The sequence below is a fragment of the Poecilia reticulata genome, chromosome 20 (genome assembly GCF_904066995.2).
Source record: "Poecilia reticulata chromosome 20, P_reticulata-male-v2, whole genome shotgun sequence".
Lineage (NCBI taxonomy): Eukaryota > Metazoa > Chordata > Actinopteri > Cyprinodontiformes > Poeciliidae > Poecilia > Poecilia reticulata.
In genome coordinates this window covers 4,774,093-4,918,271 of record NC_088849.1, presented here as the reverse complement: position 1 = coordinate 4,918,271, position 144,179 = coordinate 4,774,093, and the positions used below count along the sequence as shown (strand labels likewise).

General features: G+C 37.9%; 1 protein-coding gene and 4 long non-coding RNA genes across 6 annotated transcripts in view; 3 read left to right on the top strand and 2 right to left on the bottom strand.

Moving 5' to 3' along the window:
* LOC145549455 (uncharacterized) overlaps positions 1–2,391 on the top strand; it is a 5,060-nt gene extending 2,669 nt beyond the window's left edge. The window contains exons 1-2 of the long non-coding RNA XR_014085442.1: positions 1–1,701; positions 1,858–2,391. The exon at positions 1–1,701 is cut by the window's left edge and continues 2,669 nt beyond it. This is a non-coding gene — a long non-coding RNA (uncharacterized LOC145549455). The remainder of the gene's footprint in view (positions 1,702–1,857) is intronic.
* A 17,982-nt stretch (positions 2,392–20,373) lies between these two features.
* On the top strand, positions 20,374–22,848 carry LOC145549467 (uncharacterized). 2 transcript variants are annotated; one of them, XR_014085458.1, is made up of 4 exons: positions 20,374–20,530; positions 21,306–21,363; positions 22,250–22,325; positions 22,486–22,848. It is a non-coding gene; the product is annotated as an uncharacterized LOC145549467 (long non-coding RNA). The 2 variants fall into 2 exon arrangements; XR_014085459.1 differs by having other exon boundaries at positions 20,374–20,697.
* A 5,313-nt stretch (positions 22,849–28,161) lies between these two features.
* On the bottom strand, positions 28,162–47,240 carry LOC103482378 (uncharacterized). The gene is made up of 12 exons (XM_008438499.2): positions 47,073–47,240; positions 45,104–45,358; positions 44,719–45,006; positions 44,318–44,602; positions 43,932–44,219; positions 31,673–31,819; positions 31,432–31,526; positions 29,458–29,505; positions 29,150–29,368; positions 28,659–28,836; positions 28,392–28,562; positions 28,162–28,290 (listed from the first exon to the last, which is right to left on the bottom strand). The coding sequence occupies exons 1-12, from the start codon at positions 47,125–47,127 to the stop codon at positions 28,199–28,201; spliced, it is 2,121 nt and encodes a 706-aa protein (XP_008436721.1). The 5' UTR covers positions 47,128–47,240; the 3' UTR covers positions 28,162–28,198.
* LOC145549446 (uncharacterized) lies at positions 31,766–83,274 on the top strand. The gene is made up of 4 exons (XR_014085432.1): positions 31,766–31,853; positions 31,967–32,018; positions 82,291–82,458; positions 82,761–83,274. It is a non-coding gene; the product is annotated as an uncharacterized LOC145549446 (long non-coding RNA).
* A 4,276-nt stretch (positions 83,275–87,550) lies between these two features.
* Positions 87,551–90,875, bottom strand: LOC145549304 (uncharacterized). The gene is made up of 2 exons (XR_014085202.1): positions 90,448–90,875; positions 87,551–89,568 (listed from the first exon to the last, which is right to left on the bottom strand). It is a non-coding gene; the product is annotated as an uncharacterized LOC145549304 (long non-coding RNA).
* Positions 90,876–144,179: the final 53,304 nt, after the last annotated feature.

Genomic DNA, 144,179 nt, shown 5'->3' with positions numbered 1-144,179 from the left:
TACACTCAACCAAAAAAAAGAGATTCAATAAAAAAAAAAAAAATCTTCTCAAACAAAAAAAAAAAGTCATAAAAACTATTTAATCATAAAAATATTTTTAAACATTTTTAAAGTTTTTTTTTTTTTGATTGAATCTCTTTTTTTTGGTTGAGTGTATTTTTTTTGATTGAATCTCTTTTTTTTGGTTGAGTGTAATTTTTTTTTGGTTGAGTGTAATTTTTTTTGGTTGAGTGTAATTTTTTTTTGGTTGAATTTATTTTCATGCTTATACAACTTTATTTGCTTTGGGGAAGCTTACATGAACATTCTGGGCGGGGATTAAGGACGAGCGGTGTAAGACGTCTCCCTATTGGTTAACGCTGTCTGAAGCGACAGACTCTGAGCTTCTTCTTCTCAGAACTTCTCCGCCATTCCGCTTGTAGCAGAAAGCAAATTGTAAGTAATCTTCACAATATTACATTGATTAACAGCTACTAAGTGTCCATGCTTTATTCAGAGAATAACATCTTATGCAGCTTATGAGGACAGTTGCTATATATTTTGTGCCTTGCTCCTGGTTTAGTATATCAGGTTACCTAATGTTAGCATCAGCTGAAGTGCTATGGGGTTGCCGCCTAACCCGTATTTGGCTGTTTAAAGGTTGCGTCCCGTATTGAACCGATACCGGAACCGGTAATCTGTTCCATATTTCTATAAATCCCATATAGACATGACTATCACAAACTAAACTAATAACAATATTGACAAAAAAAAAGAAACGCAGGAAATTTTAAGGTCAGCTAAGTTGCTGTGGCGGGAGCTAAAGGACCCCCAGTACGCTGACGTCATGGTTGCCTAGATACCGACATTACGCAGCCGTGTAGAAATAAAAAAACAAATCTAAAAATACCTATAATTTTTCTGGACTAAATTTGTGCTAAATAACATATTGCATTGAGTGTTGCATGACATAATTTACTGTTTCCCTTACAGAGTTCGAGGGGATCACGGGGTTGAAAATGTGGACATTGCAAAGTGCATGTTTACAGTTCGAGGTACTGGACGTGGCAGTTTCATTGCTGGGAAAAGTGTTCATAATCAACGGTAATGTACCAAAAAGTGTCTGTCTTTTTCTGCTATTTACAACAATGAAAAGCTTGTATCTGTTAATTTTCTTTTATAAAAAATATCTGCTACAATAAATTTATTTGGCAAAATTTCAATACTGACAAGTTGCTGTTATGCAAAAATGCACAGCGAAACAAGTAATCAAACAGGTTGTGAAGATTGTTCATGGTTTTGTGGACTTTACTAAACTCCTTTGTGGAAGAAAATGTAGCAACAAGAGAAACGCATACTTGACATATTGGAGTAATTTCCTTTTATTATTGACTGAATAATTTGTGTGGAGTGACTTGTGTTTTTTTTTTTTTTTACTACCATTGAAAACCAAAACCAAATTTATATATTGTTTGGAGTGTAACTTCAAAGTATTACAACATGCGCCACAGTTTGGAGGAAGAGGGTCTCATTGACCTGTCCAACGCTGTCCATCTGTTCTGTTTGGGGTACATCTTTATACCACGACTAAGAAAAGATCTTCAGATTTTTGAGGACAGCTGGAATGCTCATCCGTTGAGAACTGAAAGAAACTTGTCACCAAACCAACTATGGACAATTGGAATGCTGCAGGAACAAGTGCCAGAGCCCGATCTCACAGAGGTGTGTTTTCCATGTTTTACTTGGCTGTAATTGTAACATTCAGATTTCATAACACAAACATGGCATCACTACATGCATGGATACATCTGTTTTTATTTTATTAGATGGATGGATGGATTTATGTAAATGATCTGTCCTTGACTTTTGTCTAAGCAGATCCTGCAAGGTGCGGAAGGGCTGTCCCAAGATCAACAAAGTACAGAACACGGAATTAATATTCCAGAAATCCAGTGCCCGCTGTCCACTGAGAGACTGAATGCACTGCAGGAGTGCTTGGAGCACTCTGAGCTCCAAGCAAGATGCCAGAGAGCACCAAGCTATTTTTTTTCTATATTAGATAATTTAATTTCTAATTACAGCAGCAATGGAACAAAAATAAGGAGAAGCAATTGTTGTCATTAACACAATTTTATTTCTTTCAAAATGTCACAATTTTATAAGAGGGACATTATCAAAGTTTTGTGTGAGTTACCATAACTATGTAGTACATGTTCAAATCAAATCACTTATTTACAGACCATGTTATTTTAGTGCAACATTTACAACTTCAGGTTTGCTACAGAGTAAATTCAAAGTTTCCTTGTTCTGAAGAACATTACAGTTGCATTAATCCATTCAAGCGTTAGGATGTCATGTTTCTTCCTACTTCATAAATGCTACATAAGGACAATAAAGAAATCCCCAATTTTATCAACACTATCCCAGACAATTACATTAGAAAAGGTAACGGTGTCTTACACAATGAACAAGTCTGATTAGTGTTGTAGTAAAATACATAAAACCGCATAACATTAGACAGAACAAAAAAATAAATTCTGCAAAGGTACCATTAAAGCAACAACTGCGTGCTCAAATGGCACTGTGGTTCTGTGTAATCTGAAGAAAGATTAACATTTTCTTAACTCATGCAACATTGGTGATTGAACAATATAAAATGCATTTTTTAAAACTAGGTCTGAACTATTGGTCCAACAATAACCACTTTTATATACATCCTGAACTACAGTCTCTCAAAGGTGAATCCACATGTGACAGCAGTGCTGAGGTTACTCTTGAAGGACTCATAATCACTTAGATGGGCCATTGGAAATGTCACTGTGCTGGTACAAGCACTTACTACAGGATAGCACACAGTGTGGCCTGGTGTATGCTCTAGGCAATGGTGATCACAAATCACAGTGACTTTAAATGCATTTCTTTCTGATACAAGCAGATGTTTATGTGGCTGCCCAGTCATCCACTGCATCACCATTGGAACAGTCAGAGTCGGCACTTCTTCATTGTCAGTTTGTTCTGCATCTATAAAAATATTAATAAAAGTGTTAATTTGTCATTCAAATAATAATTTTTTTTACAAATTAATCCCAATCTGCCAGTAACATTACAGTAATGTAATTTTATTTTAATCATTTACTTCTTTGTGAATTACATACATATTAAACATGTATTATATTATGTTAAGGATTATATTTAAGTGACTATGCATTTTTTGTGTATTCCACAAGTTTAAATTTTTTGTGAAACATTTTCTGTTACCTGAGCACATACAGAAACACTGACCTTAAAATTTCCTGTGTTTCTTTTTTTTGTCAATATTGTTATTAGTTTAGTTTGTGATAGTCATGTCTATATGGGATTTATAGAAATATGGAACAGATTACCGGTTCCGGTACCGGTTCAATACGGGACGCAACCTTTAAACAGCCAAATACGGGTTAGGCGGCAACCCCATAGCACTTCAGCTGATGCTAACATTAGCTAACCTGATATACTAAACCCGGAGCAAGGCACAAAATATATAGCAACTGTCCTCATAAGCTGCATAAGATGTTATTCTCTGAATAAAGCATGGACACTTAGTAGCTGTTAATCAATGTAATATTGTGAAGATTACTTACAATTTGCTTTCTGCTACAAGCGGAATGGCGGAGAAGTTCTGAGAAGAAGAAGCTCAGAGTCTGTCGCTTCAGACAGCGTTAACCAATAGGGAGACGTCTTACACCGCTCGTCCTTAATCCCCGCCCAGAATGTTCATGTAAGCTTCCCCAAAGCAAATAAAGTTGTTTAAGCATGAAAATAAATTCAACCAAAAAAAAAATACACTCAACCAAAAAAAAGAGATTCAATCAAAAAAAAAAAAACTTTAAAAATGTTTAAAACTATTTTTATGATTAAATAATTTTTATGACTTTTTTTTGTTGTTTGAGAAGATTTTTTTTTTTTGATTGAATCTCTTTTTTTTGGTTGAGTGTAATTTTTTTTTATTGAATAATTGTGAAACAAATCTAACTCCATACATTAGGATAATAAATAAATATTTTTTAAAAGTCTGAGCAAAACTAATCAAACTCACCAAGTCATTCAAATTACTTTACTCACCCGGTTTACAAGATAAAGCATAAAAAAAGTCAGAAATAATTACTAAAGAAATTAGTCAGCTTATTGAAACATTTTTGGACAGCATTAAAAGTTGTGCCAACTTGTCTGAAGAAATGTGTTGAGGTCATCATAACAGGCTTCAGTCACCAACATGACACACTAACAAAGACGAAACATTTTGGCAGTTTTTAGATGTGCCACAGGTACAAAACACAAGAGTCAAATGGCTTAATTGCCTCCTCGTTGTGTAGATATGTTCTCGAGAGTCCTCCTAATCACCTAATTATTGTATTCAGGTGTGGTGCAGCAGCGGCACATCTCAATGTTGCAGGACAGTGGGCCTCCAGGACTGGAGTTTGACACTTGTGGCTTAGATCAAGCCACCGGTCCAGCACAGCCACTCCACGACCTCCACAGCTAAATAATGTTAACTCAAATGGCCTCCAGATTTTCCTGACAGTTTTAATGTTTGGTTAAGATAATAAACAGTTGTATTGTGATATCCAAACAAATAAACGTTCGTTAAGCGAACTATGTACTCTATATGAATCGATACTCTTGCGTAAACGTAAAAATAATGCCTCCATAAAAAATAGTCAAAAACATGATAATTTTATCATGGAACTTACGTTCTCCAGAGTCCTGCTAATCACCTAATTATTGTATTCAGGTGTGGGGCACATCTAAATGTTCAGGGCCACTGCCCTCCAGGACTGGAGTTTGACACCTGTGGCTTAGATCAAGCAAATGGTCCAGCACAGCCACTCCCCCATTTAGCAGTCTACAGTCAAAAACTTAAAGAAAACGACCTCCGCATCTAAATAATGTTGACTCAAATGACCTCCAGATTTTCCTGACAGTTTTAATGTTAAGATAATAAACAGTCGTATCGTGATATCCAAACAAATAAACGTATGGTAAGCGAACTATGTATATGAATCGATACTCTTGCATAAAAGGAAAATTAATACCTCCATAAAAAATGGTCAAAAACTTCAGAATTTTAACATGGAACTTACCTTGTTGTAATAAGCTCCAGACAAGACAGCCATACTGCTGCCTCCGCTCCTCAGGCAAACATGTGGCGCAGTAGCGGAACAAGACGGCGTCGGCCGGGTGGCGGGGCTAATAACCGGGCCCAAATAAAAAAACTCATGATAATTTAACTTTAAAACATAGACATGCCCGCAACAGCGGAGCTAACAAGTTTCATCACCAGAGAGAGCGACTATGTCATTTTGAAGTCCATCTGAAATGAAGTACAACAATCCAAGAGAAGAACAGAATCAGGCTACTGGTCACTAATAATGAAACAACACAAATTCAAAACATGTTAACGTAGTCCGTAGAAATGCTCTAGCTAGTTTGACATTTGTTGCCAAGTGACTGATAATGACGTTGGTGACAAGCTTTACCCAGAATGCACCTGGAGACAATGACGATTCATTTGTAGTTTTCATTTGTAGTTTTGTGTGTCATAAAGTTAAATATAAGAGTGAAAATAAAGCCAGTCATGTAGCACAACATTTTATTAAATATTTTAAACCCACTATGTGACTAAAATCAGTCTGTCTGGTAAGGTTTTTAGCAATCATGAGTGAACAATTATATACTAATATATAACCTACTGGGGTTATGGTACACACTTTTCAACAGGAGAGGGCTCTTCTTTTGCTTTTCTTGTCAGATGTGATTAAAAAGAATTGGATCCCTGATGGGATTGTTTAAAGAATTAAACGAAAAGCAATCCAGTCCAGTGTTGATTTCTAAAGTAACACCAACAGTAACTCAGTCTGGTGTTGATTTAGAAATCACCATCAGACAGTTCCTCCCACAAGTGTAACATATTTGTGACATCACTTCAGGGAAGGAGCTACAGGTAGAGTAGGGGTTGCAGCAGGACCATGGCCTGGATCTACAGGGGGCCCAGATGGGAGGCAGAATATGCCTTTAGGGTTCCAATTTTTTTTATCACATCTGACTAAAACTTTAAAAGGGGAGCCCTCTCCTGTTAAAAACTGTGTACCACATACACCAGTAGGTTACATAGCAGGGTTCCCCATTGTTGACTCATGGTTGCTAAAAACTTTACCAGACTGACTGATTTTAGTGACATAGTGGGTGTAAAATATTGAATAAAATGTTGTGCTACATGACTGGCTTTATTTTCACTCTTATATTTAACTTTATGACACATAAAACTACAAATGAGTCACCCTTATTGTCTCCAGATTCATTCTGGGTAAAGCTTGTCACCAACGTCATCATCAGTCACTTGGCAACAAATGTCAAACTAGCTAGAGCATTTCTATGGACTACGTTAACATGTTTTGAATTTGTGTTTCATCATTAGTGACCAGTAGCCTGATGTTTCTGTTCTTCTCTTGGTTTGTTGTACTTCATGTCACTGACCTGAGTGACCGATAAGGTACGTAGGGGTGAAGAAGCTCAGAGATTTAAGCTGGGGCAAGATTATGCAGTGATTTAAAAACAAGCATAAGAATTTTAAAATGAATCTTAAAATATACAGGCAGTCAGTGAAGTGAGGCCAGGACAGGGATCACATGTTCTCTCTTTCGAGTTCCTGTAAAAGTCGTGCAGCTGCATTCTGAACCAGCTGCAGACGTGAGAGCAGCGACTGACTAACTCCCAGATAAAGGGAGTTACAGTAATCCCAATCGAGTTGAAATAAAAGCGTGGATCACTGTTTCAAAATTCTGCCTGGAAAGAAAAGATTTCACTGATGCCAATCGCCTTAAATGATAAAAGCTGGACTTAAACACGGCTCTGATTTGGCTGTCCAATTTAAAATCACTGTCCACCTTAAAACCAAGATCTGTAATAACAGGTTTAAAATATACCTCCAAGGGTCCCAGGTCAACAGAGGAGGACTCACAGGAGCCACTGGGTCCAAACACAATCATAGTATAGAACCCAGAGGCAGTAAATAAAGTGAGAAAAGCAGAGGGCCCAGAATTGAGCCCTGCGGGACACCATAAGGCATTGAAGCAGCAGATGATTCAGAGTCAATAATTTTCACGGAAATAGTTCTCTCCTCCAGGTAAGACCTAAACCATTTAAGAACAGTGCCATCAATACCTATCAATCAATCAAACAGCTGCAGCTGATCCAGAACGCTGCTGCTCGCGTTCTCACTAAAACCAGGAAGATAGAGCACATAACACCAGTTTTAAAGTCGCTACACTGGCTCCCTGTATCTCAAAGAATAGACTTTAAAATACTGTTGTTAGTTTATAAATTACTGAACGGTTTAGCACCACAATACATCTGTTATTGCTGTACCAACCGTCTAGACCCCTCAGATCTTTTGGTTCTGGTCTGCTCTGCATCCCCAGAGCCAGAACCAAATGAGGAGAAGCAACATTCAGTTTCTATGCATCACAAATTTGGAACAAACTTCTAGAAAACTGTAAAATAGCTGAAAAACTGGGTGCCTTTAAATCTCAACTTAAAACCTACCTGTTTAGAGTTGCTTATGGCTAAATTAGGATTAGAGTGCGGGTTTTGATGCCTTCGATGTTTTTATCTTTACTTTTTATCTATTTATTAATTTCTTTTTATTCCTTTTTCTAATGATGTAAAAGTGGCGAGTGACTGATTTACAGAAAAACCCTGTAAATTCTAGACTCTAACAGGTAAAAAATAGTGCACATAAATCCGTGAAGGACAACAAAGTCCTAGCGCAAAAATTCGCGTGACAGGTGGACGGAGCCTGGTGTTGCAAGATTGGAGACCTTGTCCTGTTAGGCAATGGGGCCTGGATAATACCCGTGTTAAACAGACGGCAGAGTCCGGCAACGACAGGCGCTCAAATTCTGTAACAAAAGTATGTTTTAATCTTTTTTTTTTCAAAATCTCTCTTTCTTACTGTTTATTCAATGTCACATGCTGTTTTTATTTTTTCTTTAATTATGTAAAGCACCTTGAAATGCCTTGCTGCTGAAATGTGCTATACAAATAAAATTTGATTGATTTATTGATATGTTCTATAATAATATTATAGAACATATCTATAATATGTTCTATAAATCAATATATATCAATATATATGTTCTATAATAATATTATAGAACATATAGTGAGTGCTACACCAACATTTTACCTTACACCTCTTTTGCAGATCTCATCTATAACAGGAAAAAGGCTGAATGTAGTACACAGAGTAACGTTCAGATAGATCTTTGATTAACAGATCTGATTAAATTCTGTGTTATGACTGTAAAATGGCAGGTTAACTATATAACCTAAAGACACCCTTTTCTAATAGTATGTAATAATGCAATATTAGATGTACGTTATTCCAGCTGTGAAACAATCATGCCATACACAACACTCTGCCATCACTTTTCTTCCAGAAGAAATCTCAACAGCTGAACATGTCAGGCAGTTTCAGCTTCTTCTGACTTCAGTAAACTGCTGATAATGCAAGTTTAACACTTCCAGCTGATTCTCCTCATTAAAAGTTCAATGTTCTAATTATTGACCTGGATTAACTGGGGAAGCTGTCAGATTATATTGATTGCATCTTAACAGTGTTTGCTATGGGATGCTCTGTTTTTGCTGAGGATTTGTTTTGCCACCCTCGCCACTGACTCTATGGCTGATAACTTTCTTGAGCTGCTCCATATCTTGTCAAACACGAGCCCCTGTGTGTTGTGGAATACTTAATATGAATATCAACAGCCCCTGAACCAGCTCTGCCTTTGAACATGGCCTTGATCTTCAGTCTGCGATGAGCTTGTCACTCAGCTCTTAATATGGAGAGTTTTATCTCTGATCAGAAATGCATTCTGTTTGATTTGGCTCTTCTATCTGCAGCCTCCACACTGCAGCTCAGAGGCTGATTTAATGATCAGTGTGCCTCTGATTTTTTTCATTTTCATCTGGTTTCTCTCTTCTTCTCCGTCTGTTGATCTTTTATGTGCTTTAACAAATTGTGTGTGTCTGCTCTGAGTTTTGGTCCACCTTGAAACCAAACACCACAGAACTTGTTACCTCACTGAAATGAAGACGTTAGCTGTCTGCAATGAGAATGTGTCAGATCACAGGCTGAATTGAGACATTTTGTCCAAGAGGCTGTGAATACAATGCTACTATCATTCACTTCAAATGTGGAGAATAACTCGCAAGATTCTTATATGTGTGGCGGGAGCAGTGTGTTAAGAATTGGAAACTTAAATTCAAAAGCACTATTTTAACAAAGATAAAATTAGTTGCAATGACTACTAAAAAGTTACCTTTAAGGCACACAGACCCGCTACAGATGAGGCTTGAGACAATTTTATTTATTCCACAATTGTTTAATCAAAAATACTAATCTAAAATCACTCACACCTTAAAAGTCAGTTATGGCTCAACTCAGAGACGGGAGTGGAATTCGGGATAGTGTCCTAAAAGAAAAGAAACACAGCAAACGAAACAAAGCAAAACAAAAGAAAATCGTGCACCAAACCAGAAGTAGTACCACCACCCGGAAAGTCCACCACCAACACCACGAGCTGGCCGTTCCTGTTAAAATAGAAGAAACATTCAAATTACAAATACAATTATACAGTTCAGTCCACAACAACTCAAGCAGCCCGAATTAAAAGTTCGGGAGGAACCGATCCGCTGTAGCAGACGCCACTCAAAGCGGCACTGGAAGGCTTAGTCCGAGCTGGTCACCAATCAGCCCAAATCAGCCACACTGGACGAGTGATAGGAGCCCGCTTTACGCAGATCCGGACGGCGGGCATGAAGCCAGCAAACAGGACGACAGGTAGGCAGCCGACAGATTATCCAGGTGACAGGTGGACAACCAGAACAGCAGGCAAACAGCCGGCCCAGGACAAACAGCCAGCCAAGGACAAACAGCAGCGGCTATCAAAAATAAATGTTAGAAATGGAATCTAAAAGCATGCAAACTCCAGCACTTCACTTACCACTGAGCTCTTTATGTAGTGCCTCTAACAGGAGGGAGGAAACGGGAAGCTTGTACAGGCGGCCTGGATATACAACAAAAGCTGAGCTAAAGCTAAGCTAACAAATGTCAGGTGTGGGAAGATGCTTACCAGAGGTACGATTGATCAGCGATCAGAGTGTCGTTAAGCGCATTGTTTGAGCACGCGCATTAATTTGCAGCTAGCGTGCAGCACCAACAAACACAGAGGTCTGAACCGGAAGGAAAACAACGTCATGTCAACCAGGTGAGGGAGGGCCCTTTATATACAGGCAGCCAGCGAGCGCCACAGCCAATTAGATTCAGGCACTTGTGTGGTGCGTTCAAAGCCTACAGGGCATACTGCCACATTCGGTCTAGAAAAATCTGTGATCTTTAGATGTATTTTACAGGTCTGAAGAAATATGACAAAAATTGTCTAGACATTCAGTTTGTTTCATGTGTTTGTTCACCTGTACAATTTTCCATCAGGCCACTAATACATCTGGTTGTGAATCAGGTTATCCGTCCGTCCGTCTGTCCATCAGTCTTTCTCTAAATTCACCGTGAACATCATGAAAGTCTGATATTTTGGGGTTTATTCACTGCCTACATTTTGTTTGTATGTTATAAATGGCTCCTTACTGCTTTGCATAGCCAGTTTTAATAAACCGGTATGCCCAAGAATCATTTCACAAAAAGCACATAGTGTTTGTGGTTATTTTTGGGACTTGTGGACTTTCATTGACAATTACAAGACAGGACACGCCCTACCTCTATATCACATACTGCCTGTAATCCAGGGCCGGACCAAGCCTCCGTGGGGCTCTAAGCAAAATTTGGTTTTGAGGCCCTCTAGTTCTGCTAACAATGTGGACTGGCTGCAATCAGCAGTCCGATCATTAGATCATTCACATACCTGCTATTCTCTTTATTGCATCGCTGGCAGTGCTGTTTACATTATGTATAATATAATAACCTTTATTAGCAAACTGATTTATCAACCAGTTGATTTCTGGGTTTTTTGGGGGATCATGATCAGTGATGACAGTAACGTGTTATTTAGTAACAAGTTACTGACGTCGGAACACTTTTTTTCAGTAACGTGTAATCTAATGCGTTACTATTTCAAATCCAGTAATTAGACTACAGTTACTTATCAAAATCACTTGGCGTTACTGTGCGTTACTGTTCTGTTTTGAAGTTATAAATGTTGTTTTTAGTACGTATACAAGAAAAAAGGGAGAAAGCTTGTCCTTTCATGTTATTTTCAGGTACTACAACATAAGTTTTTTGTTATTCGAAACAAAACTTTATCAAACGGTAGAAATAGACACCGTTGTGTCCGTTAGTGTAAAATTACTGTTTAAATCTTTCATGTATGGTTGCATTGCCGTTTTACCCTTTTAATTATCATTAAACCTCCTGACAACGTCCTTCGGTCTTCAGAGTCGTGACATGAGAAAGATGTTAGAAAGCCTTTGCATCAGACATGCACCAGTAACGGCACAGTTACTATTTTCTTTTGTAATTTTATTTTATTTCCTCTGCTCATCTTGGGGGGTGATTACAGTTTCTATGTGACAGTGACAGAAAGGTAAACAATGGAGGTGTACATTTGTTGCTGGAAAAAAAACAGAAACTATTTCTAGTTTCTGTCGCCAATCCCGATTATTATAAGGAGCTTTGAGCTTGTTTTTTCTAAAGTCTCTAGCAAATTGACTGAAATTAGTCAGTTTATAGAAAAAAATTTGGACAGCATTAAGTCATGCCAACCTGTCTGAAGAAATGTGTTGAAGTCATCATAACAGGCTTCAGTCACACACTAACAAAGAAAAAACATTTTGGCAGTTTTTAGATGTGCCACAGGTAGAAAATACCAAAGTCAAATAGTTCAATTGTTCATTGTGTAGATATGTTCTCCAGAGTCCTGCTAATCACCTAATTATTGTATTCAGGTGTGGTGCAGCAGCGGCACATCTCAATGTTGCAGGACAGTGGGCCTCCAGGACTGGAGTTTGACACTTGTGGCTTAGATCAAGCCAACGGTCCAGCACAACCACTCACCCATTTTGCAGTGTACAGCCAAAAACTTAAAGAAAACAACTTCCATTGTTATCTCAAATGGCCTCCAGATTTTCCTGACAGTTTTAATGTTTGGTTAAGATAATAAACAGTCGTATCGTGATATCCAAACAAATAAACGTTCGTTATGCAAACTATGTACTGTATTTGAATCGATACTCTTGCGAAAACGTAAAAATAATGCCTCCATAAAAAATAGTCAAAAACATGATAATTTTAACATGGAACTTACCTTGTTATAATAAGCTCCACACAAGAGGCCATACTGCTGCCTCCGCTCCTCAGGCAAACATGTGACACAGTAGCGGAACAAGACGGCGTCGGCCGGGGGGCGGGGCTAATAACCGGGCCCAAATAATAAAGTTCATGATAATTTAACTTTATAACATGGACATGCCCGCAACAGTGGAGCTAACAAGTTTCATCACCAGAAAGTCCATCTGACATGAAGTACAACAAACCAAGAGAAGAACAGAAACATCAGGCTACTGGTCACTAATGATGAAACAACACAAATTCAAAACATGTTAACGTAGTCTGTAGAAATGCTTTAGCTAGTTTGACATTTGTTGACTGATGATGACGTTGGTGACAAGCTTTACCCAGAATGCATCTGGAGACAATAAGGGTGACTCATTTGTAATTTTATGTGTCATAAAGTTAAATATAAGAGTGAAAATAAAGCCAGTCATGTAGCACAACATTTTATTCAATATTTTACACCCACTATGTCACTAAAATCAGTCAGTCTGGTAAAGTTTTTAGCAACCATGAGTCAACAATGGGGAACCCTACTATGTAACCTACTGGGGTATGGTACACAGTTTTTAACAGGAGAGGGCTCCCCTTTTAAAGTTTTAGTCAGATGTGATAAAAAAATTGGAACCCTAAAGGCATATTCTGCCTCCCATCTGGGCCCCCTGTAGGTCCAGGCCAGGATTCTGCTGCAACCCCCACCCTACCTGTAGCTCCTTCCCTGAAGTGATGTCACAAATATGTTACACTTATGGGAGGAACACCAGACTGAGTTACTGTTGGTATTAATTTAGAAATAAACACTGGGCTGGATTGCTTTTTGTTTAACTCTTTGGAACTCTTTAGTGAGTGTTAGGTAAACTAACACTCACTAACACTCATGTTGTTGAATTAACACTGTATTTTTAACATACAACACTTACACTGGAAATCTAACACTTTTGAATTTGCTGTGTAGGATTGAACCTTGGGGTACCCCACCTGTGACCTTTGACCTCTCTGATGAGAAGTTTCCGATTGAAACAAAGAAATCCCTGTCCTTTACGTAAGATTTAAACCAGTTGAGCACTGGACCGGAGAGTCCGACCCAACTCTCCAGTCAATTCAGTAAAATGTCATGGTCAACAGTGTCAAAAGCTGCACTGAGGTCCAACTGTGGTTCTCCCACAGTCTGTATTATATGGATGTCATTGAACACTTTTACAAGGGCCGTCTCTGTGCTGTGGTGAGCACAAAAACCAGACTGGAAGAAGTCAAAATGATTCATTATTTTTAGGAAGTTATTTAATTGTTTAAAAACTGTTTTTTCAATAATTTTGCTGATGAATGGGAGGTTGGAGATTGGCCTGTAATTCTGCAGTAGTGATTTGTCTAGATTGTTCTTTATCAGTGGTTTGATAACTGCTGTTTTCATATAGTTCTATAATATTGTTATATAACAGTGTTTCTCAACCTTTTTTGGGCCTGCGCCCTCCTAGCCTTCATCCAGGTCCTTCATCGCCCCCCACCAAAGAATTTGCAGGCTACTTTGCACTGACCATTATTTTATCCTGAATATTATTATCACTATTGCAGATGTTTTGAATTTTATGTTTGTTTCTGTATTTATCATCAAAAATAATTTCCCAGAGAACAAAAAAAAACATGGGAATAGAAATTAATTTCACAAGCGTCTACGAAAAATTCAATGAACATTCAATTTAAAATCGGTAGGCCAACAGCAACCAGAGTGGAAAAAATATTCTTATTTTGTGCCATTTTCTAGTTGTTAAATATTACACAAAATGACCAGATAAAAGATGTACAACATGCCAGTTTAAACGTTGAACTATTTGCAAAACGACTGAGCTCTGCAACATTAAAACATGGATAGAACTGTAACTACATTAATCATAACTCTTCTTCTTTTCAGTGTTTCTGTTGGTTTCTGGTGGTGCAGCTCGGTGCTGCCTTCAGGAGAATGGGACATCAGAGTATCATCCATAAAATTTCACCCACATGGCATTTAATGTTCAAACCAGAGCTTTCAGTGGAAAAACAAAAGTTCCAGGTCTTTTTAATGCCATACAAATATGAGACAGAAACATGGATTATATCTTTATATAGACCTGTCTATTGATTTATAGATTAATAGTTTTACTGGACAGAAATGGCAAAGAACAAATCTGGTTCTTAATCAAATCCTAATGAGTCAAATTGAAAGTGTCATGGAGTCATCAGCCCCATGACATTAACACTGACATAAAAATAATATTGAATAAATATATCAAATCTAATTAAAAACATAAATAAGTGATCAGTTCTTTATTGTTATGGTCTGTAAGATATATTTATTCTCAATACTAGAGGTGGTCTAAACCAGTGTTTCTCAACCTTTTTAGGGCCAGCGCCACCCTAGCCTTTATCCAGGTCCCTCACCGCCCCCACCAAAGAATTTGCAGGCTACTTTGCACTGACCATTATTTTATCAATATTACTATCACTATTGTAGATATTTAGATTTTTATGCTTGTTTCTGTATTTATCATCAAAAATAATACATATAATAATATAAAAATAATACAGGCGTCTACGAAAAATACAATGAACATTCGAGTTAAAATTGGTAGGCCTAACAGCAGCCAATCAGAGTGGAAAAAATATTCTTATTCTTTGCCATTTTCTAGTTGTTAAATATTCCACAAAATGACCAGATAAAAGATGTTCAGCATGCCAGTTTAAACTTTGAACTATTTACAAAACGACTGAGCACTGCAACATTAAAACATGGATAGAACTGTAACTACATTAATCATAGCTCTTCTTCTCTTCAGTGTTTCTTTCGGTATCTGGTGGTGCAGCTCTGTGCTGCCTTTGGGAGAATGGGACATCAGAATATTATCCATAAAACTTCACCCACATGGCATTTATTGTGCAAACCAGAGCTTTAAGTGGAAAAACAAAAGTTCATTTTAATGCCATGCAAATATGAGACATAAACATGGATAATATCTTTATATTGACCTGTCTATTAATTTATAGATTAATGGTTTTACTGGACAGAAATTACAAAGAACAAATCTGGTTCATAACCAAATCCTAATGAGTCAAATTGAAAGTGTCATGGAGTCATCAGCCCCATGACATTAACACTGACATAAAAATAATATTGAATAAATATATCAAATCTAATTAAAAACATAAATAAGTGATCAGTTCTTTACTGTTATGGTCTGCAAGATATATTTATTCTCAGTACTAGATATGGTCTCAACAAACCCATGACATTTCAGCAATGTTATTTTACCTTTTATCTGGAAATAGTGTCTGTTTATTCTTGCCATACAGTCTCTGTATTAATTATTGCTCATATTTACTTTAGTTTCTAAGTTTATTCTTGTATTTTGTTCTTCATTCATTTCCATTTAGTTTCATTTGATCAGAATTATCCTCTCTTGGTTTATTGCTATGTTCACTTTAGTTTCTTTCCTGTTGTTAGATTTATTTTATCGTTTATTGACGCTCACCACCAGTAATTTTTACTCATCACCTGCTGCTCCGTCTAAATGTCATGTGTTTCACATCATGTGTTGATTTTTTTCAGTATTCAGCGTCGGATTCTCTGTTTTTATGCCATAATTCACATCTAGTTTGTTGCTTCATTTATGTCCCGTTTCTCCTTTTTCAGAGTTTTGCGCAATGTGCGCATCTTTTTTTTTAAGTCCCTAAGGTGCAGGGCGGCCGGGAAGAGTATCGATGGGGAAAAGGCAGACTGACATAAACCTTTTAAAATAACGGAAACAATTTCTGCATTCTGATTATTGAAATTTAAAAGTGCTGTGTTGTTCTATCACACCCGTTTCATACCGGACCACTTACAGCACCGGTGTTAACGCTATAAAATGAATGCTCTCTATCGTGGTATCACCCCTGGAGGGATTTCTTGATTTCTTTATTTAAATGGGTTCATTTTACGAAGGGATACACATTGAGGGTATCGTGATTTTAGCTACCAGTAGCAGGAGAACGGAGCTGCGCCAAAAAGCTAACAGAAGCTACAAACACTGAATAGAAGAAGAGCTGCCATCGATACAGTCGATACCAAACGCCCCCCCAAAGGATTCCCAGCGCCCCCCTTTTGTAAAAATTTCTGCCAGCGCCGCCTGCCGTCCACTGCCAGCTTCAGCCCCAGCCTCAGCCCTCATTTATGTTGGGATCCGGAAGTTTGTCAGTTTTCTTTTCCACTAGAGGGAGCCTGTGACCTTCCTCCTGAGGGCGTGGGCCGGCGCCTGCACACCTGTTCCCCATCTAACCATTTGGAGGCGTATAAGTGGAGGAGGATGCGGACACTTCTCTGCCTTCACAGCTGCCCTGGTCCTGAATTATCCGGTCAACAACCAGTCCTTGAGACGGAACCCTCACCACCCAGGGGCTTACTTGTCCGTCCTCCGCCGCCGCCTCCGACCTGTCCGTCTTCTGCTGCCGCCGCTGACCTCAGCCTTCAACCTGAAACCCCTGACCAGCCTCCGATTCTCTAGGTCCTCCCCCGGTCCCAAAACTCTCCCCAAGCAGGTACAGTCACCAACCTCCACCCAAACAGCAAGATTTCCTGGATCCCGACTAACCATCTCTGTCCCCCCCTAGTTGCCTCGAGACCTGCCAGACGAACCTTGGACTAGAGTTCACATTTGTTCGCATTCACTGTAAATAAATCACGTCATTGTATTTCCTGTCTTTGGAGTGTTCTCTGCATGTGGGTTAGGAAACTCGACACCACCATGACAATTTATGGGGGATTACTTTCCTAATCAGCATATGGAATATTCATTGAGCTCATCGCAATTCCAGGTCGATGTCCTCGGCCGGGGCCTGAACGCCAAAGAACTTTAATGCATGCATGTTAATAAACCTTTTAATCGCTACCTTGCTCCATCTGAATCTCTCCAGATTGAAGTGAGATGTGGTGGAAACATGTTTACTTCACAAAACAAATTTGTAACCGTGTGTTTAAAATCAGTGTTTTATGTCCCACCAGGATGTGGCTGTGTTTTTCTGTGATATTTACTGATTTTGCAATTCCTATTTCAAAAAGTTGTGGTCAAAGCTGCAATTTCTTTTAAGCTTCATTTTTTTTCGTAATGTGGTCTAACAAGAAAGTTTAAATTGCTGTACGTTGTTGACATAGAACCCTAAAAAAGATTATTATAAACGTTTTTGTGCATGAAAAAAGATTTAGGGAAGGAGAAAGTGAGTGGACAGGCAGGTGGAGTCGAGTTGGGGGTTGGGGGAGCCTCCATCTATGCTCTACTTACCCCACACATGGGGTAAAGTTGTGCCGTGAGTCAATTTTTTGGACATACTATTAACACAGTTATGTTTACACTCCTGGTAGTTTGAAGGGATGCACAATATCCTGAAACATATGCTGATAAGTATTATCAACCAAACTGTGATTGCTTTGGTGTGGTGATGTAATGGAAAAACAGCTCATATCGCCCCAGGCTCTCTTATGCACAGTGCACTCCAACACCCATTTGTTTCGACTGTAATGGTATGAAGGAAATTTATTTTGCGGTTCATTTGTAAAACGACACTTGCGCTTTGTAAGCATCAGCTGCAATGCTGCAGTGCAACCCACTGAGTTCCATCCATCTACACTCTGCTCAACGCACTTCACCACCATTTGGTCTGATCCCCCACCAGGCAACAGTTCAGGAAGGATGTCCAATAAAAGAAAGGTTGTTTGTTTCTATGCATCATGCCAATCAAATTAAAACCCCGGACATTTTTACCAATCAATTAAATTCCCGTTAAAAGTTGACATGTAAGAAGACGTTGGTCAGATTTCTACTTGTTGCAATGAGTAGAGAAAATTGCAAGTTCACACAAAATTTACAAATGCTGATGCGATCACAACAATGCAACTTGCTGCAGGGCCTGTCTTGTCCTCCAGTAGGAGTTTGTACCAGTCTCATCAGAGAATGTACAGCTAGCCTTGCAGTTGATTAGTAAAATATAATGTCAAATATCTGATCAGCTAATCTTCAAAAAAGTAGTAGATTACTATAACATTCTGTTGGGAACTGGGGTGTTTGGTTTTTCTAACAGAAGGACCAGACCCACTCAGTCACCTTTTTCATATTGTTTAAATAAACTTTATCTGATTCCTGTTTTCCTGGTGTTCTTCATGTGGGTTAAGAAACTGGAACCCATCATGACGCATCCTGTATTTTTTTAAACAAATTTTTAGTGCCAACACATCAGTCATCTCCCACTTTCTGCCTCTAAGGACAGTGTACATATGAGAAAAATTAATAAACAAATACAAAATTATACAAATCCTTGGAGTGGTGTATGGCTACCAAGTAGGTCAGATGTGCTGCTTTAGCACACTTTTGCAAATTAAAACCACTCAAATGGTCGGATCACGAAGATGGCTATACTAGAGAACAAATTAAAAGAAAAATGATAAAATTGTATTCTGTACATTTTGTATTTCCTGAGGTGATCTTGTTTGATATGAACATCAGTTTGATGGTGTGAAACATAACATATAGAAGCTTTCAGATGGAGTACAGAGTCACTTCAGGACTGCAGCCAATATGAGCAGCAACTCATTATCTGAGAAGCTGCTGATGGGAAACAACATCCAATGAATTACAGGCAGGAAGTGATGGGAAATTAATTGTTAAGCCACAGTTAATGGATTTCAACTGATAGTGGTTAAATAGATACGTTTCATTGGCACAAGGTAATTATAAAACATTGTAGGGAAACTTAAAGTTAGCCTCATTTTAAACGACCAATTTCAGGTGCTTTATGAAGCTTTTCTGCTTCATTAACAAATGCTGAAGTAAGCAGATTTCATGAGAGCAGAGACTATCAGGATGTAGGGGACTCTCTTGCACACACACACCTTATAACAGAAGTGTTGATTGGAAGCTCCGCTCCGACAGCTGCTGTGCTTTCCCAAGCAGCTGAGCAAAGGGGAGCCCTTAAAAGTCATCCAAGCCAGGAAAGGGATCTGCTCATGATGAATCACTAAAAGCTCTGCATCCATCTTCTCATTCCTCCTTCTGCGAGCCTCTCTGCTCTCTTCTTCTTCCTCTGGTCCTGAGGCATAAAGCTTTAATATTGATTCAATTGCTCTCCCTGTGTGCCCTGTTAGAGACTGCTTTCTATATATAAAAAAAATCTTTTATATTTTTTCCCATTTTTCTTTGTTTTGTACAACTCTAGATCTACAAAACAGCATAACTTTTAATAAAAGTGTGTATATTTCAAAGGCTAGATAATACTTGGGAATCTATGAGAGGCTCTGTGTTGGTGAGAGAAAAAGAAAGCAGACAGGAAGTGACAGCAGCTGTTCCACCACTGCAGTTTTGCCACTGCTCCTCAGCCTGAGGCCTTGCCAGAGGCTTGAATAGGAGAAATGTATTTGCTGAGTCTTTCCCACATTCACAATATCCTAGATTCACTTTGTTCAGTGAAAGCCCAAAGATCAATGGAGATTCCTGCAAAGCAGAACAGAACTGATAGGATGCTTTGCCAAAAAACAAAAACAAAAAAAAAAAAAAAAAAATCCACTTCATTTAATTACTTTCTTTTAAATTTTAAACACCCTTTTTCTAGAATTGTGGCAGCATTTAGGAGCTATGGAAGCCCATTTCCGCCATGAAAAAAAAAAAAGCTAAACAGGAAGTCATAATTTCGACTTTCAAAGTCATAATTATGAGATTTAAAGTCATAATTTCGACTTTCAAAGTCATAATTGTGAGATTCAAAGTCATAATTTCGACTTTCAAAGTCATAATTTCGACTTTTAAAGTCATAATTATGAGATTTAAAGTCATAATTTCGACTTTCAAAGTCATAATTATGACTTTCAAAGTCATAATTTTGACTTTCAAAGTCATAATTATGAGATTTAAAGTCATAATTTCGACTTTCAAAGTCATAATTATGAGATTCAAAGTCATAATTTCGACTTTCAAAGTCATAATTTCGACTTTCAAAGTCATAATTATGAGATTTAAAGTCATAATTTCGACTTTCAAAGTCATAATTATGAGATTTAAAGTCATAATTTCGACTTTCAAAGTCATAATTATGAGATACCGGAGCAGTTGGAGACAAGCCTCCTTAGGATAACAGCGTGCTCCAGCTCCCAGTTAATATGATCCTAAATCCAAGGTAAGCATAATTATAACCTCATTATCCCGTAACATTTGCTATTGGGTTAAGAGTCAGTAAAAGGTCGGTTCGCCATTTTTGATTTTATTTGGTTATAGTTGTGTTAGTTAGTTTTGTGTCGCCATGGAAACGCCTGCAGACTGGCTTTATATGTAAACGAGTGAACTGTAAGTATCAGGAAAAAAGTTGCTGGATAGTTTCTGATTATATTCCTTCGTTTTAAATGCTTTTTGATCGTGTGGTGGTGTGTACATCGGTCGTTGTTTCAGCAAAGTGAGCTAGCTGCAGGTTAACCGTCAGAGCGTGCTAAGCTTGTTAGCATATTTAACAGTGTTTTTTTTTTAATTAGATCGTTTTTATTTCAGAGTGCGATAAGAAGTTTGTTAATGTACTCGAAAAATTCAACAAGTTAATATGTATAATTATTTTGTGGCATAAATACAAGCACTAGCTAGTAGGTTAAAGCTCACTCCACAGCTTGTTGTATGCACGTTTTGTTATGCATAATGTGATTCACTATCTTTCCCGTTAAATTGTTTTTGTCGACATATAGACAAGAGTAAAATATGCAAGTACAATATGCATCAGTTTTCAAACTGTTTTCTTAGCAGTTTTATGTACTTAAGCTAATGCTGGAGATCTACAGCTTTAGATTGACAATATTTCTAAAAGCAATTAAAAATAATAAAAATAGAAAAACAAGGAACTTAAAAAATCCCTAAAACAAGCAGGCCCTGTTGAAAATTTTAACTCTTTAACTTTACTCAACTTTCAGGATACCTACAAAAGAGACAGAGGAGATTCCTTTGACCTGAACCTAAACCTAAACAGAGGTAAGTTGCAACTCTTGTGAAAATCCAATTCATAATATTGTCTGTTTAAATGAAAGTAATTAAGATCAAAACTAAAATCATTCTGATTATGTTCATGTATTTCACTGTTTTATAAAGATGAGAATTTCATTTTGAGAATTGATCAACCATTCAAATATTTTAGGGGAAAAATGTAAACAGATCTTTCAGACTTAAGCTCTACAATTTACCATTTAGTTGTGGAAACACTGGTAGAGTTTTCTTTATTACTTTTATGTAGTTTCTTTTTGTATTGGTTTATTATTGCAAATCTGCACAGCTGTTTGGTTGTCTATTATCTTGATTTTTTTAGCAGGAGCTTGAGTTTGAAATACAGTTTCTATCTGCCATGTAGGGTTGGACAATAAATCAGTTATATGTATCACAACACACACGTGATCAATATCAATAGATAGTAAGTCTGATAGAATATTCAATATATAGAATATTCTCTGAACTCTGATCCGGAACCATATACCATTCTGGAGGATGTAGGCAGAGTCAATGCTACTCAACCTCTCAAGGCTAGCTCAGCTAGGTTGATGGCATCATTTAACTCTGGTGAACTAACAACAAGCTGTGGAGTAACTTGCGGAGCAGCAGTTTTATGCTTCACCACTGTGCCTCATAAATGTTTTTAAAAAACATTATGGTGTGAAAGCTGTGTATAAAATGGGAAAGGTCACATCACCAGTTTGGCAGTATTTCAGATATTTAAAAAATTAAAAAAATATTAATATGAACTAATGTATCGTGAAATGTTTTTCAGTAATATCATCCAGCCCTACTATCATGTTCATAATAAATCTTTTGCAATGTTATATTTTATTAGACATTATTCATTAGTTATTGTGTATAATTGTCACAGGATGGATGAGATATATGACTTCTTAAAATCACGGGATGTTTCAGAGGAAGTCATACAACGACTGCAAAAGGATAAGGTAGCTAGATTGCTAAGGAAATCAGTACATTTAGAAGTTATCATACAACACTATTATAGAGACATAGTGAAGACAGATCAGTTTTATCATGTGACTGTTTTTACTGGGTTTCCCCCCATTTTTATAGGTTAAATAACTGTTTTAACATTTTTTTTTCTAGATTTACTCCAGTGTCCTTCTGCTCATGACAGATAAGCAGCTTAAGGAGTATCTCCCATCTTATGGTGACCGACTGGCACTTCTCGGATATTGCAGACGAAGGGAAAATGATCCTGCTGGCCGGAAATCAAAACTTTTTGACCGATTGAGAGCCACGATTTCAAGGAACAAAGGCAACAATCAAAAGCAGATCTCAGAAAATGTTAGCATCAGAAATGCTCAAAAAAGTGTTCGAAAAGTTGAGATAGGATGGATGAATTCTCGAGATGGGAAGTTTTTTCAAGTTCGGACAAAGAAAGGTGGTGGAACAAGAAAAATTGATGTGTCAAAGGACTGTAGAAAAAATGAATTAATTGAGAAGGCAGTGGGTTTGTTTTTTCCGTCTCAAAGAAATTCACAGGGAAGAATTACAGATTTTGAGGTTGACAAGACAGATTTTCAGGAACATTCACTTGATGAACATATTACTGTTGGAGAACTTTATGAGCAGACAAAACTCCCGGTTTTGCGATTTTACCTAACAACCAAAAAGAAGGACACTGGCAGTGACTCAGAACCAGACAACCTCAGTGGAAATGACCAAGACGCTTTTAGTTTTTCTACTCGCTCTCAGTCTCAGTCTCTACTGACTCAATCCAAAGCACCAGACAGCATTGATGTCATATATGTTGGAACCAACAGTGTCCTGACAAACAGCAGCAGTGATAATGTTCACCTAGTTTACTCTACTGATGACATGGCTGATTTGTCCAATGTCCAAGAGCAACATGCAGGAATCAACGGGGACATTTTAGAAGACAGTGGCACTGTCACCTTTTTCACAGGACACATTTCTAACACAGATAGTCTCAGTCTTGATGACACCCTTCCTCTGTCTCCACAGCCATCTAGTCCAGTGCTTTCTTCTTCACTATTTGATTCTTTGAACGAGCCCATTGTTCAGAGAGAAGGGATTAAGAAAATCCTTGTTCTTCATCGTGGCCAGATCCTGAAAGAACTAATTTCACATTTTTGTGATCCAGGTGTCACTCAGGAGGACATATGCATTCAAGTGGTGCTTCCTGACGGAAGGCGAGAAAAGGCTATTGATGATGGAGGAGTTTTGAGGGATGTCCTCTCTGAGTTTTGGCAGGACTTTTATGAACAGTGCACAATGGGCAATAACTTTAAGGTGCCCTACTTGCGTCATGATTTTGGACAGCAACAATGGGAAAGCATTGGCCGAATTATTGCATTTGGCTGGCAAAAACAGAAGTACCTGCCTATAAAACTTGCTCCAGTAATACTAGAACAAGCAGTTCTTGGTTCTATAAAGAGTCCTCTTGTTGATAGCTTTTTAAGGTATGTTACAGAGTACGATCGAATGATGTTTGAATCTTGCCTTTCAGATTTTCAGAGTGTTGACAGAGAAGAGCTTCTGGAAATCATGGATATCCATAACTGTCGAAGAGTACCAACAGGTGATAACATTGAGCTACTACTTGAGGAACTTGCCCACCAAAAGCTCATTCAGGAACCTGCCTTTGTTATTGAACAGTGGAGCACTGTCCTTTCCCCGCTGAAGTCAGAGATGGAAAGTATTACAGCTGCATATGAAAATCTCCAGCCAACATTAAGAAAGGTTATACAGTCAATTGTATATCCTGCAGTCATGAATGCACAGCAGAAAAACATCAGCAAATATTTAAGTTCTTATCTCAGAGAATCAGACTCACAACACCTGTCACTTTTTCTTCGGTTCTGCACAGGATCTGATTTGTTTCTTCAAAAAACTATCAGTGTTAGCTTCACTCAACTTCAAGGTATTCAGAGACGGCCAGTTGCCCACACATGTGGTTGCTACCTAGAGTTGCCAGTTAATTATGATAACTATCCAGAGTTTCGACACGAAATAAACAAGGTCCTAGAAAGTAGTGTATGGGTGATGGATATAGTGTAACAGACATCAGCTGAAGAACATATGAGTTTAAGGAATCTTTGGTAACACTTTATTTGAAGGGGTGTGCATAAGACTAACATGACACAGTCATAAACATGACATAACTCCTGTCATGAACATAATGAAGTCTTTATGAATGTTTATGACTGTTGTCATGAAGTGTCATTCGGTAAATAATGACACTTTTCATGCAAAGTTGCTCTAAAGGCTGCATTAAAAGTTCATTAAAAATGCCAACTTTGCATGATTTTGTAAATTATGATAATTTCATGCAAAGTTGGCATTTTTAATGGACTTTCAGTTTAACTTTTAGAGCAACTTTGCATTAAAAGTGTCTAAACCAAAAATCATCTGACCATACTAGTGCAATGTATCAATATATTTTTCTAATGTCAGACTTATTTTATCAGCTCAGCATGCATTGATCTTATTTTAGTGTCTCTTCTTGCTTACAGATCTTGTGAATGGTTTTGACCCATATTTATTCTGGTGTAACAATGTGTTAAAGCAAATGCAGGCACTCTCAGAATGTCATCAAATATCTACTGAAGTCCAAATTAGTGATGAGGTAGCAAACTGTCAACGCAACAAAATGTTTTTACATTTATCACTGCAGCTCCAAATCTCTGGTAATCAGCTGTCTGAGTCTTATGTACAGATCAGTTGTTGCAAACACATCATCTGTGACATCCAGGTTATGCTCTGAAATCAGGTCCACACAAATACTGAAGACATCTTCATCGCATGGAAAGTCTTTGAAAACACAGTTTTCCAAGCAGGCTTCAACCCTGTTCAAGTCAATGCTGTGTAGATAGTCTCTGGTTCCATACGCCTGAGGTACTGTGTACATTATGAATGGTCGCCCATGAGGACTTCGTGAATTGTGTGCTGGACGTATCCTGTGGTGGTCCCAAGCTGAAGCAACTTCATTTAGTTCTTTCTAGAAGAAAACAAAAACCCGACTAAACTCATAGCTTTGAAATAAGCATTCAAAAGTAAAACGGAAGTGTGAATCTAGCATGACTGCTATTTATCCCAAAACAGGGAAGTTTAAGTCAAGCAACTACCCAAACATGCAATATTAAAATGTGCTATTAATTTAGTATCATACTCAGAAAAGAAATCTTTGCACATTATAACCACTTTATAGCAATTATAAATATTTTCAATAGGTGAGAAGACAGAGCAGCTCAAATCAAGCTCACCTGTATTATGTGGAGAAAACAGAACTGAATCAAGGCTTTGTCCAAGAAGTTGTCCGAGAAGTGACCATCTGCTTTCAGTTTGTCAAAGAGGTCCATCCAGAACTGGATACATTCACTTCGCAGGGTCAACCACCATCTTTCAATCCGCTGATTTCCAGTGCTTGGACCAGATATTACATTATCACTTTCAGGTTGATCTTCTGTAAGATGCAAATATCTTTGCATGCCAGCTGCATTAACATTTTCTGTCCCTAAATCCACTCTCAGTCTTTCAGGACAACCCTCAGCATTAATCACTGCATCCATGAAGTATCCAGCAATGACTCTTGGATCATTATTTGTTTTGTATGCCTCAAGCCATATCAGCCTTCTGGAAAAACCGTCAATGCAACCATTGATCCCAATTCTAAATGGTTTCAGCTTATCATAGCCGTCCATATGCCAAACATAGTTTGGACCACGACTATAGTAAATCCGTCTCCTCAGTCGATTTCTTGACCTTAGGTCCACTCCTTCACCATCTAGTAAGCGTAAAAGGACTCGAACTGTTTCCCTGTCTGTAACAATACCATTCATCCAGCATTTTTGGTGCATCCATCGATATCCGTGACATTGTCCAGAGGTTTCAAGTTGCTGACGAATGAAAGCTGCCACTACACTCACATGAGTTTTGTTCTTTCGGCGCCAAAGTTTCTTCTTATTAAGAATCCTTTCTAGTGTCCTCTTGCTAAGAATAACCCCATGAACCTCAGCCAGCAAAGCAAGAATTTCATCATTGGTTAAACCACATCTGAAATACTCCTCAATTTGTTTATAATCCATTAAAAGGAGAAAAATCTGTGTTTCACTGGTTAGACAAATCAAATGGAATACTGTGTAAATCTCATACAAGACAGCATGTCTACTTTTTTGGAAAAGTCGAAATTATGACTTTGAATCTCATAATTATGACTTTGAAAGTCAAAATTATGACTTTAAATCTCATAATTATGACTTTAAAAGTCGAAATTATGACTTTGAAAGTCGAAATTATGACTTTGAATCTCATAATTATGACTTTGAAAGTCGAAATTATGACTTTGAAAGTCATAATTATGACTTTGAAAGTCGAAATTATGACTTTAAATCTCATAATTATAACTTTGAAAGTCGAAATTATGACTTTGAAAGTCGAAATTATGACTTTGAATCTCATAATTATGACTTTGAAAGTCGAAATTATGACTTTGAAAGTCATAATTATGACTTTGAAAGTCGAAATTATGACTTTGAAAGTCGAAATTATGACTTTAAATCTCATAATTATGACTTTGAAAGTCGAAATTATGACTTTAAATCTCATAATTATGACTTTGAAAGTCGAAATTATGACTTTGAATCTCATAATTATGACTTTGAAAGTCGAAATTATGACTTTAAATCTCATAATTATGACTTTGAAAGTCAAAATTATGACTTTGAAAGTCGAAATTATGACTTTGAAAGTCGAAATTGACTTTAAATCTCATAATTATGACTTTCAAAGTCGAAATTATGACTTTAAATCTCATAATTTTGACTTTGAAAGTCGAAATTATGACTTTGAAAGTCATAATTATGACTTTGAAAATCGAAATTATGACTCCAAACCTCTGTGGTCACAGAGGTTTGGAGAATCGGCCGACATTCTTAAATCTTGCAGTCTAAACCAGACTTAAGACTCACGACCGCAGCCCAAACGCTCTGACTCTGGTCGCTATGGTAACGTTTATATATCCCTTCAAAATAATATACAGAAGCGCCACAAAAAGAAACATTTTACTTTCGTGAAAATTTTAACTCGTGATAATGACTAACGGGAGCCCTGAGCTTGTTTCTCTGCAACGAGACGGTCCCATCTGGGAGTGATGAGAGACAATAACACCCGAAGTGTTGCTTATATCCACAGCCTGCTTGGATATAAGCTTGCGTGGTGAAGTAGCTTGAAGCTTCATTGCCTCATTAGCAGCCGGTCGCCGCATGTTACGCAGAGCGGCTTGTAATGTGGGACTCACCTACCGGTCCGGGATAAATCCATTCTCCTGTCTCTTCTCTGGGCCTTTTCCCCTTTGCAAAGAAACTTTCCAAAGACATCTGATCTGTTTCTTACTCATCTTGCTGCTTGTGGCTTCAGTGTTGGCGCGCAAGTAACCGAGAGAATCCGGTTAAAGGATTTTCAAAATAAAAGATTCTCCAGACTCAAATATACATAAAACGGAAATATTTCACTATTTCTTGCGCGGCCCGGTACCAATTGGTCCACGGACCGGTATCGGTCCACGGATCGGGGGTTGGGGACCACTGCACTAACGGGTTCGAGGGTTACCGCCATGACAGGCAAAGACAACCTTGCAGTTACAGCTCCGATAAGCCGCCTCGACAATGGAGGTACGGAACATGGTCCACTCACCGTCTGTGTCCCCCATTTCCCCCGGAACGTGTTCGAAGTTCTGCTGGAGATGGGAGTTAAACCTTAATCCTCATCCCAAACTAGACTAACTACCAACAAAAAAAGTTGCATTTAATATTTTAATGTTTGTGTGATGTGTAGTTTAAGAAAACCATGGGTGATTGAGTAGTTCTTCCAGCGTGGGACGCTCCTCTGGGCGTTTCTTCAGGCACCTAGTCAGAATATCCTGGCAGTCTGGAAGGTCAGAGGTCAAAGTGCAACAACAGTTAGAGCTGCGGACAGAGGACAGATTTATATATATGCTGTGAGAAGATGAAATACAATGTTTGTCTCACTTTTGGAAAGCCTGTTGCTGATTTTCAGCTTCTTTTTGAGAAAGCTGTTGGTCTCAAAATTCTTATCGTGGAGAATTTCAAACAGGATCACTCCCAGCTGCCACACTGTTGTGGGTCCAGCAGAATATTTCTTTTGTGTGCGATATTCTGGTGATTCAAGAGCATGGGTGCCTAGAAAATGTGTAAGAATTAAGAGTCGAAAGAAGAAGAACAGTAAAAAGAATCTTTGTTTCCTCAGAACTGAAAGAAAAAACCAGGATATTGTACCTTGGAAGATGGTAAATTTCCCTCCATGGTCAAAGCAGCTTAGACCGAAGTCTATGAGATAGGCTCGTAGGCCTTCTGAGCTCCTCTCAATAAGGACATTTTCCACTTTAATATCTCTGTGGAAGATGTTTGCATCCTGAAGTTGAATCGTTGCTTCCACCAGCTGTTTTAATATTATCTAAAAGACAAAAATTATTTGAAGCACAAAATTCTGCACAGATTGATGTTGGACTTCAGTGAGAAATACAGTGACTTGTAAAGATTTTTATTTTCATATGGACTTTTTTCACATTGTCACATCACACCCACACTTCAATATTTGTAGAGACATTATGTGATGCATTAAAACAAGTTTTACAAAATTGTTTTACGGAGGGAATATTGCACTGTATTTCATCCCTCTGATTTTATCATATTAACTATGAAACAAAATCCACAAAAGCAACTGAAGCAGTAAATGAACCCACTCGAATTTCCATCCAGCAGCTTACCTTGGCTTCCTCCTCATTTAGACAACCTTCATGCTCATCAAGGAAGACATTGAGGTCCTCTGACGGCATGGGCCTCTCCATCACTAGGAGCAGCTCTTCCTCCAGCTCATACCAGTCCAGCAGGGACACCGTGGCTAACTGCCCTGATGAACTGGTAGTTATATTCTTCATCTTCAACATGATGGCCACCTCCAACGCCATCTCCCTACCATTCTCATCCTGAAACATCAAACAAACAGGAGAAACCCACAATGCATCTGGAATCCAATAGGACTTAAAGTCAGTCCTAGATGTTGTTGCTTACTTACCTTATATTTGCGGCCCACCTTTTCATTTGGGATGTGTTTGATAGCCACCTATACAATAGAAATAAAGCATTGCTCAGTGATGGGAATATCCTTAAAGGGAATGCTCAGATTTTCTTTAGTTGCTTGATGTTGAGTTATCAGTATTTTGAGTATTATGGTGAGTTCCCACCAAACACTTTTTGAGCATCAAGCGCGTTTGGTTTACATTCAAAGTCTATGTGTAGGCGTGTAGAGGGCCGTTGCGTTTCGACCATCTAGTGCAGGGGTGCTCAATACGTCGATCGCGGTCGATCGGTCGATCGATCGCGGAAAGGTTTTGAGTCGATCTCAGCAAGTGACAAACTGAACGCCGCCAGGACGCTGAGGCCAGCACTTCCTCTTCTGATAGGTTTATCAAAAATATTCACTAAGATCCTAAACGTTTGTAGCTTTATTAAAAAAGAATAATTATAAAAAGTCAACGAAACGTTTTAAAATTAATAATCTCAGTAATAATTGTTTCAACAAGGTGTTGCGCAATTCTGTGCGTTTCGGTTCCATTAACAAAAAAGCGACTCAAAGACCGACTGACGAGCAGAGTAGGAGTTTAAATTAGCTACTCAACCACCGCTGTGTTCATGAGAGGCTTATTAATAATCGAGAAATAAATATCAAGCCTGGAAATCTGATATTGTAACAGACTGAATGTTGTGTTTTTAATGTAGCCTAATCTTTGCTCGGCTTGCGGGGTGCGGGTGGTTGCCACGGCAACGGGTGTGCCTAAACGACAAAGAGACCGAGAGTAAAAAGGTAGGAGATGTTTTCAGTTGATTGTCTGTTCGGGTTGTTTTACCTTTTTTTTTTTACCTTTGCTGTGGCTCATTACACCTGCTGTAGTTTCTGAATATTCAATAAACGACAAAATTGGACTAATTACCTCGTTCGTTTGTGAGCACACGTCACAACAAACATCAAATGGGACAAATATATTTCATTATGTTTTAACAAATTCTACCGCGATAATTATGTGAAATTAAATTAATTATATCCCGACTTCAGAAGATTTGCCTTTACCTTTATTGGGCTGTTTGGTTCCTCCTATCAATCTGTAGTTTCTCATATTGAGGTCATCAAACCAAATTTCAGATCTACCATGACTGACTGACACCTGCTGGCCTCAGGTTTGCAACCAGCTTCTGACTGAGAAACCAGTAAGCTGCTCCCAGTGTCAGAATCTCACTGAGGAAGAAACTGGATTAGGTTTTCTGTCACTTTATTATTTCTGCTATAACTGATGTATATTCGCATATAAAATAAGTCAATAGAGTTTAATTTGCAATTTTTATGTCTTTGTGTCAGGAGGTAGATCTCAGGCGGCTGGTGAGAGAAAAAGTAGATCTTGCTCTCAAAAAGTTTGAGCACCCCTGATCTAGTGCAACGTGATTTGAACCGTTTGGAGTGTTTTGAGCGTTTGACACGTCAAGAGTGTCCGATGTGCCTCCACATAGATTTTGAATGTAAAACAGCGAAACGCAAGATATATCAAGCTTCTGCATTCAAAGTGCACACGCGTTGAACTTGAAACGTCGGACGCATACTTGATGCGCGGAACGCATTTGTTGTGAGTGCAGCATTAAAATCGAAAGAAAATGTAGTTATCTAGTTTGATCTTTCCAAAATCTAATTTAAAACTACAAGAAATGAAACTGTTCACAATTGTGCAATTCTACTATGTATTAGTAAATATTACCCATCTGCACCTTTATTCTGAAAGTCTCATTGGTTAATGAAGTAATTTATCTAATATAGTCTTATTTTACAGACCTGAACTTTTTCAGTTTGAGACGTTATTAGCTAAAATCAGCTGAAACAGAGCATACCTCTATGAGGATATTAATTATTTTTTACAAACTTTGACTCCTACTGACTCCTACTGTTAGAACTATTACTGATAACTTCACAGAGCCTCATTTTAAGTATTCCAAATACACCTACAGGTAATTTATCCACCTCTCGATATCCAGCAAACACAGATCCATAGCCTCCTTTTCCCAGTAGATCCAGCTCAGTATATTTTTCCAGGAATTCAGCTAAACACATGAACACATCTTTAAATTTCATAAAGCACCAGAATAAACTCTGTTCACTAATGTTACCTTAGATCTAATTATTACCAAACCTTAAATCTCTCTCATGAATGCTTATATTACAATTTTATTGCAACTTAAACTCTGACCTCTTTGGGCATCCATTTTTTCTTTTGTCTTCTTCCTCTTATTCCTCAGCTGTGGTTCCTCCATGTCCTCATCCTCCCTCTTCAGATTCCTCTTCTGTAAATCGCCTATTCCTGAGCTACAAAGTACCAGGCTGGAGCTGTTGGACTCTAATAATGAGAAAAACCCATAGAAACAGCATAAGTATTTTACCAATATTTTCCATAAGAGAAAAACATCCCGACAGAAACATAAGACCTATAGTGACTTGTAAAAATACTTGTCGTCTTGCTTTTGCACTTTTTGTCACATTACAGCCACAAAACTTAGGGTATATTACTGGGATTTTATAAGAAGAACCAATATAAGGTAAGGCATCATTTTGAAGTTCTAAGCATGCATTTATAAAATGTAGATCTGAAAAGTTGTAGCATGGAACTGTATTCAGCCACCCTCTCTTTAAAGAACCACCTTTTGCTGCAATTTCAGGAGATAATCTTTTGGAGTTTATTTCAATCAGTTTTGAATAATCAGATATATTCAATCCTTGCAACAAATTCTCAATCTGATCTGATTGGACTGTGACTAGGCAATTTTGTCTGTGACTAGGCAATAGGTCATGTTTAGGAATGATGTGCAGTATTTTCAGTCACACACATCAGGGTTTCCGTGCGGTGGAAACCTGGTGTGGAAACCCTGATGTTTCCACCGTAGTAAATTAAATTAGCTCAAATTAAGGCCAGTAAAAGGTAGTAAGAAGTAACTAAAAGTAGGTAAAGTTGGTTTTCATCATCCTTTCAAAATATTTTTAATTTTCCAATGACGCTCACTTATCGTTTTAAGTTCGTTTTACTAAAATCTGTATAAAAAAATTTTAACTACCGTACTGGCAGCACATGAGTTGTCACTGATAGACTCCAAGCTGCTGTGTGTATGAGTAATGTTGGAACCGCTGTTTGTTACTACCCAATAGTAAGTCCCGCCTACACCTCACAACTCTTCGGACTCACTACTGCCCAGTTCTCTGTCTAACAGGTCCGGAAAATCCCCAAAACTTGGGTCTTACCCTAGAGATAGTTTGTGGAGAATTATCTGTTTAAACTGGGGTCGGAAAGAACTCGTCTACCTCTGACTACCTTCGATCCAGAAGTTATGACCTTTTACAGTTGAGGAACAATCAGCTGAGTAGCCCTCACAGCTGCATAACCCCTACAACCACTCCTGTTAACGGTAGCTCCTCTCCTAAAATAACGGCACTTGTTAACGGCTAGATTAAGTTCAGTGACTTAGATTTAAGTCCCAGGGTCATTATTTTAACACTCACCAGAGGAAAACACAAAGCCACCCTATCTCTAGAATCATGTATGTTAACTTTATCATATTTAGGAGAACCAACAATAATTAAGACTGACGCAATTAAACTCACTGTTCACAATTCTCATTGGAATTTTAGAATATAATTTTATTAAGCAAGCTTTAGCAGGGGCATTTGACAAGCAGGTTAATTTCCCAAAGGTTATGACATAGGTAAAAATATAATAAAATCAAATTAAAATCAATCACATCCTATCCTTATTCTTATCCCTAACCTGTGTCACTAAGTTCACTGAGCGAGGCTTTGGGGGAAGCAGGTCAACTCATACCCGATGGTTCTTGGTCTCGGCAGCTGTAATCTTTAGATGTCCTTGGTCAGAGTCTTTGTCCAGCTGGAGCAAAGTCCTCTTTTCTGAAGAGAAGCGGAGCAAAACTGTACGTTGTCCTTCTAACGTGCAGAATCTTTGTCATTAAATGACCTCCGTCTCTTCTCCAAGTCGGCTGCGACAGAGTTGAGAGCGTTGCGTAGAGGCAGAGGAGTTGGTCGGATCTGGAACCAGGGTCGGTGGCTGGTGGAACTCGTCCCTCCTTGGCGGCATGAAGTCTTTGAGCTTCCCTTGGTCCCGGGGTGTAGTCCTCTGCTGGTCTTTAGCCTGTTTCCTCTTGTTGGCTCCTCTTCTGCGCCGCGGACGAAGAACCCCTTTCCTCCCCTGTGCTCCAGTTTTTAAGCCCTCTCAACTCAGGGCGGTCTACGGGGCAGGGCTGCATTACTTTAGAACCTTCCCACTGCGTCTCACTGTCTGTGGAAAGTCCCAACCTTCCCCAACTCTCTTATGACTTATTCATACCTCATTACCACATCTACGGTACTTTCCTTGTTTTCCGTTGACCATCTGTTTCTGATTCTGCCGTGCCCTCGCCCCCGCTCAGTCCACACAGTTTTTCCTTCTAAGTCTGTCTTGTCTTACAAAACATAACCAATGTTTTACTTTGTCGACATATTACTTCAGTATGTTTCTTCCTCACTCATTATCTTTAATCTTTAATAATCAATGATTATTATACAACAATCAAGTTATACAACAATCAAGTTGTTCAAACCTCAATTTCCATAATGTATTATAACATTCAGCTGATTAAAAGTACAGAACATATATTTTTGATTATACATTACAGACATTCCTTCATTGGCATGTGTATTATTATTTTAAACCTGTTACAAACCATAATCATCATTAAATCATTATACAAGGTTTACTGTTATTTCTCAGGCCTCTATTCCGTTTTCTGCGTGTACCTGGACAGATCTCACATGCTTATACCAGGTTTCACGACACCGCCTAAGGTGTTGAAACTAGCTAGTTATTTTGCGCCTCGCCATGGTCTACACCAGTGATTCTCAACCTTTTTCGGGCCCCCACCAAAGAATTTGTAGGCTACTTTGCACTGACCATTATTTTATCATTAATATTACTATCACTATTTTAGATGTTTTGATTTTTATGCTTGTTTCTATATTTATCATCAAAAAAAATTTCCCAGAGAACAAAAAATCCATGGGAATAGAAATTATTTTCACAGGTGTCAATGAAAAATGCAATGAACATTCAAGTTAAAATTTGTAGGCCTAACAGCAGCCAATCAGAGTGGAAAAAATATTATATTTGTAATCTTTGCATTTTCTACTTATTCAATCTTGCACAAATTGACCAGATAAAAGATGTTCAACATGCCAGTTTAAACTTTGAACAATTTGCAAAACGACTGAGCTCTGCAACATTAAAACATGGATAGAACTGTAACTACATTAATCATAGCTCTTCTTCTCTTCAGTGTTTGTCAGTTTCTGGTGGTGCAGTTCTGTGCTGCCTTCAGGAGAATGGGACATCAGAGCATCATCCATAAAACTTCACCCACATTGCATTTATTGTGCAAACCAGAGCTTTCAGTGGAAAAACAAAAGTTCCAGCTCATTTTAATGCCATACAAATATGAGACAGAAACATGGATTATATAGATTATATAGTCTATTGATTTATAGACTAATAGTTTTACTGGACAAAAATTACAAAGAACAAATCTGGTTCTTAATCAAATCCTAATGAGTCAAATTGAAAGTGTCATGGAGTCATCAACCTCATGACATTAACACTAACATGAAAAATAATATTGAAGAAATAAATATATACAATCTAATTAAAAACATAAATAAGTGATCAGTTCTTAAGATATATTTATTCTCAGTACTAGATGTGGTCTCAACAAACCCATGACATTTCAACAATATTATTTTACCTTTTATCTGGAAATAGTGTGTTTATTCTTGCCATACAGTCTCTGTATTAATTATTGCTCAAAAGGTCTTGCCATACCAGTTTATTCCTCTGTATTTACTTTAGTTTCTTAGTTTATTCTTGCATTTTGTTCTTCATTCATTTCCATTTAGTTTCATTTGATTAGTATTATCCTCTCTTGGTTTATTGCTATGTCCACTTTAGTTTCTTTCCTGTTGCTAGATTTATTTTATCATTTATTGACCACTAGTCGCGGCTGCACAGTGGCGCAGTTGGTAGAGCTGTTGCCTTGCAGCAAGAAGGTTCTGGGTTCAATTCCCAGCCTGGGGTCTTTCTGCATAGAGTTTGCATGTTCTCCCTGTGCATGTGTGGGTTTTCTCCAGGTACTCCGGTTTCCTCCCACAGTCCAAAAACATGACTGTCCGGTTAATTGGCCTCTCTAAATTGTCCCTAGGTGTGAGAGTGTGTGTGCATGGTTGTTTGTCCTGTGTGTCTCTGTGTTGCCCTGCAACAGAATGGCAAACTGTCCAGGGTGTACCCCGCCTCTCGCCCGGAACGTTAGCTGGAGATGGGCACCAGCAACCCTCCCGACCCCACTGAGAGACAAGGGTGAAAGAAAATGGATGGATGACCACTAGTCATCTTCATTCATCACCTACTGCGCCGCCTAATTGTCATGTTTTTCACATCATGTGTTGATTTTTTTCACTGTTCAGCGTCGGATTCTCTGTTTTTATGCCATAATTCACATCTAGTTCGTCGCTCCGTTTTATGTCCCTCTTCTCCTGTTTCAGAGTTTTGCGCAATGTGCTCGTCTACTTTTTGAAGCCCCTAAGGTGCAGGGCGGTCGGGAAGAGTATAGATGGGGAAAGGCAGACTGACATAAACCTTTTAAAACAACGGAAACAATTTCTGCATTCTGATTATTGAAATTTACAAGTGCTGTGTTGTTCTATCACCCCCGTTTCATACCGGACCACTTACAGCACAGGTGTTAACGCTATAAAATGAAGGCTCTCTATCGTGGTATCACTCATGGAGGGATATCTTGATTTCTTTATTTAAATGGGTTCATTTTTCAGAGTGAGGATATTGTGATTTTAGCAGTAGCAGGAGAACGAAGTTACACCAAGAAGCTAACAGAAGCTAACAAACACTGAATAGAAGAAGAGCTGCCATTGATACAGTTGCAGCCAAGCAAGGTTTAATGTTACACAATACAGTTTTACCAAGTTGCTCAAAGTCTAAACTGGCATTGTTGTGCATTTCAGGTGAAAAGTTTACCTTCGACTAAACGCCCCCCAAAGGCATTCGAGCGACCCCTTTTGTAAAAATGTCCGCCAGCGCCCCTTGCCGTCCACTGAACGCCCCCTGGGGGACGGTACTGCCCACGTTGAGAACCGCTAGTCTAATGGGAAGAAAGGAGCATAAACCTATTAATCTCAATTTGATACAACTAATTTTTTTGACTCAAGGAGAAAGCCAGAGCACCCAGAGAAAATCTATGAAACTCCAATTATGCTAATAAACACCTAAGGCCATAAATGAGGTCATGAAGCCTACAAATATCAGTTTAAGGCAACACATTTTTTTGGACTCAAGGAGAAAACCAGAGCACCCGGAGAAAATCTACAAATCTTTAGTTATGCTAATAAACACTCATGACCATACAACAAATATTTTTGGACTCGAGGAGAAAACCGGAGCACCCGGAGAAAATCTACAAATCATTAGGCATGCAAATAAACACTCATGACCGTAGATGAAAGTAGGTTTGTACATTGACCAGTAAACTGAGAGATCTGCCTTTGGCTCTCTCTTCACCATGACAGACTGGCAGTGTGCCTGCTTCACTGCAGATGCTTGTCAATCCACCTATCGATCTCTTGTTCCATTTTTCCCTCATTCCTCATCGGAGGAAAACAGAGACCACACTCAGCACATACAAACTAAGAGGTGGCGCCCTGGAGCACACCGCACACACCAACCATAAAAGATAGTCCCTGTTGCTCAAGGTGGTTCCTGATCTCGAGTGAGAGTGCATACCCTTTGAGGTACCTAAATGCGGGCCGGGAACCAATCATGGTGGGGCCGCAGCGTCAAAGAGCGAACCCACAAAACCCAACTTACAAACCTGTCCTTTAACCCATGGATGGATGGACCGAAATCAATCAATCAATCCATCCATCCATCCATCCATCCATCCATCCATCCATCCATCCATCCATCCATCCATCCATCCATCCATCCATCCATCCATTCATTTCTGCTTATTGCTTATCCAGAGTTGGGTCACGGGGGTAGAAGCTTAAGAAGGGAGGCCCAGACTTCAATCTCCCCACGGGAATCCGGTCCTCCGGGGGAATACCAAGGTGTTCCCAGGCCAGCCGAGAAACATAGTCCCTCCAACATGTCCTGGGTTTTTCCCGGGGCCTCCTCCCAGTGGGACGTGCCCGGAACACCTCACCAGAGAGGTGTCCAGGAGGCATCCTAACCACATATCCGAGCCACCCCAGCTGGCCCCTCACGAAGTGAAGGAGCAGCAGCTCTACTCTGGGTCCCTTCTGGATGACCAAGCTTCTCACACAGTAAAAAAAAATTCCGTAAAAAAAACCAGGAAAATCTCCTGGTAATTTTCTGCCAGTACATTTTCTGTTTTTTTACGGAAATTCTGGTCATAAGTTTTCCGTAATTTAACATCATTTATTATGTTAAATTTACCAGCACTTCTGTTAATCCATAATTGAAATTTTCCATATTTTTACAGTACATGTCCTGTATATTCACAAATACTTCTGTAAATAATGAATTGAAATTTTCCGGTTTTTTACAATATGTATTAAAACATTCCGTAAAGAAACAGGAAAACATCCTGGTAATTTTCTGCCAGTACATTTTCTGTTTTTTTTACGGAATTTTCATCAAAACCTTTCCGTATTTTAACAGTTTTTCCATGTTAATTAACTTGCATTTCTGTTAATCCCTAACTAAAATTTTCCGTATTTTTACAGTAAATCTGCAGTATATTCACAAGCATTTCTGTTACTTAAAAACTTGTATTTTTGACATCCAAACCATTCAAGTCTGTGTTAGACATTGACTAAGTATGACCGAAAGGCATTTTGTAAAGTATGCAGGAAAAAAAATCTAAATTTGACCTGGAACGACATGACGGTGATTCAATCAGACTGACCGGAGCATCCACCATTCATCAGCAGCGCATTCCTGCGTGGGTTGAGGCTCCACCGTGGAGCAGTTTCCCGTTTCGTTAATTGGTGCTAAACGAAGCGATGCAAACTCAAGCTCAGCGACGAGCTAAAGTTTTACCAGCGATGCGACGGGAGCTGCAGACAGTAAACAGGACCTTGCTGACTCTAAAGTCAGCGCAGCAATTAAAGTAAGTTAAATAACCGCTAACAACAGGTTGCAGTGTGAACATACGCAAAAGTGAAAATTCCACTGTAATTGTAGGAAAAGTGGTAGAACTTATACGGACAAGTTTATCTTCCCGAAGGACTGGTGTGGACATGTCTCCACTAATATTTCCTTCTCCTTTTTTTTTCTTTATGTACCTGTACCCATGTTCGGACAGTAACTCGACAGCAGCTGCACGTTGTATAAAACATAAATGGCGATTCCGCTCACTGATGTAGTGGATTGGACATCATGTGACTTATAGTGCGCGGCAGTGCGGCACATGCGCTGTTATTTTAGATTGAGTAAAGAATATAAGTGGCCGGGAAAATGACAATCAAGCAAAAAATCTGAAAACTTGACGAATAGTTTTGATATTAATTGTCAAGACTACAACAGCAAGATAACAAGGTCCAAAGGGACCACATTTCACAGGTTAATAAAAAGCTTTAAATAAAACATATATAAGTGGAGAGTAGGTTCGCTACTAGCTTAATTTTTTCACCTTAACATCTACCTTTGCTGAGCAGTTCGGAGTATTTCGGTTCAATTAACACAAAAATAAGGCAACCTACATTTTCTGACAGATAATCAGAAGAGCAGGTGTTTAAATTAGCTAAATAACCACCGTGAGTGTTTCTTTCTAATGATCGCAAAATGAAAATTCAAGAACATAAATCTACAACAGATAGAATGTTCTGTTTGGTGTTTTTACGTACTTTTTTGCTTGGGAAATGTTTTTGTGGGTTTTTTAGTATTAATTCCTGATGCACTTGAACATAATATTTGCTCTGCGCTCCCGGGGCTGTTTATTGGTTGCCATGGCAACCAGTCACGCACGGTGAGTTTAACGTGAGTTCACTGGGGCCCCGTTTACACGACAACGATTTCGGGGGAAAACGGAAGAGTTTTGTTGCGTTTGTAGTGTGCATTTACACGAAACCACCGAATGTTTTCTCTAACAACGGCACAGATTGAAAACGGGTTCCAGAGTGCGATGTTTCTGAAACTTACTGTTTTCCGTTGTCGTGTAAACCTAGAAAACGGATATTTTCTTCCAGAATCCCCAGCTCCTGCATAGTGGAAAACATAGCTGTTTCCTACAATCCACAGAAGAAGAAGAAACTACTCACAATGCTGGTGTTACCGTTTCCCCATCAGATACGGTTCCCTCAGCATCTCTTCACCGCTCTGCACCGCCCACATGGTAAAATACACGGCTGCTTGTTCAGCGCTATTATCTAGAGAACTACGGACCAGGACCAGCCCCGGCTCCAGACGAGTTTAACAGGGGGGCATCGACTTATTTTGGGGGGACAAAATGAATCTACGTAGCTGAACATAGACAACAACATCAGTAGCCTACAGGCTACTTAACAAGCTTAACGTGCTGAATTGATATTAGCTAGTCATATTTTAGCTATCATCACCTGCATCCAACAGCTTTACTCAACTCAGTCGGTTAGTTCGGGGAAAAAACTGTACAGTTATTTACATTTTGCTGGGTTGCTGCCATGATTCTAACACACCTGCGCAGCAGCAGCAGGTCTCCTTCGCTGCCTCACAGGTGTAAACCCAGTGCGAGCGTCTCAGCTTTCATGTTGCGTTTGAAGGCGGCTCGGAAAAACAAGTTACGACTTGTTAGCAACGGATTAAACTGTTTTAACTGCTGAAAAAGGTAACAGAGGACACGGATATGGGACGTGCGGGAACTCCTATTTTATCAAATTGATATGGGAATAACAGACTGTTGGCCATTCCAAGGTAAAAACAATAAACAGCTTCCAGTCCGGGGCTCGCTACAGACACCGTGAAAGCTCAAACAAGGTGTTCCAGCAAAATTATCCCACTTTTTCCAACTGCATGCGCCCTAATCAGACGCACACAATGCTTGTTTTCTCGCGCAAATCCACATGCCTTCAAGTACAACTTTTTTTAAAAAACATGCCACTTTCAAAGTTTCAAAGAACCTAGCACCAACTAGGCGCAGCGAGAGCATTACACGTTTTCGATGTGTACCGTTACTGTGTAAACACAGATCGTAATTAGAACGTTATCATGTAAACGATCCAACAAAAACGGAACAAAAGTGCAGTTTTTGTTGGATCGTTGTCGTGTAAACGCCCCCTGAGGAAAAAAATACATTCACCCGTTTTTCTACATTTTTCCCCTGCACAAATTGCATCATTTGTTCGTAGAACGTGGCAATATTCAGAGCAATGATCAAATAGGGTGAAATATTTCATAAAGCATAAAGAGCCAAAGTTTGTTAAATTTTAAACCCTGGCTCTTACAGCGACAATTAAATTAAGTTATTGATCAATATAAAAGATACATTTGCTTTGTTCTCTCTTGTATCTTTACAAAACTGCCAGAAACTAAATTTTATAGATTTTTATGCAGAGAAAATATATATTTTTACATATCCAAACATCAGCATCTCAGCTTTTAGCCACATTTTGTACAATCCAGTAATATAGACAGTGACTCTATTCACCAACTGCTCCAACCAGACCCAGAAAAGTTTTTTTTGCCTTTATTATTTGCTATATTAAAGCAAATATATTCAGCAAATACAGACTCAATCCATAAATTAGAATATGACTGAAAAGTTCCTTTGTTAGTAATTCCATCACCAACATATCTATATTTTGGGTATGTTTTTTTAAAGGATTTTTTGGTTCTCGTGGCCTTTATTTGAAAGTAGCTTGACAGGAAATAGAGTAATGAGAGAGGGCAAGGTCATACGGTGAATGTTGCCAGGCTGGGATTCGAGCCTGCGACTGCCGCCACGAGGACTAAGGCCTCCATATGTGGGTTGTGCTTTGCTCCTGCGCCACCACAGCACCCTCCATATTTTGTGTATGTTTAATACCTGTTAAAAGGTTATTTTCAAAAGGTACTATTAATTTCACAAACCTGATCAGGATGTATATCCTAATTTATTGAATAAGACTGTCTGGCATTCACGTGTAAGCTTTGGCCTTTTACTTAGCACTAGAAAAGAAAAGGCTTTCCAGTAACTGTGGGTGGATCAGCGACCCTCGCTCCTCCTCGTCCCCACCAACTTGCAAAGTTACACCTTTGCATTCATTATTAGCTGATACCATTTAGACACGTTTCATTTTATTGTTTACATCCGGAAATTTCAAGAAGGCAAAAAGATCTTCTTTTCCTTGCCATCTGTAGCCGTGCTGCCGCGGTACAACGGTTCTGTTAAATGAAAAACCTTCTTAATTTAGAGCAGTGCACCACAATAAAGGGGAAATAACTCAGAAAAATTGTCAAAGAACAAACTCATAACCACTCCAAAGGCCCCAATATACTCGGGCGTACTTCAATCCGCGGAGGTCTTCGCGGACTCGAAGTGGACGTCCGCCGGACATGTCCGCGCAAGGATAGATTTTTATGACCGCGTACGCGTACTCTGTGTCGCACAGTAAACTGCCCGGCGAGAAAACGGTGTTCACATCAAACTGGTTTTCACGTGACATCGGGCTGATAAGGTTGATAACTATAACTTTACTCATATAACCCTGGGTTATATGAGTTCATATTGTTTCAATGTTGAGATCAACATGATAAAATACTTAACAGCAACAGGCTTTATATATTCACGCAAATATTGACATGGTGAATTATGCAGAATTATGAGAACAAAAAATAAGACATCATCCCAGACTTATCAGCAGCGAAGCAGAGAGGTGGTCTGATAAGTTGAGTCTGACTTTTTCTTTTTTTTTTGTCTCCCAACAACGGCAAGGAACAATGATCGGGTATGTGCTCATTTTCGGTTGATGTGCAAATTATTACACCGATCACAATTGTGCTTTCGGAACATAATAAACAGAGCTAATTGAATGGATCCCTGATTACAGTTAAAGCCAGCGTAGCCTCCTGCTGCTCCTCTGCCCGCAGTAGGAAGTTGCGCTGCTGCGAGCAGCGGTTCACTGTCTTTGCCGGATGAACCGACATGTCACTGCCTTTCTCTGTCCGACACTGAGAGGTGAGTTAAAGCTTCTCAGATGGAGAAGAAACTGAGCTAGGTGCCCAAATAGTTAATCAAACTTGCTAGTTCTCATTAAGATTGTGTGAAATAAAGGAATTTGTCACAAGAGAATTTTAGGTAATCAGTACGCTCGAGTATGAAGACACAACCGTCCGCGGACAGTACGCGCGGAGTCCGCGCGGTTTATGGAATGCGCACAATACGCAAGAGTAAATTGGGTCCTTTACAGTTTCATGTTTTCAGGCTTGATGCTTACTTTGGGATTATAAAATGATCATCTGAAGCTGATTTTAGCTGATTAGCTAATTTAAACAGCTGCTCTAATTGTAACGAAGATCTGACAGTTGTGTTGGTCCCCGAAACACTGAATTTCGCTGCACATGGACATTTGTTTATTTAAACTTTTCAATGACCTGTGAAATATGATACCCTGGAACCTTGTTATCAAGTTGTCCTAGTGTTGACAATTAGTAGCAAACTAATATTCTATTGAGAATAAAAAATCGGCTTGTGAAATTGGAATATCATTGCGTTTTACTGATATTCTTTAAAAAACAAATATCCTAAGTCTTATGGATTTAGGATAAGCACTAAAAATAGTGCTTTCTGTTTTTAACGTGAGGTTTTGGTCAAGATAAAGTCAGTTAGACCTTCAAGTAAGTGGGATAAAGTTCTACACGAGCACTGTTTACATCAGTGCACTGACCCATGCAAGATGACCATCTTACATGGGTCAGTGCACCGATTGCAGCTTTCTCGCAGATCATAGATTATCAATCTCTAAAAAGTTTGACCTGCCAATTTCAATTTTAGCCAGTGCCATTTTTTGATTGAAATGTCACTAAATATAGGAAGAAAGTCTCTGAGTTGGTAACAGTGGGGTCACTATTGATAACTACAAGCTTGCAGACATGTCCTGTTAAAAAGGTAGTAAATTCAACTCTGGGATTCCTGTAATAAATACCCTGCACATGTACTCTTGCATTTAGCCTAAAATCATAAGTTTGACTTAAGGAAACTTTAGGTTGGGTTTCTGCTGGGTTTCTCTAACAGACCTCTGAAGTCTTTTTAAAACATCTGGATATATGCTGAGATTAAATTACACACAGTGGGATTTCTGAATGCAATTGGTTCATTTCTGTTTCCTTTGATCAATTTTACAGGTTGACACCATGTCTGCATTTATCTTTCATTTTGGTCTGTCAACATACAAAAGAGAAAATAAACAGTAGTTTCACCAAAGTACCCAACCTGTGCTAATATCCACTGAGGATGGGGGTTCTTTGATTACGACCTGCTGCAGAAGTCCGTTATTCTTCCTCTCGGCCGGAGTTGGACATCCCTCTCCTTCTTCTGTTATTTTCCTCTTCAGTCTCCTCACAATCCTTGTCTGGTTCTGGTGGCTTTTGGATGGTCCGAACATCTTAGAAACTCTGGTCCATTTTCTGCGGGTCTCTTTTTTAACCCTTTTCCTTTTCTTTGGTGTGCTGTCTTTAATAGGCTCGGCACTCTGTGGCATCATGCTGCTGCTGCTGATCTCTAAAGTAAGAAATGTTGGGAATTAATAGTGATTATTTTTTACATGTTTGGTCTGTCAGCATAAGCAAATTAACATTAGTTTCATCAAATCAGCCAACCTATGAGGATGTCCACTGAAGAGGAAGACTCTCTGGTTGGAACATGCTCCTGGAATTCTTCTTTCCTACACTTGGCCAGTGTTAAACCTTCTTCTTTTCCTTCTGTCATTTCCTTCTTCAGTAACCTCCTGTTTCTGATCTGGTCCTGGCAGCTTCTTGAGGTTCCAGCAATCTCAGAGGTCTTGATTCTTTTTCTGTGGATCTCATCTCCAGAATTTCTCTTTTTATTTGGTCTGCAGTCCTCAGCAGGCTCACTACTTGGTAGCATCATGCTGCTGCTTTTCTCTAAAGTACGAGAAATTGAGGAAAATCTGTGATTTATTTTTACAGTTTGGTCTGACATTTTGGTCTGTCAACATACAGAAGAGAAAATTAACAGTTGTTTCACCAAAGCAGCCAACCTGTGCTGATGTCCACTGAGGATGGGGGCTCTTTGGTTATGACCTGCTGCAGGAGTCCCTTATTCTTCTTCTCGGCCGGTGTTGGAGATCCCTTTCCTTCTTCTGTTATTTTCCTCTTCAGTCTCCTCACAATCCTCGTCTGGTTCTGGTGGCTTTTGGATGGTCCGAACATCTTCGATACCCTGGTCCATTTTCTGCGGGTCTCTTTTTTAACCCTTTTCCTTCTCTTTGGTGTCCTGTCTTCAATAGACTCGTCACACTGTGGCATCATACTGCTGCTGCTGATCTCTAAAGTAAGAAATGTTGGGAATAAATAGTGATTATTTTTTCATGTTTGGTCTGTCAACATAAGCAAATTAACATTAACTTCACCAAAGCAGCCAACCTATTAGAATGTCCACAGAGGAGGAAGCCTCTCTGGTTGGAACCTGCTCCTGGGGTTCTTCCTTCCTACACATGGCCGGTGTTGAACCTTCTTCTTTTTCTTCCATCATCTTCCTCTTCAGTATCCTCTTTTTTCTGATCTGGTCCTGGCAGCTTCTTGAGGTTCCGGCCATCATAGAGGCCCTGATACTTTTTCTGTGGATCTCACAGTCCTCAGCAGACTCTGTACGTTGTAGCATCATGCTGTCGCTTCTCTCTATCGTGAGAAATATTGTGGAAAATTAATGATTGTTTAGAGTTCATGTTTAGTATTTCTGAATCACTTCACATACTGATCAGGGACTTTATTAAGAAACCGATGAACATGTAAGTCATTTTCATCCAAATTCATGCTTCTCCGAGAAGCCAACATAGATTGACACATTTAAATGTTCCTAACCAATAATAAAACAAATTCTGAGTGATAAAAACTCTAAATCTCTTAACTATATATTAAGAGGTTTAAAAGACTGTTATTGTTATGTGTGTAAAATGACCTAAATTGTTATATCCACTACACTTTAAAACATTTCAGCTGCATTTAGTTGTGTCTACTATCTTCTACTCTTTAAGTCAAATAAATTTAGCACTTTGATTTTGAATCTTAATGTGTGATTTTGTGTTAACTTTTTATGAATTTTGTCAAACCTCCAAGAATAAACTAGAGTTTTTAGGTTAGTACTTAAAAAAACCTAAAAGAAAACAAAATAGGAACTATTTCCCAGAGTGCTTAGCAGCATGTTTTTGTATCTTGTGTTGCACCGTGAGTGAGATGGAGATGAAATGAGTCAGATCAATGTTACATTTATCTGACTCATGCGTTATGAAGGCAAATGTTTATTTTAATGCCACTGACAGTTTAAAAAACTTGAGGACAATGGGTGCATTCACACTACAGCCTGAAGTGATCCAATTTAGATTTTTTTAACGTAATGCGACCTTTACCCGATCTTTTCATGGCAGTGTGAACAGCAAAAGTTGGATTCTTTTTCGAATGTGACCCATATCCGATACGTATCCGATTCAAATGCGACCAAACGTTCAGGTCACATTCATCCGAACTGAACGTCACTGATTCTCAACAAATCTCACTATTCTGCGTCCTGAATAGTGGACGCAGAATAGTGGAAGTGGGAAGAAACGCGCAAGTGGGAAGAAAAACAACAACCATGACGGACAATATAAGGATTAAGTTGTTAATATGCTGCTCCGGCTGGACAGCAACTTCAAATATAAGCTAAGCTCCACCGTTAGCCTCCATATTTACTTCCGCAAACACTGAGCTTCTTCTTCTTTTTATGGAGGTTTTACAGAACACTGAGAATGCTGATGCTATTCCGCCCTCTACTGCACATGCGGGACACTTTCAGGTTGTTTGCCCCTTCACACTGCAGAACACATACAGATCGCATTTACTGGCAGTGTGAATGGCCCATGCAAAAAAATCGGAATTGCCAAAAAATTGGAATTGGGTCACTTCAGTGTGAACGCACCCAATGTCTTGTTTCCACTTAATGTTTTTGAGCAGAATTCATTGTGACGTTTATCAGTTCAGAAATGTTGCTCATGCAGTTTGAAACAAGAATTTAAATTATTCTTAAGTGAAATACTGAATAATAGAGAACTAACTAAGTGAGGGCAGTTTTTTCTTGTGTATTTTGAAATTATTGTTTGGTTTAAATTTCAGCACTAAGTTAAAACTCAATTCAAGATTAATGAACTTAAAAAAGTTTAAACAACTTGTATCTTTTTGTTTAATCAACTGCATGAACTTTAATTTCTGAATTAAAACAGTACAATTTTCTTGTTGACTTAAGTTGCATTTTCAAGGCAGCAGGCGGACTTTCATTTTCAAGTTAAACCACCTTCAAATGTTTTACAGTGTAACTTTCCAAAAACTGAAACATAAACCTGAAACTCAAACTCATTACCTTTTGTTTTCCTAAATGCTGGCCTTTTACACTTATGTTCAGATTCTTCATCCATCTTTGTTTTTCGAGATTTCAGTGTAAATTTATATAGCAGGTTTAACTCTTATAGTTACGTCTCAGTCTATCAGAGATTTCTAACGAACTGAGCTGAAATAGAATGTTGGGTTCTGACACCAACCAGTGTGACATCAGGAAGAACATTCCAAAATTTTGTACACAAATGTTAGAATGGAAGTAATGATGCCTAGCAAGACCTCTGACTTAAACTTAACCAAACCTACAGAACAGAAAAATCCCCAAAAACAAACATAAGTAATATATTTATTTATATATATATTTGCTGTTGGTTTTCCAGGAAAGAGTTAGAGGAATGATTCCCAAATATTGGAGCCACACAAAGCTCTTCATTAGTTTGTATTTTCTTCAAAATCTTAAGAGCTCCAACTGCTATTTGTAGCATTTTTATTTATCAAAAACGATTCAAAGCAGCAATTTAAAGCATTTTCAAATAAAATTTCATTTGACAGGCAGACTTACACCACCGGTGTCCGAATCTTCTGCCATCTGTGCCAAATATGTTCATAATAAAAATGCAAAGAGGCCAAAAAATATATATTTTTATATTTTATTATTTTCTTTTTCATTCTACCTGAACAACAAAAAATACTAAACACAATTTTTTAGTGCACCTTACTATAAGCCGCATCTACAAAGTTTTAAAAAAAAAAACTGGAAATGTACATATATAAGCCGCATCGGGCTATGAGCCGCTGATATCTCTGCTGCTGCTCGGTTTTTCACAAGGACGCAGCAGAGGACTGCACAGGGGCGGATCTAGAAAAATATCTATGGGGTGGCCAAGGGGGGTAAGGATTTTTCAGGGGTGGCAGCATATGCCACTATATATTGTGAAGAAAATACATTTAAAATATGCTAGTTTTAAAACTTAACATGTCTTGATTGAAATAGCCTAAATATAGTTTTTGGACTCATCTTTAGGTTATCTGTAGTAATAGGAGATTGCCTGCTAAATCTTTTGAACGGCCTTTTTGTCTGTGTGGGAAACAATCAAGAGAAATCCCAGCTTTCACACTGATATGTGAAAAGCCATAAAACAGCATGAGATCAGGCCAGTGGAAGAGGAGCTCTGCTACCACTTTGTTTAGATAAAGGTGACAACTGGTGTTTGATCTTGAAAACAAATTGTAGGGAGTTTCTAACTTTTAAGAGGGTCCGAGACAGCACCTGGTTGGAAGAGCAAAGATACGCCATATTTGAATAAATTAAAGAGAAGAATACGCCTTTACTATAAAAGTTTGTACACAGGAGTAACAAATCAGATTTGCTTTTGCAACTCTCCAAAGACGTCTTTGCTTTTCTTTTTCTTCTTCTTTGCTATTTGTCTGAGATAAATGAATGTCTGTTTTAGTGTGTTTGAAGTGTCTCTGTTGTCAATGTGATGTTATACTTTTAAATGTTAGAATAAACTCTGAAAATGTATGACGTGGAGCATTGACTGTCATCTCTGTGTGACTTTTGTTTCCACGCATGGAATCATTGAATCCGGGAGCACAAGAGAATATAACGAGTCATAAGTTAATGATTTTATTCTTTTAACTATATATATATATATATATATATATATATATATATATATATATATATATATATATATACACAGACCTAGCACTGGGCTGAATTTACTTCTTACAAAATATTGTATTTAACTTGCATTGTTTCAAAATCAGCTTCATGTAGCACTGAGGATTAAATATAATTTCTTAATGTATAGTTGATTATTTTTTACGTCTTTCATACTTCTGCTAATTGATATGTATTACTGGATTGGACAGTGCCTATTAGTCACAATGTTTCGCGTCATTGTGTTATGTCCATTCTATTCCAATACAGGACGAGCAGAAGTCTGTCACAAAAATATTAGTAGCGCCCTAATTTTTATCAGATATATCTATTAAGTACAACTAAAGATAAAGCTGAGTACACTGATGTTTGCTCAGTGTTCTCACAAACCTATAAACAGTTTGATTTCTATTAGTTCTGTCAAGATGCAAGAAAGGCCAAATTTCTCTTAATATTGGTCAATCATTTTATTTTAGATATGCTGTAGGAGCCATAGTTTGATGATTAGTTCGGTTTGTGTCGCTTGTTTAACTTTGAGGAATTGCAGTGTCTGCAGTGCGCCACAATAAAGGTACAATACAGCTGATAAACAGATGAAGAACAAAACCACTTCTATTCTGGTTTTTCTCGCATTGTGTCGGCATTGCCATACATGCAGACCGATTGCCATGGCAACCGACAGACAACAGCTCAATGAAGCTAGGCTAGTTCATTAGTGCTCCGTTTGTGCCGTTAAAATGTGCATTTGTGCAGCTTTCGTTTTGAGAATTAAAAGTTATAATTTTGGCTGATGACGTCACAGTCCCCCCATCTTGCTCCAAAACAAACCACAGTGGGTTGCTTCATTTAAATACTTCAGATTTTCAGCTGTTGTACAACGTGTAATTTCTTTTGTTTTGAAGAAATTTCTCATTTCAAGAAATGTTTTAAGATAGCAATGTTTTCTCACCAATATAATGCTCTCTCTCCACAATAATTGAATCCTGCCTATAGAGGACATGCAGCCGTGACCCTGACGTAATGTGTATAACCTGTTCAACTGTGCTTTGGTTTCAGAGGTGATCTTACCAATTATATTCACATTGTTGACTTACTTTCTGCTGATTATGCAGCAAACGGGTGAAAAAAAAATAGAAAAAAAATCCATATGCTACTATGCTGGTTGTTTGAGCAAAGTTTTTGCAGAGTAAACCAAAAGTGCGTCATTGGTTCAACAAAGTTAATCCAAGTAACGTACTTAATATTTAGTAAATATATTTTAAATGCAACGATTTTCGTTTCAGCCAATTTCTGAAATTATATGTGTATGGGCTTCAAGGATTTTTAAAAGCACATAAAATGTTTTGCAAACTTTGACATGGTTCTCACACGTCAACTGAGACTGGCTCCACCCACACTGTAGTGAGCCCCCCGAACCCCGACCTTGTTTTGGCGGCAGAGCAAGTGTAATTTCAACCTCTCGTTAAAATTATTCTAGCAGTCTCAAAGAAATCGTTTTGAATAAGTCATTTTTGGAATTTTTCCAACCCTCTGATTTTGATTTTTGAACAAGGTAAGTAAATTAATGCTCGGGTTTCATATAAAATATTGACTCAAATCAATCCATCCCCATAAAAGCAGAGAGGATGTATGCATGGCTAGCTTATATATGCATTTACTTAAATTCACAACTTATATTTGAAGTCCAGACTTTTTAAACCTATTGAAACATAGCGAGGCACTATCTTGCAGCCTTTACATTTATATTGAATAATTAACACTTAAGCATATGCACAAAGGGCATATCTAATTAATTCAATTCAAAAATACTTTCTTCCAAAGGGAAATTAAAATTGTATTTGCTTGCTAGTCACAAGACTAGCAACAATGCATTCTTGAACTTTTTTAAAAAAATTAGTGTAAATGGTAGAAATTAAACTGGGAAAGCCAACTTTTTTTTTAGTTCAAGACTATTGTAATTGTGCAGACACTGTTACCAATGTTTTGTGGCTTTTTTGAAATCATGTAGGCAAGTATTATTTTAAGCAATGCTAATCAAAGCCTTTTTATTTTTTAACTAGATGCATTGATAGCTATGGAGAGCCATTTCAGTCAAAATTAAATGAAATAAATGAGTGGAATAATTAAAAAAAAGTTAAATAAGTCTGTCATTTTTAGTCCCATTTGTATTTGTTCATTTATACATTTATTTATTCTCGGATTAATTTAACAATTTTTATGTTCCCTTTTATGTTTACACATTTTTTCATTTATCCCTTTATCTATTTACCCATTTTTCATTTAACAATTTTTTAATTTCCGTTTTTCATTAACCCAATTTTTCATTTATTTGTCATATCAATTTTTCAATTTCCCTTTTTCATTTATCTATTTTTCATTTAACCACTTTTCAATTTCCCCTTTTCATTAACCCAATTTTTCATTTATTTTTCAGATTATCAATTTCTCTATTTCCCTTTTTCATTTATCTATTTTCACTTGTTCATTTTTAATGAATCTATTTTTTAATTTAATCATTCTTCAATTTCCTTTTTCCATTAACCCAATTTTCTATTTCCCAGTTTCATTAATCAATTTCTCATATATCCCTTTTTATTTACCCATTTTTCTTTTATCCATTTTTCATTTAACATTAGTTTGACATTTTTTTAATTTTCCCATTTTCCAATTTCCCTTATTTATTTAGTATTTCCTTATTTATCACATTCTATTTTCCCCTCAAAACTTAAGACAAAGAATAAATACAAATGAGGAGAGGCATGTCATCAGGCTACAACTTCCCCAATTGGTTGGTTAGCATCACACCATAATTTGGTTCAAAAATATGGCAACCTACTAATGGGTTATCAATAAGCTGAAGCTCATTAACTTCATTAGAAAATAGTGTTATTACTCCTGACTTTATTTTTTGTGTGGCCGCTCAGACAGAACACGTTTCAATTGACGGCTCTCATGGACTCAGAGCTTCACCGTCGGGGTTTTTTTACAGTTTAGATGAAGCGGTCGCTGAAGTTGGCTTAATATTTAAGGCTCGGGACACCTACCAGCTGTGATCCAACTATAAGGAGCAGACTTTTATTTACATCGTAAGTGAACTGCAATATCCAGAGGCAACTCTATGAAGCATCGAAGGAAGAGTTGTTTTTGTTGAGCTGAGAGAATGAGAGTCGCAAGCCTTGGAGAACTACATCGGAGGCCATCTTTCAGACATCTCTCATCATTTCTATTCGGTCCAGTCCGTTGGGCTAATTCAGCCCAACAATTCAGCAGATTTATAAAACACTAATTTACAATAGGTAATCTCAAGACAATTGACCAAAAAGTAATTTCCATTCTACTTATCAAACAGTGCAGCAATTTAAATGTATTATTTAAGTCAGTAAAAAAAAAAAAAGTTAAGCTATCCGAGTTAAAAATGCAGATTGCATCATGTCATGGACTTGTTATTGACTTGACTTGTTTATATGCTTCCCCCTCTTCAAATTACTTTTACCCTGTAATGACTGATTTTATCCATATTTGCAGGGGAACCCTGTGGAACCAACATGTATGTTTACTACCTTCTTTCTTTGTTTCTTTATTACTGGACACAACTGGAGTTCCATAAAGTCTCATAGTAAAAGTCACATTAAGACACAATTAAGCATCATGCTGAACCGATCCTCCCCACAACCATCCTCCAAAGTTTGTTTATCATGTCAGAGTTTTAACAAGGAAAAAAACACGTAGTACAACCAATAAAATTGTTGCTTTATAAGTCACAACAAGTGTACATTTTATCTTTAGGTTTTATGTAACACCATGCTTATAAGCTACATGATTGTTAGTAAATGATATCACACTGAACACAAATCCTAATCTATCATTACTGGATCTGCTTCTCTCTTCTTCTGCAGCCCTTGAATTAACAGGAACAATTTATGTTTGTCCGTTCTGTAAGAAAAAAAACAAATTTTTGCTTCTTTTACACTGTTGTTTTTAGCACATGGAAATGATGCAGTACTTAATAAGTTAAAATAAAAGTTAATCATCTACTTTATATTTGTTTAGCCACAAAATGTAAGTTATTAGTTATACTCTACAATTCAGAGGGGAAATGCTTTTTAGACATTTTAATGAAATCCAAATTTTTTTAAAGTTTTGACAAACCTTAAAGTCTCTTCAGCTCGTGGAGTCGTTTCAGTAAAGTTAGCATTCGTGGAGGGAAACTTGCTGTTCTGCTCAGTCAGAACGTTACTAATGTCAGAAAAATTTGCTGTCATGTCATGAGCTGGAAAAAAAAAATCAACAAGCATGTTTGCAAAAAAAGAAGTCGCACCGTAGTTTCACTTAAACTTATAAAATAGTTTCATGATTTTGGTTATACATGTAGAATTTAAACTGAGGTAAAACTGAACAATAAATTGTTGGGTGTGTGAAAAAGAGGAGATATTAAAGACATGCTAACCTATGCAAATGCATCCATTGCTGAAAATGAATCAAAGTCATGCAACACAGTGGAATGATTCACCTCTCTGCAACACTTTGAGTCACCAAGCTTTATGCTTTTCAAACCCTTGCTATTTGGTCAGTTTGATTTCAGAAGAGCCGATGACATTTTTATTACAGAAACATAAAATGTAGTCATCTTTAAGATGACTAGAACAAGACTCACTGTGCACACTGAGGGCGATGAGTTCAGCCAAAAGTAAAACATTCAGGATTCCCAAAGATACAGCCACACCAAGGCAGAACCTCTCTTTGGAGCTGTTCGAACCTTAACAAAAACCTTACCCTTAGCAAAATGTAATTACATACTAGATTTCTCTGTAACTTTATTCTTACCTGTGTGATTAGATGCAGTTTATCCAACAGGTTCCATGTTGGCGTAAATTTCCTCCATCGCTTCAGACTCTGCTGGCTTTTAATATTGACTATAAAATCCACTGCAGTAGTGGAACTACGTGTAAAACTGTGGGGAAGAGGTGAGATGTCTGATGTTCAACATAAAAAGTAACATATTTTAGATTTAACAGTCAAATAAAGAAATTTATGTGTGCGGTTTCAGTATTATTTTCTTAGATATCTTACACAACATAAGATTCTTGAAGGTTTCAGTAGTTTCATAAGTTCATATTTGCTGATTCGGTTCTGTATCAATGAATATTTATTTCTCCTTCGTTTTCCTTCATCTCAGTTAATCCTACTCATAATAAACACATTACACTTTTCTATCGATCAAGAAAATAATTGACTTTTACATTCATGCACAACTTTGCGGTCTGCTGCATGGTATCAAAAATTAAAAATAGTTTTAAATCACTGATATAAAGATGAAAAATATCTGATATAAGGATGTTGTGCATGATGTCCCTGCTCCTTGTGTCCAAACCCATTTCCTAAAGGGTTATACATTGTTGGAACATATGACAGGTTCCCTCCTTGGTCATATGGACCCATCAGTTTTACAGGTCTCATTCTGTCCTGATAACTAGTAAATAAAACTATCAACTATTTTCTTTCCAAATCCCCTTCTGACCCTATTCCTTGTCTTCTTACTGTCTCATTCCCGTAGCAAAAACACTGACATTAACAAGCCACAATCCCTGAATTGTATTACTACTAAACTTCTATAACCGCTGGATCGAATAATTATGGAATTGTTTGTAATTATTCATAATTTGAAAGGTATATACTTTTAGGTCTGTCATCTAGTAAAAAGGTGCATGAGCTGCTACTGCTTTTTAAAACTCAGTCACCATGTCTTCTCATCTTCTGAAAGAAGATGAGAAACTGTCAAACTGTTCGATCAACAGTTTGACAAACAGTTTGCTTTGTGAAGCACCACCTCACTGGGAGGGAATCGAAAGGCTAACATGCCAATCAGGTGCACGTTGGGCGGGTTAAAGTACGAGAAACCAGATGCTGCATTCAAAGCATGATGAAGACCAGCAAGTAAAGCATTCACAGAGTGGATGTAGTAGAATATCAGAGTACAGGAGATGCATAATAGAAGATTTGACTGAATCAAGACATTGTCCAGAAGTTCAGACTGGGAGCAGGAAAATAGGTTGTAGTTACTTAAATTTATGCAAACCGGGGTCACGTGATGCAGTGGGGTCACGTGATGCAGTTATCCTGAGCGGACGCTTGTCGCTGGGCTCCCACTCCTCTCGAGCCAATTTGGATTATTCTTCTATCCTTATCTAAACTGACAAGTTGTAGGCTTATTTTATAGCAACCCGACACCATGCCCAACCTTAAAACAGCTAAATCTTCCGCTTATAAACCAACTGAAGAGCCAACAAGGAAGAATACGCTAACTAGCAAAGAAGCTACCCAGGTAGCTCAGCAGCACGAGGTGCTAGCTAGCGGCTCTGACACTCTAGCCGCAGATATTTCCCAATCTGTTACTGAGAAGATTTCGGCTCTGATTGACATGAAGTTTAAGGAGTTTTCCACCACTTTGGGTAACATCTCTGCTAAAATAGAAGCCAATACGGAACGCATCACGGAAGCAGAGCACCGCATCTCAGAAGTGGAGGACGACATGTCGACGGTGGGACCTAGGCTGAAGGAGCTGGAGTCGAAAGTACGCTCTCTGACGGAGAAATGTACCGATTTGGAGGGACGGAGCCGTAGGGATAATATCCTGATCTACAACCTCAAAGAAGACACGGAAGGTCGACAACCAGTCTAATTTTTTGAGAGATGGCTCCCTACTCTTCTCGGCTTGGAGACTAAGCGGGGCGTCATTAAGATCGACCGGGCTCATCGGAGTCTTGGACCGCCGAGACCTGACCGGCCGCGTGCTGTGATTATTAAGCTACATCACTCCAGAGATACATCCAGGATCCTGACAGCTGCAAGGAAGCGGCTCCGCTCACATACGAAGGCCAAACGGTCTTCATCAGACAGGATATGACCGCTGCTGTCAAGGAGATGCGCCGTGCGTTTAACGGGGTGTGTGAACTTCTTATCAAGAAGGAGGTGAGATTCTCCATGCGATATCCGGCTGTCCTGTCTTTTACGCACGAAGGGAAAACCCGTTCGTTTCGATCACCCAAGGATGCACTTGCTTTCCTGGACGAAATGAACTGAGACCATCCTATGGCTTGGTTGAATACACGCGTTGGTCCCTTGCCTGGGGGCTGATGCTCTGCTTTTTCTTTCCTTTTCTCTTCGGTGCAGAATTCTGTTGTTAAGGTATGTGGCTAATTCTTGGACAGATGTTCTACAACTCGGATTTTTGTTTACCTTGGGCCTCACATGGATGGACAAGATTTATTATGAAACATGCTGGTTGCTGGGATTTATCACCAACACGTTTAAATTGTTGTGGCTCGGGATGGGGTGGGGGGAGCTTAGCTTTAGGGAGGATGTCTGATCTTCTTTTCTCGGCGGCGACTCTTCTCGGGCTCAGGTGCCCCGGTTTTCATTTTGTTGCTACGGTTGGCGGTCTAGAACCGCACAGGGGAAACGGGGGCGGCGGGTGGGGGTTGTTGGGGCCATCGTTTGGGGATGGCCGTTTTTTCGTTCATGTGTTTTTTTTTCTTCTCCTTATTGTTTATGCCAACGTACAACGTAAGTTACCTGTTTTTCATGTCAGAAAACTGCCGTTTTTTTCAATTACTTTTCATAAATTCATGGAGGTATACTGTTATTGTAACACTCTCTCACAGATGATAAAACTATCGTCAACTTTATTATGAGTGATCTCAAAATAGTCTCCCTTAATGTTAAGGGAATAAATAATGTGATAAAAAGACAAAAGATCCTAACATTCTTGAAAAAGGAAAACACAAAAATAGCACTGTTGTCAGAAACCCACTTAACTGACAATGAGCACCTTAAACTGAGGAGGAATTGGGTGGGCCAGGTGTTTTACTCATCACATAACTCTAAGAGTAGAGGAGTTGCCATATTAATTCACCGGAGTCTTCCCTTTACTTTGGAGAAAACTATGAGCGACAATGATGGTCGATATGTTCTTATCTCAGGTTATCTTTATGGAGAACACATCCTAATAGGTTGCATATATGGCCCAAATATATATGAGGCTACTTTCTTCCCAAAACTGCTGTCGGACATTGCTTCAGTACACACACCGTACATAGTAGTGGGGGGGGATTTTAATTGTATTCACGACCCAGACGTTGACCAGTCTCCTCCTAGGTCTACTACAACTTCAAGAAAAAGTCTGAGATTACAAGAGTTTTGCCAAGACTTAGAACTGTATGACACCTGGAGAGTCACTAACCCTAGAGAGAGAGATTATACTTTTTTTTCTCAACCCCATCAAACGTTCTCTCGGATTGATTTCTTCTTATCTTCAAGAATGGTTTTGGATCGAGTTAGAAACTGTTCAATCAGAACATGTACAATCTCTGATCACTCTCCTGTTATTTTATGTATTAACCCCCCTTATGCTGATCCTGCTTCTCGCCACTGGAGGATGAATCCCTCTTTACTGAGCTACCCATCTTTTGTTGACTACATTACAGATCAATGGAATTTCTTTATGGATACTAATAAGACCCCAGATATCAACCCTTCGTTACTCTGGGAGACAGCTAAAGCTTTTATTAGGGGATGTGTCATTTCATATACCACAGCTCAGAAAAAAGCTGCCATCAAAGAACAATTACACTTAGAAAGAATAGTACAACAAACAGAGTTACAATTTAAAAATACACCCTCTAGAGCACTGTCTAAGAAACTAGAAGCAGCTCGCTCAGCTTTAAATCAATTACTAACAAAACAAGCAGAATCAACCATTTTCTTTGCTAAACAGATTATATCAGTCAGGGAACAAACCGGGTCGGCTACTAGCAAGGCTAACAAAAGGCAGAATGGAAGCAAACACAATTTCATCACTACAAGACAACAACCAGGACAGACATCATAAAACGACAGACATTAATAGGGTTATGAGGGAATTCTATCAAAAACTTTATTCATCTGAATGCAGTTCATCCGATGTTAAAATAACGGAATTCTTAAGTGGCGCGGCTCTACCTCGCCTGACAGATGAACAACAAGAAGTCTTAGGTGCTCCAATCTCTCAGATAGAAGTCAGAGAAGCCATCGCCTCCCTTAAGGGTGGAAAAGCTCCCGGACCCGACGGTTTCTGTCCAGAATTCTATAAGAAACTAAGCCACCTGGTGGTAGGACCACTTACTGACATGTTTATGCACTCGTTTGAGTGCGGAAGTTTGCCACCAACTCTTAACCTGGCAAACATCAACCTCATCCTCAAAAAAGATAAACCACCAGACATCTGTGGCTCATATAGACCTATTAGCCTTATCGGGGTAGATAGTAAGCTGCTCTCTAAATTACTTGCAACGAGACTGGAGAAGCTGCTGATTTTCTTAATAAACCCAGATCAGACTGGATTCATACAGAATCGCTTCTCCTTCATAAATATGAGGAGATTACTTAATGTAATTCAGTACGCAAGTCAAACGAACTGTAGAGCTTTTTCTGTATCTTTAGATGCTGAAAAGGCATTTGACAGGATTGAATGGAAGTACCTGTTCAATGTTTTGGAGAGATTCGGGATAGGGGGTGATTTTCTGAAATGGATTAAGATACTTTACAGTTCCCCATCAGCCTGTGTCATGACTAATGGTGTTCAATCTCCATCTTTCAGAATACACAGGGGAACTCGACAGGGTTGTCCTCTATCCCCGCTTCTGTTCGCTCTTGCACTGGAGCCCCTAGCAGTGGTTATTAGGTCACAACAAAATGTGCATGGTGTGATGATTGATGGTAAAATCCATAAAATAGCGTTATATGCAGACGATATTCTGTTATTTGTAACAAAACCTGACATCTCAATACCAGCTATCTTATCCACTATTTATGAGTTTGGTTCCTTTTCAGGGTATAAAATCAATTTTGATAAATCAGAAGCAATGCCATTAGGTATTGCTACTGTACAGGACCTACCCTCTAGGTGTTCCCTGAGATGTTCCCAACATGGCTTCACTTACCTGGGAATTAAGGTGTCCCCTAACCTGTCAGAACTATGGAAGCTTAATTTCTCTCCAATAGTTAGTAAAATAAGAAGGGACTTAGAAAGGTGGCATGACCTTCCCTTATCATTTATGGGGCGTATAAGTTTAATTAAAATGAACATTTTTCCACGGCTTTTATATCCCCTCCAAATGTTACCTCTTTGGCTATCCAAAAAAGTCACTACGGATATAGAGAGAGCATTCTCCAGATTCATTTGGCATGGCAAGAGACCTCGACAGAAAATCAAGGTTTTACAGCTTCCTGTTGACAGAGGTGGCTTGGCTTTGCCAAACATCTACTATTACAATTGGGCTTGCCATGCTCGTTATCTGTGGGAGTGGTTACAGGCTCATCTTAACTCAAACTCTTGCCTTGATTCGTGGGCCTCTCAGCCTGCTTCTTTGTGGAGCCTCACCACTGGAGATAGGAAGAAGTTATCAAGAGATATTAAACATAATCCAATTATTTACAACACAATTAGAGTGTGGCAGAGGATTTGGAACCACGCAGGAGGTGGCCTCTGCTCCTCACTCCTGACACCTCTCATAAGAAACCAGGACTTTATCCCAGGCCTTAAGCCCAACATTTTTGACCTGTGGCATAGCAGAGGAGTGAGAGTGATCGGAGATCTGTTTACAGAGAATGTACTTATGACATTTCAACAATTACAGTTAAAATTTGGTATTCCTAAAGAAGACTTTTTTGGTTTTCTTCAAATTCGCCATTTCATTGGTTCTTTGGGGCTCTCCCCTTCTGGCTTTGTCACACACAATGAGATTGAGAAATTCCTTGTTGACCGGAAAAAACTTAGGCATTTTATTTCTGCTTTCTATGCAGTGCTTTACTCTCTCACCCCAGGTGGTGCTGGGGACATTGCGCGGAAATGGGAGGGAGATCTTGATACAGTATACATTGAGGATGACTGGCAAGAAGCCATTAATGTAGTTAATTCAACTTTTATATGTAATACGCTCAGAGAAACACAGTATAAAATTTTACATCGCTTACATATAACACCGTTTATACTGAATAAGATGGATCGGCAGCTTTCTCCCCTATGTACCAAATGTGGAAGAGAGGTTGGAACATACTACCATTATTTCTGGCAATGCAAACTGATTAAAAGATTCTGGGGTGCAATTTCTAAAGAGCTGAGTGACGTGTTTCATGTAAAGATCAGATGTGACCCAGGTCTGTTTCTTCTTGGCCTCCCTTCAAAATCAGTCACTCTGACACAATCACACTTCAAGCTTTGTGACAAATTATTGCTTCTGGGTAGAAGATGCATTTTAATTAATTGGATTAAGGATAAGCCACCAACTGTCACACAGTGGTACAGAGAAATATTTAGGGTCCTCCCTCATGAAAGGATTAGTGCAGTTCTTAAGGGTAATGAAAAACATTTCCTTGATATGTGGTCTCCTGTGCTTAGCTATCTACCTAAAGAGTTGACGCAACTTGTGATGAGAGGTCAGAATCCTATGAAGTGGAAGGTTTCACCAGGTCTTAACTAAAGGACACCCTCCCTTTGTATCATTAGGCATTTTTCTTTTCCTTTCTCTTACCTCCCGACTAGCTATGTTTATGTTATCAGGCTTTAAACATGTCTATTGGATACATGATATTACATAAATGTAACATTGTACGATGGCTTCCCCTTTTGTTTTTTTGCTGTTGTTTGTTTTTTTTGTTTTTTTTTTGTTTCGTTTTTCTTGTTGTTTTTGTTTCTCTTTGCACACCGATGTAAGGTTATAAGCAGTACACTGTATGATCTATTGTTTTTACTTGTGAAAACATAAAACTAATAAAAATGTTTTGGAAAAAAAAAAAATTATGCAAACCAATTTCCCCAAAAGATTCAATTACTGCAACATGTAAAAGACAAGTCTAGTTACCTTTTGCGATTTAGGAAAACAATATTCTTAAACTCATCCAAAATATTATTCTCTGCAAAATTTCTTTTACTTTCTGCTTACAGCAGCAGCAATGTATTTACTACATAGATTAAAGATACATGGTGTCATTACTTGACATAGTTGTACTGTTCAAAACTTTTCGGTTTGCTTCAGTAGAAATGGAGTAATGTTTGTGTATGTTAAACATTTACCACCCAAAATCCTCACTACTTTCAAATAGTTCACTTTTTATTTTATTCTAGTTGTTGCAGACTCAACTTAAATAGAATAACTTATAAAGCATCTTTTGTTTCTTTTTTAAATCCAAAAGTTCCTGCCACTTGTTTAAGATGAGTACAAACAACAAGTTGATGAGAATTAAATGAAGTTCACTTGAACTCTAATTAAGCAGAATGTTTTATTTTACAGTGAGGAAGGCCGGAGTCTAGCTTTAGCAGACGGCTGAAGGCATCTGACCCGCTTCAAACTCAGTACCTGTTTGCTCTCAGGCAAAAATTTGGTAAGATTAAATTTAGTCGACTAAAGAAAGTCAGACGGTTCGTTCTCCAACGTGTGAAATCCCTTGAGGTAGTCAAGTTTCTTATTTGTTCAGATCTTGCTAGTCATTTCCATAGTATGATTACTAATTAACAGTTGATTTTTTTGTGTCTAGATCAGTGGTTCTTAACCTTTTTTGAGGTACCGAACCCCCCAGTTTCATATGCGCATTCACTGAACCCTTCTCATTCCTCCTCCTCCCCCCACCCCCACCGACACACAGAATACTTTGCGTATTCTGATTTAGTAATGTAATTATATTAGCTGTGTTACCACCCCCACGCCTCTAGAGGCAGTAGCAACCCCGAAAAGATGAGACTAAGGAGCAGATTTAGACTATAGAATTTGGTAAAAACGGTGAGTTTTGCTGAAGTAATTAAAGACACAAGCTCAAATCCATGCTGAGAGTGGAGCTCCTTCAATCAGTGCTCCTCCGCAGCTCTGATTGGCTAAGCAATATAACGTGATCCTCTGCAGCAAGTGATGGCAAAGTGGGGCGCGTCATCACAACTTTACACAAGTGTGTCTTTATTTCCGCGGCCGAGGCTCCGCCGAACCCTTGAGACCGACTCATCGAACCCCTGGGGTTCGATCGAACCCAGGTTAAGAACCACTGGTCTAGATGCAATCTAATTATTCAGTTCACAATTGAAGTTTTATTATCAGGATTCTGCAATGTACAAATGAGGAACAAAATTAAATATTTTCATAGTATATTTCAATCATTATTGTCATACAGTCTAAGCTCCCTGAAAAGGATACATTATCTTTCTGAGAACTATAATTTTGATTCCTTTGAGTATCATGATATTTTACTTAATCTGACTGATATGATCTTCTTGAACGCATACCGATGCTTCACATTGATCATTTATAAGCTTATCAGTTACAAGAGGTGTACTGTCTGTTAGTGAACATTAGTGAACACATAGCATCATTAGCACCACAAAAAAAAAGTTGTAGAACATTTTTAAAGGTATCAAAACAATTCACCACATTGTGACCAACTCTTGGAGCATGGTTGTGCAGTGAGTATGTTTTATTTTTTTTAGGTAAAGCGTACCAGTAGCAAACTTAGTCAGTGTTATTATAAGTTGGGCTAGGTGTCAGAAGATGTAAGTAAGTCTTCGTGAGAGGGGCTACTTGAGAAAACACAAATTCACTGATTGAATTGTTGGTTGATAGCCAGCATATATTTGAATTTTTGCAACAAACATTTAAAGAAAAGAAAAAAAATATCTAAAACTATATGAATGGCCATGCAGTTTGATAAATATTTACACAGAGCATCATTCAATAAATCGATAGAAATCCAAGTGCTCACATCAAAACATAAAATCTAAATAAATAATACAAATTGTATTAAATATACAGATCTATGGTTCACATTGATCATTTATACATTTTAGTAATGGAACCAACAACTACAGGTGTGCTATATTTTGTTAGTGAACACACTTAAGCATGTTAGATAATGGATGGAGGGAAAGAATAATTAGGGCCAAGAAACACACAGCGTATAAGTCAGAGACAAAAGCTGTAGATAGTTTTAAAAGGTAACAAGCAATTTCCCATCTTGTGAGCAACTCTTGGAGCGTGGTTGTGCACTGTAAAACAAAAAAAAAACTTTCAACATTTGGAGAAAGCTGAAAGATAAATATGAGTAGTCTCACCTAGGCCTGTTTAGTCCCTTTCACACATTCTTAAGAAATACATTTACAGATGAGGAACCTTTACTGAAATGTATCACATTAGCATGTGTTACAGAAAAAAAATCTATGAGTTTCAAATGTATTTAAACCAACCTTTATTGTTTTGGAGAAAGCATGAAGCAGTGGGGAGATCACTGTTGATTCAACAGCAGGAAAAAGACTGAACACCGAAGCCAGAAAGCATTTACAATGATGCGAGGCCAAATTCTGTAAAGGGAGTGATGTTAGAGTTTGTCTTTCACTTTAACTGCAGAAAGCTAAAAGTTAAATTTGAGTAGCCTCATGTAGGCCTGTTTACTGCCTGACTCATATCCTTAAGAAATACATTTACATTTACTGAAATGTATCAGACTAGCAAGTGTTACAGAAAAGTATGAGTTTAAAATTTAAGTGACTGTTTTCGGAACGGATGAAGGAAATTACAAACTCATAGTCAGCACTGACTTGTGCTACCATAAATAATGCAGTGAAACAGTTAAACTGTTGTTTTCTAGAGAGGTATCTGCTGTGGTGAGCAGGGGCAGGGGTCGCTCCCCTCCCCTCCACGCTGTGCAGCAGGAAGACAGTTTGTCTCATGTAGGCCTGTTTACTGCCAGTCAGATATTCTCAAGAAGTACATTTACAAATGAGGAACATTTAAAGTTTAGTTCTTATAGATTCAGGGTTTTCTTTTGTTGTTGTTGATTGGATGAAGAAAATCACAAACGCTACTTAAAATGTGTTGTACTTTAGTTCCGTAAGAGTACCCACACTGAGCACCAGTGCCATCGACCCTCCCCTTTGTTAATGTATTGTACTTTAAATCATTGTTGGAGCTATTTATTCTTTATTTTCTTTATCCATTTGAATTTTGTTAGCTTATCCTTAAATTTATATTTTTTGTATTATTTACAGAACTTATTTGTAGGTTAATAATTGTTGATTTTATTTATCTTTTGTTTTATTATTTTTTTTGTTGTTTTTCTAAGCAAACAGGAAGTGAGGTGGGTTGGTCCACTTTCTATAAGTGTAGGAGCCTGGTAAAGGACCAAGAGGCATTTGAGTTTGGGGCCTATGGTTTTTACCAGTGCAAGAGAGGTAGAAGGAAAAGTTATCTCTGTAATTGTTTTCTTTTGCAAAGATGTCAAGAAATAAATAATGAAGAACAACTTACACGTTTGGATATTGAACTTTCTTTTGCCTGCGTTAAAGAGAACTGAATCCAGTGCCTCAGTGGCTTAATGGAACTTTGTTGGATGTTTGGTTTAACAAACAATCGCCACTACATCAGTAAAAACCTCCCCATGGATCAGTAAAAACCTCCCCATGGATCAGTAAAAACCACCCCATGGATCAAGTAAGGAACCAGCCCGTGGACTAAAAGGACTAAATTCCGACGTCAATTGACATCCTGGATTTATGGATTTCTAGGATCATCATCAAACAAAAGGTTTTGGATCGTCTTTGATGAAATCAAGCGACTGCTGCGTCAAGCCTGGATTGACACGTCACTCATTCATCAAACTGGTTCGTGGTAATATTGTTCAAGCCGTATAGGAAAACGGTGAAACTACTGGAGTTTAAAGACATTATTTCACTGCAAAGACTGATGAGATGTGTTTGATGTGACAAGTTGACGCCTAATTGGATCCAGGCGTGTGCCGACGCCCATCCTGGAAATGTTTGTTCACAAGAATCAACCTCTTTAAACAAAGAGACACGTTTGTGCTTCATCTGTGGATTCCTGGATTATGCCGCTTTTGAATGTGTGAAATAATTCAAAGAATCGCTAAAATGTCTGATGTAAAGAGTAAAGAGGATGACACTGAGATGTCACAAGAGAAAAGAACCATTAAATTCACACAAAAGGGTTTGGAGTTTTATATAAAAACATGTCAAGAAAAACGAAGTTTAAAGTGTAAACAAGCTTCAAAATTTATGGAGAAAATCTCCGCATTAATGACGTCACAAGAAAATGTTCCGGAAGTATCTTCTAACTTTGTCAAGTTTATTAAGTGCTATCAAGATGCAACTGATTTACATGAATCCTTCTTAAGTTTGCCATTACCAGAAGAAGAAGTGAAAAGGCAAACTGTATATTTTCGGTCCAAGGTGACGGCATTCTCTGAATTTATGGACAATGTAAAGGACTGGTTGCATGAAGCAGGAGATCCATATACTGAACATAAAATTAATGTTGATGAGCAGGTTGTTGCAGATCTGGATGAAATAAATCCTGAAGACAGTGTATCTAATATTTCAAGTGTAAAACCACGTTCAAAAACATCTTCACAGCAGTCTCGGACTTCATCCACCTCTTCTGCTCGCATTAAAGCTGCGGCTGAAAAGGCAGCGCTCATGGAGAGATTCGCTGCGCTGAACAAAAAACATCTGATTGAAGCTCAAGAGGAAAAACTGAGACAAGAAAAGGAAAAATTAGACTTGGAAACAGAGTTGGCAGCAACCAATGCAAAGCTTAATGTTTTAAAAATAAATTCAGTTCCTGGCTCTAAACAATCCGATGGAATGAACTCTTATTTTGAAAGAGCCCAATCAAGGGACACGCCCCTGCTAAATCCTCGCGCTGATGAGTTTGTTCCGAAAGAAAGAGCAGCTTCATCATCCGACTGTCCTGTCGTCAGACCTAAACAAAGGCAGAAACAACTTCAAATGGATCGTCTGAGAATAAAAGTTGATTCTGTCTGCACCATTAAACATAACAATTGAGGCAATGCCCGGACGGTAAATAACGCTCAACTATGAACACTGACCAAGGAGCAACAAAGAAGTAACCAAGCACAAGGTGCTCATCGTGACTGTTTTCACCGTCTCTCCCGCTACATGAAGCCAGGTAGTCTGACACCATGGCAGACATTACAGCTGCCACTTTGAACGGAAACAATCATAGAGCAATGTGCATGCTCTGTGTGCTCTTTCGTTCTTGTGTTTTATTTATTTGTTAATTAAAAATATATCAATGTGCATGATTAAATAAAATAATGATAGCTACTGCAGTGTACCCAAAGCATTACAAGAACAAAGAATGGCTCTCAGTGACACTCCAGTCCTATTTTCTAAGTAAAGCCGTTCAGAAGAATCGGACTGTTCCTGAATGTCACATCACTATGTTGCAGACTTTTGGACACAGCGTTCTCCCATATATACGACAAGTCAGTCAACACCTCCGCATAATTATTAAGTGCAGTGAGTGACAACTTTTTTTCCATCACAAATGCAATGTGTCTCTGTTCAGCTAGCTTTGCTAGCATCACGTCAACGGAGCGTACCTTTCTTTGAGCTCCTTTTCTAAGTGATGATAAAAGTTATACGTTGTCCCCACCGTCTGTGAAAGCGAAGCGCTGCTGAGTTAGCTGTGGCCATCGAATTTCTTATGCAGCGCTCTTCTATTACTGACGATTAGACAGACATCTTCTGTCGCTCAGAGGAAACCACTGCGCATGTCTTGGAGTGCCGCGTGCGAGTGAAAGGTGGGGAGGGGGAGTAACAGGAACACGTTATTGCTTGGATTTTAATCGGTGCGTTTTGCATCGACTGAAAATGATGTTAACAAATAAACTGGACAGTATGCTGTATGTTTAGTGATATTTTCACAGTTGCGGTCTTGACTGGTCTTGAAATAAAATGCCGAGTTCTCAGCGCCCGAGACCGAGACCAAATGCGGTCGAGTTCAAGAGAAGACCGAGACCATCAAAAAATGGTCTCGAGATAAGTACACTGTAAGATAAGTCAACATTTTCCTCTGAGATTCCCTTTAATTTTTGGCCTCTGGTGAGCACACAGGAAGTAGTCATGTTAGCTTGTGTTGGCTCTTCCTCCTTAGGAAGGGAGCAGGGGACATCTAATACTTCCAGCACTGCTGCAGATATACAGAAAAGGAAAAGAAAAGAAAAACATACAAGGCCACTGGCGTAACACCACCACTCGGATGGTAAGAATGTTACAAATTGACACTTACCTTTTTCTCTCTCTCTCTCTATTTTTTTTTAAACCTGATTTTATAATGTTTCTTAGAAGCATAGTAACTGCCACAGTTGTACTGACTGCTGCTGAACACCGTTACTGTCAAGCACTACAAGCAGGAACGAACCATTTCATGCAGATACAGGGTGGTTCAGGGCAAATATGGATGTGTTTTTTGGTCTGGGAGTGGGAACGTTACATTTTTACTGCTGAAAACAATCTTCGAAAACACAATATGAATAATTTTGTAATTGACAGGGCCCCAATTTTTTTTTATTTCTATGAACAAAAAATAAATAAATAAATGGTGGAGGGCCCACTGTCGGTCAGGGGCCCTTAGAATTGTAATTTTTAATGTTTCAACGTTACACTTTGATGTTGTTTCTGTTAGAACCTACGGATTTTCCCTCACTTCTAGAATAGAAATAGAAATAAATTCATCTCAGCATCTCAATCCAGCGGACTGGTCAGACCATCCATTCAAAGTGACCTCTGTCTCTCTGCATTTCTACCCTCCCCACCACCAATCAAACTGATGAGAATTAGGTGCCACTCTTTCAGCCATGCCTGTCTCCTCTTTAATTGGCATTTGATATTCTGTGGTTGTCATTTCAAGGTGGAGAACAAGGGGTTGCCATTCCCCCTTGTGGAGGGAGGGGTTGAAGTGTCATTCCGTCTGATGGCTCTGTAATATGTTTTGGGTTACAGACATTCCTGAGCTGCCTGTCAGTTAGCCAAGCCCTCCATCTTTCCCCTTATTCAGAGGACAGAGATTTCATTTAGCCAGCCTGTCCATCAGCTAAATGCTGTCCTCTTAAACCTTTCACTCATAAGCCGACTCATTTTCTTGGATGTCCAAAGGTATAAGGGGAAATTCTTGAAATGTTTTCACCTTTGCCTCTGTCTAATACACCCAGCTCTTGCCAGAACCGCTTTGCTATTATATCAAAAATAAACTTAGTAGGAACTTAATTTTGTCCAGAAAGAGTCACAGCTCCTAATGTTCTCAAAGTTTCATTTTAGAAAAACCAGGACTTGACCTTGCGAGGTGTTTGGGAATTGAGAATGCAAAATGGTCCCAGGCATTGTTTTTAATAGCAGACAGAATTGCATTCTGTGAAGCCGCATGGTGAAATTAAATTAAACAGCAAGCTAATTGGTCATCCACTACCATCCGGGAAGCCCACCATCATAGTACCCAGTCTTGCGGGTGGACTGTTAAACAGCCATTTGACTTTTGCTTGAGCTATCAAGCATGCTCATGTAATAAAATAGAATAGGGCAAAGCTTCCATGTGCCCAGAACTCTTCCATATTTCTAATATTTGTTGATGCTTTACCTAAATGTATCTGGAATTAAAAAGCAACAGAGACTAATACTAATACATTTACATAATGTTATTTATAATCCCCATCTTTAGCTCCAAGACCTAGCAGGGCCATCTCACCCTACATAAATTAAACTGAAGTACAGCAAGGCTCTATATATTCACAATAACGACTTTCACTTGTGTCTTACATATAAATTGTATCTTTTCATCTATACCTCCTCGCTATTGGACAGAATACTGATAGTTATTTTTACCCATAATACAACGATTACTGATCTTGTCATGGTGATTATCTTTTGATTCTTTAATTTCCTCAATGACTTGCATTAATAGAGATTAACTGACTGCCTCATTTTGTGGCATAACTGTGAATTCAGTTGCAAACATTTGCTGTAGGACCCCTGACCTTGGTATCGTATAGCAGTACGACCTGATCGTTTTATCGGGTAGATAAAAACAATTTACCTGATTGTTTTTGTGCTTCAGCAGCATAAAAACAATCCGTGATCATCACTGCAGGATCTGGGAAAAGTATTCCTAGACTACGACCCAATCATGGTGAAGCTACGCGAACTTGGTTTGGTCCAACTAGTAGTTGTGAAAACACCAGACAATGGGCAACACTGTTTTTACAAGTCCTGACTAATTTACTGGAATGTCTGCTTCACCTTTTTCAGTTCTAAGAATGCATAGCAGGTTTGTCCAAACCCATAGAAGTGGAAATTTTGAGTTGGTGTTATCCAATACTGGAAATGAAAAAAACTAAGTGTATGAAAGTATTAAAAACTCTCAAAATGTTGATTTTTTTTTTTTATCTCATAGATGTTAATTGGTGGTTTTCCAGTACATGAAAATGTGTTCACCTAGTGAGAACGACAAGATTTCTGTTTCATAAAATGTTGAAACAAAGTAAACATGGACAAATAAATGGCTTATGTTTTCCACTTTCCCTCCTGGGAAAGATGGAATGTGTTAGGATGGATAAATCCACAGAGATCTATTTTCCATTTTCAATAAGTCCCTGCTTTTACTCCATAGTCTCTATGGAAATTGTTAGAAAATATTATATAAAGATTCATCTGGCAGAACAGAACACCAAGATTAAGATTCAAGGTTCTCATAACAGCAACAGAGAGGAGGCTCAGGGATAACAAACTAAAATCTTTATTACAGGTCTGCTCAAATAAGGGCGTAGTGGCGTGGATTATTAAGGACCCAGAAACACAGCGGGTTTCTTTTGAGGAACACTCATTACTATAGGTACCTCATTACCAGGTATAATTTACTTCCCCATAATTAACATACTGAATACTATGTTCAAACTAAAGGATTCTTTTACCCTTCCTTCAAGTGCCCTTGTTTAAGGATTTTGCCCTGTAGAATCCTGTATAAGATTCTGCAGGGCGGTTGAAGGAAGATAGAAGAGATCCCACGAAGATAGGAAAATGTCTCTGACTGCTGAATAAAGGGAAAGATGGAGGGCTCGGCTAACAAATAGGCGGTTCAGGAATGTCTGGTTTGGTTGGAAATTTGGGAACTGTGAAAAAGCAGGTCTCCTTACTTTAAAAGTCTAATAATGCATGTGTCAGATAACACTCAGCATAAAAAACAACAATAGGAGTTGGAACCAAATGTCAACATGTTGGACATTTCATTATGCTGGCTGCCACAAGACAATCAGGAGTCAACTTAAGGATTTGACAGGAAGAGCAAACGTACAGTTGATGTTTTCAAACCTTTCTCAAAAGTTTTCTTTCAAAGAATAGTCACACCCACAACTTCTGGCTCTGTTGACACACTGGAGACTGCTGTACAGTTTGCTATGCAGATTGAAACTGCTCACCAAGGTAGTAGAGTGTTCACTACCACACCTCCTTTGCAGTCTTTGTCTATACCATCAGTTTACCCTGCTGTCTCACCTGCGTGGTCTACTCAGGTTCCTTCACTCGCTCCGCTAGGAGTCCACTCAGTTACTACAGATGATTTAAAGACGATGGCAAAGACTATTGAAACACTGTCGGACAGAGTTCAACAGCTGCAGCTGGCAGTTGACCGCCAGCGTGAGAACGCACATTGCCAGGACAGGCGAGACTATGGATTTCATCATCAGAGCCCCACTCCAGGTGGACGCCGGGGTGACCGATATTCATCAGATGGCTACTATGGATCTCCTCCACGACGTAGAGACTCATCAAACGACCGAAACACTCCTCACCACAGTTACAGTTCATATGTGAAGGATGAACACAACCAGCGGGATCCACATACCCTATCTGGATCATCTGAACGCTACACACAGGACTACAGCTTTTCAAACAGAGGCTACGCTAGTCGTGGCCGCTCTCCTGACACAGGTGACCCCCTTGACTCTGTAGGCTCCATTTATGTGAACCTAACTATTGCAGATAAGCTCATGACACACACACTTCAAGTTGTCAGAAACTGTGCAAAGCCAGTCATTTTAGGTTGGGATTTTATGGTGGCAAATGGCATTACAGTTGACACTCAAAGCAGGTACGGCTCTGCCACTAGTTATTCCACATCTGTATGTTCCCTGCCTGACTGCTGTTTCGGTATCATCCACCGTTAGCATTCCTGCTATGTCTGAGAGGGTCATCACTGCTACTCTGGATGACCCCAGAAAGGGTTGTTACCTAGTGACTACTTTGGTGTGTTTGAACCACATTATACCTACCAGTCTTCTGCGGGTATTGCATGGACTGTGGCCAGGGTAGAACGAGGTTCTATTTGTGTCAAAGTAGCTAATGTTTCACATAGTTACGTCATGTTACATAGTGGTACACAGGTGGGCCACTTTCATGCTGTCTTAGCAGAGGACCAGAGTGAATTCATCATTATGGACAGTTCTATCTGTAACATTAATACTCAGATTACTGACGGTCCCCGAATAATCCCTCTTGCAGATAGTACAGACTCAGATCTGACGCCTTTGCAGAAAAAACAACTGACAGAGACTTTGAGTTCTTTTGCAGATGTTTTAGTCAACACCCACATGACTTTGGCAGGATTGACATAGTGACACACAAAATCACTACAAACTGTGACACCCCAATCTCACACCTATCGCACCACTCCGGCCATGAAGGCAGAAATTTGCTGCCAAGTTGAAACCCTTAAATCACATGATTTGATAGAGGAGAGTTCGAGCCCAGTAGTTATGGTGAAAAAGAAGGATGGCTCTTACAAGTTTTGTGTAGATTTTCGTAAACTGAACTCTGTCACCATTACTGACGCTCACCCCTTACCGAGAGTTGATGACAGTCTAGATGTGCTTTCTGGTTTGCAGTACTTTTCTACCATGGACATGTCTAGCGGGTACTGGCAAGTACAAATGGATCCAGCAGACAGACAGAAGACTGCGTTTATGACAGGTGACGGCTTGTACCAATTTAAGATCATGCCAGTGGGGCTTAAAAACTCACCTCCGACCTTCCAAAGGCTCTTGGAGCTGGTTCTGAGAGGACTGCACTGGACGACTTGTGTCATTTATTTGGATGACATGGTTTGCATGGGAAAAACCTTTGAAGATCACCTAGGCAATCTCACAGACATTCTCACTCGTTTTTGACAAGCTGGTTTAAAGTTAAACCCTAAGAAATGTGACTTTTGCAAACCTGCTGTGAAGTACATGGGGCACATTGTGTCTCGGGATGGACCTGCATTGGACCCTGTAAACAGTGAACGCATCAGTAACTGGCTTGTTCCACACTCTCCAACAGAAGTAGGTGCCTTTTTGGGACTGTGTTCATATTACAGACGTTTTGTACATAAATATGCCTTTATTGCTCAGCCTCTGAGCAATAAAGGCATTGTTGTTGAGGCTTACCCAAAAACAAGTGGTGTTTGAATGGACAGATGACTGTTCTGCCGCTTTTCAAGCACTTAAGGATGACTTCGCCTCCAATAATGGCATTTCCCAACTTTGACTAACCATTCATTTTGAGTACAGATGCATCTAATTTTGCAGTTGGTGCTGTACTGTCTCAGACACAACAGGGACAAGAAAGGGTTGTATCTTTTGCAAGTCATGTACTTTCAAAAACAGAGAGAAAGTGGTCTACATATGACAAAGAACTGTATGCCATTGTGTGGTCAATTAGACACTATAAACATTATCTGAGTTGCAATCCTTTTACAATCATCACTGATCATCATCCTTTACTCAGTTTAAGGAAGATGGACGTCACACATGACCCTACCGGACGCAGGGGTCGTTGGGCATTGGGGTTGGACCCGTATCAATGGACAATCACTCACAGAGATGGCAAGAAACACACAAATGCTGATGCCACGTCACGGATACCATTGCAGCAGAACTCAACTGAGGTGACAGTGACAGGTGACACTGCCTGATGGTCACTCTCCTTGTGATACAGAAAAATCAGTTTCACTGGTCGAGTTGCCATGTTCAGGCCCTGAACATTCAGAGATGACCAACGTTGTACCACAAGTGTGTTGTGTAGACAATGATAGGACACAGGTGAATATGGAATTTGCCACATTACAACAGACATTATCCAATCAAAACATGGACATTGTATGTGCACAACTCTCTGATCCTGTTTTCTTTGAAGTGTATACCTGGGTGAAAAACAAGAAACGTCCCTACCTCAGACAGGTAAAAGGTAGAGTTCAGAGAAAACTTCGGTGGCAGTTTCCTAATACTTAGGAAAGTTATTACAAAGTAATATGTAATAATTTATTACATATTACAAAGGCACTCTGACCTTTGTCGCAAAGATCAGAGTGCACCGGGGAAACCCGAGGTCTATCAAGTGTTAATTCCAGCTGCACTTGTTACAGAAACAATACATTTTCTGCATGGTAATCCTTGTTCTGGTCATTACTCTTATTATTACAACAAAGACACACGGTTAAGGCCTTATGCTGATGGTGATCTGGTATGGATAGATGACCCCACCGCACAACGACAAAAGCTTTCCCCAAACTGGACTGGTCCATTTAAGGTTGTATCTGTGGATGAAAAGGGGCTCCTTTACAAGCTGGTAGATGTTAAATATCCTCAGGCTGCGACCAGAGTCATTCACTATGATCGTTTAAAACCTTACCGTAGCTCCTCAGACACATTACCCACAGATGTCTCCCAGTCTGCATTTCCTCCAAACAAGGACACACTGCCGAGGTATACCGCTTTGTCTGGTTCATTGCCCAGGCCTTTTGGCCAAACAGCTGCAGCCCAGACATCAGGAACCGCTAGGTCGTTGCCATCTTCACCAAGGATCCCAACAAGACTCATTCCCCATCAGCCTGCAAAACCACCCCCCAGCCTGCCACCTTCTTGGGGTGCAGTTATTACCAGGTGTGGGCGTACTGTGCAGAAGCCACAACGACTGCTGTTATGAGAAAAATTATCTACAGTTGTTCATAGTAGAGGTTGTAAAACTGGTTCATTTAAACCCAAACATCTTGACCGTTGTTATTTATGGGGGTCTTATTGTGAGTTTGTGTCCTTGGTTTTGCAACCCGCAGGTGATATGAGTGACTGATGTGACAGTCTGGACAGATTGTGCTTTGGTGAAATGATTTTTCTTTTTTTTTTTATGTAACAACTTCATTTTGAAATGAGGACATTTCATTTAAAGAGGGGGAAGTATGTAAGATGATTTATTTTTCCTTTTCAATTAATATGGTTTCATGTGAGATTGGTTATTTGCTGGGGATGTTCCATGGATGAGTGGTGGCGCTGTGCCTTTGGGAGGAGATGTTTCTTTCTTCTTCTGTTTTTTTTTCTTCTTTGGGGTTTTCTTCTTATGAGGGGCTGAGACGTTAGGCTGTTCGGTTACACGGTTGAATAAAAGTCTGCACAGCTATGCTATTCCCTCTCAGTGTCTACTCTTTCTCTACCCACAACCTCCTATTTTATGGTGACACCAATTTAGATCACTACTCAGTGTTACAAGGTTTCTGATTGCCCACAAAACTATAGTTCAGAACTGGCTACATGGATGGGCGCTGCTTTTGAGACTGTTCTTCTCCACCGTGAAGAAGAAAGACAAAAACGAGAGTACTATTACAACAAAGACACACGGTTTAAGCCTTATGCTTGTGGTGATCTGGTATGGATAGATGACCCCACCATACAGTTTGGTAGGTAACTGGTATTTTGGATCAGGTTAGTATTGATAAATCACAGTAATATAAATTAAATTATAATATTTAATCTAAAATAAGTTAACAGATGTACTTACAAGCATATATTTTATTCAAAATTAGTTAAAAATTAGTGGGACAATAAATGCTATCTCTACCTTAACTGTATTTTTTGATGCATCTGTGTATATTTGTATATAGTTATAATATTCATTTAAGTACTCTTGTATTGTATATCTATTCATAATGTGAAATTTATCTTTTTGTTCTTTTCTAAAAAAGAAAAATCAACCTTAGCATCAGGAAGTATCCAAGGTGGAACTGCAGATAATGGAACTGCCTGACATATATTTAACTGATTTAAATTCATTTCATTAACTTTAGAGTTTATTATCCATCCAAAGCTCTTCAATTGTTTATTTTCCTTGTCCCAGCCATGTTTAAGCTCCTCTAATGTTGGATGATCATTTTTTTGTCCCTGTAAATTTGACCAATAGTTTAAGGATAATTGATTCCTTCTAACTTTAAGAGGCATTTCTCCCATTTCAACCTGTAATGCTGCTGTTGAAGATGTTTTAAAAGCACCGGTACATACTCTTAAAGCCTAATGTTGGATACTATTTAACTTATGGAGGTTTGAATCTGCTGCTGAATTGTAAACAATACATCCATAATCCAGGACTGACCTAATTAACCCAGTATAAATTGCTTTTAATGATTTTCTATCAGCTCCCCACTCTGTTCCAACTAAACACCTCATTATATGTAATACTTTCCTACATCTATTATTTTCTTAATATGCACTCCCCATGTCATTCTTTCATCAAACTACATTACAAGAAATTTAAATTGTTTAACTCTTTCTAAATCCTGTCCATATAATTTTAATTTAGTTTTTCCATCAACTCTTTTCCTTGTAAAAAACATTATTTTAGTTTTCTCTACAGAAAGTTTAAAACCCCATTTATACGACCATTTCTCTACAGCTAAAATTGCTCCCTGAAGCTTTTTAATAATAAATTCTAAATTTCTTCCTCTTTTCCACTTTGCTCCATCGTCAGCAAAAAGTGAAAATCCCATTCCACCCTCTACTTCTTTAAACATATCATTAACTACCACTGAAAACAATAACAGACTTACTATACTACTCTGTGGTGTCCCATTTTCTATATTCATACTTTCAGAATAATCCTTCCTTATCTTCACTTGTATTTGTCTTCCTTCTAGAAAATTTTTGACCCATCTAAACATACCCATTCTTCTAATTTTAATTAATAACCCTTCCCTCCACATCATATCATATGCTCGCTCAATATCAAAAAATATTGCCACAACACTCTCTTTATTCACTTGAGCCTTTCTAATTTCATGCTCTAAACATAAAACTGGATCCATTGTACTTCTCCCTCTCCTGAAACCACTCTGATAGGACGATATAAGTCCCTTCTTTTCCATATGATATATTAATCTTTCATTTATCATTCTCTCCATTATCTTACATAAGTTGGATGTTAACGCTACAGGACGATAATTTTCTGGTTTTGATTCATCTTTCCCTGGTTTCCGGATTGGAATAATCACTGCTTCCTTCCAACTTTTTGGCAGTTTTCCGTCCTCCCATATCCTGTTATACATTTCTAATAAAATATTTTTAGAAGACTCACTTAAATTACTAACCATAACATAACATATTTGATCTTTTCCTGAAGCTGATAACTTAAATTTTTTAAGTGCCCTATTTAGTTCATTTGTTGTAAAAGACATATTTAATGGATCATTTGTATCTTCCATTTGCTGCAATAAATTCTTGTTCTCCAATATTGTCTTTTGCCTTTCTTTTTTTCCTTATTCACTAATATTTTCAGAGCTATGGATTTTAACAAAAGTATTTACTAACATGTTTACCTTTTCTCTGTCAGTAACTGGTGTTATTTATCCATCATTTAGTATTGGATATCCACTCACTCTCTTGATTCGAGGGATATATGGCCTTACAGGAAAGCACATACACCTGACTCTTACCCTTTCAGGAAGAACTTGTGCTTGAAACTCCAACATTACTGAGAGACTTTCCACTCTTTCACCTTCAATTGTTCTCATCAATCTTTTGATTTTACTTACTTCACCTCCATTATTACTGTGTCTGAGTTTTTCTAGATCTTCACCTACTGGAATACCTGTGATCACCCATCTTACTACTTTATTTTCTACCTAAATCTTTACCTCAGTAATCAGTTTTTTACAGATACTGTGGGAGTTCATCACTTTATCTGTTTATCATTCTTCACTGTGATCAACAGGTTCCCATCTCCAAGAGTCTTAGCAAGTGTCAGCTCTCCAAACTTCTTTTTTAATTCTCTTGACAGAGCTAGCGGACTAAGTTGTATTCCTTCATCCTCCTTCCTAAACTTTATAATTAGTTTAGATTCCTGTCCAACAATCCTCTTGCAAACTGCATTGTTTTCATCCGAACTATTTTCTTCTAGGCTCTGTTTGCTAATTTGTACCGCTACCAACCTTTCTTATTTTCTATTTCATTCTCTTCCTGATCCTCTACTACCATGTACTGGAGTCCAGTCACCAAAATCCATTTCATCATCTCCCTCATCCTCAACCTGAGTCGCCATAGCAGTCCAGTCACAAACCAGTTTATGCCAACCGCCAAGATCAGCTATTTTTGTGTCAATCCTGCTCTGTCAACTCCGCGAGGTTCTGGCGTTCCGGCGTCCCTCCGACCTCCTGTCTCCACCCAGTCTCTCAACCGAGCCGATCTCAGGAACCACACACCCCTCTCCTTCTTTCAGTCTCCTTTTATTCTGGCTTCAATCAGCCTCTGCTGACACCTGAGCGCACTGATTACGGGACCCAATCAGTGGGCTCCGCCTCCTTAAACGGCTGCTTTTAGCCCAGTGCGTTTGGGTTGTTAAAGGGGAAAACAAAAAGCAAAACAATCCAAACATGCAAAGCACAACAAAAATAAAATTACAAGAAAAGAAAACAATCATATTTTCCACTGTGCAACATTCTCATCTGAACACAGAGGGAGGAAATCACAGGGCAACAACATATTTCTGTGCAAAACTCTTGTCCTGCCTTTCCCATTTTCTGCCTCCAGTTCAAAGACAGGACTTTCCTCTCCCATTTGACGTTTAATCACATAGATGTCTTCCCAATAGGAGCGGATTTTGCCTGGCCTCCCTTTCCGGCCACATTTCTAACAAGTACACGGCTTCCGACTCGCAGTCCTGGACCATGTGTTCTCTTGTCGTACTGTATTTTCCCTCGGTCAGCGGACTTGGCTGCGTTTTTGGAAGCAATGCGGTATGCCTCAGTGATCCTTTGTCCCCATCTGTCCACATCATCCTGGTAGGAACCTGAACCTTGCTCTCGCTCAAGTCCGAAAAGAAGATCAGCTGGTAAACGTGGCGACCTCCCAAACAGCAAGTAGAAAGGAGAGTAACCAGTAGCATCATTAACACTGCAATTGTATGCATGTACAACTTTGTGGAGGTGGCTTTTCCAGTCTGTTTTCTGTTCCTCTGTTAGTGTTCTTAATATAGAAAGACGAGTCCTGTTAAATCTTTCTGTTTGTCCGTTCCCTTGTGGGTGATAGGGGGTGGTGTGTGACCACTTTACACCAGACAGTTCTTTCAGGTGATGTATCAACCTGTTTTCAAACTTTCGTCTTAAATCATGATGCTGTTTTTCTGGAAAGCCAAATCTGAGACAAAAGTCATTAAACAGTTTATCTGCCACCGTTTTTACTGATTTATTTGTAGTTGCATAGGCCTGAGCGAAGCGGGTGTAGTGGTCCATAACTACCAAAATGTACTCAAAACCGCCTTTGCATTGTTCCAAATGCAAAAAGTCAACTGACACTAGCTGAAGTGGGTTGAGTGGTCTCTATGCTCATCATAGGGGCATGTGTCTGTCTGCTAGGTTTTCTTTTTTTTAGACATTCACAAACATTAGTGACAAAATGTTCAATGTCCCTCTGCATCTTTGGCCAAAAGAAACGATCCCTAATCAGATTGAGTGTCCGTTCTGAGCCCAAGTGACCCATTTGTTTATGTAATTCATCTAGCACTAGAGGATGGTACACTGAAGGAATAACTAGTTGCTTTTTGTGTTTAGTTGTTCTAAACATTGTTCCATCCTCTGTGATTTTGAGTTTGCTCCACTTTCTAGCCAATGCTTTAAACTCAGGACTCTCAGTTTGGAGTTCATGCGCAGCAGGTCTTTTGTTTTGTAGCCTATACTCATACATTTTACCTATTACAGGGTCTTGCTGCTGTGCTGCACAGATTTCCTGTCTTTGTATTGGTTGAATTGTTTCTATAAGTCTCTCTGCTCCAGTTTGTTGCTGCAGGACATTAAAGGAGACTACATTCAACATTGGTGCTGGTTCTTCTTATTGCACTAAGATTACCCTGCTGTGTGGCTACTACAGCATCTTGGCTAATTGTTTGTGTGCAGCTTTTCATATAGTCTTCAAAATCAAGGGACATTCGAGATAACCCATCTGCATTTGTTTTTCCAGGTCTGTTTTTTATGGTAAAATTGAAGTCTGCTAACAGCAACCCAATGCTGGCCTGACACATTTAATTTTGCTGTTGTCAAAACATAAGTGAGTGGATTATTGTTGGTGTAAACCACAAAAGATGGTGCATGAAACAAATAATCCCTGAAGCACTCGCAGACAGACCATTTTAGCACTAAAATCTCAAGTTTACCTGCATGCATATGATAATTCTTCTCTGGTGGGGTTAAAGTTCTAGCTCCATAAGCTATAACTCTTAACTTGCCGTTACTGCATCGATAGAGAACTGCCCCTAACCCTGCTTGAGAAGCATCGGTATGCAGCACGAATGGTTGGTTTAGATCTGGGTATCCTAGAATAGAAGGGTTAGTCAATTTGCCAACTAGGTAGCACAAAACCTGATGATGAGTTTCTGTCCATTTAACAGGGAATGATGAGGACAGCTGTCCCCTGTTTAGTTTGTTTTTCCTCTGTTTTTTATTTCCATGGTTTTTTTAGCCTTGGAGGGAGCTTTTAACATCTGCTGGGGTTGCAATCAGTTCATACAAGGGTTTGCCATGCATGAAAAGTCTTGAATATAAGATCTGTAGTAAGACAGAAAGCCCAGAATCTGTCTCACCTGCCCCACTGTGCTGGGTTGTTTTTCTCTGAGCGCCAGCACGGGGGCGATCTCTGCTGGATCCATGCTATGACCCTCTTTTGACACCATCCTACCCAAAAACCTGACCTTTGGCGTAAAAAGTTCACACTTCTTAGCAGTAAGTTTAACGCCATGTTTCTGGTATCTTTGTAAGCCTGCTCTTACATGTTCAACATGGCCCTCAAATGACTTGCTGTGAACTAAATTGTCATCAAGGTAAGGTAGGCAGACATCACACAAACCCCACAAACACTCCTTCATGCTTTTCTGAAATTCTGCTGGGGCTGAACTGAGTCCAAATGGGATTCTAGTCCATTGGTATAAACCCCACGGAGTAATAAATGCTGTGAGGGGCTGGCTGTCCTCAACTAAAAACCCCTGATGATAAGCCTTTCCCTGGTCCAATACTGTAAACCAGGAGCTACCTGTAAGGCTGTCCAGCATGTCTGTGGCCCTCCGATGTTTTCCTGCAGCTGACGTGGAGCTCAGCATCCTCTGGAAATGTGACCCGGCTGACCACATTTGAAGCAATGGGTGGAGTCGTCTCCTCTTCCGTTGCTCTGGCAGGTTTTGCAGCCCCTCCTTCTCTGGGTACCCCCGGTGTCCGATGTCCTCTTTGCAGGATGCCACTTACTGGTGTTCAGGGAAGCGATGAACATCTGCTTTACCTCAGCAACCTCGTTTCTCAGTTCGTTCACCAAGGTGTGCGTTTCAGGTGGAGCAGGAGCTGTTGTCTTGTCGTCCTTGGTCTGAGATCTGCTGCATGGTAATCTTCAGTGAGCAACTCATTGATCCTTGCTGTTTTTGGGTTGTTTCTTTTTAGTTTATTTAACCGATCTGTCTCGAAGTTGGCAGCTTCATTAAGTTTCTCAATCAGTGTTTCATCAGTCACATTCGGGTTGTCAAGAAGTGTCTTCATCTGAAATTTTATGTTATCATGTTATCATTTTGCAGTCCTGTACCCACTGATCTTAAAAACTTTCTTTTCACCAGGTCCACACTGAAGTCTTCCCCTTCTTCATTCTTGGATGCATATAGAAGCCTGTCTTTAAGTTCAATGGCCCTGAATAAGTCTTGAGCTGACTCTTTTGGGTCCTGAGAAAGACTAACCAGTTTTTGGTACAAGTCAGATGTGTCATCTTCTCTGTAATGTCCTTTTAATATTGTCTTTAGCTATGGGAGTGTCAAATCATCTTTATTTCCAGCATACCCTGCAGCTTGAGATCAGGGTTTATTGCTCTTATCACGGCTTCTGTAACTTCTAGCTCACTGTGGCCTTTGCGGAGTCCATTTTCTATCTGGCGCAGCAGGCTGGTGTAGGACAGCCAATCCCGCTGCCCGCTCCCTCCTATTTGACCACAGATGCAAAACCCACGGCAAATAGTCACCTCCAGTACTTTGGTTGATGAGCTCAGCCCGAAGCTGGCAGCAGCTTCTGTTACTCTGAGTTTCTCCCCTATGGCGAGCGGAGAATTCCATGGTGCGCCTCTTTAGCTTCCGGTTGGCCCAGAGCCCATAAAAGTTCTTTTACAAACTGCACAGCGTCATTTGGAGTATAGCTGCTTTCAACTTCATCAAGCTTATTTTCTACAGGCTTCATCAGCTGGCGTCTGGTTCTGTCGTTCGTGGGCTCTTCCTCTGTAGCAAAGCATTTCAGTTGGTAACTGACCTCCAACAGCCGATCACGGCTTAACTAACAGAGCGCGGCTGTGACTTCGTCTCGCAGAGTTTCCAGTTCCATTTTGGGGACTCACATAAATGTCTTTATACCTCTTGGATGAAAACTGTTCTTAAATCTCTTCGATCTCAGTTCCGATGGTCGGAGAGTTTTATTTGAGTGGCGCACAACGCTACCATTACCTGCCAACGGTTCTGCCGTTACCTGCCAACGATTCTAAAAGTCTCTGTGTTTTTGCACCAAAACTTCTTTTAAAACATCTCTTCTGGCTGACTCGCCATTATATGTTGCTGGGATCAGGCAAAGATGATGTCCGGAGTTGTCTTTGTGAATAAAAATGGGTTTTATTTACCTAACACAAGAAAACTCAGTATGTCACACCGCTCCTCAGCAGACGAAAAACAGAACATAGGCTCGCAAAACGGCAAGTTTGAGGAACACACGTAAAATAGACACATTCAGTGACATATAGGAAATATTAGTACAGAGGATCAAAGCACAAGACAGACACAAAATCAAGTTCTGAAGGAATTAACTTATAATAAACAAAACAAATTGGGTGGGGTACCTGTCAACTATAATACACGTGAATAGTAAAATAAATAAATAAACTAATAAATTCAGTGTCTCTCACATATAGATAAGGTGAAATCTGTGAGAAGGAGACCAGGTTTATTGGCCGAGTTTAAAATCATTCACTGATTATTGGTTATTTGCTGTGATGTATTTGTGAACAATCCCAACTCAAACACAAAGATTACACCATATTATAGCCACGTTAACCCTTTTGAACTTTTTTTGATCTATAAAGCAGTCTGCAGCCAAGTTGTTCGAGGTTAAATAGATATTGTTAGGGCTTAATTAGTAAAATGGCAGCAAATTTGCTTATTTGTTTAACAGCTACAGTCTCAGATCAACCTAGCCCTCCAGGACTGTCAGCAGCAGAAACAGCAACATTATACCTGTTGGGGAAAATATACTGCATTTGCTTTGCATTGTCCCCGCATGATTGCAATGATATATGTGGATTAAATTCTTGATTAATATGTGTTGTTGCTATGTTGTTGCACAGTTTTTAAAGATCTTGCTAAATGTGTCTTTTTTAACTTTGAGCCCCTGTCCCTCCAAAGGTCTCTGCATGGCCCTGCGTCCAGAGATCTGCGAATGGATAGAAATCATTTGTGGCCAGAGCAAAAAGGGAGAATTCTGTAACGCTGGACACGCAACAGCTTTCAATAATCTAACAAGGAACCTTGGACTAAAGGGACCGAACAGTACAGGAGGGAGAAATCAAAATGGTTAGCAGTAGTAGCAGTTGGTATTTGTATCACCAGCTGATGAAAGATTCAGATTTTTTTAAAGTTATCGCTTTAGCTTTACTGTTTGACTGTTGCCGTGTGACAGAGTGGTAACCTCACTCCTCACCAATAAATTGATTGATTGATTGATTTAGTCATTTTAAGTTCTACGCTATACATCAACCAAACTTCTTACATTGTCAACATGTGATGATCAGACATCCTGTCAGAATAGAATTCATAGTTCCATCAAAGTCCCCCATCAAAACACATTTTTGTCTGTTTGTTTTGTATGTTTGCAGAATTGCTGAGTATCTGTCCAAACCTGGCTTCCAGGACAACACCTTGGAGAAACACAGAGAAGTGTTTGCTTCTGGCAGTTAATTGACTTTTTGTTGTCTTTTCCAAAGCTGCATAACAAACACTCTTTTCTTTACATGCATCATTACTCCTTTGTGCCATGAAGGACGAGTCAGAGCCATGCAAAGAAATGCTAGAATCCATGTTGAGGTTGAAAAATCTATAACAAATTGATCTTTTTACTTATTATACATGAAGATTTTGACACAAGAAAGATGTCTTACTTTGGCAAACTTTGTCTTGGTAGCATGGTTAAACTGTGGAGAAGCCTCTCTTTAAGCATTTCAGTCTTTGAACTTAATGTCTCATAAAAATAAGTCTTAAAAGACCTGGGTCAGGCTTCTCTTAGAGCCTGTTCAAAGCTCCCACTAAGACTGAAGTTCTGCAAATTGCTTACGCCTCCACAGGATGAATCGGTTGTGAATGGAAGTTATTCAAATAAAAACTGTTCTGGTATCTTTCATAAAAGCAAATGTTATTTCATCCCTCTTGCCCCATTTATTTGTGAAACAGTAAAGTCCAGCTCTCTATTGGTCAATAAACAGGAAAGAGAACGATCCGTGTGCAGATCGATTGTGAATGCCTGCCTACGTGGCGCTTTCGGCCTCAGTTCAACAGTCCTCAGGAAACCTGACTGAAAAATTCACGAATACTCATTATCTTAAGGACATAATAAAAGGTAAGGTTAATAACAGCATTTAAGTGTTAGATAGCTGTTATTACCCATTTTCAATTCACCATTCTCTAACTCTGTAAAACAAACTGACTCCGATCGGAGAGTAAACCAGCTAGCAGCAGCTTTAGCCACAGTTAAGAAAAATATACACCGCTCTGTCAGTTCTGTAACATTTAGAGATTCACTTTATTTATCAACTTTAATAATACAGCATTTAAGTGTTAGATAATCTCAACTTAAGAAGACATCCATGTAGGGTCCTTGGCGGGTGCCAGTCTGCAGTGAACTGGTGGATGACAGAGGCAATGCTATACTGTAGTGAGCAGTTTGAAGCAGAAGTCCCACCATGTGAACCACAGGGTTTTCCCACCTGAGCACAAACTTCATGCACTTCGTTTCCACAGGCACCACAGTAGAATCAAGTGTAACCTGTTAAAAGGGATATAAAGTTATTATTCCTATGTTATCAATTTTCTATTGCCAAGTCTACGAGAGAGAGATAATCACATTTCTCCAATGAAATGTTAATATCTATCTAACTATCTATTGGGAATGGAAATCCCGATCGATGAATCATAATTTGTATTGACACACGGAGCATAAAATCAGCCAAGAAAAGCATTCAGACTTTACTTATTTTATTCACTTTCTGCGCTGAAAGGAGACGCTTTTACCATTGCATCCGAGAAGAGTTTCTAAAAAAGTCTGTGCAGCGTCTGAGGAGGAGAAGGAGGGTAGCTGATTATATGGACTGAAGACACTCCCTGAAATCACACCATGTTTCTGTGGCCTGGGAAAACGTTTCTTTTTCGTGAGGAATGGACCTTGGTGTCTAACAGAATCAAACATGTAACTCTTTATGGCCCTTTGTCTAACAGCATGCGACTCTTTCTCAACCTTGGTAAAGCGTCTCAACAATATCTATCTATCTAAAACAGCGTCTTCCTCCTCATGTCTTTATCGTAGTAAGAGTTTAACTTCTCAGGACGTGGTGGAGTAGAGGGTGTTTGGCATAACTGTCAAGTTTTGGACATGTGACTGCAGGTAATGACGCTACTGAGCGGGTGGTGAAACTTGCGTAAATGAGGAGGGTTTAATACGATCATGCATTTTACATGAGGGGTGGCAACCCCAGTCTATACTATAAAAATGCGATTAAGATTAGCGCCTAAATACGTTTTATTTCCAAAACAGAAAGGCTACGTAATGTTAGCCAGCTAACAAATTACTATTGCTAGCCTAGCATATCTACTAACACCTAGAAAAAAAACCAAAACACGGACCTTCGTGGTCAAACTGGTATCAGTCAGCGAGGAATTTGTCCAGTTTAGATTATGTATGGATAGTGGATGTTAGGATGTTAAACAGATGTTTGACGTCTTTTGAAAAGGGTCTATAAGGCTCTCTCCGAAGAGGACCACAGCGTAGGCATTCACAATCGATCTGCACACGGATCGTTCTCTTTTCTGTTTATTGACCAATAGAGAGCTGGGCGTATAAGCCAGCCCACCTCATTAGCATACCGACGAAGCGAGGAAATAATACAGAAATAAATAGAGAAATAAATACATAAAACAATACAGAAATAAATACAGAAAACAATACATAAATAAATAAAGAAAGAAATAAAGAAATAAATACAGAAAACAATACATAAATAAATACAGAAATAAATACAGCAAATGGAAATATATATTTATTCTTTTATTTATGTATTTATTCTTTTATTTATTTAGGTCCGATATATATTTATTCTTTTATTTATTATTATGTCAGTTTTGGTCCTCCATACAATACAACCCCTATTTTGGGAAAAGGACACTCAATTTGCTTTAACGACCAACACTATAAAGAACAAAACTAAATAAAACTTATTCAACATGGAGATGTTGGGACTCAACGGCCCTCCATGGAGACGTTAAGATCCAATGGCCCTCAGAGCGAAAATCAGCCAAACGATGCACAAAACCTAACAACACGACCTATTCTGGTTAATCGAGATGTTAAATATCCCACACGATAGCCTTGGTGCTTTTCCCCAACCGCATACTGACCTGAAGAGGAAATAAACAAGGAGTCAGCAATGATGATCACCGGTGTTGTTAACATCTAGATTGCATTTGAGACAAACCGGAAGTCCATCCCAAAACCAACCTGGAAGCAACGCCCCCCAAACAAAGGTTCCGCGTCGCCATTACCGCTCCTGTCCCCACCTCAGGAAAGCACTATAAAAAAAGACAGATGAACATGCCGAACTGCAAATGATTTTAAAAAAACAAACAAAATACTGTGGTGCCATTTTTAGGTGCACCACACAGATATAAACTAAAATGTTAAATAGGCAGATATACTGAGTTGCTCTGATTAAGCCACTTCTAGAGTCTGAAAATAAATCCTCACTGAACTGAAAATGGAAGAAAAACATGATCCAAGTTGCACTTTTTTTCTACAAGCATGCAAATAAAGATTACTGGATTTAATCAGTTGAAAATCTTCCTTTTTTACAAAGGAAAAACTCAGCAGTTCAACAGTTGCCTCTTTGGAAAGACAGCTATTTTAGTAGAAAGGAACCTTTGGCTAAAGTACACCAGGACCTCTACTGTTTGCCTCAAGCAGTGGGGTATATGCCACGGACTTCCGTTTTAGCACTTCCGCATTTTTATGCCACATAGAATGCTTCCGGTTCACAGGCAACAAACAGTATGTTAACAGTGGCTCCTCAGTCCTGCAGGACTATTAATGATGCCTATATAATTATTCAGACGTCCTGAAACGCTCCATTAACAACAAAGGATTTAAGCTGGATGTGTCAAAACTTCACAATAACTTCGAAGGTAAGTTAATAAATCGTTTGTATTCATCATAATGCCTCATATGTCTGACGTAGCTAACAGGGACAAGCTTACAAAGGTGCTATGTAAACGTTAAGTGTTTTGATTATCTGTGCATTGTGCAATCTACATATCTATGCTGTACAGATAGATAAAGATATATATCTATATAAACATATATAGATCTGTCTATACTGTGCCCAAGCTATCAGTCGAAGCTGAAGTTAGCTTCCGAATGTAGCAACTAATTCGGAAAATAGCTAAAGGGCGATTACACTTAATTTTTCACTATCTTGAGCTTTTTTAATGTTTTGTACTTTAAAAACAACACCTAGACATTTCAAACCCAACTAGATTATTCTGTACTAACAGCAGAATAAATAAAACATTTGTGAAACCTTCTAATTGATTTGTGAAATTTGTAAAATGTCAATAGATTCCATTAGATCTGAATTACTAATTTGGCATTATTATTTTAACTTTCCGTTTTCTTTCTTTTTTTTTATCTTTATTATAGCTGGAGGTGGACAGGAGTTCTGTTTGGTGGCTTCCTGGAGGGAGAGATTGGCTGAGCTAATGTTGCCAACAACTTTTCTCCTGCTATTAACGTTTTTGTTTTTCTTTATATAAAGTATTTCAATCAGTTGCTCTTATTTCTGCTTTGTATTCAGTATTTGTTTATACAGTATTTTTTTATTTTTACCTTAATGTTTACCTGGTCAGGTGAGGTGGAAATGTACTTCCTCTTGATTACTGACAAATGTCAGAACCAGATGGACTGAGCTGGTTACATCAGATCAATCTGAATCTATTTCTCATTAAAACGACTTCTTGTAATTTTAAGACATTGTTATAAAATTTCATCTTTATTCTGCTGAAACGATAACTACATTCTTGCAATTAAAAAATTCTTGTATCCTGACCGTAATGCTCCCTTATACAAATCACAGAACAGACGATTGAAATAAAGGCACTTTTTGAAAGTATTTTCTGTGATTTTATTATAGAAATTGAGGGCGGGAGGAATCGATTAAAATCAAATCTGGTATGAAAAAAAAATCTTGTATTATCCAGCCTTATTCAGCATATTAAATTATATGACTAATGTTAAGGAAGAATTTTTATATCACTGGTAAATTTAGCAAAACTCTGGCTCTGATACTTCCTTTTGATCCCGGGTTCTCTCGCGTGGCCACGTGCGGGGACAAAAACACAACAATGCGTGTTGACGTCACAGAATTACAGAATTTAATCCAATCAGAAGAAAATATAAGATAGTACAGGAAACTGAAGAAACACAGATACAAACATTGTTACCTGAGACAAGAAGACAAAGAAATATCAAGGACGTCCTTGGAGAAAGAGCTGGTGCAGAAGTAAAATAAATCAGCTTTTTTCCAAATTGTTTCCCTTGTGCACAAACTTTTATACCTGTAGGTGTGTTTACCTCTTTAATGTATTCAAATAAGGCGTATCTCTACTTGACGAATTGGAAGACATCTCTGGCCCTTTTAAATTTAGAAAAAGTCCCGCAGTTTGGTCGCAAGATCAAACACCTTTTGTTAAATAAGGTAGAAGCAGACTCTCCGAATTCATGGTGGTTTATGGCTTTCACAGATCAGTGTGAAAAGCTAGAACTTCCTACTGATTATTTCCAGACAGACAAAGAGCAGATCAGAGATCTTGGCAAACCATCTGCTTTAACTACAGTAAAATATAGATCAATAGGTCAGACTATGTTATAAATTTTAAAACTATAATTATGGTATTTCAATCAAGTCATGATAAATTCTAAAACAAACTTATTTTAAATTTATTTTCTTAACGCTATCCGGCTCTACAGCCATCTGGGCCAAGAGAAACAAATGCAGGAACCTCACAGGTAGCTGTGAAATTCTGGTTTCTCTTCTGCTCTGCCAGGAACAAACCTTTAATACTGTACTTTTAATTCAATGAAAAGTTCTCCAAAAACCCAATTTGTTCTTCTGCACTCAGCATCTCCAAAGTTTAGTCCTGATATCAAACCAAAAGCAATAGATAATAAACAGAAAATAATGAAGTACAATTCATGTTTCTAATTAGGAATTAGAAACAAATAAGAATTAAGACATTCACCATAAACCTAAGTATTTTCTAATACTAAACAAAACCTTTTATGTTATTCTAATATAGTCAGAAATAATACAATTTCAAATACATTCATCATTAACTAAATTAATTCTAAAACAAGCTAATAGAATTTTTAGTCAAAACATGTTATTAATAACTAAGAAAAATGTCTTACAAATTAAATGTTAGTGATTTAAAACATTTTATGTTATATTCAGTTTTTGCACCATGTCAGATGTTAGTTTGGAAGACTTCTCATCCTGGTTACGTGAACCGACCAAAGTTCCCTTTCTCAGAGTAATTCAAGTGATACTGTCCTCCACCTCCCTGCATATGTTAATTTATGACCTCCTGTCTTTAATGATAAGACTCCAGGGGTCTGAGCCGAAATTCTCTTGCAGATCCTCTATTCTCCTTTGTACTTTAAACACTTAACCCAGCAATATTTCTTCGGGTTTTAAATCACTCACACAAACCTGTTCAAACTTAAGAAATTCGTTCTAAAATGTTTAAACTGTGTTAAACACTCAAAATAATAATTTTTCTCAACACTAACTACATATTACTTAATATTCACATTTCTTTGCTGGTATAACCTAAATGTGTTGCATTTTAACATCTCACTTGAATTCCTGATCTACATGCAAATACTTGATATAATGTAAACACAGAGAAAAGGGAAAAAAAGGTTTGTGAAATGTAGAGAATTACAAATGAGATTCAATTTTATTGTAGGTGCAAACAGGATAGCAAAATGAACAGTGAATATATAATATACTTCCTAGCAGCTAATCAGACATCAGACTTGTTTTGCCTTTACTGGTGATGAAAACTCGTCACTCTGGAGGAGAGGAAGCCCGGCTCAGCCCCGTCCAGGATGACTGCAGTGTCAGGGTAACCAACAAAGTCTGCAGGTAGATTTTTGCATATCTGGTGCTCCGGTTTCAAGATCATAGTTTAACCAAGTACTGAAAATAAAAAGTTAGTCCACATTGTGATGATCCCGCAGACCGTGGACTGATGGACGCCGTCAGCTGGTCCAGGTGCTTGGATCCAGTGGAAAGGTAATCAGCACAGAGACTCAATCATGGCTCAGAAACACATCACGAGGTGTTACGATGCAAACCTGAAAAACTGAAAAGAAAACAAACTAATAAGCGTCCATATTTGGCTGCACAATGTAATCAAAACTAATAAATCCTCAACTCTTTTTGAGAGTTTCGCTTGAAAATAAATTGACAATATCTCAGGAAATTAAATGTTTAAGTTAAATAGTTCAGGTATCACAAAGAAACTGCAAAAAATGTTTCAGAGTTTTAACAACACTGAAGTCACTGAGTAAGAGTGAACTAAAATACTACTTAGAAAATGCATGTTAAAATTTGAATACTCTTTTGAAAGTGTGCAGCTGAAATTAATTTAAACTACAAGCAGGCAAAGCAGAGTGTTCGCCTAATACCTGCACCAACAGTAATACAAAAATGATGCATATAAGAGGCATTAGTTTATAAAAGTCGAAGTAAACCTAAATTTACCATTTTAAAAACAAAATGCAGCAGGAGGATGTAACTTCATAACCTCATTTTCTAAGCAGAATCTCAGAGGGGAAAAAAGAGAAATTACGATGTGTAACGCAATAACAAATTAAAGCAGCCAAGTAGAAAAATTCACTTTAACGTGGATTATAATTATGAAACAGCAAAGGTAGATGTCATATTTTTGGGGGTTCGGGAAATACGTGATTTGTACCATTTGTTCTGTGGTTTTTTTATGTGGGTCGGTGCCACTTAAACGGCTGTAAAGCGAAGGTTTTGGACTTTAATCTGACTGACTAGTTCGGGCTGAAGCGTTGCTGCTCTCGGTTGTTCTTAAATTACCCTCGGTATCAGAGGGGCTCGTCGCCCCGACTGCATGTTAAATGTATTTTATATGATTGTCACATAAAAAAAAGCTAAGGAGTTGCCTAAAAATAATATAACTCAAACGCAAACATCAACACAGGTATTGACTCACCTTGTGCCGAATCGCTGCCTCTGTTCTCAGCCTGTTCCGTAGCAGTGGATTTCCTCCCGCATTATTTTCCTCCAACAAATTATTCCAGTGAACGAAGCTCATACAGCTCCCTTTTAACCTCCGTCTTCCCATTTCTGACGCTGGATCTTCAATATCCTCAAGCTTTGAAATAGCAGGCAGCTACAAACCGGGTGTTAGCTGTAGTGGCTAAGTCTTGGCTTGTCGCCTTGATATCAGCAGGAAAATGAAAAAAAACGAAGCACTGGATGGTACTGGCTAATTACTGGACACAACGACACACCACAAAACTCAGTTGTTGTACCAGTAGCTCACAGATATTTTAAGTTTTGTCTTTTTCATGGTACAGATCTTGCAGCTTTGGGTAAAAACCATAGGAGCAAGCAGGACCCGGAACCAATATATGTGGCATAAATTCAAACGGAAATACGTCACCACCTCTCGTGGCATATACCCCGTTAGGGTAGCGGTTCTCAACGTGGGCGGTACGTTGAGAACCGCTAAAATGCAATGAACATTCAAGTTAAAATTGGTAGGCCTAACAGCAGCCAGAGTGGAAAAAAATATTCTTGTTCTGTGCCATTTTCTAGTTGTTAAATATTACACAAAATGAGCAGATAAAAGATGTACAACAATGCCAGTTTAAACTTTGAACTATTTTCAAAAAGACTGGGCTCTGCAACATTAAAACATGGATAGAACTGTAACTACATTAATCATAGCTCTTCTTCTCTTCAGTATTTCTGTGAGTTTCTGGTGGTGCAGCTCTGTGCTTCCTTCAGGAGAATGGGACATCAGATTATCTATCATCCATAAAATTTCACCCACATGGCATTTATTGTGCAAACCAGAGCTGTCAGTGGAAAAACAAAAGTTCCAGATCCTTTTAATGCCATACAAATATGAGACAGAAACATGGATTACATATTCATATAGATCTGTCTGTTGATTTATAGATTAATAGTTTTACTGGACAGAAATTACAAAGAACAAATCTGGTTCTTAATCAGATCCTAAGGAGTCAAATTGAAACTGTCATGGAGTCATCAGCCTCATGACCTTAACACTGACATGAAAAATAATATTGAAGAATATATCAAATCTAATTAAAAACATAAATAAGTGATAAGTTCTTTACTGTTATGGTCTGTAAGATATATTTATTCTCAGTATTAGATATGGTCAGGGGTGAAAGTGGTTTTAAATTCTTGGGGGTACTATGACAAAACCCCCCCTCAAAAAAACGTCTCATTTTCAACAGTGGAACTATGAAGGTTGAAAAAGGTTATCATTTTGGAGAAAGTCTCATCAACATCAATGTTTCCACTAAATAAGAGCCAAAAACAAATTGTTTGATAACTTTATCAGGAAAGGTTAGGAAAAGCCTCTCAGAGTCTGAGCCCGACAACACCAAACTATTTTTTTATATTACACAATTAATTTAATTTCACGTCATTATCGCGGTAGAAGCCATTTGTTTGTTAGATACTTAATGTTTACCGTGTTTGATGTTTGTTGTGAATGACGTATAGTCACAAAGAACGAGGTAATTAGTCCAAGTTTGTCGTTTATTGAAAGTTCAGAAACTACAGCGGCTGTAATGCGCCACATCAAAGGTAAACAAAGGTAAAGCAACCTGAACAGGTGATCAACTCAAAACCACTCCTACCTTTTTAGTCTCCGTCTCTCTCTGTCATTTAAGCACAGCGGTTGCTATGGCAACCTCCTGCGCTCCACAAGCCGACCAGAGATTACATTAAAAACATAACATTCAGTCCATTACGATATTAGGTTTTCAGGCTTGATATTTATTTTGCGATTATTAATAAGCGCTCCCTGAACACAGCGGTGGTTGATTAGTTAATTTTAAACTCCTGCTCTGCTCTTTATTTTGGTAATGAAACTGAAATGCACAGAATTGCGCAACACCTTGTTGAAACAATAATCACTGAGAATATTATTGTTGTTTGGTCATTAATTTGAACACGTTTTGTTGATTTTTTTTGTTCTTTAATAAAGTTACGAACGTTTTGATAAGGAGTCAGAGGAGGACGTGCTGGTCTCAGCGTCCTGGCGGCGTTCAGTTTGTCACCTAATGCCGAGATCGACTCAAAACCTTCCTCAATCGACATATTGCACCCCTGCTCTAGCAAAGCACGAAGAGTTCAGAAACAATATGAAATGGGGAAAAAAGCTATTTATTAAATGATTAAGTCGTGTTTTAGATTGTTCTTGAAAAACTAATCAGTCACGGCTGATTAGTGGGCGCACTCACAGCTGCACAGTGGACCCATTGATTCTTTACAGCAGACAGCCGCTCCCCTCTCTTGCAGGTACTGCGTACCGCCGCTAAATCTTTTAGGGGTATGCAGTACCCTACCGTACCCCCTTGCTTTCACCCCTGGATATGGTCTCAACAAACCCATGGCACTTCAACAATATTATTTTACCTTTTATCTGGAAATAGTGTCTGTTTATTCTTGCCATACAGTCTCTGTATTAATTATTGCTCTAAAGGTCTTGCCATACAAGTTTATTCCTCTGTATTACTTCAGTTTTTTAGTTTATTCTCGCATTTAGTTCTTCATTCATTTCCATTTAGTTTCCTTGGAATAGTATTGTGCTCTCTTGGTTTATTGCTCTGTCCACTTTAGTTTCTTTCCTGTTGCTAGATTTATTTTATTGTTTATTGACGCTCACCATCAGTAATCTTCACTCCTCACCTGCTGCGCCGCCTAATCGTCATGTGTTTCACATCATGTGTTGATTTTTCACTGTTCAGCGTCTGATTCTCTGTTTTTATGCCATAATTCACAGATTTGTTGCTCCTTTTCGTTGTCCTTTTTTCGGAGTTTTGTGCAATGTGTGCGTCGTTTTTTTTTTTTACCCCCTAAGGTGCAGGGCGGTCGGGAATCGTATCGATGGGAAAAAGGCAGACTGACATAAACCTTTTAAAACAACGGAAACTATTTCGGTATTCTGATTATTGAAATTTAAAAGTGCTGTGGTACCGTTGTTCTATCACACCCTACCGGTGTCGTGAGGTGGGGTGGTTGGTGGTGAGGAGAGACGCGAGACCCAGGATATAGAAAATGGTGAATTTATTGATAATATGCTCGGTAATGGTCCGGGACAGGCAGCACGGCAGAAAACAAGAACATGGCTAAATACCGGTAGCAACTGACTTGCAGAACTAAATGAGCGAACACGAACCAGGACTTAGCAGTTCTACTGGCGCGTGACGATGAACTTAGACAATTGACATATGACGAGGATCCAACGAAGAACACAGACAACAGGTGAGACTAAATACACACGGGGTAATCAAGGGAACGAGACACACCTGGGAGACAATCAACGGGGAAGACACAGAGACAGGATTCACAGGGAACAGGATCACACAGAAACACGGATCATGACAACCGGACCACTTACAGCACCGGTGTTAACGCTATAAAATGAACGCCCTCTATTGAGGTATCACACACGGAGGGATTTCTTTATTTAAATGGGTTCATTTTTCAGAGGGATACAAGGTCAGGGTATTGTGATTTTAGTATTTACGTGTTTATAAGAGCGATTTTCTGTTGTCCTTCCATGGCAGCGGGGAGCTTTCAAACGGAAATAAAACCCTTTTTAATATAAGTTGCTGCTTAACATGATCACAGAACTGGCAAAACATATGTACAAAAATACCAGACAAAGTGAATCACAGCAACGTCATCAGCCGGTGTAACGCTGAACTAATGCGTTGGAGCTACTAGTAGCAGGACCACAAAGCTGCGCCAAAAACTACACTAAATAGAAGAAGAGCTGCCATCGATACAGTTGCAGCCAAGCATGATTTAATGTTACACAATACAGTTTTAGCAAGTTGCTCAAAGTCTAAACTGGCTTTGTTGTGCAATTAAAGGTGTCAAGTTTACCTTTGACCAAACAGCCCCCAAAGGAATCCCAGCGCCCCCCTTTTGTAAAAATTTCCGCCAGCGCCGCCTGCCGTCCACTGAACGCCCCCTGGGGGGGCAGTACCGCCCACGTTGAGAACTGCTAGTCTAAGGTAAACTTTACACCTTAAATGCACAACAATGCCAGTTTAGACTTTAAAGGCTAGGGGGGCGCTGGCCCAAAAAAGGTTGAGAAACACTGAGTTAGGGTAAGGTAACACTAAGGGAGAAAAAAGAGAGAAAAAAATAGAAACATTTAAGCAAATTGCATTTCCATTGATGAAGAAGAAACATTGAAGAAAGGCTCTTTGAGATGTGATATAAAGACAGTGCAGCATATACAGAATGTGTTGGAGGACAGAGTCAGTGTTTTGTTGAAGGTTTTCAAGTCTCAGTCAGACATCAAGGTGAAGCCTAAGAAGAAAGTGATCTTTCTTTACATCCAATATTGTGGATGCAAAGTTTTCTTCTTAGTGGGATAAAGTTTCAGAAAGTTAGAAATACAAAATCTTGCTGAACAAATCACCAGGAAAAAGAAAGTCAACCTGTCTTTACAAAGACTGACCAAAAATGGAGGTCTATATGGAAAGCTGAGATCTGAAGAGAAAAGTTGGAGTTGGGCATATCTGAGCTTTGAAAGCATTTTCTCTTGACATTCCATAAATTCAAAGTGTTATTATTAATTTAAGGGTAAATATGAAGAAAATATATTGTCACAATTTGACCTTCCTCTCCACCTCATCTGTGGTGCTAATGCATTAGTGATGTGCCATGGTAAAACCAGGAGCAAGGGGTAGAGCAGAAACAAAAACATAATTTTCTGAGAAATAGTTGACTGTTGACTAGAACAGAAAGCCTTATCATGTTGGCGCTGAAATAGTACAATGAGATTAGGAAAGCAATCTCATTGTACTCATTGAATGGCAATAAAAGAAAAAAAAAAGTCACACCAGATAAAATACTTTCACTCAAGATAAAATGACCAGGTAAACAGGATAGTGGTTATTTACTGCAGATATGGCATATGGAAAAAACACTTAGAGAATCTGGAAGTCCTAGGTTTGATGCCAGAAGGTAACAATTCAAACAGGAAACAGCCAGGACGGGTGAAATCCTTGATGATATTTCTGGCTTTTGATAAAATGTTATCAAATATGCTAGAAATATCTTGCAGGGAAGAAGAGGGACACACAACTAGTATATTTTTGTAAACTACTAGTTGAAGTTGTGAAACAGCCATCCCTGCTTTAAATAGCCATTTTGAAGGTTATGGAATGGTAAACTTTGTGTCTTAATTCAGTCTGTTTACAGAGTAATTCTGAGCCATCATGTATTCAAGTTTCAGGGTGAGGAAACCGACAGCTGATTAACATACCGGATTTGTTTTTCCAATCACACGTTGTTGTTATTGGTTTCAGCCAATAAGCTGCCCATTCGAAAGGAAGACATGACTGCTTATTGCCACCACAATATTTGAATAAGGCAGGGAAATGGAGAAGGCCTGTAAGTTTGACTGTAAATGCTACGAGAAAAGACAGGAGAGCTCTCCACTTTGGATTCTGTCGTTCAGTTGCTAACGTTTTCCAGAGTAGAAAGATCAGATGGATCCTTTGGCAGCAAAAAGAGACTAGCAGGACATGATAATATTTAGACATCTTTAAGCCAACAGGCATGCATCCTTACTTTTTATAGATGACAACATCCACCATAAAGATAGTGGTGGAAAAAAAACCCAAAAAACAAGCCAAGCCAGGACCATTTATATGATGGAAGGCATTGGAGGAATACTTTTCAGATTCTCATGGGATTAATTTCAGAACTTTTATTGTTTTTAGAACACAATTATGAAACACATTACTAAATAAGTTTTTGTGAAATGGTTTTAATACTTTCAGCAAAGTATTATGTATTTAATATTGATCAGTCATTCAATCGCATTTATTTGTACAGCACATTTCAGCAACAAGTGCTTTACCATTCACACAAAAAATACAAAGTTATCAGGTCGTTACACACCAAAATCTTGATTGTTTCATTTATAATGTTGCAAAAGCTACCCCGAACAGATGGGTTCGGGGTAGCCTTGATTTAAAGGAATCATTTAAGGTGGAACAAGCTTTCTGATAAATGATAAATGCTTGGCATTTTGTCAGAAGTTTATAGATTTTTTATATGTGAGACATAACCTTAGTTCAGACTCAGTGTTCACATTCCGTATAGACGGATCTCAGTTAACATATACCAAAGGCAGTTTTCATATATGAAACAACCCATATGAAAACATTGTCCCTTTGAGACAATGTTTTGCATTTCCTACATACCCTGGATATTTTGTATGGTGGTGTCAGGACAGAACTAAAGACAGAAATGTACCACCAAAGATTAAATGTAAGACTTCTAAAGAGGTTGCCCATAGTGCACTAGATGGTCGGTTGCATTAAACTCCATCAATTCAAAGTGTGAACACAATTATTTAGTCTCAGGATCAAAGTCTTCCAATATTCCATGCAGCACTTGTGCTCCCTACTTCCATAAATCTGGTGATTCTCCTGCCTCTTTGCATAATGAGTTCAGGGGATTTGCATCAGAGTTAAGACTGACTTTTCACCTCTGGACCAAAGTGAAGCAATTTAAGCGTACAATTTTGAAAGTCTGTATATGTGTGCGTGTGTGCATGAGCATGCGCGCGTGTGTGTGTGTGTGTGTATGAGAGAGAGAGAGAGAGTTCAGTGCTACTTTTAGAGTATTTTGATGTGTGTCTGTGCAGCTTCCTGTCAATATGCCAGCTCCTATAATCCTCTAAAAAGATTAGGATTAGTGGCCCGCAGGCTTCACTCAATGATCCACTTGGAAAGAAGAATACTGGTGGATGAATATACATTTAAATAATCAGCAATTGTTTTAGCATTCTGTTTGAGACCAAGGGTTACAATTAGATTTGGTCATGGGCCAGTAGATTTTATGCCTGCCACACTCAGAGAAACAAGATATGTTTGAGTTAAAGTTAGCTTTATATTTATTCTGGAATAAAGTTTTGATGAACATATTTTTCACACAACCTGCAGTGCTGCGGAAAGTATTTGTTCCTGCAATGATTTCTCCCATTTTTGTCTTTCTTGTCAGCCTTGGAAAAACAAACAAATTTCGTATTTGACAAAGATGATTTGTGTAAATACATAAAGCAGTCTCTGATAATGATGTAATTCTTTAGGGCAAAAAAGCAATCCAAACAAACTTGGTTTTATGTGGAAAAAGTAATATCCCCTTCTTGCTAAATCAAAAAGCAACTTTGTTTTGAAAATGTTTCATTTCATAAGATACAGCAAGTCCTGATTGCTGCGCGACTCGTGGATTCAAGAAGTCCTCCGGACGGAATCATTTTGACATATTGAAGTAGGCAAAAAGATCTGAGGAAGCAACCATCTCTGATTTGGCAAAAAAAAAAAAAAAAAAAAAAAAAATATATATATATATATATATATATATATATATATATATATATATATATATATATATATATATGATGTAAACTGATTAGATAAAACTAGAAGGTGTCCATCAGTCTATCTAATTCAGTTTCAAGAAAAGAGAATTAAACGTACAAGTCAAAGCAGATGATGGAAGTATGAGGGTCAGCGGCTGGTTGTCTGTGTCAAAACCTGGACAAATTGCCATAATTATTAGAGCCATTAATTCTACTCTAGGATGTGAGGATAATCTGAAACACTTCTTCAATTTCACCTTGGAATGGTTAGAAAAAAACAACTAAATTAGGATTTTGGAATGACCTAGTTAACCCCCTAATTGTCATGATGACACCACTGTTCTTGTGGATCCATTCATTTACATGTAGTGCTTTGAGAGTGATAGTTAAAAGTAAAGTCTGGGTTTAAGGACAATTCAGATTATGTGGAAGGACCATAAAAAGGGTCTTTATGCTCAAACTCCCTTGAATGTGGCTAAATTAAAACAACTCTGAATAGATTAGATAGAGTGGACAAAGTTCCTCCACAGTGATGTGAAAAACTCACTGGCTTTATTACAACCCCTTGATAAGCACTTGTTGTCCCCAAGGGTGGTACAAGCTGTTATTAGATTTAGTTGTTGATAGTTTTATTTCACCTTAATGAATGAAATCACCTGTTGGAAACTGCATTTTGTACTAACCCAAGTTGACTTTGTGTGATATTTGATTCATTCCAATGACCTAAAAACATTTAGGTCTGACCAAAAAAGAGCAAGGATATGATAAATCTGTAAGGGAGCAAATACTTTTTTGCAGTAAAATGAAGAGGTTTAGGATTCAATGTTATCTCTGTGATCAAATCATTTGGCATTTTATCTAGCTGGGCTACAGTCAAAGCCAGCGTCCTCTGATGTAAGTTTATCATTCTGGTCAGACATGAGACTGTAACACAGTTTTTACATGGCTGGAGTTCACTTTGAACTTTAGACTTTTTCAGAGGAACTCCGCTGATTTTCCTGCCTCATCCTGATATACGACTTTTTTTTTTGAGAGGAAGCCTCATGGTCCGAAAACATGACCGAAAGAACGAGATCACGGATACAAGCGGCTGAAATGGGTTTCCTCCGCTGGGTGGCTGGGCTCTCCCTTAGAGATAGGGTGAGAAGCTCGGTCATCCGGGAGGGACTCAGAGTAGTGCCGCTGCTCCTCCACGTCGAGAGGAGCCAGTTGAGGTGGCTCGGGCATCTGGTCAGGATGCCTCCTGGACGCCTCCCTGGTGAGGTGTTCCGGGCACGTCCCACCGGGAGGAGGCCTCGGGGAAGACCCAGGACACGCTGGAGGGACTATGTCTCTCGGCTGGCCTGGGAACGCCTTGGGATTCCCCTGGAGGAGCTGGAAGAAGTGGGTGGGGAGAGGGAAGTCTGGGCCTCCCTTCTGAAGCTGCTGCCCCCGCGACCCGACCCCGGATAAGCGGAAGAAAATGGATGGATGGATGGCCTCATGGTCTACTGAGGCAGGAGGTGTCATGATCCGTGTTTATTTTGAGATTTTCTGTGTTTAGTCCTGTTTCCCTGTGAGTCTCTGTCCTGTCCTCCCCGTTGATTGATCCCAGCTGTGTCTCTCCTGTAATGACCCTCCCAGTGTATTTAGTCTCACCTGTTGTCTGTGTTCCTCGTCGGATCCTCGTCGTTGTCATTGTCTTAGTCTGCCGGCACAGTTGAGCTGTGAAGTCCTGTGCCAGCCTTAGCTCTTCGTGTCAGTCTTTTGTTTTGAGTCAGTTGCTACTGGTGCTGAGCCTCTGTTTTCCGCTCTGCCGTGCTGCTTGCTTGTTTTGGACTGTCGAACTACCATTAAATTCTCCATCTTCACCATACCTGGGTCTCAGCGTTTCTCCTCACCACTTCCACCCACCAAACCATGACAGAAGGATCCGACCACAACCGGTGGAAAAACGCTCCCGTCATGTAACCACCCCAGCTGCTCCATCCTGTTACCCTTTCCTGAAATCCAAGTACATTTACAATCTCGAGTTTGAGGAGGATTTTTTTTTCTTTTTCAATCTGTTCAAGGAAGACCCGTTTATGTTGGAGATAGCACATGAGCTTTATGAGGAATTCCTTGAAAAAATAAGACTCACCTCAATTGTTCCAGCTCCGCCACCGTTCCGTTCCATCCAGTACACTCGCAACCCCCACTGCCTGCCCATCTTCAGCCGCCACGATCTGCCCGTCTCCAGTCGCCACAGTCCCCGTGGTGATGGGGTTTCAGGGGGCTAGACTGACTCCTGGTCGTCAGGCGGCACGGCTGGTGGCATGGCCTGCTCCGTCAGAGCCTTCAGTCGGCTGTCCTGCCGGTCAGCCATCCGAGCCTGCCGCTGGTGCGGCATCACCGCGTCCTCTCGAGCCTGCCGCTGGTGCGGCGTCACCGCCTCCTGAGACTGCTCTCCCCGAGTCCGCCGCTGATGCGGCCCCCGATCCCCCAGCCGGCCGGCCCCTCTGCCGGCCTTCCAGAGCCTTCTGCCGGCCCCACGGGCCCAAGCGCCTCTGCCTCCTGCGCCGGCGGCGGAGACCGCCGGACCCGCCTCCTCGCCTCTGCCTCCTGCGCAGGCGGCGGAGACTGCCGGACCCGCCTCCTCGCCTCTGCCTCCTGCGCCGGCGGCGGAGACCGCCGGACCCGCCTCCTCGCCTCAGCCTCCTGCGCCGGCAGCGCAGACCGCCGGACCCGCCTCCTCGCCTCTGCCTCCTGCGCCGGCAGCGCAGACCGCCGGACCCGCCTCCTCGCCTCAGCCTCCTGCGTCGCCGCCCACCGGATCTCCCATGGGAGCTCCACCTCCTGTGCCGTGGTCGGCCCCCGGACTGTTTTCCGTGTTTGAGTTCCCGTTTGATTTTAGTTCTGTTTTCTGGACTCTTAGCTCTTCGTGTCAGTCTTTTGTTTTGAGTCAGTTGCTACCGGTGCTGAGCCTCTGTGTTTTCCGCTCTGCCGTGCTGCCTGCTTGTTTTGGACTGTCGAGCTACCATTAAATTCTCCATCTTCACCATACCTGGGTCTCAGCGTTTCTCCTCACCACTTCCGCCCACCAAACCATGACAGGAGGAAAATCAAAGACATGTTGAAATCAATACCAACTCCCTGGATTATTATGACATATTTTTGTTTGACTGTGAGGAAAAAAAAATGTATTATGAAAATTCTAATTAAAAGGCGTCAGCAACAAAAAGAGCAAGTCCTGCTGGTTTTTTCAGTCAAACATAATCGGCCACCTGATGAAGCTCGACTACTGATGTCCAGAAAGTGTTTCCCCCTGAGGACCAATGCCCTGTGTCAACTAGAAGTATCTGATTTGAATAAATTGCTCATTGCCACCCCTCTGCAAGACTTGATGAAATGCTGTTTTAGTAAATTCTAAAGGTAACTGAATCAGCTGCTTTGGAAAGTCTTGTTTAAAACTCACAGGATGCTGGATTGACCAGAGCTAAACAACTCCATCCAAGACAATTTATCTTTTAGCCCTGTCTCTCTCCTAGACCAAGCTATTGGCTGAGCTGTTGCTGTAACTAAAGGTGTGTGCTCTTTTTCATCTAATAGTTTTGAAAACTAGTGCATAGCTGATTTGTTTGTCTCCGGAAGCCACTATAGGAGCTACTTCTGCTATTATTGTTTTACTTTTAGAAAACATTGTGGTTGAGACTCCTAATCTGGTGTTCAACAATTAAAGCAGAAATGCATTCAGAACCAGAAATGACTTTCATTATCATACTTTGTACATTGTGATAATCATAACAAAGTGGTCCAAACAAAATTTACGAGGTAATAATGAGCCAAAGACAGTTAAACAAGACAAACTCTTTCAAACAGTCATGATTTCTGAATAAAAATTTAAATTTGCTAAATTTTTCATTCATTCCAAATGTTTTATGGGTTAGTTTTGGCTTATAGATACGTTCAAAGGAAGAGATCTCACTTTGAACCAGATCCAAACCCTTTTTATAATACTTAGAGAAGTTCAGGACAAACCTTTACAACAGTTGTTTTACAGCAGCTTTTGTTTGATGTCCCACAAGATATCAGTTTGATGCACAACCAATCCACAGGTCAAGAAACGGTCTAACTGAAGTGTTTGACAACTTCACCAACTGGAAGTAAATCAGTTCCAGGCCTTCTGTGGGGAGTTGAAGGCCAGTCTCATTTATTTCTTCAGAGTGTCACAATTATCAAACCTTTGAAACTAAACACAGATCTTTTCATTGTTCATTGTCAATGTAACACTGAAAATATAAACATTAAGTGCCAGTGTTTGACTGCTTAGCAACATTTAGGTTGCTAACATTTAGGTCCGCATGGTTACATAAGTTCCTTAAAATTAAAAAATAAAACAAAACGAACAAACTGACTGACTCCACCATTAGGAACGCATGAAGGCTTTGGCTAAAAAGTTACCTAGAATTTAGGCAAATGAGAAGAATAAAAATAAAATTCCCTCAGCCATGAAACTGCAAGAACAGTCAAAATATTTATCCAAGATAAATATCTCAGTTGAAGCTAGTAAGTTGAATTCATAAAGTTATGAGTATGTTCAGCTGTAGATGGGTTGACTGATACATGTGACAGCTGTAAGTTTACATTGGACTCTTCTACACAGAATAGTGACTGTTGATTCTGTTTATAATTGCTGTTTAAACATAGAATACCTTTGATTGAAAATGCTCAAATAATTTTAACCTAACACAAAACGCAGGGAAATTTCTGCTTTTGTCTGTTTGTCTTTGCTTTGTAAATGAATCTTGACAATTCAACCTATTCCAGTTGGAATACCATTAAACGGTGCCACATCTGCAAGCATTTGTGGGGTGAACAGATGAGTTTAGTAGCATGGTGGCACGTATAAAAAAATCTAGTTATAACTGAAAAGCTCCTTTAGCAGAATTATAATGGGGTTTCTTTCATTTAGCTCCATTTTACATGTGATAAAATATACACTGAGATAAAGATAAAAAAAAAGATTTGAATACCTTTTATCAAAATTTGTTCTAATTAATACTGCTGCTTAACAGTTAAACCTGTCTATTTTAGGAGAAAAAGTCATTTTATGTCCAATCAAAGACATTTCAAAGACAGTTCAGAGACCACCACCAGCCTTTTGATTAATGGATTCCCTTTCAGCTGAAAGTTGAACCATGCTGTTTAACAACTGGAGACTGAAATGCTGTCAGATGTTTATAGATTTAATAATGTTTTTAAATATTCTGCCGAGAAATGGAATGGATCTGTAGACAATCTGAACAGTAATATGTTATAAGTCAATTACATATTGACTGAATTTTGTTTTATCTTATGTGATATATATGTACAACCACACTCAACTTGGGCAGTTCTCTGCCTCAACTAGGTCAGGCATCACATAAAACAGATTCAGGCATTTGCATAAAGATACTATAACCTGCAATAGCACAAATAATCATGACTTTCCACATTTTGTGACATCCCAACTTTACACTTATGGTATTTTATTAAGTTTTTAAGTGAAGAAGCAGGTTAATGTTGTATGTAGTTGTGTTGTGAAAGGAAAAGGATGTTTTTATTCTGCAAGTGAAGCTATAAAAAGACTAGTATGCAAATGTGTTTAGAAGCTCTGATTAAATGGAGTGTCTCTAAACAGAAATTTCTTAAGTCTTGCCATTGATTTTGAATTTGATTTTGGTTTGGACTTTGACTGAGCCTTTTTAGCATATTGATAAAGTTTGATCTAAACATTCTATTGTACCTCTCTCTGTATGTTTAGGGTAACTGACCTAGGTGGACATCCGTGTAAGTTTCAAATCTTCTTTAGATTCTAACAAGTTTTTGTCCAAGATTTCCCTGTTTTAACCCCATCCATCTTTCCATCAACTCTAAAAGCAGATGAAAGTCATAGCGATTAAAGGTATCCATTCCCCATAGCATGTTTGCGCCTCCACCGTATTTCCCTGCAGGAATTTTCCCAGTGCCATTGTGCTGCTACTTGGCATGATAAATGCTGTTCTCAATGCTTCTCTTTGATAAAATGTTATATTTCAATTGTTGACTGTGTGTTCTACAACTTGTGTTTTTAATGATATAAAGCACTTTGAACTGCCTTATTGCTGATATGTGCTACACAAATAAACTTGATTGATTGATTGATTGATTGATTGATTGATTGATTGATTGATTGATTGACATAGTTCCTTGTTTGTGCTATAAAATTGTGCTTTGTGTCTAGAAAATACATAATATTGTTTATTTTAGAAAAAGTGTAGACAGGAAAAATGAGTATAAAGAAATAGCAAAGACTGTAACAGAGCTACTCCAACAAGTATACAAAATCCAACAAAATATTCTAGAATAACTCATGACATACAGCTTGCCATAATGCAGTAGTGGTAGCCACATATCTGCATTATTCTGTTCCTCTTCCTGACTTCACTTTCTAAGCCCACTTTTTGTCATCTTTCAGTTCCTAGTTGTAGGTGCACCAGCAGGAGACCATTACCTTGGCAAGGGTATGATTTTGATAACCACTGCTGACCCTGTGCTGGGACCCTGTTCATCAGAATGATTCTAAAAGCCAGTTTGAAGTGCACCAACACCAGCATGTGTTGGCTCCAAAACTGTCATTAACTGACGTTGAAAGGAATAAAATGGAACTGTGTGCTGGACTTGCTTATTACTAGAAGTCATAGTAGATACGCTAACAAGCTTCTAACCTCTCAGCTGTTCCAACATTAGTCATGAGGCAAACACTTTACATGTTATGTAAAGTAACCTCAGTTAATATGCAGGAGTCTGAGAAAAAAAAGAGTGGTCTGGTTGTTTCTCCATATATCATTTTGGGATATATGGAGAGGAGTCAACAAGGTCTAGAAGGAGAAGTATATCACTGCTAACATAAAACACAGAGGCAGACTGTTGATGTGTTACATTTAAAGTTAATGACAAGATTAATGCTACATTAATATTCAACTAATATAAACTCATCAGCGCAGAGGCTGTGCATGTCTCAAGCAGTAATATCTAGGTTATATAAACTTTAGATCAGTGTGGTTTGGGTAGTTGCCATTAATATTTAAAACCATGAGTGACAAACAGGTTTTGTATTATAACTATTTTTTTGTGAAACATGGTCAAAAATCTCAAATTAAGCAAGGGCATGTAAACTTAAGAGCTGTACTTGCTTCTCAGCTGAGTTCCCTTTAAATAACAATAACTGAACAAGTCTTTCAGAAATGAAACAGCGTTTAGTTGACACGGTTCCTGTTCTGTCATAACTACTGGAAGGATTTTAGCTTCCGATTGTTCTACTGAAGATGTCTGTGTAACCCACATAAAATGGGGATGCCTCTTTAAGAAACGGAGGTTAGGGAAGCTAGGTGGTCTACTTAGCCAATGGGAAGTTTACTTTCCAGTGTGTTTAAACCAATCAGAATTCAGAGTGCCGCTGCAAGTCCCGCCCTTCTTCCCCGTGTCTGTAGCATTGTGTGTGTGAGCGGAAGAGATCGGCCATAAGAAGAAAACGGTTAAGCTGAGCAGCGTGAGAGTCTGTGTTAAAACGGTTATAGTACCTGATACGAACTCTAAACCAGTGTTTTTCAACCTTTTTTTAGTCAAGGTACATTATTTTAATTGAAAAAATCTCGAGGCACACCACCAACCAAAAATGTAAACAAAGATACTCTGTAGCTGCCTATATTACATATATAGTCACTCTTATCAAAGTCTCTTGAATAGGAATCAAACACCAAAATGTATTTTTTATCACATTTTACATTTCTTATTTCAAATTGCACTTAACATGTCCACTTCAAAAATACACCTGAACAGCCACAACACTGTGGTGTTAAATTTAAAGAAGTTGTAGAAAACTTCAAAGTGTTTTACAAACTAATCCACAAGCATTCTTTTAGCCAGAATACAGAAAATAATTCTTTTTCTGAAAGAAGCAATATTTGGGAAACATTTCACTTCATATTCACTGTTACAATATGAAGAGTTGCATGTACAAAATGTCAATATTTGTATATTTTACCCACCTAGTGTGAAAACTGTGCATGTTTGGATGAAAACAGCTGATTTCCTGGCAGAAATTGAAGAAAGACAAAGCTCTTCCTCAACATCTCTGTCTCTCTGGTTTTAGTTTTTATAGTAGCCAGGCTTGAGAAGCTCACTTCACACAGACATGTTGTGGGAAATGGACTCATGTTCTTTCCAACTACTGCTGAGCTTCTCTGTCTTTTCCATCACTGTCGTCACAGTCTTGCTAGATGCAATGCTCTCACTGCTACCTGTAACATTCATGCATCACTAATTCTCTTGTTTAAATGTAAAATGCTCAGTACCTACTGCAATCTAGTGGTAAGAATATTACATGATTACGCCGCTAGTCACTGCTACAGCAGACACTCAAAGATGGCATTATTTGCAGATAATTTCATTTTCAAAAAATCTTTTAAAACCAATTATTGTATTTTTCGGACTATAGAGCATACCATACTAGCACCTTAATTTTTTTTTTTGGGGGTGGAAGCTGCTCTCGGTTTTCCACAAGGATCCAGCAGAGGGCTGCGTCCTAATAAATCTGCTGTAAGGACGCAGCACTCCGTCTCCAAAGCCGAACCATGGTTTCGTTCACAACGAGCTTAAGTGCAGCGGCTCTATTTCCCTCCTGTAGTGCCAGATCGACAGCCCTCAACTTATAAGCTGCATGATATGAGTTTGAAAACATTTCTCCGTCGTGACTGCTGCTAGCATGTGGTTGTTCTAAATGAAAATTAGCACGTTCTTCTTTTGATTTACAATTTTGACTTCTGATAATTCACTTCCTGCTAGAGAGCCCCCTGGTGGTTGAAGAAAAATCCACAGAAAAGCTACACCAGGCTACAATCCGCATGGTTCAAAGCTTAGAAAAAAGTAGCATCTTATAGTCCAGAAACTACGGTACCGTAGATGAAATTGAATAATTTCCACGGCACACCTGACGATCACTCACGGCACACCAGTGTGCCGCGGAACAGTGGTTGAAAAACACTGCTCTAAACAAACCCTTTCCTAGATATAGTGGTTGGTTATCATCCGACTTCAAAGCTGGAAGTTTTCAAATGAGAAAAAAAAGACTGAACTTCAGTTTCTCTGCCGAGCACTTAGAGCTAACGGCTAATGGTATCCTTAACGTTCATTTCGTTCTCCCTTCAGTTGAAGTGCCCCACGGGTCCGGACTGAGAGCCACCAAATTGTTGTCCCAAACGTGTCGCATTGAGATCGGTCAGGTTTTTTTTTTATGCTGGATTGTTCCTGAGGTGGATTCCTCCTGTGACTTCGATGGCGAGCCTTCCCACCTGGATTCAGAAAGAACTGGATTCATTCTTTTCCATTTGGAGTCCTGCTGCACCCCGCGGTGTGGTAGGCCTGTATCACTCACATCTTCACACACAGTTGATTATGAGTGAGACCACTGACTGACATTTTTCATTCTTATTGTTTAATCCTGGAATTTCTTACCTTACCTTTTGGACCATGTTTTATTTGGAACTTTATAACAAACTGCTGTGTAGGAGATTCTCCTCATGTGAACGGTGTTGAGTTGAACCTAATTGGAACTGAAATTGATTAATCTGTTGCCTATTACTATTTAGAATTCAGATTACCAGGGTGCACCCAAAAGATTTAAAACTGAGAACTAGCACTTGGCCAAGTATTTTTATTATTTCTTGTATTTCATTTTGTGTAATTTTCATAATTGTGTGTCTTGTACAACTGTTTGTCAATTTTATGGTTTATGTCACTAAAGCCAGTTGTTCTTTAAATTCATTTAACTGCCTTTGTCATTTAAACACCCCACCATGCTCCGATAGCCGAACCTATTGGCTCATTCATCTAATATACATAAAATACCCTTCTCATCTATGTTACATCTGCATTTATCTTCTCTTTGAATTCCTGCCATCATGCTGCAACTTGGAAATCTCTTTAGTTCAGCGTTGCCATGGCAATTCAGCACTGCTCATCTATTGAAGGGTATACGGTGTATGAGTGCATATCTGTGCTGCTGTGCCAGAATTATGTGACAAAAAAGCGACTGAAATCAGTGAGGAGATAATTTGTAAAGTTGTTCCTGTTTTTGTCCATGTTCCCGACTGGATGGGGTTTTCACTCTGTAGAAGGCTATTTGTGGATATTTTACATGAGGTAGATAATAGTGGATTAATGGAGACCTCAAGACTTTACTCTCCTGACCTCCAGCTGTTTGGAAGATTCAATAATCTCTCTGCTTTAAAGCCTGTGAAGCTGTAAAGTGTTTGTGAGATGCAGGTTTCAAGACTGATGGAAAACCGTTCCCAAAGCAAGCAGTTTGCATCTATTTCACAAAGGTCTTCATCAAAACAGAAAGAGAAAGTAAGATGGCTATTGCGGATGTGTCTTGACAATGCATAGCATATCAACCAAGACAAAATTGGCAAAAATTTGCATTCATGCTTCCAAACATTGCAAAAAGTCTTTCCAGAAGATCTGAAGGGGCTATTGCTGCAGAACTCGGGCCTTTACCTGAACATTACCTTCAATAAACCTTTCAAACGATTCTGCTGTGTCTGTAATTGTAGCCTCAACAACAGTCTCAGTAAACATGACTTATGAATTTATGAGCTGCTGTCATTCTCTGTCACTTCCATTTTATTATAGAATCACTAACAACTGATTCCAGAATATTTAGTAGTACATCGTCTTCCTGCACAATCAGCATCCTATCAGCATACTGCAGTGGCAATGTTAAAAGATGTTCCATATATTTAAATCCCCATTAAACAAGTTTGTAAGAGTTCCCCCTCTCTGACGCCCACAATATTGACAGAATTATGAATATCCTGTCCCAGAAAAAAGCAGAAAAACTAGTCTATGCATTTGTTTAGCCAAATTGCAAACCTTTGCTATCAGAATGTGCAAAAAAAATATACAAAAAGCATCATAGTTTGACTTAGGTTATCCTGAGTTATCTCTTCACCTATCCTATTATAACCTTACACTACTTTAGGGCTGTTGTAAACTAATATTTTAGTAATTGAGTAATCTATCGATTATTCTTACGATTAATCGAGTAATCGGATAAAAAAAATTTATAAAATAAAATATTGGTAAATCTGGCATAACTAGTGTTGAGAGACACACGACCGATAGACCAGGAGACGAACATAAGAACAGGGGGGAGAAACTGAATATTTACGGCACCTTCGTTCGTCACACTCAGAAACTCATCTACAAGCCACGTACCGCGGGTGCGCTCCGTCACCCGTTTATTCAGATCGGGATGACATGAAATTTATTGTGCGGTTCGTCCGTAAAGCTACACTTATACTGAAAGCATCAACAACTCAGCCGGCCGCCGTGCTCAGTCTATCCGTTTACCTACTCCTGCAGCGCTCTTCCCGCCGTTCGGTCTGAACCAGCAGGTCCTGGAAGAGAAAGGCTGCCGTACTCCAGGCATAGCACCAATCTTTTCGGTCCCCAAAAACGATGAAAACCCGGGCATTATCATCAATCAATAAAATCCCCACAGGCTGAACTTGAAAATTGGACGTTATGCCGCTAAAACTTAGCTTCGGTAAACAACTCAGAGGCGGAAGTGAGAGCTCCGCGCACCGCAAATAATGTTACGGCTGCAACACGGTATGCTAGCATAAATTAACGAAGCTTCGAGGCAGGTAAATTTTCCTCGAAGAATTTTAATAATCGAGGTACTCGAATTATTCGAGGAATCGTTTCAGCCCTACACTACTTGTTATATGCTCACATTTGCTTCCGTCTCCTGATTGTTTGATTGTTGTTTTTATTTCAGCACCTTTGACGGTTCACTGGTGGGGGGGCGGGGCTCAACCAGCCCAAGTGTTTTTAACTGGGCTGGTGGCACACCTGAGATTGATGAGTGATGCGTAGCGTGTTTGAAGCTGGACGCTAAAGGTCGGTGGCCTGCTAAGACCAACCACTGACAAAATTGCAAATGGTGCATTTTTAGGAAAAGAGAAATCTATATATATCCATCCATTTTCTTGCACCCTTTTTCCCTCAGTGGGGTCGGGAGGGGTGCTGGTGCCCATCTCCAGCCAACGTTTCGGGCGAGAGGCGGGGTGCACCCTGGACAGGTCGCCAGTCTGTCGCAGGGCAACACAGAGACACACAGGACACACACTCACACCTAGGGGCAATTTGGAGAGGCCAATTAACCTGACAGTCATGTTTTTGGACTGTGGGAGGAAACCGGAGTACCCGGAGAAAACCCACGCACGCACAAGGAGAACATGCAAACTCCATGCAGAAGGACCCCAGGCTGGGAATTGAACCCAGAACCTTCTTGCTGCAAGGCAACAGCTCTACCAACTGCGCCACTGTGCAGCCCCATCTATATATATATTAAGAAAAAAAAATATTGAACAGATCGTCTGATGGACGAAGGATCGCGCAGGCTCGCCCTTCTCAAGAGACGTCAGCTGGTTTAGGAACTCTGATCGGACATCTAAGGTAAGCCCCCACCACACTGTGTGTTCCGTCAGTGTGGTGGGGGCTGTGTTGCGGAAAAAATCACTATAACAAAAGTCTGGATAAGAAGCAAATATGAAATGTATTAAGGTAAGGTAAGGTAAGGTAATTTTATTTATATAGCACATCAAAACCTTGCAAAGAGAGAACAAATGTACATAGTCAAAGGAGTCTGTCAAGTCTTCTCTGACTAACAGTGGATTCTTGCTTCCTTTTATATGTGCTGGTCATCAGATCATATAGCAGCAGGGTGTCACCGTCTCTGGATGTTTCCCAACAGAGGGAAGAGAGACTTGATTGGACTATAGGTGTGAATCCTTGATTGTTATGCACCAAGGATTCTGTGGAGCCCAACATAGATAGTCTTGCCATTTGTCTGCTGTAAAGGAAATGGGGCTTGTTATTTAAATGCATAAAAGGCAGGGTTGGGGAAGTAATACCTAGATGGTCTCCTGCTGGGCCGTGCAGAGACCTTTGGAGTCGCCGGGGCTCAAAGTTAAAGAGAGGCACATTGACAAGATCTTAAAACACCATACAACAACATAGCAACAACTCATATTAATCAAGAATTTAATTGGATCCTACTATATCATTGCCATCATGCGGGGACAATGCAAAGCAAATATAGTGTATTTTTCTCAACAGGTGTAATATTGCTGTTTCTGCTGCTGACAGTCCTAGAGGGCTGTGCTGATCTTAGACTGTAGCTGTTAAACAGACCAAAGAAGAGAAGGTTGCTGGTTATGAAGTTATGAAATAAGAACATTGGCTGCCATTTTACTAATTAAGCCCTAATAATATCTATTTAACCTCTACAACAACTTGGCTGCAGACTGCTTTATAGATCAAAAAAGCTCAAAGGGGTTAACTCCATATAACTTTTTGATTTTAGCACCTCTGTGATCTAGAATTGTAAGACTGGGCTATCAAGGCAAATAAAACTCAGTAGCTGCTGGTAGGGGCCATTCAGGGGCCCCTAGAAATGGTTGAATTGTAACACAGACCATCGATCTAAAGCTGTAGCATAAATTTATGGAGAATGACAATGTTATAAAATTGTATTTAATGAGAAAAAAAAATTAGTTGAGAAAAAAAAATTACATTTAGGATATAATTAGTTTACTTTATAAAAGTTTAAAGAATCATCTTGATAGTTTGATAGTGTGTTATCATGGCTATAATATGGTATAATCTTAGTGTTTGAGTTGGGTTTGTTCACAAATACGTCACAGCAAATAACCAATAATCAGTGATTGATTTTAAACTCGGAGTTCTGCAATAACTTCTATTTTCAGCCACTCACCTCCAGCCCAGATCCCGTCAGCAGTGGCTTTAACCCAAGGGCGTAAATCACATCTCATTATTGGGGGGAACATAAACAGGGACATTTTTCAAGAGCAATTTCTGTCGGCAAAGTTACAGTAAAATGTAACGTAAAATATAGTTTACATTTTTTTTTGTGTGTGTGTTCAAGCTGCACCACCAAAAAATGACTAGTAAGTAGCAATGAATAACAAAAGTGTTTTTCTCAGTAAACAACCTGTTGAGACCCATAGAAGTCAAACTAAGATTCAAATGTTGTTTAGATATGAGTTTAATTAATCTAATCTCTGCTACACATTTACAAAAACTTTAGGTCTAAATAAAAACAAGTTTTGATGAGTAACTCCACTTAAAATTCCTCATAAATATTGAATTATTGCAGTGGTTCTCAATACAAGTGATGTGTTAAATTATAACTTAAGTTGCTTTAAACTTTTATTTTTTGATGGGTTTTTTCATGGCCTGGATGGCTGAGAACCAATAAATATGTAGGAATTGAATATTTGGGAAGTATCATAACTTAAAGGTCAGCACCAGAGTTTTCTAGAAAAATATTCAGATTTTATTTTGTTGTTTAAAAGGCTCTACGTTGAAGATGGTAAGAAATAAAGGCATACTTTATTTTGCTTTACTGCCAGCTGCAGTAGCCCCATCTGCTCTCTGCTCCCATACAGAACTGTCGGCTAGTGCATGCTCAGCCACTCCCTCCCGTTTCAAACTCTTCTTATTAAAGTAAGAGTTAGAGAGCTAAATATAATTGAAATATTGGCTACCTTCGACAGAAAAAGGAACTAAGTCTATGAAAGCAATGTAGCAGTTTTGCTAATTTTGATTTCCAAGGCATAACAAAGCAGTTTATCATGATTCAGACAAAGTAATGAAATAACAAACTGTTTATTGTTAGTGTGTTTCTTCCTATTGAGCAGTGAAAGTAAATAAAACATGTTACATGTATTTTGCTTTAAGTATTTACTTACTGGAGAGTTTTTTGTTTTTGTTTGTGGACCTAAAAATGTATTATTTTTTTCTTAGATGAATGGCAGATTTACTTCGTTATTTGTTTCTGTTGCCTTTTTTATATTGATATTGTTTAAATACAAGGGTTTCTTTTATGATTTCTTTGGGGGGGACCATTCTAGACCTTTCCAAGAGGGGGGTGGTCCGGACTCCCCACCCCGACCCCTCCGGGATTTAAGCCTATGAGGGAAGACCGTTGTAGAAAACTTCAATGTGTTTTACAAACTAATTCACAAGCATTCGTTTAGCCGGAATACAGAAAATAATTCTTATTCTGAAAGAAGCAATAATATCTGGGAAAGATTTTACTTCATATTCACTATTAAAATATGAAGAGTTGCATGTACAAAATGTCAATATCTGTATATTTTACCCATCTAGTGTGAAACCTGTGCATGTTTGGATGAAAACAGCTGATTCCCTGGGAGAAATTGAAGAAAGACAAAGTTCTTCCTCAACAGCTCTCAGTCTCTCTCTGTTTTTAGTTTTTATAGTAGCCAGGCTTGAGAAGCTCACTTCACACAGATATGTTTTTGGGAAATGGACTCATGTTCTTTCCGACTACTGTTGAGCTTCAATGTCTTTTCCATCACTGTCATCACAGTCTTGCTAGATGCAATGCTCTCACTGCTACCTGTAACATTCATGCATCACTAATTCTCTTGTATTTATGTAAAATGCTCTGTACCTACTGCCATCTAGTGGTAAGAAAATTACATGATTACGCCGCTAGTCTCTACTACAGCAGAGACACTCGAAGATGGGATTATTTGCAGATAATTAATTCATTTTCAAAAAATCTTTTAAAACCAATTACCGTATTTTCCGGACTATAGAGCGCGCCATACTATAAGCCACACCTTCAAATTTTTTGGAAACAAACAAACAAACAAAGAACTGGAAAGCCACACCGGGCTATAAGCCGCTGGTATCTCTGCTGCTCTCGGTTTTCCATAAGGACCCAGCAGAGGGCTGTGTCCTAATAAATCTTAAGGATGCAGACCTCAGTCTCCAAAGCCAAACCATGATTTCATTAACGCCGAGCTTAGTGCAGCGGCTCTATTTCCCTCCTGTACTGCCAGATCAATAGCCCTCAACTTAAAAGCTGCATCATATGAGTTTGAAAACATTTCTCTGTCGTGCCTGCTGCTAGCATGTGCTTGTTCTAAATGAAAATTAGCGCGTTGTTCTTTGATTTACAATTTTGACTTCCAATGATTCACTTCCTTCTAAAGAGCCCCCTGGTGGTTGAAGAAAATAATCCACAGAAAAGCCACACCGGGCTACAAGCTGCATGGTTCAAAGCTTAGGAAAAAAAGTAGCAGCTTATAGTCTGAAAAATGCGGTAGGTGAAATCGGATAATTTTCACGGCACACCTGATGATCACTCACGGCACACTAGTGTGCAGCGGCACAGTGGTTGAAAAACACTGCAGTATATGTTACATTGTCACATTTCTAATGTAGGCTCTTGTGTCAGACGATTGTTGAGGAAAATAAATATTCTTAGTGTTTAATACAGTTAAATATAACGACATGTGAAAATAGTGGATTAAGCAAGAGTCCTTTGGATAAAATCTTAGAGGGCCTGAAGAAAAGAATGTCTGTTATCAGGGAGGAACCACATCATAAATTAACTTTGGCACACAAGCCGTGTCTCAAATGAGCAGGCAGCGAGGAGACATCTCAAGTCATCTCCCTCAGAGAGACACTAAAACTTAAGGACGAACAAACTAACAACACAATACTAACAATAATTGCAATTTAATTAGTAAAATACCATTTAGTTAAAATTAACATGACTTGAACTAGTCTAATTTGTAGTTTTATATTAACAACTACATGGAGTCTCTAACCTAGGCCAAACGTAACATCAGTTAGTTAAATATAATCAAAACTAGCATAACATTAATTAAAAAATGTTTAGAATGAATGGGGTTTATATTGAAAAATGCTCAAGGTATATTATATAAGTGTTTTATTCTTAAAATCTGCGCTTTGATCTAAGAGGATGCAGAAGTTCTGAACCACTTTGCGTACCAGGCTTTATGTCAATTTAAAATTACTGCACTGATCTGTATTTGTAGGAATTACACGACAGGAAAATAAAATAGGTCTAAGACAGGTTAACTTTTGGTTGTACTCTGGTGAAAAGACTAGAGGCTTTGTTCCAACCAGGTATTAAGAGTAACATCACATTTCAAACTGGCATGAAAAGAGTTTGCTCTAAATGACCTTTGGCCTCCCTTGTCTAGATGGAGAAGCGCCGTAGCACTGAAATTAAACAGGTCTCAGAAGGTAATAACTGAGAGAGATTCTAGATACACCCTTTCCTCTCACTCAAGTTTGACAGTTAGTTTCAGGGGGGGGGAGGGGGGGGGGGGAGGGGGGGGCTAGTACCTTTCGTCAAAAGTTTGACAGTTAGTTTCAGGGGGGGAGGGGGGGGGGGTGGGGGAGGAGGGGGGGGGCTAGTACCTTTCGTCAAAATTTTGACAGTTAGTTTCAAGGTGGGTGGTCTTGCGGGGAGGGAAGGGAGGGGCGAGTACCTTTCGTCAAAATTTTGACAGGTAGTGTTTTAGAGAGAAAACAGGTGTTTTGAGGACATTGGGTGTTATGGACAGCGGCAGCTGTAAAGGTGGGGAAGGGGGGAGTTTTACTGGTATAAATAGGGGTTTCAGAATATGACGCTCTACTCCTGGCTGCAGTCTGGTTCTACTCGCGTCATCATGTTTCTGCAGAACGCTCCGACAAAGAATGGATCTCAACTCATTCCTCCTATTACTGAGGGTCAAGGATCAGCCACTCCAGGACCGCCTCTTGTGTATGAGATTCCGATATCAGTGTACCCTGAATCAACCGTTGTTCCAGACGCCGAACATCATGAGGAGTGCGCCGCGTCTGATGCAAAGGTTTTGGGCACCCCAGCGCCGAGGGGGCTGACGATGAGCGGGAGTTCTATTCTGTGTCAGACCCCAGTATCGATCTATGACTACTCACCTCGCCTGGAGAACGCTCCAAAGAAATCAACGTTCTATGTATGCCGTGTGCAGAGACCGGCTACATTTTCGCGGCTGAAACGAGAATGGTCTTTGGAACCGCACGGATTATGGGGAGCTTTTGGGTACGTTTTTCAGGTTTAAATACATTTGAAACATATAGATTTTTTTCTGTAACACTTGCTAGTGTGATACATTTCAGTAAAAGTTCCCCGAATATGTGACAGGGACTAAACAGGTCCATGTTAGGCTACTAATATTTATCTTTCACTTTTCCCCAATGTTTAAAGTTTTTTACACTGCACAACCACACTCCAAGAGTTGCTCCAACATGGTAAATTGTTTTGTTACCTTTAAAATTATCTGCAGCTTTTGTCTCTGACTTATACGCAGTTTGTTTTTTTGGCCCAATGATTTCTTTCCCTCCATCCGTAATCTTACATGCTTCAATGTGTTCACCAACAAAATATAGTACACCCGTAGTTGTTAAGGTTCCAATACTAAGAACTTATAAATTATCAATGTGAACCATCAGTCTGTATTAAAATATTTAGTACAATTTGTATTTTTATTTAGATTTGATGTTTTGATGTGAGCATTTGGATTTCTATCAATTTATTGAATGATGTTTTAGGTCATTTTATACTTGTTCATGTTTAGTAGTTAGTCAATTTTAAACTTTTTTAGTAGGTATGTCATTTTACACTAGTTCATGTTTAGTAGTCATGTCATTTTATACTTGTTCATGTTTTGTAGTTATGTCATTTTACCCTAGTTCATGTTTAGTAGTTAGGTCATTTTACACTAGTTCATGTTTTGTAGTTATGTCATTTTACCCTAGTTCATGTTTAGTAGTTAGGTCATTTTACACTAGTTCATGTTTTGTAGTTATGTCATTTTACCCTAGTTCATGTTTAGTAGTTAGGTCATTTTACACTAGTTCATGTTTTGTAGTTATGTCATTTTACCCTAGTTCATGTTTAGTAGTTAGGTCATTTTACACTAGTTCATGTTTAGTAGTTAGGTCATTTTACACTAGTTCATGTTTTGTAGTTATGTCATTTTATACTTGTTCATGTTTTGTAGATATGTCATTTTACACTAGTTAATGTTTAGTAGTTAGGTCATATTAAACTTTTTTAGTAGGTATGTCATTTTATACTTGTTCGTGTTTAGTAGTTATGCCATTTATACTTGTTCATGTTTTGTAGTTATGTCATTTTACCCTAGTTCATGTTTAGTAGTTAGGTAATTTTATACTTGTTCATGTTTAGTAGTTAGGTCATATTAAACTTTTTTAGTAGGTATGTCATTTTATACTTGTTCGTGTTTTGTAGTTATGTCATTTTATACTTGTTCATGTTTTGTAGATATGTCATTTTACACTAGTTCATGTTTAGTAGTTAGGTCATATTAAACTTTTTTAGTAGGTATGTCATTTTATACTTGTTCGTGTTTAGTAGTTATGCCATTTATACTTGTTCATGTTTTGTAGTTATGTCATTTTACCCTAGTTCATGTTTAGTAGTTAGGTAATTTTATACTTGTTCATGTTTAGTAGTTAGGTCATATTAAACTTTTTTAGTAGGTATGTCATTTTATACTTGTTCGTGTTTTGTAGTTATGCCATTTATACTTGTTCATGTTTAGTAGTTAGTCAATTTTAAACTTTTTTAGTAGGTATGTCATTTTATACTTGTTCGTGTTTTGTAGTTATGCCATTTATACTTGTTCATGTTTTGTAGATATGTCATTTTACACTAGTTCATGTTTAGTAGTCATGTCATTTTATACTTGTTCATGTTTTGTAGTTATGTCATTTTACCCTAGTTCATGTTTAGTAGTTAGGTCATTTTACACTAGTTCATGTTTTGTAGTTATGTCATTTTACCCTAGTTCATGTTTAGTAGTTAGGTCATTTTACACTAGTTCATGTTTTGTAGTTATGTCATTTTATACTTGTTCATGTTTTGTAGATATGTCATTTTACACTAGTTCATGTTTAGTAGTTAGGTCATATTAAACTTTTTTAGTAGGTATGTCATTTTATACTTGTTCGTGTTTAGTAGTTATGCCATTTATACTTGTTCATGTTTTGTAGTTATGTCATTTTACCCTAGTTCATGTTTAGTAGTTAGGTAATTTTATACTTGTTCATGTTTAGTAGTTAGGTCATATTAAACTTTTTTAGTAGGTATGTCATTTTATACTTGTTCGTGTTTTGTAGTTATGCCATATATACTTGTTCATGTTTTGTAGTTATGTCATTTTACACTAGTTCATGTTTAGTAGTCATGTCATTTTACACTAGTTCATGTTTAGTAGTTATGCCATTTATACTTGTTCATGTTTTGTAGATATGTCATTTTACACTAGTTCATGTTTTGTAGTTATGTCATTTTATACTTGTTCATGTTTAGTAGTTAGTTAATTTTAGACTTTTTTAGTAGGTATGTCATTTTATACTTGTCCATGTTTAGTAGTTAGGTCATTTTATACTTGTTCATGTTTAGCAGTTAGGTCATATTAAACTTTTTTAGTAGGTATGTCATTTTATACTTGTTCGTGTTTTGTAGTTATGCCATTTATACTTGTTCATGTTTTGTAGATATGTCATTTTACACTAGTTCATGTTTAGTAGTCATGTCATTTTATACTTGTCCATGTTTTGTAGTTATGCCATTTATACTTGTTCATGTTTTGTAGTTATGTCATTTTACCCTAGTTCATGTTTAGTAGTTAGTTCATGTTTAGTAGTCATGTCATTTTATACTTGTTCATGTTTTGTAGTTATGCCATTTATACTTGTTCATGTTTTGTAGTTATGTCATTTTACCCTAGTTCATGTTTAGTAGTTAGGTCATTTTACACTAGTTCATGTTTTGTAGTTATGTCATTTTATACTTGTTCATGTTTAGTAGTTAGTTAATTTTAGACTTTTTTAGTAGGTATGTCATTTTATACTTGTCCATGTTTAGTAGTTAGGTCATTTTATACTTGTTCATGTTTAGCAGTTAGGTCATATTAAACTTTTTTAGTAGGTACGTCATTTTATACTTGTTCGTGTTTTGTAGTTATGCCATTTATACTTGTTCATGTTTTGTAGATATGTCATTTTACACTAGTTCATGTTTAGTAGTCATGTCATTTTATACTTGTCCATGTTTTGTAGTTATGCCATTTATACTTGTTCATGTTTTGTAGTTATGTCATTTTACCCTAGTTCATGTTTAGTAGTTAGTTCATGTTTAGTAGTCATGTCATTTTATACTTGTTCATGTTTTGTAGTTATGCCATTTATACTTGTTCATGTTTTGTAGTTATGTCATTTTACCCTAGTTCATGTTTAGTAGTTAGGTCATTTTACACTAGTTCATGTTTTGTAGTTATGTCATTTTATACTTGTTCATGTTTTGTAGATATGTCATTGTACACTAGTTCATGTTTTGTAGTTATGTCATTTTATACTTGTTCATGTTTTGTAGATATGTCATTTTACACTAGTTCATGTTTAGTAGTTATGCCATTTATACTCGTTCATGTTTTGTAGATATGTCATTTTACACTAGTTCATGTTTAGTAGTTATGCCATTTATACTCGTTCATGTTTTGTAGTTATGTCATTTTACACTAGTTCATGTTTTGTAGTTATGTCATTTTATACTTGTTCATGTTTTGTAGATATGTCATTGTACACTAGTTCATGTTTAGTAGTTAGGTCATATTAAACTTTTTTAGTAGGTATGTCATTTTATACTTGTTCGTGTTTAGTAGTTATGCCATTTATACTTGTTCATGTTTTGTAGTTATGTCATTTTATACTTGTTCATGTTTTGTAGATATGTCATTTTACACTAGTTCATGTTTAGTAGTTATGCCATTTATACTTGTTCATGTTTTGTAGTTATGTCATTTTACACTAGTTCATGTTTTGTAGTTATGTCATTTTATACTTGTTCATGTTTAGTAGTTAGTTAATTTTAGACTTTTTTAGTAGGTATGTCATTTTATACTTGTTCATGTTTTGTAGTTATGTCATTTTATACTTGTTCGTGTTTAGTAGTTATGTCATTTTACACTAGTTCATGTTTAGTAGTTATGTCATTTTATACTTGTTCATGTTTTGTAGATATGTCATTTTACACTAGTTCATGTTTAGTAGTTATGCCATTTATACTCGTTCATGTTTTGTAGTTATGTCATTTTACACTAGTTCGTGTTTTGTAGTTATGTCATTTTATACTTGTTCATGTTTAGTAGTTAGTTAATTTTAGACTTTTTTAGTAGGTATGTCATTTTATACTTGTTCATGTTTAGTAGTTAGGTCATTTTATACTTGTTCATGTTTAGTAGTTAGGTCATTTTATACTTGTTCATGTTTAGCAGTTAGGTCATATTAAACTTTTTTAGTAGGTATGTCATTTTATACTTGTTCGTGTTTTGTAGTTATGCCATTTATACTTGTTCATGTTTAGTAGTTAGTTCACTTTAAACTTATTAGTTATGTTATACTCGTTAGTGTTTAGTAGTTAGTTAATTTTAAAGTTAGTTAGTAGTTAGGTGTTTTTATACTTGTTCATGTTTAGTAGTTACTTGATTTTAAACATAGTTAGTAGTTATGTCATTTTGTACTTGTTCGTCTTTAGTAGATTGTTCACTTGTCTGACTCACTCTGTACCTTAAAGCACCACCCACTTTAGCTGATTTTTTTATTTTTTCACATTTTAATTTTCCCGAGCCAGATTCAGGAGCAAGAATGTTTTCACAAGCTTTTTTTCTCATGACTTTATGCTGATTCTTATGCTTGTTTTTAGACTTTATGTACTGAGAATTATGTTGAACAGGATATTATGACTAGTGTCTTAGAAAATTGCTTCGTAAGTCAAACTTAACATCACGGTTTCTGACAACAGCTTCTTATTATCGCAAGGGGTGACGTATACCTGCTCAAGACACCAGGCTATGGTATGTCCATACCAACGGTCCAGTCCGTTGGACAAATTGTAACCTCTCTTAATATAATTCAGTTGATTTATATAACACTAATTTACAATAGGTAATCTCAAGACAATTTACAAAAAAGTCATTTCCATTGTACTTAACAGTACAGCAATTTAAATGTATTAAGTCAGTAAAAAAAAAAGTTATCTGAGTTAAAAATGCAGATTGCATCATGTCATTGACTTGTTATTGACTTGTTTATATGCTTCCCCCTGTTCAGATTACTTTTACCCTGTAATGTCTGATTTGATCTATATTTTCAGGGGAACCCTGTGGAACCAACATGAACATTTGCTGCCTTCTTTTTTTTTGTTTCTTTATTACTGGACACAATTGGAGTTCCATAAAGTCTCGTAGTAAAAGTCACATTAAGACACAATCAGAACGCCTCATGCTGAACCGATCCTCAGCACAACCATCCTCCAACTTTTGTTTAACATGTCAGAGTTTTAACAAGAAAGAAAAACACAGAGTACAACCGGTAAAATTGTTGCTTTATAAATCACAACAAGTGTACATTTTATCTTTAGGTTTCATGTCAGTGATTCTTGAGAATAGGGACAAAATGGGTTTTAATTTTCCCTTTTTTTCATTTCTCAACCTTAAGTATGCAAAAATGACAAATGATGTTTTGGAAATGTAAAGATGCCAAGGTGCAGGCTCCCAGTTGCAACATAAAAAAAAATAATTAAAAAAATTACATTTTTAATCGACCTGATCTAGACCGTTGTCATCACCATCTGACAAAAATAAATATAAAATAATTTTTAATGACCCTATTAGTGATATTTTACTCATTTTACCGACAAATGTTTCTCAAGAAACAAAATAAATATTATTTAAAACAAAAAAAAACAACAAAAAGTACATCTGTCGGAGTTGACACAGAACTGTAGGTGGTGACAAACTAGTGAGTAAAATGAAAAACTTGGTACATGTGATGTAATGCAATTTATGTAAAATACATTAAAATAAATTAATTGCACATTTAAGTGAGATTTGACAACAATTTCACTGAAAGAGTCACAAAAACTCTGACGGAGTTGACGAAATGCCAAACTACCTCAATTTATATAATCTTATTCTGAAGGACCATTAAATTTTTACAGTAAACCAAAATTAAGCTTTTATTTCACAAAATTTCATCAAAGTTTTGTAAATTGCCGGTTATGGTGTTGACACATCATGGTTGTGACAAAAAACTTAGGAATAAAAAGTAGAAAAAACTAAAGAATAGCATAAGCTAACCGGAGCTAACTAGCCCTCTTAGCAAAGGAAGAGAAAGGAAGTGGTCATGGGGTCCTCAGAAGTTCTGGTACCCCTCAATAACGCCTGATTTTTTTTTTTTTACATTCTTTTCATGTCTGACAGTGTTGACAAAAACTAGGGACAAATTTCAATGGAGTTGGAAAATATATAAAAATGATTTTTAATTCAATTTATTGATACTTTATAATTATTTATATGACTATTTATACTTAATTGTCCTAATATATAATTATAGTATTTCTTTAATTGTTTTAAACTATTATAATGTATTGAGTTCTGCTCCTGGACAAAGGGTTTTTACAGGCATCATCCACCGACTGTAATGTTTAAAATTAAAAGAAAAATATTCCGCAAATACCAGGAAAATATACATAAATAATGTCACACTGAACACAAACCCTAATCAATAATCTCTACTGTATCTGCTCCTTTCTTCTTCTTCCGCAACCCCTGAATTAACAGGAACAACTGATGTTTGTTCGTTCTGTAAGAAAAAAACAACAAAGTTTTGCTTCTTTTACATTGTTGATTTTAGAGCACACACATGATACAGAACTTAATAAATTAAAATGAAAGTTGTTCATTTACATTATATTCATTTAGCCACAAAAGGAAAGTTATTAGTTATACTCTACAATTCAGAGGGGAAAAGGTTTTAGACATGTTAATGAGATCCAATTTTTTCAAAGTTTTGACAAACCTTAAAGTCTCTTCAGCTCGTGGAGTTGTTTCAGTGAAGTTAGCGTTCATGGAGGGAAACTTGCTGTCGCTGTTCTGCTCAGTCAGAAAGTTACTAACGTCAGAAAAATCTGCTGTCATGTCATGAGCTGGAAAAAAAAATCAACAAGCATGTTTGCAAAAATAGAAGTAGTTTCAGTTAAGACTTAAAAAATTGTTTTATGATTTTGGTTATGGTTGTAGAATTTAAACCGAGGTAACACTAAACAATAAATCGTTGGGTAGATAGTGTGGAAAAACAGGAGATATTAAAGACATGGTAACCTAAATGGCTGCAAATGCATCCATTGTTGAAAATGAATCAAACTCATGTAACACAGTGTAATGATTCACCTCTTTGCAACACTTTGAGTCATCAAGCTTTACGCTTTCCAAACCGTTGCTATTTGATCAGTTTGATTTCAGAAGAGCCGATGACATTTTATGTTACAGTAACAGGCTCCCGGTTGCAATTTTATGTTACTGTAACATAAAATTACTGTATTAGTTATACAGTAACAGGCTCCCGGTTGCAATTTGCAATACAGTAATTTTATGTTACAGTAACATAAAATTGCAACCGGGAGCCTGTTACTGTATAACTAATAACTAATTTTATGTTACAGTAACATAAAATTGCAACCGGGAGCCTGTTACTGTAACATAAAATGTCATCGGCTCTTCTGAAATCAAACTGATCAAATAGCAACGGTTTGGAAAGCGTAAAGCTTGATGACTCAAAGTGTTGCAAAGAGGTGAATCATTACACTGTGTTACATGAGTTTGATTCATTTTCAACAATGGATGCATTTGCAGCCATTTAGGTTACCATGTCTTTAATATCTCCTGTTTTTCCACACTATCTACCCAACGATTTATTGTTTAGTGTTACCTCGGTTTAAATTCTACAACCATAACCAAAATCATAAAACAATTTTTTAAGTCTTAACTGAAACTACTTCTATTTTTGCAAACATGCTTGTTGATTTTTTTTTCCAGCTCATGACATGACAGCAGATTTTTCTGACGTTAGTAACTTTCTGACTGAGCAGAACAGCGACAGCAAGTTTCCCTCCATGAACGCTAACTTCACTGAAACAACTCCACGAGCTGAAGAGACTTTAAGGTTTGTCAAAACTTTGAAAAAATTGGATCTCATTAACATGTCTAAAACCTTTTCCCCTCTGAATTGTAGAGTATAACTAATAACTTTCCTTTTGTGGCTAAATGAATATAATGTAAATGAACAACTTTCATTTTAATTTATTAAGTTCTGTATCATGTGTGTGCTCTAAAATCAACAATGTAAAAGAAGCAAAACTTTGTTGTTTTTTTCTTACAGAACGAACAAACATCAGTTGTTCCTGTTAATTCAGGGGTTGCGGAAGAAGAAGAAAGGAGCAGATACAGTAGAGATTATTGATTAGGGTTTGTGTTCAGTGTGACATTATTTATGTATATTTTCCTGGTATTTGCGGAATATTTTTCTTTTAATTTTAAACATTACAGTCGGTGGATGATGCCTGTAAAAACCCTTTGTCCAGGAGCAGAACTCAATACATTATAATAGTTTAAAACAATTAAAGAAATACTATAATTATATATTAGGACAATTAAGTATAAATAGTCATATAAATAATTATAAAAGTATCAATAAATTGAATTAAAAATCATTTTTATATATTTTCCAACTCCATTGAAATTTGTCCCTAGTTTTTGTCAACACTGTCAGACATGAAAAGAATGTAAAAAAAAAAAAAATCAGGCGTTATTGAGGGGTACCAGAACTTCTGAGGACCCCATGACCACTTCCTTTCTCTTCCTTTGCTAAGAGGGCTAGTTAGCTCCGGTTAGCTTATGCTATTCTTTAGTTTTTTCTACTTTTTATTCCTAAGTTTTTTGTCACAACCATGATGTGTCAACACCATAACCGGCAATTTACAAAACTTTGATGAAATTTTGTGAAATAAAAGCTTAATTTTGGTTTACTGTAAAAATTTAATGGTCCTTCAGAATAAGATTATATAAATTGAGGTAGTTTGGCATTTCGTCAACTCCGTCAGAGTTTTTGTGACTCTTTCAGTGAAATTGTTGTCAAATCTCACTTAAATGTGCAATTAATTTATTTTAATGTATTTTACATAAATTGCATTACATCACATGTACCAAGTTTTTCATTTTACTCACTAGTTTGTCACCACCTACAGTTCTGTGTCAACTCCGACAGACGTACTTTTTGTTGTTTTTTTGTTTTAAATAATATTTATTTTGTTTCTTGAGAAGCATTTGTCGGTAAAATGAGTAAAATATCACTAATAGGGTCATTAAAAATTATTTTATATTTATTTTTGTCAGATGGTGATGACAACGTTCTAGATCAGATCGATTAAAAATGTAATTTTTTTATTTTTTTTTATTTTATTTTTTTATGTTGCAACTGGGAGCCTGCACCTTGGCATCTTTACATTACCAAAACATCATTTGTCATTTTTGCATACTTAAGGTTGAGAAATGAAAAAAAGGGAAAATTAAAACCCATTTTGTCCCTATTCTCAAGAATCACTGACATGAAACCTAAAGATAAAATGTACACTTGTTGTGATTTATAAAGCAACAATTTTACCGGTTGTACTCTGTGTTTTTCTTTCTTGTTAAAACTCTGACATGTTAAACAAAAGTTGGAGGATGGTTGTGCTGAGGATCGGTTCAGCATGAGGCGTTCTGATTGTGTCTTAATGTGACTTTTACTACGAGACTTTATGGAACTCCAATTGTGTCCAGTAATAAAGAAACAAAAAAAAAGAAGGCAGCAAATGTTCATGTTGGTTCCACAGGGTTCCCCTGAAAATATAGATCAAATCAGACATTACAGGGTAAAAGTAATCTGAACAGGGGGAAGCATATAAACAAGTCAATAACAAGTCAATGACATGATGCAATCTGCATTTTTAACTCAGATAACTTTTTTTTTACTGACTTAATACATTTAAATTGCTGTACTGTTAAGTACAATGGAAATGACTTTTTGTAAATTGTCTTGAGATTACCTATTGTAAATTAGTGTTATATAAATCAACTGAATTATATTAAGAGAGGTTACAATTTGTCCAACGGACTGGACCGTTGGTATGGACATACCATAGCCTGGTGTCTTGAGCAGGTATACGTCACCCCTTGCGATAATAAGAAGCTGTTGTCAGAAACCGTGATGTTAAGTTTGACTTACGAAGCAATTTTCTAAGACACTAGTCATAATATCCTGTTCAACATAATTCTCAGTACATAAAGTCTAAAAACAAGCATAAGAATCAGCATAAAGTCATGAGAAAAAAAGCTTGTGAAAACATTCTTGCTCCTGAATCTGGCTCGGGAAAATTAAAATGTGAAAAAATAAAAAAATCAGCTAAAGTGGGTGGTGCTTTAAGGTACAGAGTGAGTCAGACAAGTGAACAATCTACTAAAGACGAACAAGTACAAAATGACATAACTACTAACTATGTTTAAAATCAAGTAACTACTAAACATGAACAAGTATAAAAACACCTAACTACTAACTAACTTTAAAATTAACTAACTACTAAACACTAACGAGTATAACATAACTAATAAGTTTAAAGTGAACTAACTACTAAACATGAACAAGTATAAATGGCATAACTACAAAACACGAACAAGTATAAAATGACATACCTACTAAAAAAGTTTAATATGACCTAACTGCTAAACATGAACAAGTATAAAATGACCTAACTACTAAACATGAACAAGTATAAAATGACCTAACTACTAAACATGAACAAGTATAAAATGACATACCTACTAAAAAAGTCTAAAATTAACTAACTACTAAACATGAACAAGTATAAAATGACATAACTACAAAACATGAACTAGTGTAAAATGACATAACTACAAAACATGAACGAGTATAAATGGCATAACTACTAAACATGAACTAGTGTAAAATGACATATCTACAAAACATGAACAAGTATAAAATGACATAACTACTAAACATGAACTAGTGTAAAATGACATATCTACAAAACATGAACAAGTATAAAATGACATAACTACAAAACATGAACAAGTATAAAATGACATACCTACTAAAAAAGTCTAAAATTAACTAACTACTAAACATGAACAAGTATAAAATGACATAACTACAAAACATGAACTAGTGTAAAATGACATAACTACAAAACATGAACAAGTATAAATGGCATAACTACTAAACATGAACTAGTGTAAAATGACATATCTACAAAACATGAACAAGTATAAATGACATAACTACTAAACATGAACTAGTGTAAAATGACATATCTACAAAACATGAACAAGTATAAAATGACATAACTACAAAACATGAACAAGTATAAATGGCATAACTACTAAACACGAACAAGTATAAAATGACATACCTACTAAAAAAGTTTAATATGACCTAACTACTAAACATGAACTAGTGTACAATGACATATCTACAAAACATGAACAAGTATAAAATGACATAACTACAAAACATGAACTAGTGTAAAATGACATAACTACAAAACATGAACGAGTATAAATGGCATAACTACTAAACATGAACTAGTGTAAAATGACATATCTACAAAACATGAACGAGTATAAATGGCATAACTACTAAACATGAACTAGTGTAAAATGACATATCTACAAAACATGAACAAGTATAAAATGACATAACTACAAAACATGAACTAGTGTACAATGACATATCTACAAAACATGAACAAGTATAAAATGACATAACTACAAAACATGAACTAGTGTAAAATGACCTAACTACTAAACATGAACTAGGGTAAAATGACATAACTACAAAACATGAACAAGTATAAATGGCATAACTACAAAACATGAACAAGTATAAAATGACATGACTACTAAACATGAACTAACTACTAAACATGAACTAGGGTAAAATGACATAACTACAAAACATGAACAAGTATAAATGGCATAACTACAAAACATGGACAAGTATAAAATGACATGACTACTAAACATGAACTAGTGTAAAATGACATATCTACAAAACATGAACAAGTATAAATGGCATAACTACAAAACACGAACAAGTATAAAATGACGTACCTACTAAAAAAGTTTAATATGACCTAACTGCTAAACATGAACAAGTATAAAATGACCTAACTACTAAACATGGACAAGTATAAAATGACATACCTACTAAAAAAGTCTAAAATTAACTAACTACTAAACATGAACAAGTATAAAATGACATAACTACAAAACATGAACTAGTGTAAAATGACCTAACTACTAAACATGAACTAGGGTAAAATGACATAACTACAAAACATGAACAAGTATAAATGGCATAACTACAAAACATGAACAAGTATAAAATGACATGACTACTAAACATGAACTAACTACTAAACATGAACTAGGGTAAAATGACATAACTACAAAACATGAACAAGTATAAATGGCATAACTACAAAACATGGACAAGTATAAAATGACATGACTACTAAACATGAACTAGTGTAAAATGACATATCTACAAAACATGAACAAGTATAAATGGCATAACTACAAAACACGAACAAGTATAAAATGACATACCTACTAAAAAAGTTTAATATGACCTAACTGCTAAACATGAACAAGTATAAAATGACCTAACTACTAAACATGGACAAGTATAAAATGACATACCTACTAAAAAAGTCTAAAATTAACTAACTACTAAACATGAACAAGTATAAAATGACATAACTACAAAACATGAACTAGTGTAAAATGACATAACTACAAAACATGAACAAGTATAAATGGCATAACTACTAAACATGAACTAGTGTAAAATGACATATCTACAAAACATGAACAAGTATAAAATGACATAACTACTAAACACTAGCAAGTATAAAATGACATACCTACTAAAAAAGTTTAATATGACCTAACTGCTAAACATGAACAAGTATAAAATGACCTAACTACTAAACATGAACAAGTATAAAATGACATACCTGCTAAAAAAGTCTAAAATTAACTAACTACTAAACATGAACAAGTATAAATTGACCTAACTACTAAACATGAACTAGTGTAAAATGACATATCTACAAAACATGAACAAGTATAAATGGCATAACTACTAAACACGAACTAGTGTAAAATGACATGACTACTAAACATGAACTAGTGTAAAATGACATAACTACAAAACATGAACAAGTATATATGGCATAACTACAAAACACGAACAAGTATAAAATGACATACCTACTAAAAAAGTTTAATATGACCTAACTACTAAACATGAACAAGTATAAAATTACCTAACTACTAAACATGAACTAGGGTAAAATGACATAACTACAAAACATGAACAAGTATAAATGGCATAACTACTAAACACGAACAAGTATAAAATGACATACCTACTAAAAAAGTTTAATATGACCTAACTACTAAACATGAACTAGTGTAAAATGACATATCTACAAAACATGAACAAGTATAAAATGACATAACTACAAAACATGAACTAGTGTAAAATGACCTAACTACTAAACATGAACTAGGGTAAAATGACATAACTACAAAACATGAACTAGTGTAAAATGACCTAACTACTAAACATGAACTAGGGTAAAATGACATAACTACAAAACATGAACAAGTATAAAATGACATGACTACTAAACATGAACTAGTGTAAAATGACATATCTACAAAACATGAACAAGTATAAATGGCATAACTACAAAACACGAACAAGTATAAAATGACATACCTACTAAAAAAGTTTAAAATTGACTAACTACTAAACATGAACAAGTATAAATGGCATAACTACAAAACACGAACAAGTATAAAATGACATACCTACTAAAAAAGTTTAATATGACCTAACTACTAAACATGAACAAGTATAAAATTACCTAACTACTAAACATGAACTAGGGTAAAATGACATAACTACAAAACATGAACAAGTATAAATGGCATAACTACTAAACACGAACAAGTATAAAATGACATACCTACTAAAAAAGTTTAATATGACCTAACTACTAAACATTAACTAGTGTAAAATGACATATCTACAAAACATGAACAAGTATAAAATGACATAACTACAAAACATGAACTAGTGTAAAATGACCTAACTACTAAACATGAACTAGTGTAAAATGACCTAACTACTAAACATGAACTAGGGTAAAATGACATAACTACAAAACATGAACTAGTGTAAAATGACCTAACTACTAAACATGAACTAGGGTAAAATGACATAACTACAAAACATGAACTAGTGTAAAATGACCTAACTACTAAACATGAACTAGGGTAAAATGACATAACTACAAAACATGAACTAGTGTAAAATGACCTAACTACTAAACATGAACTAGGGTAAAATGACATAACTACAAAACATGAACAAGTATAAAATGACATGACTACTAAACATGAACTAGTGTAAAATGACATACCTACTAAAAAAGTTTAAAATTGACTAACTACTAAACATGAACAAGTATAAAATGACCTAAAACATCATTCAATAAATTGATAGAAATCCAAATGCTCACATCAAAACATCAAATCTAAATAAAAATACAAATTGTACTAAATATTTTAATACAGACTGATGGTTCACATTGATAATTTATAAGTTCTTAGTATTGGAACCTTAACAACTACGGGTGTACTATATTTTGTTGGTGAACACATTGAAGCATGTAAGATTACGGATGGAGGGAAAGAAATCATTGGGCCAAAAAAACAAACTGCGTATAAGTCAGAGACAAAAGCTGCAGATAATTTTAAAGGTAACAAAACAATTTACCATGTTGGAGCAACTCTTGGAGTGTGGTTGTGCAGTGTAAAAAACTTTAAACATTGGGGAAAAGTGAAAGATAAATATTAGTAGCCTAACATGGACCTGTTTAGTCCCTGTCACATATTCGGGGAACTTTTACTGAAATGTATCACACTAGCAAGTGTTACAGAAAAAAATCTATATGTTTCAAATGTATTTAAACCTGAAAAACGTACCCAAAAGCTCCCCATAATCCGTGCGGTTCCAAAGACCATTCTCGTTTCAGCCGCGAAAATGTAGCCGGTCTCTGCACACGGCATACATAGAACGTTGATTTCTTTGGAGCGTTCTCCAGGCGAGGTGAGTAGTCATAGATCGATACTGGGGTCTGACACAGAATAGAACTCCCGCTCATCGTCAGCCCCCTCGGCGCTGGGGTGCCCAAAACCTTTGCATCAGACGCGGCGCACTCCTCATGATGTTCGGCGTCTGGAACAACGGTTGATTCAGGGTACACTGATATCGGAATCTCATACACAAGAGGCGGTCCTGGAGTGGCTGATCCTTGACCCTCAGTAATAGGAGGAATGAGTTGAGATCCATTCTTTGTCGGAGCGTTCTGCAGAAACATGATGACGCGAGTAGAACCAGACTGCAGCCAGGAGTAGAGCGTCATATTCTGAAACCCCTATTTATACCAGTAAAACTCCCCCCTTCCCCACCTTTACAGCTGCCGCTGTCCATAACACCCAATGTCCTCAAAACACCTGTTTTCTCTCTAAAACACTACCTGTCAAAATTTTGACGAAAGGTACTCGCCCCTCCCTTCCCTCCCCGCAAGACCACCCACCTTGAAACTAACTGTCAAAATTTTGACGAAAGGTACTAGCCCCCCCCTCCTCCCCCCACCTCCCCCCAAGCCCCTCCCCCCCTGAAACTAACTGTCAAACTTTTGACGAAAGGTACTAGCCCCCCCTCCTCCCCCCCACCTCCCCCCCCCTCCCCCCCCCTGAAACTAACTGTCAAACTTGAGTGAGAGGAAAGGGTGTATCTAGAATCTCTACTGAGTAATTTGAAACTGGGTCTATCCATACAAGGAAAACAACACGCCTTACTTGCATAAATTAAAAGAAAGGAAACACCTTTTTGAATAAAAGTAAGGGCCCCAGAGGAACAAATCAGATTTGTTAATGCAACTCTCCAAAGATGTCTTTGCTTTTCTTTCTTTCTCCTTCTTTTCTATTTGTCTCAGATAAATGAATGTCTGTTTTAGTGTGTTTGAAATGTCTGTGTTGTCAATGTGATGTTATGCTTTTAAATGTTAGAATAAACTCTGAAAATGCATGACATGGAGCTCTGATTGTTAACTCTGTGTGGCTTTTGTTTCCACGCATGAAATCATTGAATCCGGGAGCACAAGAGAATATAACGAGCCAGAATCTAATGATTTATATTCTCTTACACAATGTAAGCCAATGTTAGAGAATAATTAATTAATTAATAATTAATCTTTTAAGATTTATGGAATCTCGATTAGCTTTCATAGGGGGGCTGAACCCCGGTATTACACCAAGCACTGTAGCTAACATTAGCTGGTATCTCGCCGGTGGACATAAATACAGTGAAGTAATATTCTAATCACAAAATATACACAATAATATGTCCATCTTACTTGTGAAATGTTGTCTGTTGAGCCCTCACATCAATAGTCCATTGATCCGAACAACAATGGACCTTACCACAGAGGCCGCATTTCATTGGCTAATGCCCATTTTACGTCACAGCGCAGCTATCACGTGCCTTACCGTCTCACAAGTTCATGCTAATATATATTGTGGACTAGCAGATCGACAAAGTTTTTGCGTCAGGACTCAAAAGAATGGTTCTCCACTGTCAGTGGGGAATCTGTACAGGCGATGTCAGGTATCCTGATCGTGTTTGTTACATACTAAAATTCAGATTTCCAAAATCTGAAATGGAAAGCCTTGCTTGGATCAAAGCTTGTGCACGACCGCATTTGCAGCTCAACTGTCGTAGGATCAATAAGAACAAAGGAGTGTCTGCTGGTGTAAGTATTATTGCTTTGCTTTCTTTGTGTTTAGTGAATGAAAAAAATAGTCAATAATAAACACATCCATTATAAAAACCTTTTAGCCAAGTACAGCAAAATGGCAGTACCGATACAACTTCTACACCTTGAAAGCCTGTCTGTTACAGCCTTACTGAACAGATCAATATGCAATGTGTACCGTATCTGACATGCATTAAAGATTTTATTTAAGCTGAAAAGGCTTTTTACTAAACTGTAATCGTGTTAGCCACGCTAATCGTGTTAGCCATGCTAGCACCCAGTACCGTGTATAATTTCTAGGCACATTCAAACCCTCAAAACCATGAATGCCCGACTTACCCAGCCATGCAAGAACAATAGCCATCAGTGATCTTGTCCACGGCTATATTTATGCTGAGGGTGTGAGAATCTGCTGTTTTTCTCATCGACCGTCCATTTCGCTACCGGTCGACGTTGGAGGCAGAGCGAGGCTCACCTTGATGTCGTCCAAAAAAGATGACATGAACTTGTTGGTTCCCCTGTCCATTGTCGTGGCTGAAATTTTGTGAAAATCTGGCAGAAATGCTACACTAATTGACTCAGAAATACCCTGCAGAGAACGAAAAATGCCATAATGTCAGACATGAAGTCACGTGGGACTTTCGAGGGGCGTTTCTGGACGGAGCTTGGTAAGGTCCATATCCCTCAGTGCTGAGGCATCTTCTGCTGTTTTGGTTGAGCAAAGTAGGAGGGATGACCGCTCCAAGATGGTCGCCGTATTTCCTGCGCCGGAGCAGCCAATGTGGGGTCTATTCTTATATTATGTCTATGCTTATATTATGTCTATGAGCATATATGCCATGGACTTCCGTTTTAGCACTTTCACATTTTTTTGCCACATAGACTCCTTCCGGGGCGCAGTATGTTAAAGATGGCTCCTTGGTCGATGCAGGACTATTAATGATGCTTATAGAATTTTTCAGACGTCCTGAAACGCTCCAACAACGACAAAGGATTTAAGCTGGATTTGTCAAAACTTCACAATAACTTCGAAGGTAAGTTAATAAATCGTTTGTATTCACCATAATGCCTCATATATCTGACGTAGCTAACGGGGACAATCTTACAAAGATGCTATGTCAACGTTAAGTGTTTTGATTATCTGTGCAGTGTGCCATCCATCCATCCATCCATCCATCCATCCATCCATCCATCCATCCATCCATCCATCCATCTACACAATGCCCAACGAGTAACTATCAGTCGAAGCTGAAGTTAGGTTCCGAATACAGCATCTAATTAGGAAAATAGCTAAACGATCACACTTAATTTTTCACTATCTTGAGCATTTTTAATGTGTTGCACATTAAAAACAACACTTAGACGTTTCAAACCTAACTAGATTATTATGCACTAATAGAAAAAATAAAACATTTGTCAAACCTTCTAATTGATTTGTGAAATTTGTAAAATATCAATGATAAATTTCAGAGCGCTTTTTGCATCTAGAACGCATTAGATCTGAATTATCAAATTGGTATTAGTTGTTATTTTATTGTTTTTTTTTCATCTATATTATAGCTGGAGTTCTGTTTGGCAGCTTCCTGGAGGGAGGGATTGACTGAGCTAATGGTGCCAATAACCTTTCTCCTGCTATTAACTTTTTTACTTTTCTTTATATAGAAAGTATTCCTATCTGTAGCTTTGTTTACATTTTGCATATTTGCTCTATTTTTTTATTTTTACCTTAATGCTTAGCTGGTCAATTGAAGTGGCAGTGCACATCCTCTTGATTACTGACAAATGTCAGAACCGCATGGACTGAGCTGGTTACGTCAGATTAATCTAAATCTTTATTTCTCATTAAAATGACTTCTTGTAATATTAAGACATTGTTGTAAAATTTCATCTTTATTCTTCTATTATGATGACTGCATTCTTGTAATTTATACAACTCACAGAAGAGAGGATTGAAATAAAGGCACTTGTGAAATTATTTTCTGTAATTATTTTATTTTTTATAGAAACTGACAATAGAAGGAATGAATTAAAAATCAAATCTGGTATGAAAAGAAATCTTGTAAGTCATATCATCCAGCCTTATTCAGTATATTGAATTATTGCATATTACTTAATATTCAAATTTCTTTGCACTTAAAAGTGGTGCATTTTAATATCTCACTTGAATTCCTGATCTACGTGCAAATATTTGATATAATGTAAACACTGAGAAAAGGGGGGAAAAAAGGTTTGTGAAATGTAGAGTATTACAGAAGAGATTTAATTTTATTGTAGGTACAAATAGGATAACAAAATGAACAGCAGTTACTCAGACATCAGACTTGTTGCCTTTACTGGTGATAAAAACACGTCACTCTGGAGGAGAGGAAGACTGGCTCAGCTCAGTCCAGGATCACTGCAGTGTCAGGGAGGCCAATAAAGTTTGCAAGTAGATTTCTGCATATCTGGTCCTCTGGTTTCCAAATCCTAATTTAACTGAGTACTATAAACAGGGCTAAAGAGCTCTGGCCGGGGGCCGAATTTCCAGCTTTTGACCAAACGGTCCGCGTCAACCAAACTAGTCTCCGGGCTTAAAGAGCTCAGTCTGGGGGCCAGACTTTCAAGCAAAGCGAGCCTTGGACCAAATGGCCCGCCTCAACTAAACTGTAGATAATAGACAATCTGCCAATCAGAATTCTAGCTCCCGTGTTCTTGACCAATGACTGTAAAATGGTTTGTAGAAAAAAGCGCGTGCGTTCGGTTTGGCGATTAAATCAAATGCGATATGAAAGAAGATGGAGTTTGTCTCACCCGGTAAAGAAACACGTTTACTTGAGAAAGGAATTAAAAACAAGTGGCGCTGGGCATGGCTAGAGGAAAGGGGACAGGAAGTTGGCGGAAATTTTTCCAAAAGGGGGGCGCTGGGATTCCTTTGGGGAGGGTTTGGTCGAAGGTAAACTTTACACCTTACAATCACAACAATACCAGTTTAGACTTTGAGCAGCTTGCTAAAACTGTATTTCGTAACATTAAATCATGCCTGGCTCCAACTGTATCGATGGCAGCTCTCCTTCTATTCAGTGTTTGTAGCTTCTTGGCGTAGCTCCGCTACTGCTAGTAGTAGCTTGACCGCATCAGGTCAGTGTTACACCGGCTGATGACGTTGCTAAGATTCACTTTGTCTGGTGTCTGATTTTCTAATATTTTATGTTTTATTGAGGATTTTTGTACATATGTTTTGGCAGTTCTGTGATCATGTCAAAGCAGTAAAAGTGTTTTATTGTCCGTCTGGATGCTGCCGGCTTCCATGGAAGGACAACAGAAAATTGCTCTTATAAACATGTAATTGCTAAACTCACGATACCCTGACTTTGTATCCCTCTGAAAAATAAACCCATTTAAGTAAAGAAATCCGTCCATGGTTGATACCCCGATAGAGAGCGTTCATTTTATAGCGTTAACACCGGAGCTGCAAATGGTCCGGTATGAAACGGGTGTGATAGAACAACGATACCACAGCACTTTTAAATTTCAATAATCAAAATACCAAAATTGTTTCTGTTGTTTTAAAAGGTTTATGTCAGTCTGCCTTTTCCCCATCGATACTTTTCCCGACCGCCCTGCACCTTAGGGGGTAAAAAAAAAACAAAAATGACGTGCACATTGCGCAAAACTCTGAAACAGGAGAAGCGGGACATAAAACGAAGCGACGAACTAGATGTGAATTATGGCATAAAAACAGAGAATCCGACGCTGAACAGTGAAAAATCAACACATGATGTGAAACATATGATGATTAGGCGGCGCAGCAGGTGATGAGTGAAGATTACTGATGGTCAATAAACGATCAAATAAATTTAGCAACAGGAAAGAAACTAAAGTGGACATAGCAATAAACCAAGAGAGGATAATACTAATCAAAGGAAACTAAACGGAAATGAATGAAGAACAAAATGCAAGAATAAACTAAGAAACCAAAGTAAATACAGAGGAATAAACTGGTATGGCAAGACATTTCGAGCAATACTTAATACAGAGGCAAGAATAAACAGACACTAATTCCAGATAAAAGGTTAAATAATATTGTTGAAGTGCCATGGGTTTGTTGAGACCATATCTAATACTGAGAATAAATATATCTTACAGACCATAACAGTAAATAACTGTTATTTACTGTTATAAATAACAGTAAATAACTGTTATAAATAATAAATAAATAATATATCACTTATTTATGTTTTTAATTAGATTTGATATAAGTCTTCAATATTATTTGATATATTTCTTCAATATTATTTTTCATGTCGGGGTTAATGTCATGAGGCTGATGACTCCATGAGAGTTTCAATTTGACTCATTAGGATTTGATTAAGAACCAGATTTGTTCTTTGTAATTTATGTCCAGTAAAACTATTAATCTATAAATCAATAGACGGGTCTATATTAAGATATAATCCATGTTTCTGTCTCATATTTGTATGGCATTAAAATGATCTGGAACTTTTGTTTTTCCACTGAAAGTTCTGGTTTGCACAGTAAATGACATCTGGGTGAAATTTTATGGACGATACTCTGATGTCCCATTCTCCTGAAGGCAGCACAGAGCTGCACCACCAGAAACCCACAGAAACACTGAAGAGAAGAAAAGCTATGATTAATGTAGTTATAGTTCTATCCATATTTGAATGTTGTAGAGCTCAGTCATTATAGATCAAATAGATCAAAGTTTAAACTGGCATGTTGTACAACTTTTATCTGGTCATTTTGTGGAATATTTAACAACTAGAAAATGGCAAAGAACAAGAATATTTTTTCCACTCTGATTGGCTGCTGTTAGGCCTACCGATTATAAGTTGAATGTTCATTCAATTTTTCATAGACACCTGTGAAAATAATTTCTATTCCCATGGCTTTTTTGTTCTCTGGGAAATTATCTTGATGATAAATACAGAAACAAGCATAAAAATCAAAACATCTACAATAGTGATAGTAATATTAATAATAAAATAATAGTCAGTGCAAAGTAGCCTACAAATTATTTGGTGGGGGGCGGTGAGGGACCTGGATAAAGGTTAGGGGGCGCTGACCCAAAAAAGGTTGAGAAACACTGATTTAGTTGGTAATGTTGCATGTTCTAAATTACTTGCAAAAACATTGACTGAAAGGACTCTTATTTGATATTGAGGGATTTTTGCCTGTAAGGCAAACCTTTAGGGCACAGACATTTTACATTTTGTTTTGTACTGAAGTCTTATTTAAGTTTGAGTGTTTAGCTTGTTAATTGTATTGTTAGAAGCAATTGTTTGCACTATTCAAAGACACTTTTTATTAAATTGTGGCAATAGCAACGGTATAGTTAATTTCTATCATCACTATAAGTTTCAGGCTCAGGATTTTTTTTTTTACTTTAAGCCCTGTATAAATAAAAAGTTAGTCCATACTGTGATAATCCAGCTGACCATGGACTGATGGATACCGTACTGGTCAGCAGGTCCAGGTGCTTGGATCCAAGGGAAAGGTAATTGGTAGAGCGGCTCAATCAAGGCTCAGAAACACATCACAAGGTGTTGCGATGCAAACCTGAAAAATTAAAAACAATTAAAAAAAACTAAGTGTTCATATTTAGCTACACAACGTAATCAAAAACTAATAAACCCTAAGCTCTTTTTGAGAGTTTTGCTTGAAAATAAATTGAAAATATCACAGAATTAAATTTTTAAGTGAAACAGTTCTGGTATCAAAATTAAAGAAACTGCAAAAAATGTTTCAGAGGTGTAACAACTCTGAAGTTACTCAGTAAGAGTAAACTGAAATATTTACTACTTAGAAAATGCATGTTAAAATCTGAATATTCTATGCAGCTGAAATTAATTTAAACTACTAGCAGACGCAGCACAGGGTTAGCCTATTATCTGTAACAACAGTAATACAAAAAAAATGAAGAGGCATTAGTCTATAAAAGTCTAGGCAAACCTAAATTTACCATTTTAATGATAAAAAGCAGTGGGGTGATGTAATTTCACAGCCTCATTTTCTAAGCAGAATCTCGGAGAGAAAAAAGCGAAAAAGAAACGTCTGTGCAGCACAAGAACAGGTTATAGTGTAGATTATAGACTATAGTGTAAAAATTCACTCTTAACATGGATTATAATTATGAAAGCAATATTAATATTATTGGGATTTGGGAAATATGTAATTCTTTACCATTTGTACCACTTGTTCTGTGGATTTTTTTATGTGGATCGGTGACACTTATACCGCGAACATTTGGACTTTAATTTGACTGGTTACTTGTGTGGTTTGGATCGTGTTGCTCGCTGTTGGTAGAACAGAAAGACGGAATAATTTTCAGGCCGAGGCGTTGCTGCCCTCGGCTGTTCGTGCTCGGTATCGGAGGGGTGCTCCGACTGCATACTATGGAGGACCAAAACTGACATAATAATAAATAAAATAATAAATATATAAATAAAAGAATATATATCCGACATATATAAATAAAAGAATAAATATATCAATAAAATAATAAATATATATCCAATATAATAATAAATAAAAGAATCAATATAAAAATAAAAGTAGAAGTATATAAATAAAATACTAAATATATATCCAACATATTAATAAATGAAAGAATCTATATAAAATTAAAGTAGAAATATATAAATAAAAGAATAAATATATATTTTGATAAGAAATAAAAGCATAAATGTATACTTTGCTTTGATTTTTTGCTTCTCCCTTTTTTGTTTGCTGTATTTCCATTTGCTATATTTCTGAATTCATTTCTGTATTTATTTCTGTATTTGCTCGTATTTCTGCTCGCTGTTTTTCCGTTTGCTGTATTTATTTCTGTATTGTTTTCTCGCTGCATCGTTATGTTAATGAGGTGGGCTGCCTTCTATGTCCAGCTCTCTATTGGTCAATAAACAGGAAAGAGGACAATCCGTGTGCAGATCAATTGCGAATGCCTGCCTACTTGGCGCTTTCAGCCTCAGTTTAACAGTCCTCGGGAAACCTGACTGAAAAATTCACGAATACTCATTATCTTAAAGATACAATAACAGGTAAGGTTACTAACAGCATTTAAGTGTTAGATAGCTGTTAATACTCATTGTCAATTCACCATTCTCTCACTCTGTATAAAACAGACTCCGATCGGAGAGTAAACCAGCAGCAGCTTTAGCCACAGTTAAGAAAAATATGCACCGTTCTGTCTGTGCTGTAACGTTTAGATCAGTGTTTCTCAACCTTTTTTGGGCCAGCGCCCCCCTAGCCCTAATCCAGGTCCCTCACCGCCCCCCACCAAAGAATTTGTAGGTTACTTTGCACTGACAATTATTTTATTATCGGGGGGCGCCGATTTATGTTTTCGCATCCACCTGAAGCCCCTGCCCATGACATTTCAACAATATTATTTTACCTTTTATCTGGAAATAGTGTGTTTATTCTTGCCATACAGTCTCTGTATTAATTATTGCTCTAAAGGTCTTGCCATACCAGTTTATTCCTCCGTATTTACTTTAGGTTCTTAGTTTATTCTTGCATTTTGTTCTTCATTCATTTCCATTTAGTTTCCTTTGATTAGTTTTATCCTCTCTTGGTTTATTGCTATGTCCACTTTAGTTTCTTTCCTGTTGCTAGATTTATTTGATCATTTATTGACCATCAGTAATTTTCACTCATCACCTGCTGCGCCGCCTAATCGTCATGTGTTTCACATCATGTGTTGATTTTTTTTTCACTGTTCAGCGTCGGATTCTCTGTTTTTATGCCATAATTCACATCTAGTTCGTCGCTCCGTTTTATGTCCCGTTTCTCCTGTTTCAGAGTTTTGCGCGATGTGCGCGGCGGGTTTTTTTTTTTTTTTTTACCCCCTAAAGTGCAGGACGGTCGGGAAACATATCGATGGGGAAAAGGCAGACTGACATGAACCTTTTAAAACAACGGAAACAATTTCTGCATTCTGATTATTGAAATTTAAAAGTGCTGTGTTGTTCTATCACCCCCGTTTCATACCGGACCACTTACAGCACCGTGTTAACGCTATAAAATGAACGCTCTTTATCGGGAGGGATTTCTTTATTTTAATGGGTTCATTTTTCAGAGGGATACAAAGTCGTGATTTTAGTAATTACATGTTTATAAGAGCGATTTTCTGTTGTCCTTCCATGGAAGCGGGCAGCTTTCAAACGGAAATAAAACACTTTTTAATATAAATTGCTGCTTTGACATGATCACAGAACTGCCAAAACATATGTAGCCTACATAAATACCAGACAAAGTGAATCACAGCAGCGTCATCAGTCAGTGAACGCTGAACTGATGCGGAACGGAGCTGCGCCATGAAGCTACAAACACTGAATAGAAGAAGAGCTGCCATCGATACAGTTGCAGCCAAGCATGATTTAATGTTACATAATACAGTTTTACCAAGTTGCTCAAAGTCTAAACTGATATTGTTGTGGATTTAAGGTGTAAAGTATACCTTCGACCAAACGCCCCCCAAAGGCATCCCAGCGCCCCCCTTTTGTAAAAATGTCCTCCAGCGCCCCCTGCCGTCCTCTGAACGCCCCCTGGGGGGCGGTACCGCCCACGTTGAGAACCGCTAGTTTAGATTCACTTTATTTATCAACTTTAATAAAACAGCATTCAAGTGTTAGATAACCGTTATTTTCATTGTCATTCCACCATTTTCTGACTGTATATTGTTGAGGAAAAATGACTATTTTTAGTGTGTAACACAGATTAAACCTTTTAGAACAAATTTCTTAATTTTGAACAGGTTTGAATAGAGATCTGCAGGAGAGCCTCGGCTCAGACCCCTCGGGTCTTATCATTAAAGACAGGAGGTCATAAATTAACATATGCAGGAAGGTGGAGGACAGTATCACTTGAGAAAGGGAACTTTGGTTGGTTCACGTAACCAGGATGAGAAGTCTTCCAGAACTAACATCTGACATGGTGCAAAACAGAATATAACATAAAATGTTTTAAATCACTAACATTTAATTTGTAAGACATTTTTCTTAGTTATTAATAACATGTTTTGACTGAAAATTTTATTATCTTGCTTTAGAATTAATTTAGTCAATGAAGAATGTATTTGAAATTGTATTATTTCTGACTATATTAGAATCAAATGAAAATGTTTTGTTTAGTATTACTTAGGTTTATGGTGAATGAATGTCTTAATTCTTATTTTGAATATCGTATTAAAGATTTGTTCCTGGCAGAGCAGAAGAGAAACCAGAATTTCACAACTACCTGTGAGGTTCCTTCATCTGTTTCTCTTTGCCAGATGGCTGTAGAGTCGCAGGAGGCCGGATAGTGTTAAGAAAATAAATTTAAAATAAGTTAGTTTTAGAATTTATCATGAGTTGATTGAAATACTCGTAGTATAGTTTTTAAATTTTTAATATATTCTGACATATTGTTCTTTATTTTACTTGTAGTTAAAGCAGATTGTTTGCCAAGATCTCTGATCTGCCCTTTGTCTGTCTGGAAGCAATCAGTAGGAAGTTTTAGCTTTTCACACTGATCTGTGAAAGCCATAAACCACCATGAATTCGGAGAGTCTGCTTCTACCTTATTTAACAAAAGGTGTTTGATCTTGTGAACAAATTGCAGGGACTTTTCTAAATTCAAAAGGGCCAGAGAGGCCTTCCAGTTGGTAAAGTAGAGATACGCCTTATTTGAATACATTAAGAGGAAAACACACCTACAGGTATAAAAGTTTGTGCACAAGGGAAACAATTCAGAAATAGCTGATTTATTTTACTTCTGCACCAGCTCTTTCTCCAAGGACGTCCTTGATATTTTTCTGTCTTCTTGTCTCGGGTAACAATGTTTGTATCTGTTTCTCCAGTTTCCTGTTCTATCTTCTACTTTCTTCTGATTGGATTAAATTCTGTAAATTCTGTGACGTCAACACGCATTGTTGTGCTTCTGTCCCCACACGTGGCCACGCGAGAAAACCCGGGATCAACAGGAAGAATCAGAGCCAGATTTTTTTGCTAAATTTAATTGTATAAAAGTTCTTCCTTAACAGTATATAATAAACAGCCTCCGATCGGAGAGTAAACCAGCTAGCAGCAGATTTAGCCACAGTTGGGGAAATATATACACCGCTGCCTGTCAGTGTTGTAACGTTAAAAGGTTCACTTTTTGTATCAACTTTAGTAAAACAGCATTTAAGTGTTAGCCGTTATTAGTCATTGTCAATTTACCATTCTTCAGCTGTATTCAAAGGAACCAGTCTCCGATCGGAGAGTAAACCAGCTAGCAGCAGCTTTAGCCACAGTTGGGAAACATACACGTACACCGCTGCCTTTCAGTGCTGTGTTGTTAAAAATTTCACTAAAATCACTAACATCTTCCAACACTGTTGTTTAGAAAAGCATTTTAAATATTGATTTAAGCACAATCTGCCAAATAATGTACATATTCTGATGTGATTCATAATTTCATCTTTTGTTTTGTTGTCCATCTTTCTCAACAGTAGCCGACCTAACAACCCACCATATCTGAGATGGTCTTGTTCCTCTGTCCATGGCAGGTTCAGTCAATCAGCTGTGGGACATCTGCTGCCTAGTCAAACTATCACGGGCCTCTTGATTTAAAAGGAAACAAACCAGTACAGAGCCTCCCTGCTCCTGCAAATCACACTTCTTGGATGAACACTCACTAATGCATCAGCTGTTAGAAATGACATCTTTGTGTATCTATTCTGTAGTTAATATCTATCTATTAATAAATGAATTGATGTTGTGTAGAGTTCTGTAAAAAACTATTGTAAATAGCTTCTCTTGAGTAATCTACATACGTGCAATTTTTACATTTAAATTTCTTCTTTTTGTAAATTTTACACATCTGGCAACAAAGTATGTGGAGGAGAGGAAATGCTCAAATTAAAGTTGCCATTGTGGAACAAATACATAAGGTTTGTGGCTGTTTCTTTAAAACATCTATTTAATAATTATATTAAACACTGTACATGGTTACTACATTACACAAACATAATTACCACAGTTAATAATTTAAGTCATTGATAGAGAAAATGTATTTACAAAAGGCATATCAATTTTATTTCAACAGTATGTACTCAGGGTTTACAACTTAAGAAGACATCCATGTAGGGTCCTTGGCGGGTGCCAGTCTGCAGTGAACTGGTGGATGACAGGCAATGGTATACTGTAGTGAGCAGTTTGAAGCAGAAGTCCCACCATGTAATCCACAGGGTTTTCCCACATGAGCACAAACTTCATGCACTTTGTTTCCACAGGCACCACAGTAGAATCAAGTGCAATCTGAAAAGGAATATAAAGGTGTTATTCCTATGTTATCAATTTTCTACTGCCAAGTCTACAAACACAGGAAAACAAAGTATAAGAAACTTAACCTTCTAATCATAACCTTTGATAAATATTCATTGGAGAAATGTGAAGTTAATGAGCTTATATATATATATATATATATATATATATATATATATATATATATATATATATATATATATATATATATATATATCTCACAGAGAGAGAGATAATCACAT

Bases quoted from the DNA above. Each gene is read 5' to 3' on its own strand.
- LOC103482378 (XM_008438499.2), bottom strand. From the start codon at position 47,127: ATGGATGAAGAATCTGAACATAAGTGTAAAAGGCCAGCATTTAGGAAA. The intron at 44,603-44,718 runs GTTGGCTGCTTT...CTCGTACTTTAG, and splicing joins CTCAGTGGACATCAGCACAG to AGAAAAGCAGCAGCATGATG. The intron at 29,506-31,431 runs GTAGGTGTATTT...TCTATTGTATAG, and splicing joins GAGAGGTGGATAAATTACCT to GTGGCTATCAAACACATCCC.